This window comes from Lycium barbarum, chromosome 9, assembly GCF_019175385.1.
Source record: "Lycium barbarum isolate Lr01 chromosome 9, ASM1917538v2, whole genome shotgun sequence".
Taxonomy (NCBI): domain Eukaryota; kingdom Viridiplantae; phylum Streptophyta; class Magnoliopsida; order Solanales; family Solanaceae; genus Lycium; species Lycium barbarum.
In genome coordinates this window covers 6,723,409-6,861,809 of record NC_083345.1, presented here as the reverse complement: position 1 = coordinate 6,861,809, position 138,401 = coordinate 6,723,409, and the positions used below count along the sequence as shown (strand labels likewise).

The following is a 138,401-nucleotide window of genomic DNA, read 5'->3' as shown; positions in this document are numbered from 1 at the left end:
GCGCAAATTAATTGAGTTTCTTCGAGCTAACGCCGATTTCTTTGCATGGTCGCATATAGATATGACAGGTATATCACCAGAAATAGCATCTCACAAGCTCAGCTTGGACGGAAAGTTTCCCCCGGTGAGGCAAAAAAGGAGGCCCATGGCGGAGCCAAAACACGCCTTCGTAAAAGACGAGGTAACAAAGCTTTTAAAAATAGGTTCCATCCGGGAAGTCAAATACCCGGATTGGCTTGCTAACGTGGTGGCGGTGCCCAAAAAAGGTAATAAATTTCAAATGTGTGTCGATTATAAGGATTTAAACAAGGCATGCCCGAAGGATTCATTTCCGTTGCCTCACATCGATAGAATGATCGATGCGACGGCCGGACATGAAATGTTAAGTTTTCTCGATGCTTACTCCGGGTATAACCAAATCCGGATGCACCCGGAGGATCAAGAGAAAACGTCCTTCATCACCCGTTATGGGACTTACTGTTATAACGTCATGCCCTTCGGATTAAAAAATACCGGTGCAACTTACCAACGCCTAGTTAATGGAATGTTCGAAGAACAAATAGGGAAAACGATGGAAGTTTATGTTGACGATATGGTTGTTAAGTCCCTAGAAACAGAGGACCATTTAAAGCATTTGCAGGAAACCTTTTATGTGCTCCGCAGATACAACATGAAGCTCAACCTAGAGAAATGTGCCTTCGGGGTAAGGTCCGGTAAATTTCTGGGTTTCATGGTGTCAAACCGGGGAATTGAAATCAATCCGGACAAGATCAAGGCCATCGAGGACATCGAGGTCGTGAACAACATAAAGGGCGTGCAGAAGCTCACCGGGAGGATAGCGGCGCTGAGTCGCTTCATATCGAGGTCCTCGGACAAAAGTCACCGTTTCTTCTCTTTTCTCAGGAAGAAGAACGACTTCGTTTGGACACCGGAGTGCCAAGAAGCTCTACAAGAGTTGAAGAGGTACTTGTCTAGCCCCCCATTGCTGCACACACCGAAGGCCAACGAGCCACTTTTCCTCTACCTAGCTGCCTCCAAAGTGGCGGTAAGTGGCGTTTTGGTCCGAGAAGAATCAGGTACGCAATTCCCTATCTATTATGTAAGTAGAACTTTGGGGGATGCGGAGACCCGTTACCCCCATTTGGAAAAGTTGGCATTAGCACTTGTAAGCGCTTCTAGAAAGCTCAAACCTTATTTTCAATGCCACCCCATATGTGTAGTAACCACTTACTCTTTGAAAAACATCATGCATAAACCGGAGTTGTCAGGTAGATTAACAAAATGGGTTGTAGAAATTAGCGGTTACGATATCGAGTATAAACCTCGAAAGGCCATCAAATCCCAAATCTTGGCCGATTTTGTGGCAGACATTACCCCAGCTATGGTCCCCGAGGTCGAAAAGGAACTTTTGCTGACCTCGGGAAAGACCACGGGCATTTGGTCTCTACACACGGACGGGGCCTCGAACCTTAGAGGTTCCGGACTAGGGATTGTCCTTAGGACCCCGGCCGGGGATGTCATTCGACAGTCCGTTAGAACTGCTAAATTGACTAACAATGAAGCTGAGTATGAAGCTATGATTGTAGGTTTAGAATTGGCTCGAAGCATGGGAGCCGAAATAATCGAGGCAAAGTGCAACTCGCTTTTGGTCGCAAACCAGGTGAACGACGTGTTCAAGGTCAAAGACGAACGGATGCAGAGGTACCTCGAAAAAACCCAAGTGGTGCTTCATCAATTTAAAGAATGGACCATGCAGCACATACCGAGGGAGCAGAACAGCGAAGCCGATGCATTGGCAAATTTGGGATCTTCGGTCGAGGGGGAGGAAATCAACCCCGGGGCAACGGTACACCTATCAAACACGGCCATAGAAAGCGGACATGCCGAAATATACACGATGGGATTAACCTGGGATTGGCGCAATAAGTACATCGACTACTTGCGCGATGGTAAGCTGCCAAATGACCCGAAGGAGTCACGATCTCTACGGACCAAGGTTGCCCGCTTTTGCTTAGTGGACGGCCAACTGTCTCGACGCTCTTTCCTCGGTCCCCTGGCTAAGTGTTTGGGCCTCGGTGAAACGGAATACGTGATTAGAGAGGTACACGAGGGAACCTACGGCAATCACTCCGGTGCAGAAGCTCTGGTTCGAAAAATTATCAGGTCCGGTTACTACTGGAACCGGATGGACGACGACGCGAAAAGTTTTGTCCAAAAATGTGACGGGTGTCAGAAGCATGCTCTGATGATTCACCAGCCCGGGGAGTTGCTTCATTCGGTGATGTCACCTTGGCCTTTCATGAAGTGGGGAATGGACATTGTGGGTCCTTTACATTGGGCACCAGGTAAGGCCCGTTTCATTTTGTTTATGACTGATTATTTTTCTAAGTGGGTTGAAGCGCAGGCCTTCGAAAAGATAAGAGAGAAGGAAGTCATCGACTTCATATGGGATCACATCATCTGCCGTTTCGGCATCCCTGCCGAGATAACTTGTGATAATGGCCCTCAGTTCGTGGGTGGGAAGGTCAACAATTTTCTCGAGGGATTAAAGATCAAGAAAATCGTGTCAACCCCGTATCACCCATGTGCAAACGGACAGGCAGAATCCACGAACAAAACGATAATCCAAAATCTGAGGAAAAGACTTGAAGCATCAAAGCACCATTGGAGGGAGATATTGCCGGAAGTGTTGTGGGCTTACAGAACCACATCCAAATCGAGCACGGGGGAAACCCCATTCTCATTGGTTTACGGGGCCGAAGCCCTTATCCCCGTGGAGGTTGGCGAATCGACCCTCCGTTTCAGGTATACCACCGAGGATTCGAATGAGGAGGCCATAGCCGTGAAGCTCGACCTCACAGATGAACTACGCGAAAGCGCGTCGGTCCGCATAGCGGCCCAAAAACAGAGGATGGAAAGATACTACAACCGAAGAGCCAACTTTCGACACTTCCAAGTTGGAGACTTAGTGCTTCGAAAAGTTACCTTGCACACCAAGAACCCCAACGAGAGAAAGCTGGGTCCGAACTGAGAAGGCCCGTACAAGGTAATCGGTATAACGGGCAAAGGATCGTACCAATTGGAGTCCATGGACGGGCAGCGTCTGCGTAATAACTGGAACGTGGCCCATCTGAAGAGATACTACTGCTAAGGTATGGTCTCCCCGTATTCTCTTATTAACCTTTCTCTTTTTCAAGAAGTCAAGAGCAGGATAAAATTAGAATCGAGGCCTGAAAACACGTGTTGCACTCTTTTCCTTAGTACGGTTTTGTCCCAAAATGGGTTTTCCGACAAGGTTTTTAATGAGGCAACAAGTACAACGTGTTACTCGACAAAGACGAAAAACTAACGCTCCGACTGGGGACTTAATAGCACTCACCCGACCTTGCAGCTCGGATAAGTGCTAGGGGAATACCATGCCCGCACCGAAGATGACCCCAGTCAGAAAAGATAGGGAAACTCAACATTTGCTACGGCAAAACTAAGGCCCGGCCACCGGCCATAGCCTTCGATGTAAGGACCAAACTATCATAATGAATCGTGTCCCATTTAGCATTTGCTACGGCAAAACTAAGGCCCGGACACCGGCCATAGCCTTCGATGTAAGGACCAAACGATCATAATGAATCGTGTCCCATTTTACATTTGCTACGGCAAAGGAAGAAAGAGTTAAAATTCTCATATGTACAAACATTTTGCAAACACAAAGTTATCAAAAGTTGGGATAACAACTTTCTGTTAAATATACTTTGCCCGGTTAATAACCACCGTATTTCGATACTGCCTCATTCGCATACCCTACGCTGGGTACCGTGGTCGAAATTCGACAAAGGCAACAAGGTCGTAAAAATCATCAAAAGATTCGACCAAGGCAACGAGATCACAATGATCCAAGCCAAAATTTGATAAGCCACCGACCCCAAAATATCGGATAAAACCTATGGGCACGATGAATTAACGACTACGAGTCGACTTGTCCTAGAACGGACCAACAATTATAGCAAAAATAATAGCGAGCATTCAAACGAAGAAATAGGAAAAGGACATTCTTTATATATACAAGGGGTGCTTTTTACATCAAAAATCAAAATCCTACGAAGGAAAAAAAAAACAGAAGACGAAGCACAAGCCCTATGCTATCCGGCATGACTAGAGGTGGATGAGTGCTCGAACTCGGTCCGCTCGGAGTCATCTGACTCGGACCCGAGAGCACGGTTGGCTTCCTCCTCCATCCTCTTGGCTTCGAGTATCGGGGTCGGAAGAACCGAAAACCCGTGCTCAGCTTGCTCGAGGGTGATCCGCCGAGACTTCCACTTCTCATACTCAGCAACAATAGCAGTATGAGCCTCGGCCGCCTCCACACTTCTCCAGGTTTCTTCCAAATCGGCCTCAGCCTTCGCCAGTTTTGCTTCCAGATCAGCCCGGTTCTCCTCTAGGACACTTATCCTACGGGTGGCCACCTCTAACTCGGCCTTAAGGCCGTCATTGGCAATAACCGCCTCCTCGAGCTTAGCTCTTAGGCCTTCACATAGCTGAGACCGCTCCTCGGCTTTCTCCTCGAACACCCTCCCGCGCTCATTGAATAGAGCGGCCTCGGACTCGAGCAGCTGTTTCCTCTGGGCCAAGCCCGCAGCATCAGCCTTCACCGAGTCTAGTTCCTCCCGGAGGCAGGAAACCGTGGTCTCAAGCTCATCTAACCTCAAGGAAAACTGAGCTTTATCCCGGCTAAGGCCGATCTTGGCAGCCTCAAGGCTCCGGTTATAATCGGTCATGGTGGCCAGTTCACTCTTCAAACGGCGGTTTTCGTCCTTAGCCGCATCGAGCTCGGGACGGAGGTTGGCCAGTACGGCCGCCCGGTTCAACTCTTCCTCCTTCTCCCGAAGAAGATGCTGGTATTTCTCCGTCTCTCGGCCCTGGGCATCCAGTTGGCCTCGAAGATCGTCCATCTCGTGTTGGGCACGGATGAAGGCTTCGTTAACCAGCACCACACTCTGCAGGTAAAACAAGTTAGAGACTTAGGCAAAACAAGGATAAAATCCTCAGATAAACTATACAAGGATGGCTAAGAATCTTACCCGGTTACCCGCATGCATGCCCTCTTTAATAAGGCACTGCCAGGTGACCCCAGTTATTTTGCACCTGTCCGAATCAGAGACGAGGGGTCGCAAATAGCTCGCTTCGCCCACCGGACGCGATAGAAAGCTGCAGCCCTCAGGGACGGTGATTACGGCCGATCTGGTTCTCCTTAGCTCCACACTCGGGGCCGGGAAGATATTCACCAAGCCATCGCTGGCACCAGATTTGGAGGCCCTGTTAGCCGGCCTCGTGGCCCGAGGAATATGGAGATAACCGAAGCCCGCAGCTTCGCCGGTAGCAGGGGGAGTGCTCGAAAACATATCATCACAATCGTCCACCCGCGGAGCCGGGGTAGATGAACTTGGAGCAGCCCCAATATTTTCAGCAAAAACCAGGGGCTCCGCAGTTGCAGCGGGCTCAAGCTCGGGAGACGGATGAGCGTCTGTGGGGGCTACGCCCTCCGGTACCGGGACGGTTCTTTGATCGGCTTCAGCAGCAGTCGCTTCCTCGGACCTCCTTTTCCTTTGCAGGGGAGTATCTTCCGAAGAAGTTTCACCTGAAATGTCGAAAAAGTCAATCGACCGAAAAGGAGCCGGGGAAAGTATTTCTTCTGCACCTGAACGAGGAGCAGGAACCAAGAGCTCTTCGCTGATGGAAGAAAGGGGTGGAACGGAGACCGCCTCTTCCGGTATTGGAGCCACGGGGGGGACCGAGCCGACCCTCCGAACAATGATATCGGGCTCCGGTTCTTCCCTTGAGGACCGGGCAATGCTTCTTGAATTCTTTTTTTTCGGCGTTTGCCCCTTTTCGGAGGGCCGTTTTCTTTTTGCAGCGTCGGCGAGGACACGGGAAGAACCCGCCGTGTCGAACTCGGACACCGGCGCTAGAGGAGCGGTCCCCGACTCCGATCTAGGGGCTACCGAGCCCTTAGGGAAACCTAAAAAGATAAGATATTAGCAAAGATCGAAGGACGAATAGAGAAGGATGCGGTGGAATAGAAGTAGAAGACCACCGAGATTCTGGGCGACCCATCGACCACGTGACAGGTGGGCCCATGTCCGGTTTTCATAAGGATACTGGTTGAGGAGTACAGTGACCCAGTCACTCAGATTCCGAATGACCGGAGGAACGTACCCGTTGGCTGATAGAAGTAAGGAAGAAACAGTGAGAAAACGGAATCAAAATTCGACGAAGCATGCTAAAGCAATTATTCGAGGTTTTTTGACTTACGCTTGTTATTCCACTTCTCCGGGAAAGGCATGTGATCGGCTGGAATAATGTCCTCGGTCTTCACCCGGACATATCGCTCCAACCATCCCCGGTCTCTGTCTTCATCCATTTTGGAGAAAAATGGATTCCGGCTGCGCTTGGCCAGTTTCATTACGCCGCCCCGGAACAGCCTCGGAGAGTATAGGCGTATCAGGTGGCCAGTGTGAACTCCTTCCCGGCATTGTTGGCCAACAACCGGAGACACGTTACGACCCTCCAAACAATTGGTCCGATCTGAGCCAATATAACGCCGTAAATCCGGCACATGTCGAGAATGACCGGATCCACCGGAGGGTCTATCTTGAGAGTGAAAGGATATGTGTAAACATACAGAAACCCTTCACGATGGTCAGTAACAGATTCATCTGGTCCGGGGGCGAAAACCTGAACCGGACGAGTGTCCCACCCACAATCGGCCCGGACTATATCGAGTTTCTCCTCGGCAATAGATGAGGGGTATCGCCTCAGGTCGAATCCCCTATTTGAAACGGAGGAAGGCTTTTCAACCTCGAGGTCTTTGTTAAAGTTGAATTTGGCCGGTATGATATCCGAAGCCGTGAGCTCGAATTTAGCCGGAGATGCGGACTCGGCCCCCGGGGATATATGACTCCAGTGGAGCATCATGGGAAGTGGTTTCAGACATCCTGGAAATATGAAAGAAAGAGGATTCGAGAGGGGAATTTAAGAAGAACGAAGGAACTGGTGGCCCGAGGAGTGGCAAAGTATGAAGCAGCAACGCTCGAGCAAGAATATTTGACAGAAATTGTGACAAAACTGATTCTTTTGCACGTAGTATGAAGCAATGAATCAATAAGCAGATCAAATGTGGAGTTAATTGTGTGTGGTGCAAGTAGAAAGAACGTAGAAATGGGGGTGGAGTTGAAGAAAAGCAAAACGTGAAAATGGTAAAGTGAAGGGGTAAAAGGCCTTATATAGGCATGGAAGAGGAACGGTTACCGAGGACGACCAATCAGACGGCGCCACGTGCCCCCATCATTAATGCGAAGCGGCTCGAAACGTCGTGCAAAGGACGGTTGGCAGAAGCAGACCACCCGGGGAGGGACACGTGGCCGATAAAAGGGGAGGCGTTTGATAACGTTCAAATCCACTCCTCAAAGAGAAAGTGTACACGGTCGTATGCAATATACTTTACCCAACTATGAGTCGGGGTCGATCCCACAGGAAACAATATGCTAGGCGATTAAGAAAGTAAAGAACTTTCACCAACTAAGCTAAAGCCAAATGATAGATAATATTTTGGGTTTTTGGAGAATATTATAACTAATGCAGAAATGTAAACTAACCTAGAAAGCAAGTAAAATGATCAATGGCCACAAGCATGGATAATAGGAGATTACACTCAAGTAACGATCCAATGTATTTCACGATTTCACAACTAAGAACGGGTTTATGTTAATAGATAATGATTTCTAAAATCTCATTGAAAGTCTTCCAACCAAATCAATGAATTTCACTCTAAGCTTTTCCAAGCCTTACAGTGTGATATTAGGCACAATCAATTTAACCTCAAGTAACTATTCTCTTCCGAGCTCAAGTTATTAGATGGGTTTAATGACCCAAATCCTTGTTAATTAATCTTTCCCAACCTATATTTCCTCTTCCGAGCTCAATCTTAGTAAATGGGTGAGTCCTAGGGTTAGCTAATCCCTTTGGAAACATTCAAGAACGAGATTAATTAAATCAACAAAGACCCACTTCATTAGCAATAAAAATCATTCAATACATAAGCATAACAAGAGTTTCAAACCAAACTTTAATCAAGAATATTTTCATAAACAAGATTCAAGTAGTGAAATAAATACTACACACTTAGATATACAATACAAAACAAGGAATTGAAGAAAGGATTAAGAAATATCTCATTAAAGTGCTTTCAATCTTCTCCTCCAATGGTGTAGATGAAACCCTAGCCTCCAAGCTTGTATGAAAATGGCCAAAGATGATTTGTTTTCCCCTCAAGTCTTCCTTTTATGTTTCCCAATTTTTCCAAGTCCAAACAATGACAAAATAAACCCCAAAGTTTCAGTTTTGTAATGTAGGCTTAGGGAAGGGTAGGATAAGTATTTGGGATACAAGTGACTACGCCCTCCTTGAACACTACACAAAACATTTCGTCCACTTTCCTCTTCATTTCAAAACATCATTCCTTCCTTTGCATACTAGTTTCCCCAATTATTCCAACTTCTTTTTATATATATATATATATTTTATGTATATATATATATATATATGTATATATATATTTATTATTATTATTATTATTATTATTTTTTTTTTTTTTTGCACAAAAAGTTTGCAACCTTTTTGTATTTTTCAAATTTTCTTCCTTTCTTTTGACTTTTTCACAACACCAACTTTCACCACTCTCAGGCAACACTAACACCCCAACTTAGGCTTTTGGCCTCAAATTCACAAGTTCATGTTCAAGGAGGGAAAGGTTCAAAAGAGAGACTTTTCATCGAACAGGGTAAAGACTTGTAATGGGGCAATCAAAGAAAAGGTCCAAATGGGGGTTACTAGTGATATTATTTATGCAATGGTAGGCTAGAAAGACTAAAGAGGCTTTTTCAAAAATCACAAAGATAGCCCAAGGTCATCTCTCCAACCAACATAATCAAAATTAGTATTGAACGACTAACCGGGCAAGTTCTAGATGATAAAAGTAAACACATGAATTATTCAACAAACACTCACACACATGGCATATGAACTAGTCAAGATGGATCAATTTCACTTCCCAAGCAAGAACAACTAGTGCAATATCTCATAATCCAAAGTAAACACAACTAGTAGGTAAAGAGTCACCAAATGAGCCAAAAAGTTGTCACAAAGATCATTCTTTCCTATGCACCTTGCTTTATAACTTCCACGAAATAATTTGGAGGGGTATTCGCATTTCAATTTCACATGCAAGAGACTAACTCTATTAGTACCAACAAGCCAAGATTTTTCATATTTTTCCTCAAAGAAAATAAAATAATAAGAGTGACTAATCCACAACATGTCAAAAGAACAAAATTTTCAAAACTTTTGAGCAAGTTTCAAAATATAATGTGCTACCACGTGCTACCCCCAACTATAAACATTGCAGTGTCCTCGCTGCACATAATCAAAACAAAACATAAAAATAGAAACGAAAAAAAAAAAAATTACTCTCGGTCACTACCTGCGACGTGACCTGCGATTCGCAGGTATGACCTGCGAGTCGCAGGTGATGTCACCCGATTTTTTTTTTTTTGCTCTCTGTCACAATGTGCGACCCGACCTACGATTCGCAGGTATGACCTGCGAATCGCAGGTTATGACACCAGAAAAAAAATTCGCAGCTTTTACTGGTTTTGGGGGCTGTCCGGATATCCGACATGCTCAAAACAACTCCAAAAATTCTGAAACTTTGCAGATTAGTCAAAAACCATAAACTAAACTATTCTAAAAAATAAAATTTCAAAAACGATTTAAAACTTTTAAAACGATGGGTTACCTCCCACCAAGCGCTTGATTTAACGTCGCGGCAGGACGGTTACCTTTACCACTTTTCCTTCCATTTGGAAGATATGAATTTGCGCCCCAACTTTGAATCAAGATCATGATGACGCTCATGGGGCGGTGGTAGAAAAACAAGGAGGCCAACTTTCGGGTAGCGCATTTTGCACTTCTTGGCTCTTAAGTGAGGCATGCCATTTTGTCTTCTTGGCATAGCAAACTTTAAAATGAAAACGCTTTCTTCTTCATCTCCAAAATTCTCCATAGGCTCGGTTAGTTCAACTTCCATTTCACTAACCAAGCATAATGTTGAAAAATGGTTGGAATGTGGTCTAAGGCGCTCCATTTTCAAATTCGCTTCATTTTTGACATCCTCATCCAAAAATGAACTAGAGTCTTCAAAAACCATTTCATGAACTTTTTTATGTAACTCTAGTACCATTTCTTCAATCTCGGCATCTTGCATTATTTTTGGATTGGTCGGTTGGCAATTCATCTTTAGCTCTTGAAAATCAATGTTGACCACTTTTTCATTGGAAACTAACTTAAAACTACTATCCATGACTATTTGATGTTGAGTATTGCATACCTCAACTTTTGCATTCAATTCGGCATTCAAGTCACGGATAGCAATTTCAAGTTCCTTCAACTCTTGACTTTGCTCAACATGAATTTTTAAAAATTCTTCCATCATCATTGAAATGCCTTCACGGTGATCTCCACAGGCTCCAAGTTGTTGAGCTTGAGTCATAAGCCAATCTTGGCTCACAATTTCCACTTTGTCAAGCCTTTCTTCAAGTTGAGGGTCATTCAAAGCTTGTAAAAATCCACCCTTGGAGACATTCATGTTTTGGCCACTTTCTTGTCTACTTTCAACACCCTGAAGTTGTTGAGCATTATGAGTATGAACCAATGATTTCATTTGATCCTCCAAGGTGTGAATAGCTTTGTCATTGCAATTAATTGTTTGCCTCAAGTCATCAAGTGGTTGCCTCAAGTCCTTAACCGCTAAGTCCTGTTTTTCCACTTTTTCAAGGATGGTCTCCAACATGAGCATTATTCTCTCATTTTGAGCATTTGAAGCTTCTTCCACTTCCATATCCCTACTATCATCAAAATCAAAACTAGAATAGTCATAGTCGGGGTTCGGGGAAGGGGAGGACAAATAAGCACAATTATCCCAATGACCATTTTGACCACCACACCTATCACAAATACTCCACTCATAGGTTTGGGATTGTGCGCACAATCCGCCCCCGGGAGAATTCAAACAATTTTGCCATGAGTGTGGTCCTCCACAATAAAGACACGGGTCATCAAAGTATGAATAACTGCCATCCGACCAATTTTCATTATATGATGCCATTTTTTTTATATAAAAATCAAATAAAGCAACGAAACAACAACACAAATATTCACAAGTTTGGACCAAAGCAAGCAAGCTTAAATCCCAAACTAACTCAAATACGCCAAATTGTTCCCCGGCAACGGCGCCATTTTTGATAACGTCCAAATCCACTCCTCAAAGAGAAAGTGTACACGGTCGTATGCAATATATTTTACCCAACTATGAGTCGGGGTCAATCCCACAGGAAACAATATGCTAGGCGATTAAGAAAGTAAAGAACTTTCACCAACTAAGCTAAAGCCAAATGATAGATAATATTTTGGGTTTTTGGAGAATATTATAACTAATGCAGAAATGTAAACTAACCTAGAAAGCAAGTAAAATGATCAATGGCCACAAGCATGGATAATAGGAGATTACACTCAAGTAACGATCCAATGTATTTCACGATTTCACAACTAAGAACGGGTTTATGTTAATAGATAATGATTTCTAAAATCTCATTGAAAGTCTTCCAACCAAATCAATGAATTTCACTCTAAGCTTTTCCAAGCCTTACAGTGTGATATTAGGCACAATCAATTTAACCTCAAGTAACTATCCTCTTCCGAGCTCAAGTTATTAGATGGGTTTAATGACCCAAATCCTTGTTAATTAATCTTTCCCAACCTATATTTCCTCTTCCGAGCTCAATCTAAGTAATGGGTGAGTCCTAGAGTTAGCTAATCCCTTTGGAAACATTCAAGAACGAGATTAATTAAATCAACAAAGACTCACTTCATTAGCAATAAAAATCATTCAATACATAAGCATAACAAGAGTTTCAAACCAAACTTTAATCAAGAATATTTTCATAAACAAGATTCAAGTAATGAAATAAATACTACACACTTAGATATACAATACAAAACAAGGAATTGAAGAAAGGATTAAGAAATATCTCATTAAAGTGCTTCCAATCTTCTCCTCCAATGGTGTAGATGAAACCCTAGCCTTAAGCTTGTATGAAAATGGCCAAAGATGATATGTTTTCCCCCCCAAGTCTTTCTTTTATGTTTCCCAATTTTTCCAAGTCCAAACAATGACAAAATAAACCCCAAAGTTTCAGTTTTGCAAATCTGTCCCGTTTTTGCAAAACTGTCCAGTTTTGACAGTTTTGCAAAAATATCCAGTTTGGCCTCTTTTTGACTTTCTTTTCACTTGGTTTCTTCCGATCACTTCTAAATCACATAAAACTGGATAAAGCACCAATATCTCATAAATCAGCCGAGGTGCAGCATCTGCGACACAGGATGCGACTCGCGGGTTCCACATGCGAGTCGCATGTGGTGTCGCATGTGTTGCATCATTGTCTTATTTTATTTGGTCATTCTCTGTCAACAGATGCTGCATCACCTGCGACTCGCATGCAGTATCTGCGATTCGCAGGTGGTGCTCTGGTTCATTTCAGCTATCTTGGCTTGTTTTGCTCTATTTTGTTCCATTTTGGTCCATTTTGATCCATTTTGCTCTTTTATGCTCTCCTGGCATCTTTTCCTACAAAACAACAAAAATACACATAAAGTAACAACAAAAGTGCTTAAAAAGTCACAAAACTTAAGGAATTAGCATTGAATATCGCGTAATTTCACGACTCATCAGCGTTACACAACCGTTCCCGCCAAAATGAGAAGATAACGACGAGCTGAAAGAGCCACCGGTTTTCAAAAGTTATCCACTCCCCGTTACTCCGATAGATCGGAGATCCGGGAAGTGTGGGGCTATCTGTGTACGGTAAAAACCGGATACGAGGCAAACCGGTGGAACGAGTAACCGGAGGAAGGAATGAGAATGTGTCGGATACTATTCGCCCTTGACCGGGGTAACGCTTGGGCCGGAGCTAAGCGAAGGCACCGACTGATCTGCCTTCTGCGTGATTGAAACGGTCAAGCCCGGTGACCCGAGCATTTGTGGTCGTTGGTCCGTATAGCTATCGGCCTGAGTAGCCGTTGGACCGTGTGGCCGTTGCACGCGAGCCACGCGCCAGTAGCGTCCTGTCATGGTCAACTACCCACCATGCGTATGTCAGACGGCGCCGTCAGTCTAATCCCACCAAATCCGTGCAGAGCTGTCCTTATTACTATTATTTTATTAGTTCACATTGTATGAAACCCATGGAGGTTACATTATAAATAGAGCACCTCCCTCTCCTTTGTAAGGGTTGGCTCCTTTACTTACCAAGAACATTCATAATAAAAGAATTCATATATACAATCTCTCTCTCAATATCTAATTCGGCCAAGGCCATTTATTTCCATTTATATTGTGTTTATTCCATCAAATATCAAGCAGATTATCGTTATTAGCCTTTTCTTACTACATATTCATACGCTTATTTTACACTATCAAATATACATCAAGACCCAAGCACATATCCCATACCCGCGTACAAATTCAATTGGTTTCCCAAATTCGGGGTAAACAATTTATATAGAGTCACCACCTCAATTTATATTGAAAACCCACCACTAGTGTCGCATTTTACTCTTTTCAGTTGATTTAATAAAAAAATACAAAACATTATCCGTTCACATTTACGAGCTAGGTTTGGCTACCGAACATTATTGTGTCATATATCATTAAATTCTTGAAAGGCAAAAGTCATAGATAGCCCCCTAAACTTTGTCACATTTTCCTCTGAGCTACCTAAACCGAGAGTTGTACCTATGGGGTACCTAAACCAGTCTAAATTAATCCTATTGGGTACCTTTTGCCTATGTGGCGCCTACGTGGCGCAACAATTGATTCCACTTTTTGTTGGGCGCGTGAACAGTCCTTTCATCCTTAAATTTTTTTTGGTTAAAATTTTATCTCTTTTAAATAAAATTTAATAGATAAATTAATAAAAAACTAACCCACCTCCCCCCAGCCGCCTGTTTGTCCCCTGACCCGACCCCACTGTACGTTCCTTCTTCTTTTTTTCTCTTCTTCTTCACTGTAGTTCTCTTCTCTTCTTCTTCTTCATTATAACACTTCATTTCTTTTAATTATTTATATAAAATTAATTTTTGAATTGGATGTTATTTTTTACAACCATTTTTTTTGTCCTTTTTAAATCTGAATAGCTGCAACTACATGTTTCCCATACAAATGTCCATTTCTATCATCTTCCAAATATTGCACCATTTGCTCAGGTGTTCTTTTAATCCATTTGGGTGTCAAAGCTTGTGATCCTTGGTTTCTTCTCAAAGCGCTTAAATATTTGGCTTTACCTTTGATAATTCGACGAGCGTTGTCATCTGAAAGTGGGTTTTTGGCGTGTTTTGATTTGGGTTTTGGTTTGTTTAGGTTCTTGTTGTTGTTGCCGTCAATGAGTGACCATGGGTCTGGTGTGATGGAACAAGAGACTATGGTGGGTTTGGGTTTTTTGGTGGGTTTGTGAGATGGGGTTCTTAATGGAGTTGAGTAGAGGAATGAGGAATGTAGAGCTTCCATTGATTGATTTGGAAATTTGTAAAGAAATTGATAGACCTAAATAAGAGAAGAAAAGAGAAATAAATTATTGGTGGGGTGGGGAGACGGCGGTTGGGGGCGGTGGTGCGGCGGCCGGTGGTGGGGGAGCGGCGGCCCATTAGGGGGGCGAAGGAGATGAAAATTGGGGGAGAGGGTATATAATTTGTTTTTTAATTATTATGATAGAACCCCCCCCCCCCCCACCACCACCACCACCACCGCCACGTGTCACGTTTTCATTGGACAAAGTTGCCTCGTCAGGGAGAGTGTAATACACTCTCTTAATTTTGCTGATTATTGTGAAAAAGGTACCCAATAGGATCAAATTTAGACTGATTTAGATACCCAATAGGTATAACCCTCAATTTAGGTAGCCCAGAAGTTTAGGGGGCTATCTATAACTTTTGCCTTCTTGAAATGATACACTGTATTACTCCCTTTATTCACTTTTTACTTGTTTATAATGAATTTTGTAATATTTTAATTAAAAAATAATAAATTAAATGCATATTTTATTATAATACTCTGCATTTCCAAAGAAATTGAGAAATAATTCGGAGAATGAATGATTAAAGTGAATGGAGTAGGTAGAAAAAAATAATGCAAAGAACGGAAGGAAATAATTATAAAAGAATAAAAAGAGATAAGACCAAAAGTAAAATGCTATGGTCCGCTATGAAATGTTCTTATTCATGAGTCATTTTGTTAGTATGTAGAACACATAAAAAATGTGTTTTATAGGTACGTACTTGATATTGATAGCTCCTAATTATTATGTCCTCCAATTTACGGGTTCGGAACGAAAATGTCCCAAAAAAATCACTTTGAACCAAAATATCCTAACAAAAAAAAAAGTTACAAAATTATCTTTAGTGCATTAATTTACTGCGCTAAAGCAGTTCACGGAGATGGAGCCGTTAACTGCTTTAGCGCAGTATTTTACTGCGTTATAGAAGCAGTTAAAAAAAAAAAATCTATAACGCAGTAAAATACTGCGTTATAGAAATAGTACAAAAAAAAAAGGCCAACTTTATTTTTTGCAACACTTAGTGTTTTTTTTCATACTTTGACCAATGATTAGTCGTGTGTGAAGACTCCGAAACGTCAATATTTTATATAGAACCTGATATATTTTTTTTGCGTACAATAATGTAGGCCCAATACATCAAGGTATGTAGACGTTCGGATCAGGGGTTGAAAAGGTGCCGGAAGTAAGTTTTGTTTGAAAAGGTGGCCATTTTTTTTTTTTTGAATTTTTTTTTTTAGGTATCTATAACGCATTACTGCGTTATAGATTTTTTTTTTTAATTGCTTCTATAACGCGCTAAAGCAGTTAACGGCTCCGTCTCCGTGAACTGCTTTAGCGCAGTAAATTACTGCGCTAAAGATAGTTTTGTAACTTTTTTTTATTGGGGTATTTTGGTTCAAAGTGATTTTTTTGGGGGCATTTTAGTTCCGGACTCCCAATTTACTGAGTTGCTTTTGAATTCAACATTTTTCTACTAACCATGCATGTTGGCATGTTGCATTAATTCTATAAAGAGAGGTGCTAAACTACGGTACCAATTTGATCCAAATTTGATCACACTTATGAAAAGACCTTCATAATCTTTACATGTATAATTTTGAATTAAGATGAATTTTAAGAGGGAAAGATAAGAATGACATTAACTAAGTATAAATTATTAAATTTGTCTTAGATATCCGTGTAAATTTACTAAGCTACCCTCATTTGGGCCATGGCCAAAAGACCTTTCCGTTCTAATAAAATTGTGCGCTTTTTCTGTCCCAATTCATATTATATTTTTCTACTCCACTTATTAAGAGTCAGTTTTACTGATATTCAAAATTAAATTAAATTAGATTAATTTAAAAATGGCAACTCAGTACAAAATTAGATTAACTTAATATTCTAAAATTAAAATGTTAGTCAAAATTCACACTATTTAAATCTTAAAAAATGAAAAATATCACAAGAATTGAGACAAAAGAGGTTTTTGATCTATCTTAATGTGAAGCGGACAAGCTCATTTCTTTACAAAGTATATATGCGAGTAGTATTTTGGGAAGGGAAAATCACATATTAATACCACTTGAAGTTAAATATTATAAATTATATTAATACTTTTCCTTATTTACAAAATATACAATTTTAATTACTTCATATACCAGATTGTGGTTTAATGTGTAGTGCCTTGATTTTAGGCTTTTAAGAAGGAAAGAATCTGCATTTAAGAATTTTGACTTTATTGGAAGATACGATCAGTTTTTACACTTATCAAAAAGTTATTCTCTCATCCGATCAGTTTTTCACATTTATCAAAAAGGTCTTTTTTGTCTCTCTCTTTCTCTCACAAACTCCCTCTCAAACTCCCTCTCTTCCATTTTATACTGTTTTTAAAAAAAAATTAAAAATATCAAAATTCCATTTTGTTTCCTAGTAAATATCGATTTCAACTTCTAGATGTAAAATTATACACTCTTTTCGTTGTTTCTTTGATGTTATCAAATCTTCTACAACTCACATTGTTTTTGTTTTGCTTATTCGACTTTCTTGTTTGAATTTTTGGTAAAAGCTTCGAATGGGGACTCCAACCCCTAAAATCAATCGGTTTTTTGCTTCTTCTAGCCCGAAGATTGGTCCGGATCCATCTTTCGATTTGAGTGAATTCACTCAATCTCCTATTAAGAAAGATGGAAAACAACATATTGTTACCCCCAAGGTAGTTCAACAAAAAATGGTTACACGAAGCAAAGGCAAACGGAAGGGGAAAGAAATTTCGCTTGGAATGTCAAACGAAATCGGTTCTGATTCTGATTTTGAAGATGAATTTGCTTCTCCTTCTTCTAAGAAAAAAAAGGTTGACAGTGGTAAAACATCTAATCCGAAGAAAGAAAATGAGTTTCATATTGTTTTACAAAAAGATGTTAAAAAAGGTCAAACATCAAAGAGAAACCTTGCAAAACCGAAATTGAAGGTAAAAAGCAAGTATTTATTACTTTAATTGTTGTTTATGTTCAAATTAACTGGTATGAATTTTGGATAGAAAATGGTATGTATCATGTTTATATTTGGGTTTTATTATTGGTGTATGAATGTTGTATATTTTATGTATTTTTATTGTATATAAACCTGAGCCATATATGGTAGACATAATTTTGTTATATTTTTTGAGTTGATTGTTCATCTGCGATTAATTCATACACTTTTTATACACCAATAATACATTCACTGTTATAAGCTTATAATACATATACTGTACTAAGCCTAAAATACATATACTTTAATTGTTGTTTGTGGGCAAAATAATTGGTATGAATTGTGTTTAGTAAATGGTATGTTTCATTTTTAAACTTGGTTTTTATTATTTGTGTATCAATGTTGTATAATTTAGGTATTTTTGTTGTATATATACTTGAGCCATATATAACAAACATAATTTTTATATATTTTCAGTATTTGTTCTCTTGTGGTAATACATATTCTTGTCATACACATTTAAAATACATTCACTGTTGTGTTGTACACATTTAAGACCTTTTCAGTGTATCAGATTTTCTCTTAGTTTTGATTTTGTTTAGTAATTTGTTATTTATTATATATTTAGGTAAAGAAGGTTCAAACCAGATTTTGTACTTACACCAACATCAAAGCTATTGAGCATATAAAGTTGCGATTAAAGTCTAAGAAGCAATTGCAGATGTTTAGGGAGTCCCCATTTGGTCATTTTCTTGATTTACCGAATATCAAGGTTCACCCACAACTCATTCGCAGCTTGATGTATGCGGAGACTGATAATGATAGAGATGATATGTTTATCATCAAGTTGAATGGAGAAGAGCTCTTTTTTGGCATAAGAGAGTTTGCCATTATTAGTGGTTTGAAATGCGGCATGCCGAGTGAATTTGTTCCGGGCCATAATTCACCAAATAGGTTAATGAATAGTTACTTTCCCAATCAACAAAAGGTACTCAAGAGTGAGTTGATAAGTTTTTATGAAGGAAGCATTTGTGTGGGTGATGATAATCTTGTAAAAATGTCCATTTTGTATTTTATTAGCACATTCCTATTCTCAACTGAGCCTTCCAAATCTTACGTATCTAGGCTGCACTTTGACTTAGTTGAGAGTGGTGAATATAGGAACTATTCGTGGGGAAACGATTGTTTTAACGAAACACTTTCTTCTGTTAGTCACCAATTGAGTGGTGATCCATCGTATTATAGGGTTGGGGGCTTTCCACTTGCTTTGCAGGTTTGGTTTTATGAATGTTGCTCGAAGGTTGATCCTTTTGTTGCTACTCGTATTCGAAACTACATTCCTCGTATTCTTAATTGGCAAACATCCCAAGATATATTGTACTTTGACTATCTGAAGAGGGGGATGTTCAAAACTTATGGGAATCAGGTAAACAAGAACACTTTCAACATCATGCATACATTTTTCATTCACTTTTAATACAGGTTCAATTCTGTATGTTTTGTTAGACTTGCTAACCTATATGAATACACGTGTAATTTTTTGTTTTGTTAGGTGGTTTTTTCCAACATCACACCAGCAAACGATGAATTTCCACTTCTCATGAGTTACCAGATCTGCCACGACCACGTACTACTACAAGTGATACACCATTTGTACATGGTTCTTTGTTTGAGGCATTGAAGAATGTGGTTGTAAATGTAGGTATCGAATTCACTATTTTTAATCTTTTTTAAAAGGTATGGAATGATTATAAGTCGGTTAACACATATATGGCTCATAAATTCTATTTTTTTTATAGGTTCGTGAAGATTTGAAACTATTTCAGAAGAAGGTATTTGTCGGATATTAATGGATTATAAAGTTCATTATTTTTTTTTTCTATTGAAATAAACAAATGATAATAAGTTTATTGTTTACTGCTTATTTCGGGTAGAGGATGATTTTAAACAGTTGAAGCAACACTTGGATAAATCAATATTGGACATACTTACAGAGATCAAGTCCTTACATGGCAGGCAGACGGAAAATAATGAATATGAGGTTTTTTTTTTAAAATAAAAATAAAACTTTGATGGATTTCCTCTATATTATTAATTCAATTTTAAATTAATAAAGCATTCATTAATATATAGGGTACTGGAGGTGTGAAGGTTGTAGATGGAAAAAGAATTTATAGTGGTGACCAGAATGACAAGTATCATGACATACTAGCTGAGGTTGATGAACAAGCGGCTAAGGGTGCGGTTGGTGGGCTTGATGGAAGTGTGCCAATATCTGGTCAAGCTGCAGTATATTTGAAGACCCATAGTAAGCTTCTAATTTCTAGTAAATTATATTTATGTCCATATTTCACATCCTTAAATAGATATATCATAGATGGTTCAAAATGTGTATGTAATTTTTTTCAGTTAATATTTTTAAAACTTAATTATCATTCATATTTTTGTATGAAACGTGTAGCTGGTATGCATGCTGGGATTGGTGAAACATGTGATAATGATCAAGATGATGTAGAAGCATTGAAGAGTCTACATGAACAAGAAGAATTGAAGATTCAAGGTCATTCTTTTGCTTGATATAATTAGAATCTGCCATACGTACATCTCAAAAATCATACATGAAAACTACATATAAAGTGTATTAACATAGCTTCTATTTAGTAGAGAATAAGTTGGCATCATTTCTCTAGGCTCTTTTAATTAATTACATGACAACTGAAATTACTTTGTATGAATGTGTGGTCCAAATAGAGTTTTAGCTGAATCTTTCGAGTGTAGTCCATTTGCTGTTAGTTATATTAGTAGATATCATATTTCTCACCCATAAATCCATTCAGAAAACTGTATAAAAATTGTTGCAAAAAAAGTATTTAATTTTCAATTCAGCATTTAACTTCTGGACATAACTATTTATGCAAAATGTAGTTGGTGTGCATGATGGGTTTGATGGAGCCGGTGATAATTGTCTATTTCATCAACAAGCCTCAATAAATCATACTGAACATGTTCCTAATTTAGGTAAGGACTTCACTTTTCATTGAAATGTATTTGTTTGACAGAGGGTTTTATGCAATAGTGATAACGTCCAAATTCACTTCTCAAAGAGAAAGTGTACACGGTCGTATGCAATATATTTTACCCAACTATGAGTCGGGGTTGATCCCATAGGGAACAATATGCTAGGCGATTAAGAAAGTAAGGAATTTTCACCAACTAAGCTAAAGCCAAACGCTGGATAATATTTTGGTTTTTTTGAAGAATATTATAACTAATGCGGAAATGTAAACTAACCTAGAAAGCAAGTAAAATGATCAATGGCCACAAGCATGGATAATAGGAGATTATACTCAAGTAACGATCCAATATATTTCATGATTTTACAACTAAGAGCGGGTTTGTGTTGATAGATAATGATATCTAAAATTTCATTGAAAGTCTTCCAACCAAATCAATGAATTTCACTCTAAGCTTTTCCAAGCCTTAGAGTGTGATATTAGGCATAATCAATTTAACCTCAAGTAACTATCCTCTTCCGAGCTCAAGTTATTAGATGAGTTTAATGACCCAAATTCTTGTTAATTAATCTTTCCCAACCTAGATTTCCTCTTCCAAGCTCAATCTAAGTAAATGGGTGAGTCCTAGGGTTAACTAATCCCTTTGGAAATATTCAAGAACGAAATTAATTAAATCAACAAAGACCCACTTCAATAGGAATAAAAATCATTCAATACATAAGCAAAACAAGAGTTTCATTCAACACTTTAATCCTAGAATATTTCCATAAACAAGATTCAAGTGAAGAAAATAAACACTACACACTTAGATATACAATACAAAGCAAGAAATTGAAGAAATGAATTAAAGGTTTAAGAAATGCTCAACCAAATCTTCAAATCTTCAACCCCAAAGTGTGGTGTAGAAACCTAGTCTCCAAAACTTGTAAAAAAACTGCCAAAGATATGTATTACAAACCCTAAAAGAGTATTTATATTATTCCAAAAACGGGAACAAAATCTGGACCATAATACCCTCTTGCACAACATGCTGCACAACATGCTATTCGCATGTTGTGACAAAACCGTAGCATCTGGTGACAATTTCTCTGCCACCACATGCTGCACAACATGCTGCTCACATGTTGCACATGCTGCGCCATGTGCTACTCGCACATGGTGCCACTTTCTCTGGCAGCAGATGCTGCACCACATGTTGCTAGCATGTTCAACATGCTGCACCATGTGCTATTAGCATGTGGTGCCAGAAACGTTGATTTGTTCTATTTTTGCTCTATTTTGGTCTGTTTTGCTCCGTTATGCTCTCCGGACATCTTTTCCTACAAAACAATATAAAAACACAAAAAGTAACAACAAAAGTGCTTAAAGAGTCACAAAAACTTAAGGAATTAGCATCGAATATCGCGTAATTTCACGACTCATCAAATAGCTTTCCAATTACTTTCATGTATATATCTGATAGTATATGTGTTAATACTACCCTACAGCTTTCATGTACATTCATGCTTGACTTGTGAATTGTCTGAATCATGAACTTTCAATGAAAAGATTTATGATTGTGCATGATGGAGATGTTAAATTGTATAGATGCTAACACTGTTAGTTTTATACTGTTTTTAAAGATTTATGAAATATATTGTATTAAATTTTCTGAAATTTGAATTTTGCAGATACTTCTTTAGATGATGTGGTTGTTGGAATTGATAAAATGGGTAGTTTGTGCAATTCTGTCTCCAAAACCCCAACTCTTGATGACATTGAATTGCCTGCATATAGCGAGACCCAGATTGTTGCGATTGAAAACAGTTACTATTCTAACAATGACACTCCTGAACAACAGCCAAGACTCAGAAAGACTGGAAAATACAAATCATCTCCATATGTTGGTTTTAGTTCAGCTGGCAGCAGCGCGGGTAAATCACCTATATATTTCAACATAAAACATCCTTTTGCAAATAACAATGGATTCGAAGTTGATGATGCACTGCTCAATGAATTTACATCTTGGGTATATGCTAAAGTCTCTAAACGGAAGAACAGGTATGTATAAAATATTTTATTTATTTAACTATTTCTCTTGCAAACATTTATGGCTTTTTGCTTTCCAGAATTTCAGCATACACTTCAAAAGACAACAAGATTGTCAATCCTTATGATTTAGGAGTTAAGAAAGTTGACAAAATGGAGTGGTTCAACAATGTCATTCAAACTGGGAAAGCGTGGGAAGACTCGGTATGTTGTCTCCAGACTTTTTATTTGTTTATTTCATTTTGTTTTTGCTGTATGAAAAATACTTTCAAGCTTAATTTTTGGGTGTCGTAAGAATGGTAGTTTATGTTGAGATGGCATTAGGATATGCGTGTGGCCATTGTTGACACAAGTGCTATGTGGATTATATAATTTGGCGTTTATATGTATGAAATTTGTGTGGAATGTTGTTTGGAGATATCCATATGTGTATGAAATGTGCATATCAGTATGCATATTATAAAAACTGATATATGACTGTTAAACTGAATACTTAATAACAGAAATTCTTTACCATTTTACTTATATTTTAATTGACATTCTTTTTTCAGCATGTTGATGTCATTATGTATTACTTGAGGAAAAAAGCAAAGTATGGTCCAAATAACCCAGTGAGATACACAACAACAGATTGTTTTTTCATAAAGTGGGTTGAGGCTATCCACAAGCAGTACAAGGAATACAAAAATGATAAGCGTTTTATTACTACTGAGCATAATGTGGCAAAAATTATTCGTGGGTTTAAATTGATTGCAAATATTGCTTGGGATACAGTTGATAATGTGCTCATCCCAGTCAATATAAGCGAAGAATACCATTGGGTGTTGGTTGTTTTATGTATTAAAAGAAGGTGTTTCTATGTATATGATTCATTCCCGGGTGGGGCTATGCATACTAATTCAATTCGAGAAGTTGTTGAAAGGCTGGCCACCATGATGCCTCTCTTTTTCAATTGCACTGGATTTTATGGGAAAAGGAATGACATAAACTGGATAACTGAACCAGCATATGTTGGGAAGAGCTTTGATGATCCTTTCGAATATGTCTTTGTGGATCATTTGCCAGAACAACATCCGGAGTCTAAGTATGTATCTCTACTTTATATATTATTTTTAACATATTATAATGGTGTTCATACATATTAAATATTAACTGTTTTTTTATGTTTGTGATTATTTACAGTGATTGTGGGGTTATACACATATGCATTTGCTGAATATATCAGCCAAGGTGTATTTGAAATTTCAGAAGAAGATTTTGATGCCGCTCTTCATCGTCGGAGGTATGGTGCCCTGCTGTGGGATTATGCAAGAAAAAAGCAGGTTGATGGAGCTATTAGTGAGAGTGAAGTAACAGGAAATGTTACCAGCAGATTGGGTGGTCCAAAAATTTGCAAGGAACCAGTACCTGAAAGGGAGAAATTGCCGAGACTGAAACGAAAAGTTTAGAATTCTTAGAATTAGTGACTAGTTATTAGTTTGTTGGTGTAAGAAAGATGATTTTGTTGATGTTGGCCTAAGTAGTTGACTGATTTTGTTGGTTAATTAAGTCTGATTAATATGATGCTTTTATTATTCTTACACCTTATATCATTAGTTATTAATATGTTTACCAATGTAGTTATGTTAATACAGTTCTTAATTTGAAATCAATGATCCACCATATTTGTTCTCTAATACACAAATTATACAGTATCTATAATATACACATGTTTTCACATGAAGTATATAAACTATATTAAATTCAATGATCAAACAAATTTGTACTTCTAACACATAAAATGTACAATATCCATACATATTTCATACATTGTTTATACGATAATGATACAGTAAACAATTAAAATTCTTCCATCTTAATTTTTATAAATTATTGATACACTAAACATATAAGATTTAATACATCATGAAACGTGTTATATATATATATATATATATATGTTGCATACATTATTTATACTATATTGATACACTAAAAAGATATGAAATTTGTTGTGTTTCATACGTTATTTATACAATAATGATACACTAGCATATACAATATCCATACATAATGTTTCATACATTATTTATACAATAATGTATACATTAATAATACAATTTATATATGGTCATTTATAATGTATGGTGCATACATTTTTTATACATTATTGATACACTAACAAGAATTTTGATCATTCACTAACATAACACTTTGATACATTATTTATACAATAATGTATACTTTAATGATACAATTTACATACGGTCAATTATAATGTATGGTGCATACATTATTTACACATTATTGATACACTAACAAGAATTGTGATCATTCACTAACATAACCCTTTCCTTTTTATATGAAACACGTTATGTGATACATTATCTATACAATATTGATACACTAAACAACTAAACTAATACAAACTAAAGCTCTTGATACATTATCTATACAATATTGATACACTAATCAACTAAGCGTTTTAGTCAATATTCAGTAGTTAAATAGAATTCCATGATATTTCAGCGGTTTTACACAAATTTTACAGTCAAACTAAACAACTAAAGTTTTGATGCATTAAATATGCCAAAACAAAAAAATCCAGCCATGAAATAAAAATAAATTCTTGCTAGCCAATTTAATAGACAATGTTGCGTCAAAATAAATTTTGAATTTATAAAGTAATGAGTGTCTACTAACAGTGAATGTAAAAAAATAAAAAATTTGGCTATATGGAATTTAATTTCATTTGGGCAAATTGCTACATGTCTTCTTGTTGTGCCCCTCTATGCCACACTTGCTACATGTCATCTTTGCCCTCTTAAATTTCACCTCATAAAATGGTTTCATTCTCTTCAACGATGGTCTCCCTGGAGGTCTTTTAGAATCTGGTGGTAAAACAATTTGTTCTAACACATCAAATGTTATCTCCCATGTACTCTCGCATAGAAGAGGTTCCACTGGTATGGCATATGTATCTTTGAAATCTTTATTGCTGTAGTAGGCAGAGCAGTAGTCCTCTCCATGTTGGTGCTTGTACATTATAGCAGCCAAAGCATGTCCACATGGTATCTCGTCAAGTTGAAACCTTCCACAACTACAAATCTTACTTCGAAGACACACACTAAATCTCTTCATACCATCTGTCACTGTATGTAGGAATTCAGTGGAAGCCCTTACCTACCATAAAAAAGTTGGATCACAATTTAAATTCAGAAATTTAACAAAAATCATACAACATAAATACATACAACATACAACATAAATGATACCTTATCATACAGTTTAAAAACTTACAGTCATACGGTGTGATAATTCCTTGTTATCCTCATAAGCTTTATTGTACTCATTAGTAAGATCAGTGAATGTATTTCTCCCTTCTTCACTGTGTTTTGCATTCCAAGTTTCAATCATTTGTCTCATGTAATCCATTAACTTACAGACTGGAAATTCTCTAGCTTTGACAATGCTGCTGTTTATAGATTCAACAATGTTTGAAGTCAACGTCCATGTTCTCTTCACTGTTGCATGTACCCGAGACCATTTATGATACCCACTATCAAATAAGTATACACCCAACTTCTTATCTACTGTGTCCAGCCTTCCCATGAGTTCACTAAATTCTTGAAGAGTGTATGCCTTAGCTAATGCAAAGTATAGTTTCTTGACCTGTTCTTTATTTCCCCTGCATTTCTTAAGTAAATTATTCCACAAATGCCAAATACATGCATAATGAGTCAGCCCGGGATATACTAATGCAGAAGCTTTCCATATACTATCATGTCTATCTTATACAATGCACATATTCTCCCTTTCACCAAAAGCTATCCTAAATCTCTCAAAAAACAATGTCCAAGATGCATCATTCTCTGAATCAACTATTGCATATGCTAATGGCAGTATACTACCTGTTTTTGTATAAAAATTATATGCAATCAATACGATGATTTATAAGTGAAATTTAAGCATAAAATTAAAAAAAAAAAATTACAAACCTCCAGGATCTAGTGTGCTTGCTATTAGCATAGTTCCTTCATAAGTTGATTTTAGATGGGTGCCGTCAACAACTACTATAGGCCTACAATACTCCCATCCTCTAATACAAGGTTCCAATGCTACAAATGCATACAAGAAACGGTCTTCTGCTGTTTTTTCCAAACTAACAACTGAGCCCGGATATGTCTTTTCCAGGATGTAAAAGTAGCTCGGTAACTTATTGTATGATTCAGTTGGATCCCCTCGCAACATGTTTAATGCCTTTTCCTTGGCTCTATAAGCTTGCATGTAAGTCATTGTTAAACCATGTTGTTTCCTCATATATGATGATATATCCTTTGGTGTGTATACTCTTTTTGGATCTTCATACTTATCCATTATCATAATTCCAACAACCGTTGTAGTTGCTTGACGTCTTGAATAAATCCTTTCCTTTAATGAACATGAATGTTGTTCACAAAATGATCTAATTTTTAAAAGCCCTGAATCATTCAAACTTGACGATTTAAAACTCTAAGAGCAATCGTCCGCAGGGCACTCAAGACAATAGCTATTGTTGGAAGAAAGAAAAACATCAGAAACAGATTTTTTATACAGTTTTCATACATATATCATACAACAATCCAAATCATAAATAATTTAAAGGATTGTTTAAAAGTTATATCTTACATAGTATTCAACATATTGAAAAAACATTAATTTTCATACCTTTTAGAACTAGATCTTCTAACCCGAAATTGGAATTGTTTCGAAAAGACGTAGTTCTTCATAACCGCAACAATTGTTTCCTTGTCCTTATAAATTTGTTTTTCAGCAACAAATTCATATCGATTGTCGCTTATAATTCCATTTCATTCACATTCCACAGCTGCAAAATCAACACTGGGAACTATGGCATTCAACTGATCAGTTTTTCCATTGTGTGAAGGTAGGGATTGTATAGAATTTGAACTGCTGCCTCCATCGTCTTGGATTTCAATTAAATCTAAAGCTACATCCCTTAATGTAATACATAAAGGATACTTACTGAAGAAGTTTTTGTTTTCCTTTTTTGATCTAAATATACATGGACACCCATATCGTTGTGTATGGTCATTGGCGGGCATCTATCACTAACAATGTATTTAATCTCCAATCCTTGAATTGTTGTATCTATTCCTAGTTGAGCAGCAATCACTGTGACCAAACCACTAAACTTTGATTTGGAATCGTATAATATTCCTTCAACTTCAAAATTTACGTATCTACCTGTCAAAAAATTAAAACAAAACACACATTATACGAACCGCGATTATGATACAAATATAATACAAAGTGCATACACACTAACGACACATTACATAATCAAATATATACATTTTAGATTCATCATACACACTAACGACACATTACATAATCAAATATATACATTTCAGATTCATCATTCATACATATTGTATACACAACTATACATATTATATGGTTTTAAACGGCAAAAAAATGACATGAAAAAAACCAAAATTTATAAGAAACTGGGCATTAACATATGAACACCTGATGCGTCCCATCTTCCATTGTGTTGTACCATTATTGAATGAGTTGTCTCATCTGCCATTGAAACATACGAAGTTTTTTATCCGGAACTTTGATTTTGAATGTTGTATGAATTCTGCAATTCTCAACTACAGTTAAATGAATCTTCAAGAATCTTCAACCGTGATGGTGAAAATATGGTTTCTACTTTAATTTTCATGGATTGCTGAAATTTGGGAGAAAAAACAGGGGAGAGAAATTATGGGGAGTAGGATTCTAATCGGTTACACCGTGATCTTTGGGGATTCTTGTACCGTATATTAATTTCTTTTACCGTATTTGTTATTTTGTATAGGGTTGGTAAGTTTTCTAATCTTATTTTTTGCAAACCTAAAAGTATTGGTATTTTTTGTAAATACTCCCTCTATATATGTATATATATGTAGTCAGCCCTTTTGGGAAACCTTGAAGGCCTATATCTGCACTGTGTTAAATAATAAGATTGAAAATAGACATACAAACTTAAGGAACATTCAAGTTAAAAACTATAAGCATTAAATAAAAGTATAATAAAGGAAAATGAAATTTATATATTCCATTCCACAAGAATATAAAGAATATAATATAATAAATAGTCGATCCTAATATATTTGGGATAAAAGAATTTATTTGTGTATATGTCACTTCGAGACTTTCACGTCGGTGCGCTCAGGATCATAATTTTTTCTGTAATATTTTTTCTAATTATATAGGAAAGAGGATTATAAGGTGGGCATTGTGTTGAAAATATTACGGAAATCACAGAAACTCTTGTAGCTTGAGGCGTGTCAAAAGACACTGTCCTTAAGGATAATTCACCTGGTGTAAGTGTTTCCCCCGGGATTCAACAAGCTCTTCTAGTATAAACTAGGAGCACAGAAACTAACAAAGATTATCTTTTTGTATCCAGCATTAAACGAAGAAAAAGTGTTTAAAAGTTTTTACTTTGTTGCCTTTCTAAAGTAGATATATAGAACTATATATATAGGTAGTAGTTGAAAACCATTGTTAAAGATCTGCCAACGTTCTCATTTTAATTTAATTGAATATAAGCCAAAGATAACCATTTAAGAGGTCAAATACGTTATCATTTCATTTGCAATGAATTCAAATTATATGTTACAAAATGACAACTTATTGCTCATTAAAAATCAATATGTGACAATCAATAGTTTGAAGAAAACCTTCTGGCAACGGATCAAATATTCCCATAATAAATGCCATTAAGGCAATTCAATTTTTGTACCAATTGATTGTTGAAATTGTAAATAGAAATATTAGAAACTAATAATTCTTTTTGAGATAATAAAATAATTATTTTTCCAACACATTGAACTTTCACTAACAAGGTCAAAGTTCAGATAGTCAATTAATTCAAATACTAAGAATTTGGAAGAAATAGAATTGAAATATTAAAGAATGGATGTATCAATATTATCATCCTTTTTTTTAGCATAAAGTTTAAGAATGGATATTTATTAACTGGATCTAAATCGTATAAGACATGAGTTGGGTTATATGGATTTTATGAGAGTAAATTATTCAATTATTTTTAAAAATAAAATTTTAATGTGACATGACATGCCAACGACGATAAAAGTAGGGTTTTTTGGTATTTAATATTTTTTGAGAAAAATAATGATAGTTGAGTGATATTTTAATTCTAAGAAAATAAAAGTAATATTAATAGACAATTCCAAAACATGGGTGACATTTAGGCAATTATCTCTTTATTCCACAGTTTATGATTACCTGACTATTTGAGTCATCAACTCCTCCGTACACTTTCTTTATTGAAATTTTTACGCCTCATGTTTACATATTTTATCCAGTTGAGCAGATATTAATTACTTTTTGCATTTTTATTTTAGGGATAGTAGCGATTTTGGTCCTTAGTTATTGCTTTATTTCTGTTTTGATCCTTGAATTATTGGACGTAGCGAATTTAACCTTCAATTAAGTGAAGGGTGATTTTAATCCAATCATTAGTTTAAACTAAGTGAAGGGTGATTTTAATCCAATCATTAATTTAAACTAACGGAGTTAACTTAACTAGGGGGCAACTATGATTTTTCGCACTAATTTGAGATTGATATTGTATAATTTTCGTCTATGTTCTTGTTTCTCTCTCTCTTCTTGCAGTTTTATGATACCATCTCTATCAAATGCAGTCAAATTTCAAGTATCCGAACTACACTTTTGTTGCAGGATCCTTTAAGATAAAAAATAAAAATACCATCTGATGAAAAAATTGAAGAAAACACTTAGTACTATTATTCATGTGTTAAAAAAATATATACAGTAGTGAGAACAGAAAAATGTTAGAATTATTAAGTTTCGAGCCCAAGGGAAAACTGTGTTTCCTTAAGGAATTTGGTTCTCTCACAATTGTCTAAGATTTGGATTAATTCCTCCCAAGATAGAACAAAACAATATTCTGCAATACTGACAATTGATAATTACAGAATTTCAGCGACCTCAATAAATGGCACAAACCACATTGACACTTATTTCTTTTGAAAAATGATATACTTATTTCTTTTGAAAAATGATACTCTACTAGAAACAGAGGTTTTTCCCACTAACATCTAGTGAAAATTTTGTGCTATAAAACATAATTTTCTACCTCATTTCCACCTAACAATCTCACTGGGAAAACGCATGGTGGAAAATAAGTTCCCATTAAAATGTTGGGATACTTCTTAATTTTTCCGTGTGAAAAAAACTATTATTTAGGTTATTTCCCATCAACATTCAGTAGAAAATAGCCATTGAACATTTTGTAGTGAAAAAATAGTGATTTTTTAGTACTGATACTACACAAAATTGGGAAAGAACAAGACGAACTGTCAGAGTATGTTTCTGTATGAAATGAGGTGAAGCTTATGAAACAATTGGAGACTAACATGTGCAATGAAACTTGTTTATAAAAAAAGGTATCCGTATAGTTGAGGATTTTAAATTCGGAAATGACCGTTGGAAAACGTTTTTGATATTAAATTAAAAATTTGCACGGAAATAATCAGATTCATTTGATAGAATTCGAGCCGAGAGACGACGACGGAGTGAGGGGAGAATCTCCTCTCAACCCTTTAAAAGCTAGAAGAACGCTTCTATATAAAAACATACTAATTTTGCTTTTCCTATCCAATGAGGGCAAGGTTCCTTTTTAAAAAGGTAATTTATTCACATTTCATTTTTCCTCTATTTCGCAATTAATCGGCACTCCAACAAATATTTCTTCAATATGAAGCACGAAAAAACTTCATGGATATATGTATTCTTTCCATTATCAAACACAATGAATGTTGTTCCTCTTCATGCATTTTGATTGCTCATCAAATTAGTAATCGAGGAATAGGTGAGTTAGTGATATTGTTTGTTGATGAAGAAATAAATTGAAAACATGGAAAGAACAAGTCTGAGACATTCCATTCATGGTTTTCAACGTTGAAGATGACCATGGGTCAATTTTTTAATTAATCTTTTTTTTTCTTCGTCTTCTTGTCATTAGCTGCTCTGTTGCTCTAATCTCCCTCTATACCGCTTAGCTCAAAATATTATCATCTCTGACTTTTCCAAAACCTTCATATGCAGGTGAGGAGCGGGAGCTATCCTTGCTTGAGGGGTGTCGAGCAACATCCCAGTCGGAAAAATTACATTGTATAGATAGGTGAAATTTTAATTTTATAGATATATATACCAGTGTTGATACCTATTGAAGCAAGCTAAAAGTTTAGCATAGCAGTTAAGGGATCGGAAAATTTCTCAGGTCGCGTGTTCTATCGTCGGTTGCGGCATATTTATAATTTTTGACCTCCTTAATATGAATCATGGCTCCGCCACTATTCAAGATTAAATTATGTACCACTTGATACCAGTGTATGTCCATCCTTCTGCTCCATTTTAAATTTAAGAAACTAGTTTTCTTTGGCAGCCGAAAGATAGTGGTTATTATCGTAAAGCCCATAATAATTGCCTTAATAGAACTTAACTTCGGCTAGCTTCAGTTAATAATTGGATCAAACTCACACCCATCACTTAATTGAAGGTTTAATCCGCTATTGTCCAATAATTCAAGGATCAAAATCGTGATAAATCAATAACTCAGGGACCAACATCGTTATTTTCCCTTTCTTTTATCCAACTATCTACTTCACGACCACATATCACTTAATCATAATTTATTGATTTGTATTTTCACTCTAGTTTTTAGCTATTAACACTGCTTAAAAAAATCTCTATTTTCCCATTGATTTCTCATTAATAACATTCAATGGTTGTTTCTCACTGAATGTCGGTGGAAAAACTTAAATAGTAGTGTTTTTACACTGAAAAATAAGAAGTTTTACAGGATTTCAATAGGAGCTTGTTTCCCACCATGTGTTTTTTCAGTGAGCTAGTTCGCTGGAAATGAGATGGGAAAATTATAAAACTGAATGTCAGTGGGGAAAACCTCAGTTTTTAGTAGTGTAATGTTACATTCATTGTCTGATGCATGTAAGTATATACCGTGGGCTAAATTGGATTCTTTTGAATTATAACAACGCATTTAGGACATTTGTTTACTCTTCCTATCTATTTGTATCCTTTCCAAAAATATGGGTTCTAGTCCTCCTCTGCTTTTGTTCTTCTATTTTATGCTTTTCATTATAAAACATGTGCCACTCTTGGTGGCACACTTTGAAAAAATAAAAAGCTTGCTTGAGTTGTTCACGCTAAATCCTCCAAATTAGAAAAACATAAAAGAAGAATAATTCACTATAGGGATAATAATACTTTTGATCATTTAATTATTAGTAAATTTTGATTTTAGTCCTTGTAATATTCGACAAATGTATGTAGCCTTCAATAAATTGATGTGTTTGGTTCCTTTATTATATGTTTTATTTGAAATAATTTTAAAACTATATCACCATCAAATGTAGAGTAATAGTACGAGTTTAACATAACACATGAGTAATTAAATGGTAGAACAACTGGTATTCATGGTGATTTGTAAATATTTAGAAGCAAAAGATATAAAAGTGCATATTTCAATTAATTGAAGGTTAAAAACATATTTTTCATATTTTTCACACAAGACAGACACATGGGAAGAGTAAAAAACATATTTTTCATTTTTTTAATTCTTTTTATTTACTCCTCCTTCTTCTTTTTCACCTTTATTCTTTCTCTCTTTCTTCTCCACTTAATATTCTACCATTAACAAACCTTCCACCGTTGCTATATTGCACCACCGGGAAAAATGAAGACCTCCATCATTCTATGAGAACATTGTATTAAATCAAAATAAAAAATGAGTTTTAGGTTTAAAAACAAATCAGTCAAAAAAGAAAAAAAGAAAATCACCCACCCTTATTCGTCTTTTTCTCTGGCGATCCCCCACCTCATCACCCCACCGACCCCTCCCCCTTTTTGAAAATTTCAACCTAAAAAAAAAAAAAAACTAAAAATTTCAAACTAAAAAAGAAAACAGGTCTGAAAATTTTAAAAAAAGTTCATCGAAATTTTTTTCAATCAAAAGCTATTCATTTTCCGGCGAAAAGTATGTGGAGTTTGATCAGAAAATATTTTCGGACTAATGGCACATGTAATCAGTTAATGACTGCTTTGTCATGTCATCGACGAGCGTTTGTCGGCGAAAAGGGGCTAAATGGCGCAGTCAGACCCCATTTCAGATGGCGAAATGAATCAAAGTTTAGTTAAAGTGTTCAAGTGAAAAATCTTAACGATCATAGGGGCTGTCGTTGGTTTGGCCAAAATTTAATTTGTACCAAAGACGAGACATGTTTATTTAGCTAATTATTTCTCATCACATGCGCCCTGACTCTTTTACTTCTTGAGTCAAGGATGATATTGAGATGTGGGTTGATAGTGGAGAGAGATTCAAACTCAAGACATCTACTTGCCATGTTATACCGCGTTGGGTTATCAGATCGTCTCATTTAATAACTTTAGTGGTTAAGCTTTTCATTTATCTAATAAGTATCTATAACATTTTACCAAGTGCGGCTACACCTTAGAACACTGGCGGATTTAGAGAGTGGGGAGGGTCATGTTCATTGGAATACCCTTGGCAAAAAATTACAATATATATACAGGGTAGATTTTTTGTATTTATGTATATATATTAACTTTTGAATACCTTAAATAAATGCAAAAGGTTAGCTCAAGTGGTTCAAGGTGTTCAAAATTATCTCTAATGTGTTGGGTTTGATTCCTAACAACAACATTATTTTTTATACTTAGCTTTTGTTATTTTTTTCAAACTCCCTGAGTGAAAATCCTGAATCCGCCACTATCTCGTACTCCTTCTTTGATTTGGTCGCGTCAATCCATAGCAAAAGAAATAGAAAAGCAAAATTGGAAAAGAACGTAGATGTTTGGACAGCATATCGAGAATGAGGCTAGATAACACATAAGGCACACTTTATTTTTTTTTAGAAATAGTAGAGTACATGAAATCACTATAGGACTCCACACTATTTCATATTTCTAGGTGCTGCTTATCTTAATCTTCCATAATACTCCCTTAGAACTACTAACTAATAATAATTTAAATCATGCTGGGATCCGTAATTTGGACAAAACAACAAACTTCCATGGTGGGAGTCCTTTGAACAGTGAGGTTCCAATTAACAACAAGTCTAACTCGACCACATACAAAATCTTGTGTCGCAGGCATATTAGGGAGTAAAACCACAACTAGGGCTGCAGAATTTTGCTTCTCAATTATTTTTTTTGCAGTGAAGGCTGGTTTCCCAACAAGTTCAGGCCATGAATGCTTTCCTATAATTACAGAAATATAATGAGAGAAAAGATAATTTAAAACATATGCACACTATATTACGACTATAAAGAATATTATTCACAAAATAACAGAGTTAATTTCACAGATGGTCACTCAACCAACAACTTTTATCTCACAAGAAAGAGTAACTCTATTTAATAATATGTTACTACTATGTGACAGATTTCGGAAAGTAACTCAACTAAAACTTTTATTTGAAAAAGTCACTCAACTTTGTTTTGTAATACAAAAGCCAATCAAATAATGATAACTATCTTAGAAAGTCACTCAATTTTGTTTTGTACAGAAAAGTCACTAAGCTTTATCTCTGAAGAAAGACAATCACTCTATTTAATTTGTTTTTTAACAGAAAAGTTACTCAACTATATTGTTTTCAAGAGGTTTACAAAATCCTTAAAACACAGATAAATATGAACTTCACATAGTAACAAATTACTCCCTCCATTTAAAAATTTTTGTTTTACTTTTCTTATTAGTCGGTTCAAAAAAAGAATGCTTCTTTCTTTTGGCAACTCTTTAATTTCAACTTTTCACGTGACATGTTTAAGACCACAAGATTAAAAGACATTTTATTATTGACATATCTTTAATTTAAGACCGCAAGATTCAAAAGTCTTGTTTACTTTCTTAAACTTCGTATTAAAGCCAAACCAGACAAACAAATTAAAACGGAGGGAGTAGTAAATATAGTTTATCTGTCTTTTAAGGATTTTGCAAACCTCTTGAAAAAGATGTTAAATACCATTAATCATAATACAGAAAAGGGTCAAAAATACCCTGAACTTTCAAATATTGTTTATTCGTACCCTCCGTTATACTTTTCGTCTAATTGAGCCATTACTGCTATACTTTGGTGTTGATTTACCCCTAATTTAAACGGCAATCCACGTGACAGCCTCAAAATGAAATAACTCATCTCCAATTTTGGTAAACCCGCATAGATTCGATCCGGTTCCTTTCATTAATCCGCCCCTAAAATATTTCTCCCAGATCTCTCTATCTTTCTCTTCTCTCTCTTCTCTCCCACTTCGTTGAAACTAGAGGTGGAAAAATGGGTAAAAAATATGGTTATCCGCCCAACCCAACCCATTTTAAAATGGATCCAATATGAGTCAACCCATATTATCCACTTAAAATATGGGTAAAATGGATAAAACCCACAAAATATAGAGTGTGTTTGATATGGAGGAAATGTTTTCCAATTTTTCCATGTTGATTGGTCAAAATGTTTTGAAAAATATTTTCTTTAGGAAAACAAGTTCCTTAACCATCCCCTCCTACCCTCCTACCCTCCCACCCCACTATCTAACCACCCCTACACCATCACTACCCTCACCCCCACCACTTAACCACCCCTCCTACCCCCACGCCCACCAACCCTACTACCCCTACACCCCTCATGCCCACCCCCACCACCCCCACTACCTCCCTCCCCATCCCCTACCCCTATCACCACCTACCCCACCCCTACCCCTATCACCATCTACCCCCAACCCCTACCTCTCACACCTCCCTACCACCATCCTCTATCTCTCAACTTTGCAAAACTAGACATTTTGTGAAAGTAGTAACTTTCAAAAATAGAAACTTTACAAAAGTAATCACACTACAAAAGTAGCCGCTTTTTTAAAATATTACTTGCGAAAAATAGCTACTTTTAAAAATAGTCGTTTTGCAAAAGTAGTCACTTTGTAAAAGTAGCCACTTTTAGAAAATAGCCACTTTGTGAAAGTAGATACTTTTTAAAAATAGTCACTTTTTGAAAGTAGTCAATTTTCATAAATAGTCATTTTGTGAAAGTAGTTACTTTAAAAACTAACTACTTTGTAAAAGTGGCCATTTTTTAAAATAGCTGCTTTGTGAAAGTATTAAAATAACCATTTTTGCAATGTGCCATTTCTAAGATAGTGGTCACTTTTGTAAAGTAGCCATTTTTTAAAGTGACACAAAAATGGCTACTTTTGTAAAGTGGTTATTTTTTGAAAAATGACAAAAAATTGCTATTTTTGCAAATTTGCATTTTCGGTCGTTTTGCAAGAAATATATTTTTACAAAAATAACCATTTTTATGTCATTTTTCAAAAATGGTCAATTTACAAAAATAGCCATTTTTTGTGTCACTTTTAAAAAATGACTAGTTTACAAACATAGTCACTTTTTGGGGTTGTCTTCAAAGTGCAAAGTAATCATTTATGAAATAGACGCTTTGGGTGGGGGGTGGGTGAGGGTTGGGTGCAACGGTGATGTGGGATAGGATGGAGTTGGGGTGGGAAGGTGAAGATGAAGTACGTTCGAGGGTGGTCATTGGGTGGGGTTGGGATTTGGTTGGAGAGTGGGTGGTGGGGGTGGGGTTGGGTGGGTAGTTTTCAAAAAAGATTTTCTTGGAGGTCGTGTAATTGAAAAGTTTCGAAGTTCTATTCTTCCCAAATTTTGAGGCGCAACTATGTACTAGAGATTGGATTTGTGGACAAAATGGTAAATTAATCTTCTCCATATTGGCTACATGAAGCCAACATATTTGAAATAGCTTTGGAAAATATGGATAAGATGGATATCCATATTATCCGTCGGGTAACCCATTTTTTAACCGTGTTAAATATGGCGGGTCGGGAAATTGATTCGTTTTTTGTCAACCCATTTTCGATCCGGCCCATATCCGACTCGACCAGCCCATTTGCCACCTCTAGTTGAAACTAGTGTTTTAAAAGGCAGTTTCAGGGCTCGCCTCGGGGCTCGCCCTGGGGCGGGGCACTGGCAAAACGCCCCGAGACTTACGCGCGGGGCTTAGTTCCTGTAAGGCTTACGCCTCAAAGCGCCCGACTGTACGCCCTAAACACGCCTAACGCCCAACGCTCGGGGCTCGCCTAACAGTTCTTACACAAATTATATGTTAAATTCCTTAATTAGAATCGTTGACCCTTATAATTCTTTAACAAATGAATGATACTTAATAGTTTTTTCATCTATAGAAATAAGAACATTGGGTGTAACTCAAATAACAAGTCATAGTATTGCATACATTTGAGAGCATCGTGAGGGTGAATATCACTTTATATTTTTTTTATAAATACATAACCCTTGACCGGTAGCGGTAGGGAGAGAGAAGTTTGGGATTGATTTATATATGTTTCAGGCCGGTGAGAGGGAGTGCGGAATAAGGATTGATTTCACTGTATCCATCGTAGCCCACCCCATCTACCTATTGTCGGAGGTCAATCCTAGGAGTTAGCAGGTATGAAAGAGTCCCCTCTCTGTCTGTCTCTCCGAGTTTCTACTACTAAGTAGCACTTCTGCTATTCAATCATAGACTTCGTGCTCCCTGGGTGCAGGAAAAAAGGCGAGCTATGCGCCTCCTCCAAGATATCATGGCACAGGTCACTGTCCTGAGGAACCGAATTGTATATTTTTACTTGTCATTGGTCTTTTATCCTATGTATCAAAATTATCATATTTCATTATTTCGTTATTTGAAAATAATTTTTTTTTTATTCACGAAGGAGTTACGTTTTAATTATAACACTGAGATAAAATGAATAAGATGATAGCAATAGTGTTTTAAGAAATTGTGATTTTTTCATTGTTTGAAAGTTAAGATGTTATAATTGATTTGCATTTCATAATAGCTTTTATTTCATTGTATTGTTTATACTTGTAAAATTATGTTATATAATTACAAGTTGTAAGTGGCGTATAATGAATTGCTTTGATTAGTTTATATATATATATATATATATATATACATTTTTCTTTTATTTTTTATGTAATTTTACCTATTTAAAAGTATTTATTGTAATTATATTATTTTATGAAATACTAAAAATTAAATACTGATGGGGCTTACGCCCCGTGCCTTGGGCTTACGCCTCGCTGAGGCATATGTAAAACGTCTCGCCTTATGCCCCCGCCTTTTAAAACACCGGTTGAAACCATCATAAACCAAGTTGCACAAGTCAGGTGATGAGTTTATGCCAATAAACTGGTCGTTGTTGAGTTTATGCCAAACGCCTGGTTCGCTGTTGAGTTACATGAAGGAAGAAGAACTGGGCAGCCATTGAAGCCCATCGAAGCTTCGATTTGATGTTTTTTTTTTTTAAAAAAAAAAAAAACTGTCCGGAGCTTTGGATTTGAATATTTAACATCAAAGTCAGTTCTTGTGAATTGTTAGAAGCTGAATACGTTATTTTCCATTGAATGAGAGCTTAGAAAACTGAAAACTCGGTTGGAAGCCATTAACGAAGCTTGACACTTCAAGTTTGAAAATCGGGTCTCCGCAAGCGAGTTTTATTTCAAGTGGGTGTTACTTTAAAAGATAGGGAACATCTTGAGGGGTTCAATATGAAATTTGGTGAAGGATTATAAGTGGTTAATTGATGAATTTCAGCTGCAAATCTCTTGAGGAAGAAGAAGATTGTTGAATTTCAGAAACATCCAGATTTGCCATGTGTTTGATTGTTTTGTTTATCAATTCAATGAGTTTCGGGGGCAAATGGGTCAGGTAGTGGGTGAGTGTTAATTAGAATCGAATATTAAAATTAAGGGTGAGTTATTTCGTGCCACGTGGATGGCTGTTTAAATTAGGCAAACCAAATATAACGGTAGCGACTTAATTAGATGAAGAGTATAACGGAGGATATGCGTAAACAAAGTTAACGATATTTTTGACCCTTTTCCGATCATAGTAATAGTTGTCTAAACTTTCTTTTTCTCTTTCTTAAGTGCCTCAATTTAGTTCACACTCGGCCATCAAATAATTGAAGCAGTAAGTGTGAACTTGAAAAAGTAATAAATTCTTCTTTATTTAAAAAATGTCAAATATTTTTTGAACAAGTCCAATTTGCCCCGATTATTAATTGGAAGCAGAGAGAGTACGCACATTCTTTCATCCAATCATCCAATTGTCAAATATTTTTGGAATAAATTTAGTTTTACAAAACATTATTATATAGTAGAAAATTGAGAGAGTACTTTCTCCCCCCTCTCCCCATTGTCAAATATTTTAAACTTAATCCATCTGTTTGCCAAAATTATTAATATTTGGAATTAGAAAAAGGACGTTCTTTCATTCCCGACCTAACAAAAAGTATAAACCCTTCGTTTGATTTTAAAATATTACTAAGAACTTGGAAAAATGCAATAACTTTGAAACTAAAAGAAAATATAATAATATTAATATTAATATAATAAACAAATAAATAAATAATTTAAAAAAAAAAACCTTTGCAAGATGATTGAGAGTCATCAAGTGCGTTTTCATTTTCTGGAAGTCGCAGGACTTCTATCTCCTCATCATTCCCTTTGAGTACCAGATCTCGTGCCGTCAGAGGTTTAAACACTGCAATTAAAATAAATAATTCACAAATTAATGAATTACTTATTTGAGATATATCACAGGTAACAAGTTTTTGCATAGTGGTATGTTTTGTTAATTATATAATATCCGAAATTTATTGGTCCGACTAATTCAAACATACAATGGGCAAAACAAGATATTCTGCTGAGGGGTATTCAATGTATTAAGGGGTATTCAATGTTTAATACATATGTATAAAAGGTTATTTTGGACCTATATACATATTAAAAAAATTCATATACGCAAAACAATCTTCCTGCGAAGGGTGTTTAACTAACCAACATTTGTCATTGGAACAAAATAGGGCTTATTAATGGGAAAATAACAGTAGGGATATCTTCATTTTCAAGGCTCGAACTCATGATTTCAGGCTACGGATGAAGAAATCTCATTCATTCTATCAGTGGTGGAGCCAGAGTGCTGGTTACGGATTCGGCATAACCTAGTAGCTCTAGCTCAAAATAGGTATTATTTGTGTTAAAAAAAAAATCCATTCGAAACCCAATAAGCATAAACAAAAAGTGTAGTTCAGATTCCATAAACTAAAAATTTATGACTACGACTCTGCCATCACATCATTTAGTGATAACAGTGGTAATAATTGTTTAAACATAGTAAAAATATGCATGAGATGGGGGGATTAAGGGGCTAATTAAACGTACGTGATGCAAGAAGCAAGAAAGCAACCACGTGAGATAACTTGACTATCCTCTTTCCCTCCATTGCCGTGCTTTCAAGAATATAAATATATTATAAATTAGAAAGAAATCCAAATTGTGATGTGTTAAGACCCATTGGTTCATACATAGGGTATTTATAAAGAGTGACCACCTCAATTACGTGCGATATTTGATCTTTCTTTGAAGAACCACCACATATATTTTTTTTTCCCCGAAACATCGCTAGTGTCGCATTTTACTCTTTTCAGTTGATTTAATAAAAAAATACATATAAACATTATCCGTTCACAGTTACGAGCTAGGTTTGGTACCACACATTATTGTGTCATATATCATTGAAGTCTTGAAATAATATACTATATTACTCCCTTTATTCACTTTTTACTAGTTTATAATGGACTTTGTAATTCTTTTAAGAAATAATAAATTAAATGCATATTTTTATTATAGTACTCTGCATTTCAAAGAAATTGAGAAATAATTCGGAGAATGAATAGTTAAAGTGAATGGAGTATGTAGAAAATAAGGCAAAGGACGAAAGGAAATAGTATAAAAGAATAAAAAAGAGATGATACCAAGAGTAAGAATGCTATGGTCCCCTATGAAATGTTCTTATTCATGACTCATGAGCCATTTTGTTAGTCGGTAGAACACATAAGAAATTTGTTTTATAGGTACGTACTTGATATTGATAGCTCCTAATTATTATGGCCTCCAATTTCCTGAGTTGCTTTTGAATTCAACTTTTTTCTACTAACCATGCATATTGCATTTACTCTATAAACTTGTGATATTAAATTACCTTTTCTGTCCCAATTTATGTTTTATTTTTTACTCCACTTATTAAGAGTCAATTTTACTAATCTTCAAAACTAAATTAAATTAGACTAACTTAAAAAGGGCATGCTCGGTACGGAAGTAGATTAACTTAATATTTTAAAATTAAAATTTAGGTATTAATAAATTATACTACTTATATGATGCAATGAAAAAGTACACTTTAAAATGTTAATCAAAATTCGCACAATTTAAATCTCGAGAAATAGAAAAATATTACAAGAATTGAGACAAAAGGGGTTTTTGATCTATCTTAATGAGAAGCGAACAAACTCCTTTCTTTATCTGCATTGTGTTAAATGATATTTGGGGAAACCTTGAAGGCCTATATCTGCATTGTGTTAAATGATAAGAGTGAAAATAGACAAACATACAAACTTAAGGAACATTCAAGTTAAAAACTATATGCATTAAATGAACATACATAAAGTATAATATGACGATCAAGGAAAATAAAAGTTTATATTTTCCATTCCACAAGAATATTAAGAATGTAATACAATAAATAGCCGATCCTCATTTATTTGGGACAAAAGAATATAATTGTGTATCTGTCAAAAGAATATAATTGTGTATCTGTCACTTCGAGACTTTCACGTCGGTGCGCTCAGGACCATAATTTTTTTTTCTTTGAAATATTTTTTAATGTATATAGGGAAGAGAATTATAAGGTGGGAATTGAACCTTCACTAACAAGGTCAAAATTCAGATAGTCAATTCAATTACTAAGTATTTGAAAGCAATAGAATTGAATTTAAGAACGGATGTATCACTATTATCATGTTTTTTAGCATAAAGTTTAACAATGGATGTTTATTAACCGGGTCAAAATCGGGTATAAGATATGAATTGTGTTAAATGGATTTTATGAGTTAAATTAGTTTATTATTTTTAAAATAGAGTTTTAATGTGACATGACATGCCAACTAGGACAGAAGTAGGGTTTTGTGGTGTTTAATATTTTTTTAGAAAAATAGTGATAATTGAGTGATATTTTAGTCCTAAAAAACAAAAGTAATACTAATAAACCGTTACAAAATATAGATGACCATTCAGGAAATTAACTCTTTTATTCCACAGTTTATACTAATTAATTACATGACTATCATCAACTCCTCAGTCCATTATGATGATGAGAACAATAACTAAGTGATCAGCATCGTTATGTTCCCTTTCTTTTATTCAATAGCAAACCAGATACACTGTTACATTCCGTCGTAGCTCTATCTACTTCTCGACCACATATCAGTTGATCATAATTTATTGATATGTATTTTCCCTCTAGTTTTTGGCTGCTTCTGTTGATGCGTGTAAGTATATACCGTAGACTAATAGCTTGTTTGGCCAAGCTTCTAAAATCAGCTTATTTTAAAAAGTATTTTTTTTTAAAAGAATTTTTCAAAAAAGCACTTTTAGCGAAAAACAGTTTGTGTTTGGCCAATTAATTAAAAAAACACTTTTGAGCAACAATTAGTGTTTGGCCAAGCTTTGAAAAAATGCTTCTATTTGTATTTTTTTCAAAAGTACTTTTCAAAAAAGTGCTTTTGAGCAAAAGCTGTTTTTTTAACTTATGAAAAACTGCTTCTGCTACTCTCCAGAAGCACTTATTTTCTCCCAAAAGCTTGGCCAAACACCTCACTTTTTTTCAAATAAGTACTTATTGAAAAAATAAATACTTATGGGGGAAAAATAAGCTTGGCCAAACAGGCTATAAATTGGATTCTTTAGAATTATAACCATGCATTTATGACATTTGTTTACTCTTTCTCTCTATTTGTATCCTTTCCAAAAATATTGGTTCTACTTTCTAGTCCTCCTTTGCTTTTGTTCTTCTATTTTATGCTTTTCATTATAGAACATGTGCCACTCTTGGTGGTATACGTACACTTTGGAAAAATAGAAAGCTTGCTTTGATTTGTTCACGATAAATCCTCCGACATTGAAAAAAATAAACGAAGAATAATCAAAGATGCAATAATGCATTATAGGGACAATAATACTTTTGATCCCTCAATTATTATTAGTAATTATTGATGTTAGTCCTCCTTATATTCGATAAATATATATATTTAACCTTCAATAAATTAACCAAAAATGCTATTAACCCAGCACAGTGTGTAAAAGGAATTAAGGAGCTGAATGACAATATATTAAAGCCACACTTTTTATTATTTATTCCAAATAGTACATGGAGACATTAATATCAACATGAACCCTAACTGAAATGTTTACATGTGTGGGCTGTTTTTAATTCTTCCATTAATTAACGAACCACAGGAATTTGGACAACAACATTCAAGATGTTAACAGCAAGACGAACTCGACCACAACGAAAATCTAATGGGACTGGAGAACCATTCGGTATAATCCGAACTTCTTTTACTGATGAATTTTCCTTCTCAATTCTTTCTTTAGCAAGCTTTGCTGGTCAACCAATAAGTTCTGGCCACATGTGTTTTCCTACACATATATTTATACACATAATAATGAGAGAAAATAAAGAGAACAAGAATAGTATACAAGACTGTAATAATATGAAAATTAAGGATTATTATACACACTACTAGAAAATTATTATTTTCCCACTGAAAAATGTTCAGTGGCTATTCCCACTGAATATCAGTGGAAAAACCTTAATAAGTAGTGTTTTCACACAGAAAAATTAGAAATTTTTCAGTGTTTCATGAGAACCTGTTTTCCACCATGTGTTTTCCCAATGAGTTGATTCTGTGAGAATAAGGTGGGAAAATCATATTTTATACCACAAATTTCTCACTGAATGTTAGTAGGAAAACCACTGTTTCAAGCCGTGATACAATTATATTCAAATATGCATGATGTTATTTACTTCTTAGTTGATCTCAAGATAGGATCATCATTTTCTCGTATCTTACTTGTAATTAGCTTTTTAATAATTAGTGATCTGATAATGCAAAAAAAAAAAAAAAATATATATATATATATATATACTATTTGTGTAAAAATTTAAACTCATATTTAGGGATGTACAAGCCAATTACCGAACCTTTCACAATGGGCGCTTGAAAATACGTAAAGAAGTTTTTCCAAAATTTGAGCCGGAAGCGTCTAATAGAAACGTTTTATTATAAGTTCAAGTGCTCAATCGGAACATGCGATAGTTCGAGTGTCTAAATTCAATGACAAGTTTAAGAGGTTGTTGACAAATTTTCGTGAAAAACATTTTCCTTAGTTCAAAATACTAATCAAACACATCCTAAGTCTGAGCTATGTACTTATTGCTCCCTCTGGCTCAAAATAAGTAACCACTTAGGCTTTTATTTTGGTTCAAAACAAGTGTCGACTTTACAAAATCAAGAAGGAATTAACTTTATTTTTCCAAATTTGCCCCTATTTTTTATTTTTTATTTTATTACATTTTTCCTCCGTATGGTGGCGTTACTTTAGCATACACTACTAAAAAAAGGGGAAAAATCGACGACGAAAACCGACGGACTGCGTCGGTTTTTTCAATGAAACCGACGGGAAACCGACCATGTACGGTCCGTCGGTTTACATAGCCTCGCTTTTTTAAAATCGACGGACCACGTCGGTTTTTTCCGACGGACTGCGTCGGTTACGTGGTCCGTCGGGTTTCATACAATAATTTTTTTAAAATTAAAATTAAAAAACCCGACGGACAGAGTCGGTTTTTTTAATTTTTGATTTATTATGTTATATAAAAACAATATATATTTTATGGAAAAACCGACGCACGACGTCGGTTTTTTATTTAAATTTTTTTATTTTAAATACAAAACCTACACAGTGCGTCGGTTTTCTCGAAAATTTCCTACATTCAATTCCTGCATTTTCTGCAGCCACACCTGCACAGAAATCAGTACCAAAAGCAGCTCAAAACTAGCATTAAAATGCTCCAAATCAATTCTAAAAGAGCTACAACACATAAAATCACCCTAAGTAATAATAAAACGCATCAAACACTATCTAAACACATCAAATACGATCTAAATAGACCTTCAAAGTTCAAAAATATTTAAATGTCCAACCAAAAGTTGATGTGTAAATCTAGAGAAATAAAATCTACATTTTTGTATTGAGGTTATAGAAATACTATAACTTAACAATTCTAACTTTGAAAAGCACAATCCCAACCAATTCTAACTTTGAATTCACAATAACAATTCTAACTTTAATAACTTATGGATTCTAACTTTAATTCTAAAAATTGAAAAGTAAATCTAGTCAAATAAAGTCTACATTTTAGTTTTGAAGTTATAGAAATATTATAACTTAATAATTCTAACTTTGAAAAGCACAATTCCAACCAATTCTAAAAATTGAAAAGTAAATCTAGAGAAATAAAATCTACATTTTAGTATTGAGGTTATAGAAATACTATAACTTAACAATTCTAACTTGAAAAGCACAATCTCAACCAATTCTAACTTTGAATTCTCAATAACAATTCTAACTTTAATAACTTATGGATTCTAACTTTAATTCTAAAAATTGAAAAGTAAATCTAGTCAAATAAAGTCTACATTTTAGTTTTGAGGTTATAGAAATATTATAACTTAATAATTCTAATATAACTTAATAATTCTAACTTTGAAAAGCACAATTCCAACCAATTCTAAAAATTGAAAAGTAAATATAGAGAAATAAAATCTACATTTTAGTATTGAGGTTATAGAAATACTATAACTTAACAATTCTAACTTTGATGAAAAGCACAATCTCAACCAATTCTAACTTTGAATTCTCAATAACAATTCTAACTTTAATAACTTATGGATTATAACTTTAATTCTAAAAATTGAAAAGTAAATCTAGTCAAATAAAGTCTACATTTAGTTTTGAGGTTATAGAAATATTATAACTTAATAATTCTAACTTTGAAAAGCACAATTCCAAATAATTCTAAAAATTGAAAAGTAAATCTAGAGAAATAAAATCTACGTTTTAGTATTGAGGTTATAGAAATACTATAACTTAACAATTTTAACTTGAAAAGCACAATCTCAACCAATTCTAACTTTGAATTCTCAATAACAATTCTAACTTTAATAACTTATGGATTCTAACTTTAATTCTAAAAATTGAAAAGTAAATCTAGTCAAATAAAGTCTACATTTTAGTTTTGAGGTTATAGAAATACTATAACTTAATAATTCTAACATAACTTAATAATTCTAACTTTGAAAGGCATAATTCCAACCAATTCTAAAAATTGAAAAGTAAATCTAGAGAAATAAAATCTACATTTTAGTATTGAGGTTATAGAAATACTATAACTTAACAATTCTAACTTTGAAAAGCACAATCTCAACCAATTCTAATTTGGAATGATCAATAACAATTCTAATAACTTATGGAATTCTAACAAAAAGCACAATCCAACAAAAAAAAAAAAAACTAGTCAAATAATTAAAGTATACATTTTTGCACATATTCAACATCAATAATATTACAAAGAATGTAACTAAGCTAACACAAATACATTGACAAAGAACATGAAATATAGCACAATCTCAAGCCAAAAAAAAAAAATGGCAACTAAACTAGTCAAATAAAGTTTACATTTTTTTTCACAAATTCAACATTAATAACATTGCAAATGATGTTTAACAAAGCTAAATAGATTAGCGTTAGGCCTAAAATCTACAAATAAAACTAAAATTGAAAGAATTTTAAAAGCCCTAATTTAAGAGAAACTAACCTCAATTAATTAACTTCAAAACGGGTCTGGGGTTGGTGGGGACGGGCTGCGCAGGCGGCGGGGAAATGGGCAGCGGGGCTGGGCGGAGGGGAGGGGGGCGGCGGGTAGCTAGGGTTTGAGGGGAATGCGAGTTAAATTGGGAAGAGGAGAAGAAATGGGTATGAAAACCCGTCTGGAATGTTTTTAAAGAAAAACCGACGGACAAAACCGACCCTGTCCGTCGGTTTTTCCTGCACGTTTGACCAGATTGGACCCAAAAATTAAAAAAAAAAAATAGGAAACCGACCCTGTCCGTCGGTTTCCTAAAAAAAAATTGTTTATTATTTTTTTTAGAAACAAATTGAATTGCATATTATTTAAAATATTTTTAAAAATAAAACCGACGTCGTCCATCGGTTTTATATTAATTATTATTATTTTTTTAATAAAACTGACGTGGGACGTCGGTTTTTTTTGCGGATATATATTTTCAAAATTCTGCCAAAAAAACCGACGTCGTCCGTCGGTTTATAAATTAAAATAATTAAAAAAAAATAGAAATGTAAAAAACCGACGCAGGGAGTCGGTTTTCCGTCGGTTTTTTAAACCGACGCACTTTTTTGTCCATCAATTTTTGGCAGTTTTTTAGTAGTGATATCACCAAAATTATAGTTAGAGGGGGCATTAAATGACCCAACCTCACTTACAAAGCCTGGGGATCTTAAAGTCCCTAATAAAACTACACAGTAAATCCAGTGAGACTAATGCAATGCAAAACTAGAATTCATCCTCTTACGCAATAATTGTTCTTCCTCTGTTTATGCCTTAGAGAGGCCATTTGAATCTGATCCAAACGATAAGGTCCAGCAGCTGTGGAGGGTAATGATTTGCCCTTATTTACTCAAGGCAATAAATAAGCAAGAGTCTTATTAATTAAGGATAATTTATTCAAAATACCTAGGTTTTTTTTTCTTGGAGTTTGTTGTCTTAAGGAGTGTGAAAAAGATTAAACGGACACTTATTTTGAACCGGAGATAGTATTTTGTTAGAAATGAAATGGAATATAAGGAGCAAGAAAAAAGAAGAAAAAAGGCAACTGGCAAACCTTTGCAAACCAAGTTGGACTCATCAAATCCCTCAACTGATTTCAATTCATTTAGAAGTAGGATGACTTCTAAACCATAACTTATTGTGGCTCTTTCTATTCGCGCCATGAGAGTTTCAAAGGCTATTAAAAAACATTTCACAATAGCAATTAGTGAAAAGATTATCTTTATCCGTTCGATATATTATAACCTGTTATGATAGTTAACATGCCTTATCTTTCGATTACTAATCTATTTATTATTTTACTAACTACTTATATTTTAGAGATAAGGGTCAAAAACACACCCCAATTATTACTTTTTTTTTTTTAATTTCATACCTAAACTATTAGAAGGTTGAGAAAACTATCTAAACTATCACTATCTAGTTTGCAAAACACACCTCAAATTATTCTTGAATGGCATGTGATCGACACTCTCCATTTTATATAAAAATATTGCCAAGTGTTGTCCACGCGGATAAATAATGTCACAATGACACCTACATGAAAATTAAAAAAAAAAACTATTTGTTTTAAAAAACAAACTGAAACATAATATTTTTTGTAGTATATAGAAGCTTAAACTTTTTCCAAGTTGGAACGTCAAAAAACTATGATCTCTAGAAACCTATAGCATCACAAGCAGGTGGCGGGAGGAGTTTCACCCGAACAATGGTGAAACCACGATTTTTCACTAACGGAGTCAAAATATAAAGAAGTAACCACATCAAGAACTTAAAGAGATTCAACAAATAATGTGTGTTTATTTATTTATTTATGTATGTAAGTATGTATAACAACAACCCAGTGAAATCCCACATCGTAGGGTCTGGAGAGGGTAGAGTGTACGCTATGTAAGTATGTATAAATAATGTAATTTTCCAGCAAAGGGGTGTGACAAGTGGCTCCGCCACTACATCTGAACCTCCCTTCCGGATAGTCACATTGAATTTAGAAGGTCAAACTTTATATAGATGAATCTTTGGTAAGGAAATTGTCCCCGCCACCGCACAAGCAATATAATCATTTACTGTCCTGATAATATTCTTGCATTATATTGCATGTTTGTATATGTAGAGAAAGGGAGGTACAAACAAGTTGCAAGAAGAAGGAACGCTATGACGTGAGCAAACTTGACCCAAGTTTTTGACTCCATTGTCTTGTTTTTTGAAGAGGTGAAGGAATATAATTAAGAGACCAAGTGTGGGTATGTTGAATTTGTGTGATTACATGGCATCAAAGAAATTCATAGGCAGAGCGTAAGCCTGTTAAGTGGGCCGGGCCGGGCGGGGTCATATAAATGAGGGTCACATGGGTCCGGGTCGGGCGGGCCATATAAATGAGGGTCACATGGGGCCGGGCCGGGCCATAGTTAGTGGGCCGGGTTGGGGGCCGGGTTGGAGGAGGGAAAGGGGTGTCCGGCCCAACCCCTACCTCGGTAGGGGTACATAGTAGGCTAAGTGGGCTAGGCCGGGTTTTAGTTAGTGGGCCGGGCTAGATTTTAATTATTTTAAAAAACAATCTAATACTAAAATTTATTAAGTTTGATACTTTAAAATTTAGTTGTTCACAACTTTATTTTAACCATCAAGTTCCTTAAATTATACTTTGACCCTATTTTTAATCTATAAATACCATTCATTCTTCTCCATATTGTCTCACAATTCCCTACTTTCCTTTTTCCCTAAATTTCCTACTCATCTAAATCTCTCTCTCTCTCTCTCTCTCTTCCAACTTCCAAGTTCAAATTCAAAATTTAAATTTAATGGATAATGATAATCCTCCACCTTCTCCTCCAGTCCGAAGATCAATTTCAAGTCCGGTGTGATTGCATTTTGAGCGAGTAGACGAGGAACATGTTAAATGTCAACATTGTGATCAAATATATCTCCATAAGTCCGAACCGGTTTTTGGGGGTACCGGTCCGTTACGTAGGCACTTGGACAAAAGGCACAAAATTGAACTTTGAAGTTTATCTCTTCTTTAAATTTCTCCGTCGATACTAGCGTTTTGAACTTTTCATTTGTAATAAGTTAACCGTTCAAGTTTGTATGTTTTGAATTTGCAATGTTATCAATTTAAGTGTGAAGTTTTATTTTAAATTACTTATTTAGTCTTGTTTCACATTCTCAACTTTTTATAATTTTTAGCACTAAAATAGCCGTTGGGAGTCTTCATTCCAACAGCATATTCAAGATATACACAAATATACCATTAACATATACAACATATACACAAATATACCACTTAAATAATATTAAAAAAAAAAAAATTAATTCGAAGTGGGCCGGGCTGAGCCCCCTATGGGCCAGAACCCGGGCTGCTGGTGGGTCGGGCTACCGGGCTAAATGGCATGTCTGGCCCAACCCCCTAATTTTTTCCACTAGCCCAGCCCACCACCCTCTTACCGGGTTGGGGGCCGGGCCGGTTATGGGTCGGGTTAGGTGGGCCGGTCCCAGGCCGACCCGGCCCAATTGACAGGCTTAGGCAGAGGGGTACCTTCATTGTTGTGAAGTAATAGTGGATTAGTGGTGTCCACACATGCAGTACAATTTGAAGATAAGGGACAAAATGGTATTTTCATTTAAAGGCACTAATTAGGACTAAAGTGTGATTTTTGAATAATTTTAATTACATATGGGAGATGATGGGGCATAGTGAAAATTCAATTCTAGGTCGTGTGAGACACCCGATAATAGTACTATTTTTTTGATAATAAACTGTGAATATCTTACTGTAAGTCTGTAACCAACAAAAAGAGTAATACAAGCGAATGAGCATCTAGAAATAATAGTCACCTTTTAGGAAGGATATTGTATCCTCCAGACCTCAAACAAAGAAAAAAACAACCAAAACTAGTTACAAAGTGTATGAATTCAATACTACTAGACCGTAAGTTAAGTAGTGTTTTTACCACCGGTTTGATGAATCGGACAAGAGAATGACACGGGAGATTTGGTTTTATAGTCGTTTTACAAATGTTTTTTCAGCTATATGACTTTTTCCACATAAAACATCAAATAATAGCATAAAAGATCTATAAATATATAGAAACGCATGCAGGATCTTTGTAGACTCATTTATTTCATTCAAATTCTTAGGCTTAGGAGATCACCGTAGAAACTGGAAAATAAATGTCGAAGCATCGTGACGAGTTTTATTTTCTCTTTCTTTTCTTTAAATAAATGGTGAATAATTCTGTTTATTATGAAATTTCTCAAAAATAGAAAAAGAAAATAAGAAACAAATTAGATCAATTTATTGATAATTTGGCTCCTTTTATCACAAGGCTAGACTTCGTGTCCTTCCTAATGCACGTGATAATAAAATGTCCTTTTCAATTATGTATCATTATTTGTTTAGTACTGGTCCCTCAACAATTAATATTTGTTATAGAGAAATTACAACGAATTTTGTTCACGTTTTTTTTTAACAAGTTTGACAATTGCAATTTAAAGGTTAGCTACCACACACTTAAAGCTATGGTGCCGAACGTAAAATGATAAAGTCTTGAAGAGAGATACACATAGGTGGATCTCGAATTTATTATTTATGAGTTCGTACAACAACCTTAAGTTAATATCAATAATAAACGATTTCACAGTCATATAGATATATTTGATGCATTTCTTAATACAAATACATAATTTGAACAAAAACTTCTGAATTCACATGAACCTAGTGTTTTAAGAATATATCGGCCGTCTCACGCCACACCAACAAAGAAAGAACAGACAAGCAAAATAACCAAAAAAAAAAGGCCTTGTAACAACAACTAATTCTCAATCCCAAACAAAAAGAGATCGATTATATAAATTCTTCATAATCTTGTGCAAAGGAATATAGAAACTTTCATTTTCCTTGATTTTCATAATTTATGATTTTTGTATGTTAATTTACGGGTGAAAAGTATTTCTCCTGTTCCAAAATATGTGGCATCGTTGGGATTTCGAGAGTTAAATTTTTTAATTTTGATTGTAAATTCGAAAATGAAATCTTTAAGTTTTTGAAATAAAATTACATATTTAAAAACTATGTAAAAAGTACTAAAAGACAAAATCATTGACAATTCAAAAAATTTAAAGACATAAAAAAATTGCAATAAAAGAAAACTTGTTTGACCCTTGAAATCTGAATAATACCACGTAAATTGGGACGGGACACTGGAGCAAATAAATATTCTCACCAGTATGGGGCTCACAACTATATCTCGACTCCTGATGAGCCCATGCATTTGAACTGTTATGTATTACACAGATCTTTGTCTCCATTGCCTTGCCTTGAAGAAGAGAAAACAAATAAGAGATTAGAGAATCCAAGTTGTGATGTATGTGTTAGATTCATTTGGGGTGTTCAATCATTCACTTGTTCCTTCAATAAACCTAAAGAATTGATCGCTAATTGAATGCGAAGATAAGCTAAGATGAATTGTTGCCTATGGCTATGGCCAATCGAAATTTATTGTTGAAATATACGGAAAAAAAAAGGACAAATTTTAAATAACAATTTCATGGGAATTTTTTTTAAAAAATAAACTGCACATTTTATTCATCTTCCAAATGCCAATACAAGAGCTTTGAGGGAGTTGATCTATACGACTAGCTCCCTTACAAAAGAAGAATAGGCATGCCTATTCTTGATACAAAAGAGAAACGAGGTAAATGCGCAAATCATCTATGTTACTAGCTTTATAGGTATAGGCTGGGTAATTGTATATCCAAGAGGTGGGAGACCTCCTGTTGATCCTACTCCTATTTCTAAATTAAGTGCAGAAATCATTCTTTAAGGCGGCTCAAAGGTGATATCTGCCTTTCTTTTGTTAGTCTTGCGAATGGAAGGTAGACTCCATCTGTCAACTGTCATGAGGCCCCTCACTGTACTGGGCAGTTCTGCAAAAGCATTGAAGTCCTGAGGCTGCTCAAAATTATGGCTTAAGGAAGCAAGTTTGTCCGCAACTTGATTTGCTTCCCTAAAGCAATGCTTAAGAATAAAATTAACTTGGTTCTTGTATCTTCTTAGCTCTTTCACTTCATCTCAGATGCTCCATGGAGGCTTTGTAGTACCATTGATAACATCAACAAGGATTTTTGAATCACTTTCAGCATAAATCTCCTTATGCTCAGCAGTTATGCACCATCGAACTCCATGTAGGAGGGCTAGTGCTTCTGCTAAGTTGTTGGTTCCTGCACCTGCTTTCACTGTATAGGCATGAACGAGGTGGCCTTAGTGATTTCTAATGACTCCACCACCTCCACACCTTCCTTCTTTGCAGCTACCATCAGAATTCAATTTGACAAAGTTCACTGGGGGTTTGAGCTAGCTCACAGTGAAGGTTTTCTTGAAGTTAATGTTACAAGAATTGAGGTATATCACTTTTTTCCAGCTATGGTTTCCTTGAAAGTTGTTGAATTGGTTTTTTATTACCTGCAAAACAGAGAAGGATATGAGACAAACAGAGTTGTTAAAGTTTATAGGTTCATTACCATATTTTGCAGCACATCTTGTCCTCCATATTTCCCAAGAAGTGGCAATGGGAATGCATTTCACAAGAATATTTATGACTGGATTTGGGGCCTTGATCTTCCACCAATTTATGAGAATCTTCCTATAGGAGCTCTGTTCAACATTGATGCCAAAGCCCCCCCCCCCCCCCCCCCCCCCCATATGTTTCCACAATTGAAATGCATAGTCTCCTGCATAAAAAAGATGATTAACATTCTCAGTATCCGGGTTTTTACAACATATACATCTAGAAGGGTTTACAATGTTCATTTGAGAAATTCTAGCATCTATAAGAATTTTATCTCTCAAAGCCCTCCAGATTATGAAACACATCTTAAAAGAAAGACGTTTTTGCCATGTCATGGTATCAATCCAGTTTTTCTGCCCTTTCTTTCTAAGGATGTTCCAGGCAGATGCAACAGAAAAAAAGCCTTGTTGATTAGCTTTCCAGATAGGCTTATCGGGGATATCGAGATTCAAAATGGAGTTGCTATTCAGGATACATATACTTCATCATGTAGAATTCTGTCCCAAAGTCCTAAATGCCACTGTCTATTTATAATCATATCTGAGATTTTTGCTTGACCTAGTTTGATCTCTTCCGGTAGAAACTTATATAAGGGACCAATATTGGTCCAGTTGTCATACCAAAATGCATCATCACCCCTACCAAATTTCCAAAAAATGAGATGATCAATATTATCCCTAATGTGGCTCATGGCATTCCAAGATTGAGATTGTCTTGAATACCAGCGTTTGATCAAAGGATGGACTCTATGAAAATATTTTGCCATACAAAAATTTCTCTAAAGAGAGTTGCCAATCCTAAGATTCCACCATTGCTTAGCAGTAAAGGAATCACACATATCGTGGATCTTCCTAAAGTTAGCACCCCCCTCTTCATAAGGAAGACTAAGTCTATCCCAAGAAGCCCAATGATACCTTCTTTTCTCATAAGAACCACTCCAAAAAAATCTAGCAATCATTTTGTCTGTCTAGTTAAGGACTCTTTTTGGAGGATGAATGACTGCTAGCATATGAGTGTGGAGTGCCGTTAAAACATGTCTAATAAGTACTGCTCTCCCGCCACTGGAAAGATGCAGATATCCTTTTGATCACCTTTTCCACCATTTCAGAGAATTAAGCAATCATCTTTCTCCCCACATAAAGAGGACATCCGAGGTATTTGATAGGGAAAGGTTGATGATTCATCCCTGTTATTCTGGTGATCCTAGAGATATCCTCTTTTTGAGAGTTAGGAGCCATAATCAAGCAAGATTTGTTTTTATTAATTTGTTGTCCAGATATGTTCTCATAGACTGAAAGAGCTTGCAACAACAAAGATAAAGAGTACCTGCATCCACTGGAAAAGAGAATTATATCATCAGCAAAGGCAAGGTGGTTGATAGAAGGACCATGTTTACTCATGCAAAAGCCATTAAAGTTAATATTGTTATTCAATTCATTGAGTTTTTGAAAGAGAAATTCAGCACATAAAAGAAATAGTAAAGGGGAAATAGGATCTCCCTGTCGTAGTCCTCTTTCTGATTTAAAGAAAGCCTGTTTTGTACCATAGACTAGAAGAGAATATCAATTGCTTGAGACATGTCTGTGAATCATATTTACCCACATTTCACATAAACCCACTCTTTTCATAAGAATACAAAGGTATGGCCAAGAAACCCTGTCATAAGCCTTTGCCATATCTAGTTTTAAAGCAATATTGCCCTTGTAATTATCTTTGTTGATGTCATTGATGATCTCTTGAGCTAGAAGGATATTCTCTGTGATGGATCTCCCTTTCACAAAGCCACCTTGGTTGTCACTAATAATTTTAGGAAGGATCTTACTAAGCCTTGCATTGAGAATCTTAGCAAGAAATTTACTAGTGACATTACAAAGGCTGATTGGCCTAATGTCTGAAAAACTCTGAGGATAAGACACTTTCGGGAGCATTACAATGCAAGTATGGGTGATGAATCTTGGTAAATTAGCACCACAAAAGAATGAATGAATAGCCTTGGTGATATCAACCCCTACAATACTCCAAGCTTACTGGAAGAAGTGAGCAGTGAATCCATCAGGGCCTGGGGAGCTATTAGTATCCATGTTCCCCACACATTCTTTGATTTCTTCCTCGGTGGGAAAAACCACTTGTTCATTATTATCAACATCAGTCACAATAGCATTAATACTGTTTAGCTCAAAGTAATCAGTATATTCAGGCTCTTGGCTAAATAAATTCTTGAAATATCTTACAGCAGCCTCTGAGACTTCTTTAGTCCCTTCCACCCATTGATAATGCTCATTTTGAATTCTGTTGATATTAAGCTTTCTCCTTCTTTCTTTAATGACACTATGAAAGAAGGCAGTATTAGAGTCCCCGTCTGTGAACCATTTGACTCTAGCTTTCTGTCTGAGCATAGAGTCCTGATAGTTAAGGTATTGAACATACTGAGCCTTGGACTTGTTTAGCATGGTTCTAGCAATACCTGAATTATTTTCAATCATATTGGCCTCCTGATCAATAATTTCCTTTTCAAGACTGTGAGCTTCAGAGTAAATGTCTCCAAAAGCCTCTCTAGACCATATACCGAGTCTAGCAGCAACTTTTTTAAGTTTTTGTTGTAAATTCCACATTAGGTTGCTTTGAAAGTTCTCCTCCCAGAAGCTTCTAACAACTCTATTGAATTCCTCATGTTTGGTCCAGAAATTGAGAAATTTGAAATACTTGATATGTTCTTCACTGCTTTTCTTGAAGTTGATTAGAAGAGGTGCATGATCAGAACAAGCTCTAGCTAAGTGAGAAACTGTTGTATGGTCAAACATGGTATACCATTCAGCATTAAAAACCATTCTGTCTAGTCTCTTCTAGATAGTGTTAGGATGATCCCTGTTGTTGCACCAGGTAAAAACATTTCCTGTGTAACCAGCATCTTGAAGGTCACATTCATTTAGGCAGTTGATGAAATGAAAGGATTTGTCAATCTTGTAGCTGGTTCCACCTTCTTTCTCTGTAGCATCAGAGATCACATTAAAATCCCCTACAATTGCCCAGGGACCAGTCATATCGTTGGCCAGGTTCTCCAAATCACTCCACAAGCATTTCCTTAGGAGAGTTCTGCACTTAGCATATACAGTGGTCACATGATATTCTTGGCATGTGTTAATATAAGTGATTTTTCAAGTAACTTGTTGATCAGTATCACTAATGTTATCAATGATGTAATCATTGGACCAAAAGATCCAAATTTTGTTATTGATATTGGAATGGCAACCTTGCATGCCTAAAAGTCTCATACACTTATCCATGTGTTCAACTTTTACAATAGGTTCTTGAAGAGAGATGAAAGATATGTTATATTGATTTTTTACAGTCTTTAGTCTCTCAAAAGCACTGAGTGATTTAACACTCCTAACATTCCAGGATAATGTGTAAATCATTTGGAAATTGATGGGTTAAGACCTTTGCTTGAAGGTCCGTTATCGTTGGGAATGATCACCCGACTCCTTCCTGTTTGATCTTTGGTCACTGTTTTAGTATGGCTAAATTTCATTTCAGCAATCACCTGTTGGGTAGGAATCATAGGTACATCCAACTTTTGTTGATCCTCTTCCATCTTTTCAATTTCAATATTCGGGGGATTAGCTTCAGTAGAGGTTTGAGTTTCTTCTACATCTTCCTCAGACTTAGATTCAAAGTGAGCATATTCATCTTTGCCCTTTCCTTCCTGTTGAGACTGAGCATCTACAAATTCAATATCATTTGTTTCATTATAGACCTCACCCATCCCAGGATCAGGTGGTTTTTCTGGTAATCTGTTCACAATTCTAAGAATGGAGTCCTCTGGTTTGTTTTCTTTAGGATTCCCATTCTCAGTTCCATGATTTTGTATCATGAGATTGTTATCAAACTGACCATCCAGCTCTGAAACACAAGTCATCTAAAGAGAATTATCAGTTTTGGGTCCCAGAACTAGAACCTCTTGAAGAGCAATTAGCTCAAGTGAAGTATCTTCACCCTTATTGCTAGACTTGCTTGTTGGATAAACTTTTTTCCGTGGCACTTTTATTTCATAAGGTGGTTTAGATTTCACAAATGAAGAGTTTTTCTTAGTTCTTATACTTCTCCTGAAAGTTAAGGTATTGTCATTGAGAGTGAGTTCTTTTCCTGAATTAGTAGCCTCTATTTTTTGGTTCTCAAAAGTAAACTCAGCGAGCATTTCTTGGTTCTGATTTTCTTGGTTCTCAACATTGTTCCTCGTTGGCATTTCATGTGTCTGTTGCGTTTGCTTCTCAATACTTATCTCTGTATCCATAGCTTTTGTATTGTCTACCTTCTCTTCTTGATTCTCATTTTGCCCCCGTTGAGTTTCAAATTTGTTGCTGATTTGAATACTATTTGTACCAGCCTGTTGAGAAACTAGAGAATTTTTTCTTTGCTTGTGCTTGCCTTTGTCTTTTCCTACTGTAGTCCACCCTTAATCACCTTCAGATTTTCCATTTTTCATATTATTGGTATGAGAGTTGATAGTGTTGATGATAAAAGCATCAGAATTGTCATCAACTTGCATCGTATTGAGGGAGGTCGGGTCTTTGTTATTACCCTTGTCCTCCGAATTTCCAGAATTCACAACTGTGATTGGCATTTTGACATTCTTCCTTAATTCAGGGTGAAGGATTCTACATTTGTTCTCACAATGACCTTGGATTTTGCAATGGTTACAATATTCGGGGATAGTTTCATGTTCGATTCTCCGAGGATGATCACTTCCTTGCCAGTGGAATCATTTGTTTTTATCATAACTTCATGACGAAGAGGCCTAGTCAAGTCAATTTCTACCTTCACCTTAGAAGTGGTGGGTCGGGTCTTTGACAATGTCGCCTTATCAGTGATAATGAGAGCACCTATGGGATCGACAATTCTTCTCAAGGCATCCCATTCAAAGTAGTGCCATGGCAATTCTGGCAGGGTAATCCACACCGTGGCAAGAGAAGTTTCTTTCTCGGGTTTAAAATCGGTGGTCCACTTTGAAGTCTCATTTGCATACCACAAATAGGAATTGCTTCCCTACCATAAACATTCTTATGGTCTTCATCCAAATCAAAATCAATGAAAACATGGTGCATGTTATACGCTCCAATTTGAACAGTACCTTTAGTCTTAATGATTCGATTGAATTCAGAACGAATGCGATCGATAGAAGGTCTGATTCGAGGGAACTTATCGATAACAGTCAATCAGCCTGTCTCCGCAAGTTTGTCATGTTCTTCCTTTGTAAAGCTTACTACCGCTTTTCCTCCAACAAATTCATATGGTCTGTGAGTTAGCGTGATCTTTCTCTTGAAATTATTGTTTGGTTTTTCCATAATATTCAGAAAATTCAGCGGGGTTGTTGGGTTTGCTGAATTTGGGGCATTTTCTTTTTGATTTGCAATGACAGTGGTAATATTGAAAGGGGCATTATTTGGCACAGTAGGAAGTCGGGGAAGAGGGGGAAAAGCTTGAGCTAGAGACACAGGCGGGTCGGGGGGTCATGGGGTTGGTGGTCTAGGTGGGACGCCGGTGAAGATCGATCTCATCTCTGGTCGGAGATGATTGTTTGGTCACAGCAGGTTAACGTTGGAAAAAAAGTACCCAAAAGCTAGAGAGAAGCAAGACTTTCTCTCTCTTAGTTACTGGGGAACTCTCCTAGGAGTTTCTTGCATAATCATTGTCCTCCAAACTTAAAGCCCAACTACCATGGTTTCAGAGTTTGAACTATGGATGCTACATCTTAAAAGCTCATCCACCAAAAGTAGATATGCCTATCCTTAACAAGACAACTTATTATTTTTTTTTTATTTTGATTTTGAACAATGGTTATTCGATGTCAAAAACTACTACTTGTACTACTATTATAAATCATTTGGAATTTTTTTAGAAATAAGTAGCTTAACACTTGAGATTTGATGGTAAGTGTTAGATATACAATGCTCGAACAAAGATAGCAAAAGTGAGGAACTTCATCAAGTAAAACTCACAATTTTCCAAAATTCGAAGTAAATTTAAATTACAGCAAGTTCGACAATAAAGCTAGACATTAAACTTTCCCTTCCATCTGGCTACTCTACCACGAGGCTTTTACCCCAAAAAGAAAACCAATCTACATTTCCAAGGTCAAATTCAAGTAAATAACTGTGATGCAAATGTAGTAATACTATGAATATGATCAATCGCTTTTATCTTTACAAAGAAGACCTCCACCGACGTACTTTCAGCTAAAAATAAGAAACTTAACCGGTACATACAACTAATGTTAGTCAATCAAAGCTGTTTAGTCCAGTCAAAAGGCCCCCAATCTCTAGCAAAACTTGCAACAGCTTCTCTTTGTGTGTCCACTGATTCACGCCTCTGACGCTGATGCATGTCTTCAGGCGGCAACTTCAGCATCCCTCTTACCACATTGAGGCCAAAACTGCTACTGAACTGTTTTTCATCGTCAATTACATGAACGAACCCCTTGTTTAAGCCAAATTCAACATGGAAGTAGGGAAAATCCTTTGGGATTGAAGCCCGCAACCCCTTTACACTTGTATCTATGAGCTTCTTAGCATTGTGTTGACTCCATTCATCTTCCGCTTCATCAATTGCCTACAGTGAGTATTTGTTAGGAGCAAGTGTAGAGAAGAACACTACTTCAATAAGTCATGGCGACAAATTGGACTTAGAAGAAAGGGAAAAGAACAAGTATGAGCTTGCATGGAAGTAATAACCATACGAGTATCTCTAGCAGTAAATGACTATCTTCATTCTTTGCAAGAAACAAATCCTAAGCAACTTGATTCTGAAAATCCAACGGGTCTACTATCAAGAGCCAAAAGACAGTTCTATGTTTTCTTTCACAAAGATACATGAGCATTAATTAAAAAGAAAATATGCAATCGTGAGAAAATCAGTTTCAATATAAGCCTAGCACATCGTATGACCTTTTTATGACTGAGAAATCCCAATGGTCAGTGATGACGGTTCGAAACTTGATGAATAATGACCTGCCCCTCCCCCCCTTCTCCACTTAAAACCAGACTTTTGTCTACGGCAGGGTTCAACCCCGTCACACGCGCCTATCCCACATCACGTGTTATGTCCTTACCACTAGACCAAATCCTGGGGCAATTTACAAGCACATCCTATGATTTGTTAACAGTAGAAGACCAAAAAACGAGACTTACTACCACTGCACCATAACAGCAGTTCATATTTCAAAGTTCCTGACCAAATCCTAATCATATTTGACAAAAAGCCAACTGGTAACCCTTCAGATGCTTTATCAAAACTTCCTTCATATCAAATTTACGAAAGAGGCAACATCATATTTTTTAAATTCCAACTCAATCCAAACTTGATTCGACAGACAGTTGATAGAAAAATAAAACGGACAACACATAGGATGGTTTTGCATACCTTCTTAAAGTACAAGGGTGCTTGCTTTGCAACTTCTTTGGGCAACGGAATGCACTCTACCAAACAATGCCGCTTCTGCCGGGCCAAACTCATCACAGTCTCGAGGAAGACAACATCCTTCTCTTGCTTTGCAAACATCATAATGAGGCACTTCTTGAAGTTCCTAAACTCCTCCCAGACATTATCATCCAAAGATCTTGTAGCTGATTCATGCTGTTCCGAGAGAAAACAATGATCATTACAACAAAAACAGCAAAGAAATTGGCAGCAAAGATAGCACTATAACAAGATTTTTAATGTCCTGCAGTATCTAAAGCAAAAGAAGATAATTTTTTTCTGATATAAATGATCTCTTCTTTTTATCGTTACAAGTCAAATTAAAAAACTTCTGATATAAACGATCTCTTGAAACACTAAAAAGCGGACAAATAAGGAATATGGAGCTCAGCTTTGCTAATAAGACAGTCCACCCAAGGAGATCTAGCAAACTGAAGATTATTTCTTCAGAATCCAATTAATTGGTTGATTGTAAAGTTCAGATGAATGAACAAAAATATAACTTCATAGATATATGGCCAGAGAAGAGCTCAAAGTTACCTGCATTGTCAAGATGCAGCAATGACCTGGAGCAATCGGCCGCCATACTGGCAATGATAAGTAAGTGAAGTTTGCAATTGCAACCACCAGGTGCTTTGGTCTTGTTGGATTCTCAAAGCAGAATTGGCATCTCTCCTGTTGAGTCAAAATGCGCCTTGCATGATTAGCAGTCTCAAGAGATCTTTTATTCTCCGACCCTCCTTTCTTCCGGGACTTTGTCCTCGGCCCATCATCATAATCATACTCATCATCCGCCTGACCAAACGTAGTATACTTTTTGTTTTGCACTATCTTCTGAGCAAGATGCACATCCGCATCCTCTGATTTATTCTTTTGGCGAGCAGATAGGTCATGCATCACATATCTAAAAAAAATCAGAGCCAATACATTTATTATGGGTAGGCATTGAAACAAAAAAAAAAAAAAAAAAAAGGGGGAGCCATTTCCCAAGTCAAGCGAGCCCCAACTGACAATTCAGATCCAAAAATACCTGCTTGTGCTCCCATCAATCTGTGGTCTACTCAACAAATCATTAGCAGTTTGTTTAATTTTCATCTCCTCGGCTTCTTTCTGGAAAAAGAAAGTGAGACATTGTAAGTTGATCACAATCATGGAAACCTAAACAGTCAGCTGTGCTTTGTTGGTGTGCTTTGCTCAGTATGATAGGTGTAGTAGCATAGAAAGTTTATTAAGTTGAAGTACTGGGATTACTGTCCAGTGTTCAATTTTTTTGTACTCCAACGTTCACTTTGGTAATATAATCAGTTTATTTAAAAAAAAAAAAAAAAAAAAAAAAAAAAGATATCATTTTTGTTTAAAAAAAAAAACAGTCAGCTCGAGATAAGTGTCATTGAATCTTATAATAAAGCTCCCTACTTTACTTGCTTACAGAAACGGCAGCTGCTACCAAGGAGATGTTTTAACTTCGTCACTAACTTTTTGAAGAAAAAGGTAAGGAAGCAAGAAAAATATAATCTGATAATGCCATCAAATTAGAAAAATTACTGGCTAGAAAATAGACCCAGGATAGATGAATCATTATGGCCACTACAACCATTAGATAAAGCACATAACATGTTACAAACTATTGATATGTTTTAAAAAGCCTGCAACATCAAAAATCAGTGATATCACTTCAGATACACATGGTCTTGACTAACTGTCAAGTTGTTTTGAGTAATCCACAAAAGTGAAGGAATTTATTGCTCACCAGCAGTTTTTCCGCTTCATCATGCATCCCTTTCATTCGCAGCTGCATCACTTTTGCAGCTAACTGATTTGCAGTCAAGGCTGGTTTGACATTTGTTGCATCTTCACTTGGTTTCTCATATACCGGTAAATCTGGTTTTGATTCCAAGACCCCTGGCTTCAGATTAGAAGAATCACGAGCATGGTTGGAATCATCACTCTTTTCATGCATAAATTCACGCATAAAATTTCCGTCGTTGGAGAATTTATTTACACTAGAAATTGCAGTGGCAATAAGTCCCGCATCCGCATTGGATATTTTCTCTTTGCGCCATGAAAAAGAATCTTTAAGGTTGGGCACTCGCATTTTAGAACGACCAGGGGATGTCTCCTGCAAGCACATGCTTTATGAGACTACTAACACCAATAAAACACAAATCAAAAATAGCCAAATTGTTTCCTCTTTAATAAAGGGAACAGCAGAGCTTTCCTTTTGAACTTATAAGGAGTGAGGTCTAGTTCTCAGATCTCAGAGTAATACATTGTTAAGAGAAAAAAACCAACACTAATTTAACAAAAACTTGATATTCAAAAGTCATTCCGCCAAATACTAAAATTACAAATATACAAGTGTAAACTGTGAAGAATAACCAAAGCAATACAAAGAAACTAATGTTGTCTTATAGTAAATTCACCAGCTCTTATCTGAAATTACCTTTCTAGCATAAGTCTGATTTCTTTTGTTTGCACCAGCTTCTTTGTCATCCATTACCCCTCTCCTCCTATCATTGATAGCATGAAGATGAGCACGGGTTGGTGCAGCTTTACCGGAAGATGCAGAAACAGCAAGCTGACTAATTGAGCCCCAGCGTTCTGCTGCCACCTGTAATTGTAAAAGTTAGAAAGTGACTGCAGTAGAAGTGCAAGACAACTACTCAAATGCCAACCTCATCAAGCTTCCGTCCTTCACGATCTGCTTGTTCTTGAGCTCGTCTCAAGGCTTTAAGCCTCCAACTTGCACCTCCATCACCAACAGCAGTTGTAGACAGAAGTTGGCTGCCACCACTCTTTGTTCCTTCTGGATCATCAGGATAACCACTTCCGCCATCCTTCAAATATGGGTTCAATTCTCTAGGATTTACTTTTGTCACCTAAAACAAGAAGCATACAGATGCCAATCTGGTCCAGTAAGTACATAACAATATCAAGCAGTGCGAGAATTGAACAGGAGTAGCAGCACTTGGTATAATAAAGATTCAGGAGGTTTAGTCACCATGCGTTCAAACTAGATCTCCTGATAAATTGGAATAAAGACATAAGTAAAATAACGAACAAACAGAAGAATCCCTGAAGACTGGATGAAAAGGAACTCATAGCATGATGGATTTTTCAATGTGAACAATATATGACATGGCAACTAGCTCTAGCTCTTGCATCGTTAACATGAACGAGCTGATTAAAGCAAATTACATAATAAAACAAAGGCATAAGGCTTGATAAGCAAGCCCGCAATACTGTCCCACAATGAAGATATGAAAATGGAAAGAGACGACATCCAAAGTCGCACGAGATTATGAAATCAACTAGAAATATACCTCTTCAGCTGGAGTCTCCTCAGCTGAACAGTTAGAAGCTGGTTCAGGAATCTTATCCATGTTGTCTTTTGGCTGCAGCATCCAATCCAACCCCATTTCTCTTCTCACGAGTTCATGATCATTACGCGACTTAGATCCATCAAAGTTGTTATCTAAAAATTCCACAGAGAAAAATAACTCAGTAAATTACTCCCTTCAGTTCATTTTGGGGAAGGGACTGTCCGCAATTACGTGGAGAATAACTCAATCTATACGTACCCAGCAACTTATCTTGCAGTTCATCACCCTCGCTCCGCCTTCGTCTGTCTTTGTTCCTTTTCTTCTTTTTCTCACTTTCAGACTCAGATGAAGAACTTCGACTTCTTGCTTTACTTTTTCCATCCTTGTTTCTTCTCTTCTTACTTGTCTTCCTACTACTGCTCTTTCTCTCATAATCAGAAGCATACTCACTGTCACTTCCATCTGAATACGAGGACAAATCCTCATCTGAGGCATACCACTTCTTTTTCTTTGACCTCGCTCTTATTTTTTCAAGGTCTTCATCATCTGAACTAGTGCAACGAGATTTTTTCTTTTTCTTTCTCTCCTTTTCCTTCTTATGACCAGATCTCCTCCTCTGTTTTCGAGAATCATCCGAGCTTTCATCCTTTGCCTAACACCAAATGGGCCACGAGCATCAGAGGCATTTATGACTTCTCTCATACACAACTAAAAAACCCAAGAAGTGAAAAGTTAAAATTTTACCCACCCAAACAAAAACAAAAAAAAGTTTTCCCACAAATTTCAAGAAAACAGTCACACAAAAGAACAAAATTTATCTTTAACACCAACAGGACTCATGCTACTTCCTCACGATGTATTTCTACTGTTTGATGAGAAAGTGTTATTAAGCTTACCTTTTCCACTGCTTCGCGTGGTATGAACTTCAATCCTGAAAGCATACTCTTGATTGTCTCGTAACACCAAATCCGCTAGAATTTTACCTTTTCAAAACCCTAGAAATCAAGATCAAATAAACCACAAATTAGAGTAGTTGCGTGATTGCAGCAACAAAAGATTATCACTTTTATTTTTTTAATAATCGAGAAATTCTCAAGGCCCAATGGAGAATGGTTCGAAGCTCGATCAACAGCTTCTATTACAACAACTGAAAGACCACAAAATACTGGCAGACTTGAGGCTTAAAAAAAAAAAAACAAAAAAATTGCAATTCAATCTAATCCAGAATTCCTAATTTCCCATTACTAGGTAAACTTAATCCCTAGAAAGGAAAAAGGGTCAAAAATACCCCTGAACTATTCGAAATAGCTTAAATTTACCCTCCGTTATCTTTTTGGCTCAAAAATGCCCTCGCCGATATGTTTTTGGCTCAAAAACCCTCCAACTATCCAGCATAATTCAAAATACCCTTCGCGTCGTGTTAGGGACTAAGGTTTCTTACTCGTGTAAAAATTGAAAAGTTACTGAAAGAAAAAACATGCTATATAAATCGAGGTAGAGGTAAGAAATTTTTGATAAAACTCTTTATACAATCACAATTTTATTCCCGCACTCCAATTTTACTTGAGATTTTGGAAATAAAACTTTGGAGCCAAATACACATGAAAAGAGCATACTTTAGGGTTAACAAAAATAAAGCAATGCAACCTAATTCAAAATTCCTAATTTGCCAATTCCTATTACTAGGTAAACTTAATTAGTTCCTATATTTTTCATTGAAATTAGGGACTAAAGTTTTTACTCGTGAGAGGAAGAGATGATTAAATAAAAATCGAGAAGTTACTGACAAAAAACATGCTATATAAATCAAGATAGAGGAAGAAAAAAAAAGATAACTGTTTTGGCAATTCACAATTTCACTTACGGGTGAATTCGCGGTGGTAATTCGGTTGAGTTTGGCGGAGGACAAATCGGCGATCAAGTTGGTGGGCGGTATAATGGGATTGATTTAGTTGGGCCTAATGCGAATTCTTTGCACCGCCTTACTTTGGTTCAGATTGTATTTGGATGGGCTGCTCTTTCGGCCCATTAAAATGGACCCTCAATGCTAATGGACTTTGTTCTCCTCTGAGTGTCTCAACGGACAACAAATGGATTTTTTTTTGTGCGGCATGCCCTCCAAAGGCATAGCTTTTGTTCTTCAAAATTGAAATCTTTAATTTTTGTTTTTCGCCTAAAATTTATGGAATTTCTGACCAGTTAAATATTAAAAAAATTTGTAAGGCAGAAGTTTGTAGTAAAGTTAAGCCTATTCGGACAAAGTTAGGCCTATTCAGGCAGAAGATTTCTTGCCCAAAATTAGGCCTATTCGGGCAAAAGTTAGGCCTTAAGGTAGAGATTTGTAAAATTTCAACTAAGTAAAAAAAAAAATTGCCTTAACCTACCTTGTGAATCCAAACTCTACCTTGCGATTTTTTTAATTTTTGACTGAGCGGGGGTTCTAACCCGATACCAAGGGATTTTTAGCGAGGGGCAAAAATTAAAGACCAGTGCCTTTGAAAGGCAATCGTGCAAATTAGGGTTGCGCATGGTATGGTAGATATAGATTACCATACCAAAACCGAATTTTTTTTATGCCGCAATTTCGATATTATGGTATTCGGTACGGTATTTGATATGTATTTTTAAAAAGTTTGATAATCGGTATTCATAAAGAAAATATCGAAATACCGAATACCATACCTAAGTATATAATTACATATACAATTCATATATCTTAGTATTATAATACTAACAAATATATAAACTAATATTATTAGAAAACTAATTGTTTAAATGTTGGAACTTTGATTACTCTATCTTGATTAAATCTATTTTTTATGTAATCTTTTGAATATTTTTACATGTATAAGGTGCTTAGTGCATAATAATTGAGACGTTTCTTAAGTTGAAGTCGGACAAACTATGGTACCGATTTACCGTACCGTAAAATACCGAAGCCAAACTTTAAAATACCGAATTGATTTGGTACGGTAATGGTATAGTATTTTTAGAAACCGAAAATCGAAACTATCATACCGAAGTTTCAAATACCTTACTGTGCCCACCCCTAGTGCAAATGACCCAGGAAGAATGTTACACCTCAGGAAAAAAAATTGAGTCCATGAAATAATTTTGCGGGTGAACAGTAGACGCGGAGGAACAGTACCGATGAACAGTAAAAATCAGAGACTAAAAAAAAAAAAACGAAAAAAAACTGATTTTTTTTCATTTTCTACCCCTCTCTCTCACTCTAAACTCTCTCTAAACCCTCCTAAAAGCTCTCTAAATCTTTCAAGTTGAACTCCTCCAAATCAAAGCAAGATTTCATCTTAGGAAATTGGAAACTAGTTAGGAAAGGATTATAGTATTTGGTGCTTGATGTGTGGCTGATTATTGAAGCTTGGAGCTAGGATTTTAGTTGAGTTTTCTGGGCAATAAGGTATGTAATATACTCTATTCTTGTTAATTAAGTTATTCATGGGAGAATTCCCTAGTTTAAAATGAAGGGAATTATGTTATGAAGTCATAAATTAGTTGGTTCATATGGTTGCCTTGAGGGTTGTTTTTTTATTGGAACTTTGAGAGATTTATAGGTGCTTATATTGCTATATGAGGTTGTTGATATTGTTGTTGATGTTGTTGATAAGTTGTTGTTCTTGAATTTGGGAGAATAAAGTGTATAAAGATATTGTATACAAAGCGTATACCGGGCTGTTTTGTGCCGATATTTGGGGCTATTTTATGTAATTTTCGTGACTGTTTTGTGACAATATTTTGGAGCGGTTTTATGTAATTTTCGTGGTTATTTTGTGACTATATTTTGGAGCTGTTTGGTATAATATTTGTGGCTGTTTTGCGATGATATTTTGGGGACTGTTTTATAGTCGTTATGGACTGTTTTGTGGGCTGGAATATCGGGGGATTGGCTGTAGTTGTTGTTGTTATATTATGGATATACAGAAATAAGGAAGTGTATACAAGCATTGGCATCCGAATGCATGTTGGGCTGTTTTGGGAGTAATCTAAGAATGGATTTAATCCTAGTTTGATATGAAATTGTTGGTATTGTTGTTGTTGGTATTTTGATTGATGTTTGACTAAGTTGGAATTTCGAGGATTGTTAAGTTTACAGGGGAAATGCTGCCCAATTTTCTCTAGAATTTACGACGCGTTCTTATAGTCGATTAACTAATGTTAATACAAATTCTCCCGTGAAGGTAACGACGTGACATTGGGGGAGAGCAAGTGAACGATAACATAGCTAAACGGCAAAGGTATGTGAGGCTAGTCCTTTCTTTCTAATGGCATGAATCCTATAGCATAAGTTCTTTTCCTCTTCATGAGTTCCTATTTTCCGGAAAGCTAGAAGCCTAAGTCCATAAATGTCTATATAAGATAAGAGATAAGAGATATGATATGATGATGCCATATTGATAATGATGCTATTTATTTCTTACACTCACCTTATGTACTAATTCCTTCAAGGTGAGGCAGAATGTCAATAATTGCTCCATAATGAAATCGGGGGATCACGACCTTACGCCACCCCGACAGAGTATAGTTGATCTTGAGTCTTATGCATGTACTATGATAAGCATATTATTACAAGTATTTTTTATGAGCATGTCATGATCATATTACACCGCGCCTAGTTGGCCGGGCAGTCACCGCCAAGGCGGGCAGCTATACGGATACACCATGACCTTTTGGCATGGGCAGACACCACTAGTGAGCGGCATGAGATGGTACCCCGGACGCGGGAGGCCTGGACGCGGGCTAATGTTATTGATTATTACACCGTTCCGATATGGACGGGCAGCTTGCATATTATGCATATATGAAATTATGATGAGTATGAGTAAGACAGCATGCATTACTTCTTTTATGATTGTCATTCAGATTTAGATGTTTCATATTGATGTTCACATTATATTAACACTGTCTTTCTTTATTATTTATGCCTCTCATACTCAGTACAATGTTCGTACTAACGTCCGTTTTCTTTGGACGCTGTGTTCATGCCCACAGGTAGACAGGGAGGTGAGCTTGGTCTAGACCCTTAGTAGCTGTCAGCTGATTGAGAGCACTCCATTGTCCGGAGGTGCTTATGATTCTTCTTTGGTATATATGCATATTTTGGGCACGACGGAGTCTTGTGTCGTCTATATGTTTAGTATGTCAGTAGAGGCTCGTAGATACGCAGTGTGGGTCAGATGGTCTCACAAGATGTTATTATTATGTATATATTATTTTGATGACCGAGAGGCAAATAATGTATATAAGTATTTATGTTTCTATATAAAATATGATTTTCCTACAATTCGTGTATAAAATTGGTAAAAGGGCATTAAATGAGTAAGATGAGTATTAGAATGAGTGGTGCTCGGTGGCTAGCCCCGGGTACCCGTCACGGCCCCTAGCTGGGTCGTGACAGAAATGACGCGCGGTGTCCTCGAAAGTGTTAAGTCTTGAATTTTTGTTCTTGGTTAATAAAATGAGCTTAACTTGAAAAAAATCACTTTGAAGAACTTTTGTCGTGCATCTGACATAAATCTAGCTTTTATGGTAAAGGTCTTTTTTCTGTAAAGATCTTTTTCTTAAAGGGACATTTTCACACTCATATTAGATCATAGAGGTCGGGCTTCAGTGGAACTACCTTCTCCCTCCCATCGGTGCTTTCTTCCACCGATAAAACTACTCTTGCAAAGTCATTCGTTTAACTTTCCTTCCATTCGAACAAATTATATGAAAGCAAAGACCAGAGGCGATAGTGGCACCGGCCTTCTTGTTCCATGAGCAAAAGGTTCGGAATGGCCTATTTTCACGTCTAAATCGGTAGTTTATGGGCTCAAGGCAAAACTTGTGGCCAATTGAGTAGGTTCACTATTTTGAACTATTCTAAACTTCTATCTTATATGCGAAAGACAAATACTAAAGACCAACAATTTGAGGAGCAAAAATTAAAGACCAGTGCCTTTGAAAGACAATCCGTGCAAAAAAATGAACTTAACCCCCTTAGTTGGTTTAGATTGTACTTGGATGGGCTGCTTTTCGGCCCACTAAAATGGACTCTCAATGGATCTTGCTGTCCTCTGAGAATGTCTGGATTAGGGGTGTATATGGACCGGGTTGGTTCGATTTTTTTAAACACCAAACCAAACCAATTGCATCGGGTTTTTTAATTTATACACCAAACCAAACCAATAAAATTCGGATTTTTCAACCTCGGATTTTCTCGGGTTTTTCGGGTTTTTTTTTTTGGAATAGTCTTGATACAAAATATATAACTTTTACTTCAAATATTTCTTTAGTCCTAGTAAGATACAACTATATAATTAAGGTGTTTCATAAGAAAATAACACAAAATGCGAGAAGAGTGATGACATTGTAATAAAATATTCAACAAAAGATAATAGAATCTGTTAAAATAAATATTGCTAATTAATAAGCCATAACGAAAATGACCATAATCTAAAAATATTAAGTCATGATAAAATAATTACGGCTAATAAGTATTAATTACATGACAAGAAAAAAAACTTAAGTTATGTATTTTCACTCTCTAAACCAATTATACAAAACTAAAGAATAGATATCCAACATTATTTTCATTCCTAGTGATAAATTGAATTTCTTTTTTTAGTATTAGTGTTGAGTTGGTTTTGGTGGACTTTATATGAGTTACTAACATCCATAAGATATAAAACTTATTGACATTCAAAATTCTAAGTTCAAGCTTGAATAATATGATAATAGATAAAAAATTACGAAAAAATTAAGAAATATTTATAAATTACATTACAAATAAATATTTTTATGTATAAAATATTTTAAAAATCGAATACATATAATGTCGGGTTGGTTTGGTTTGGTTTGACTTTTTTTAGCTAAAACCAAACCAAACCAATTATGATCGGATTTTTTTTTCAACACCAAACCAAATCAAACCAAACCACTAATCGGGTTTTTTTCTCGGTTTGACTCGGTTTATCGGTTTGGTGCGGTTTATCGGTTTGCTTTGAACACCCCTAGTCCGGATGGATGGGAGAAATGGCCGAATAGCCACTTTTTGAATGTTAATTCAGTTTTAGTTAGTGTTAGAAAATTAATTAAGTACTAACTATCTTATAATGCAATAATATTATTTGAATAATCATAAAAAATATTATTTGAATAATCATACCCTAGATTAAAACACAATTTTTTTTAAAACTTCAACGCTACATAAATTACAAGAACTTCAAGAAATGTTCCTAGAAATAAAACTAGTAAAGTCAAGAAAATTTATAGAGTTTCAATTTTTAGCCGTTCAAATCAGAAATAGCCCAAATAAGTATATTTTCATATTTAAATAGTTTAATCCTCGTCATTAGTTCAAAGATTTTCATAGTATTATTTTATTCGAGTCAAGTTGTAAATGAGACATCAGATACTAATTTTTTCTTAATTATATAAACATATTGAAATTTGCTCCACGTTAAAATCAAACATTTCAGAAACTACAAGGTAATGATAAAAATGAAAATGAGTGCTGATAAGATATCGTTTGGTGGCCAGTTACGAGTCTTTCAACTTATTGACGGTATCTTTGTATGGGGGCGGAGCTAAAATATGATTTATGAGTCACATTAATTAGAATTAGTTTAAATTTTATATTTATCTTACTAAATTCAATAAATATGTAAATTAATTTAGTACCTAATACGGATTAGAGTTCCGAACCTAATAAACTTTTGACACCATTTTTTTTTTACACTTATTCCAAGGGTGAGGATTTGTGATCATGTGACAGATACATTGGCCTTTTCACGTGGAAATCCACAATGGATTCTCATATTTACATTGTCCTTTACTGCAAAAAGTATGCAACTATTGTAACCACACGTGACCCCAAGAAGTTGGCTACTACAATCATATGATAAAATAAAATTGCAGTACAGTTTCAGTCCCAAAGAACTCAGAAAAAAAGAAGAAAAAAAAAAAAGATGGCTTTGAGATTCTCTCTTTTCCTCTTCATCTTTTCTCTATGCTTCATCTGTGATTTTACAGCAATATCTGCACAAAGAGATGATGAAGATATGGTCATTAAAACCATGGAGGATTTTTCTGGATATCCAATTCATGAACCTAACAACTATCCCAATTCCTTATCTTCTTTATCTGTCAACTCTGAAACTCTGCAGAAACAGGTAATTTTAGCAAATCCCAGTATAGTAATCTTTTTGTGTACTTTCTCGTATGAGTTCTTGAATTTGTCATAAAAATTGAATTTTGAGTAACAAGAGCCTTTGAAGATGTAGTTCTGGTTAACCCTGAATTGGGGTTTTTCCTTTTTATTGAAAGTATATATATAATAACATACGCAGTGTAATCCCACAAGTGGGGTCTGCAGAAGGTAGGATGTACGCAAATCTTAGCTCTACATAAACTTTATGGCAGGATGAAAGTATATATATAATGAATAGTAAATACATAAAAGAATGAAAGAAAGAAAGAAAGAAAAGGATTAAAATCTTGTTTGGTTTGCTGGAAAAATTGGTAATGGTAAGCATTAAGGAATTGTGTAAAGTTCACTTTTTTCATCAGCATCATTGGACTATGAATTTATTATTGATGAAACATGGGAGGTAATTTCAACTGTTATGTACTATTAGTCATTATTCCCAAAAATTCAACCAAATGCATCTCTAAGTGCACAACAGAATGGGAAAAACAAAACCTTTTTTTATTCCATCATTCGACCACTTTCGTTTACAGTTGGATATCCTTTGTGATTTATATTTTGTAGTATTGAGTTTAAAGCACCTTACTTGAAGTAGGATGCAATTTGTAGTGTTAAGTTTAAAGTACCTAATTTAAAGTATGATTTGTAACTGTTTGTCTTTTCAAGTACATGGGAAAAGTGTAAATTGGCATCTCCTTTTCTGTGATATTATGTTTGAGAAAAACAGTAACTTAAATAACCTGGAATTTCGGATGACACATTAAGCATTTCAAATGTCTGTTTTATTCAGTAGGAGTGTTGTAGCTGTATGTGCTATAAGTTATCTCAATTGGTATCTTATTCAGTGCAATGTATTTGAAATTTTATGTAATAACAGTTTGTTGCTTGTGTTGTTGTAGATAGATGAGCTAGCAACTTTCTCGGATTCGCCTGCGCCTTCAGTCACTAGGATCCTATACAGTGAGAAGGATGTATTAGCAAGGAGGTATCTATATGCAGCTTATAAGAATATTTTGCTTATTTGACTTACATATAGCCTATTTCAGTTGTGTTATTGTTATGGTTCAGTGTTGAGAAACTCTACTGAGGTATAGGTTCCTTCTGTGTGTTATGCATGAAGTTCTAGTTTGATGTGTAATCAGTTTGTTGTTTTTTTCTGACTTATTCTTGTGGGATTAAATCAGTCTACTTTTTTCGCACTATCGTTCCCTTGTAAGATTTCTAACTTGTCACCGATAGATCCGTATGAAATGCATATTTCATTCTTGACCAATTTCATAAAAAGTAACATTGGAAACATTTTTGTTACTTCTGAATAAGTAATAAAATAGGCACATGTAGCTTACTTATTTGCTTATTCTATCATGCAGGTATATTAAAGATTTGATGGAACTTTCTGGTCTCTCTGTCAAAGAGGATGCCGTGGGGAACATTTTTGGTCGGTGGTAAGTATGTGTCATGATGCTTTTCTGAATCTATTAAAAAGCAGAAGTTTTAAGACTCTTGTTTCTAATACCTCTGTATTACTCGAATACACCAACTTTTTGACAATTTTCTGTTTCCTAGATTCAAACTAGACGAACTTTGACTAATATCTTGAACTATATTCTATTTCCTTTTTCTATGACGAAATACATTTCATGAATTTTTCTGAACATCTGCATTTTAATTTTTATAAAACGATTAATGTAGTTTGGTTTAGCTGGAAAATTGGTATTGAAACCCCCCACCCCCCCCCCCCCCCCCCCCCTCCCTCCCGATAGAATAAATGGCACAATGTTTTTAAAAAATCCGGATAGCATTGATTTAGGTATATGATTTACATGGAACTTTAACTTTGTCCCCATTTATTTAGAAGATAGTCTAATTCGCACATTTATTTGCACCCATCTACCCTTCTATTTGCTTTGTACCTATCATATCTTGAACATGACTGTCATTTTGTGGTTCGCAGGAATGGCTATGAACCTGAGCTTGCCCCCGTTTTAACTGGCTCTCACGTTGATGCTATACCATACTCCGGGAAATATGATGGCGTGGTTGGTGTTTTGGGTGCAATAGAGGCCATCAATGTGCTAAAGCGGTATGCATATCCTGACTGTTTAAACTTAACATATCATTCCACCATCAGACTGTTTAAACAAAGAAAGCTCAACAATTACCGATACACTTTGCATTTGGCTGCTTCTTTGAAAAACTGCAGAGTTCTGTCATTCATTTGTTGATTTAAAATCTAAAAATTACCACAGGTCGGGTCTCAAGCCTAAGAGGTCACTAGAAGTGATTATGTTCACCTCAGAAGAGCCCACGAGGTTTGGGATCAGCTGTCTGGGAAGGTTAGGAGCTTGATCACTAATTACTTTAGCACTTAAGAGCCTAAGAAAATGCATTTGGTTTTTAAATGCTTATGTTGCCATATTTGCAGCCGTTTGCTGGCAGGAAATGTAGAACTTGCAGAACTTCTGAAGAAGACTGTTGACAGCCAGAATATTTCCTTTTCTGATGCTGCCAAGTCTGCTGGTTACGCAAGTGCTATGGGGGATTTATCTGAAGTCTTTCTCAAAAGAGGAAGCTATTCTGCTTTCGTCGAGTTGCACATAGAGCAAGGTCCCATTCTAGAAAAAGAAGGTACGCTGCTGTTAAATGGTTATCCTATTCTTGATGATCCAATGCAAGGACCGGTTTAGATGCAGTTCGTAGTAATAAATAAGCTGGTTTATCTGTCAATGCAGGTACTTCCATTGGTGTTGTGACTGCAATTGCCGCTCCAGCAAGCGTCAAAGTAACATTTGAAGGCAATGGAGGCCATGCAGGAGCTGCACTAATGCCAGAAAGGTTTTTTTTTTTTTTTTTTTTGTAAGAGCTACATGTGTACCATGATTCTGCAGATGCAAGGGTGGTCTTCCTTTCTTATTTAGAATTTTCTGTACAAGCTCCAGATCTCTCTGCCGACTTACAACTTGTCTTTCACTAAAGATGTTTTTCATACTTAATAAGTAGTATTGAGATGGTTTTCCTGTCTACATTGTGATAGATAACTACCACCACGGTCATGTGTTAGTTGCTTTTGCTTTGGATTTCATTAGAAAGTTTAAAACTTTATACTATGGGATTTTCTGCTTATGAACAATCCACTCTAGCTATTAGTTGTATCAACTTTCAACATTTACGTGCTTGCCTACTTCTTAATTTATGTGTTTCACATTATTCTAAGCTTGAAAACTAAAGCAACTTATGTACTTGACCTTCATGTCATATGCTTCTTGAAAACCATCTTCTTCATTGTAAGTTCCATCTGTTTCCTGACAGGCGTTGTGACTCCCAAGTCTCAAGCCGTTAAGAATTTTTCCTTCTATGGTTCTTATCTGATTCATATACTTTCCTCAAGATGTGAAGGGGCATTTTCTGATCCTATTACTATTGCAATAGGGAATATTAGTCTTACATTATATACTCTGCTTTGTGGAATGTTACTGCAAATAATCTATTCCCGTATATGACTCTTTGTTCCTCGCGACTAATTTGAAACAGAAACGACGCGGGACTGGCTGCTGCAGAGTTGGCTCTAGCTGTGGAGAAACATGTACTAGATTCAGGATCCATTGACACTGTTGGAACTGTTGGTAAGCGGATTTTCTTACCTCAAACTAGAAGACACCGGTCTAGGGTCAACTACTTTGTGGTCTGATGAATCACGAATGGTTTAATCTGCATCTGAGAACAGGACTCTCATAAAAAGGAGAATTTCATTAATGTGTGGAACAACTAATTGTCGTGAGAACTATTAGGTGATCTCTCAATAAGGTCTAATGAATTTGGTTTTTTCAAGGCATTCTGACGCTGCATCCTGGAGCAATTAACAGCATCCCAAGCATGGCACACCTTGAAATAGGTATACTTCCTGCCAAATGATGTATTCTTTTCTCTAGGAATCATTCCAGACAGGATGATCGTAAAACTAGTTTCTTCCCTAGTTTATCATTTTTTAAAGGAAAGAGTCGCATTTCATGATTTAAGTATTCACATTATACTATACATTCTATCCAGAACTTAGTGCAGAGTCTGTATTTGCTGTATCTGATAACAAAGTCATGTTTTTTGGGTGGGACAGATACACGTGACATTGATGAAAGCCGTCGAAATCTTGTAATTGAGAAAATCCATCAGTCAGCTTTGGCCATCGCTAAGAAACGCAAGGTTATACTCTCAGAATTTGAAATAGTGAATCAAGATCCACCAGCCCTTTCAGATGAATCAATCACTAAGGCGACAGAATTAGCATGTCAAGAGCTAAATTTAACTCACAAGAAAATGATTAGTCGAGCCTATCATGATTCCCTGTTTATGGCAAGGTAAGTGAAGGTGGGGAGCACCTGCGTATTCGTATTACTTAAGGATCTTATCTTCTTAAGTTCATAGGTCCCATATGAAACTCGAAGTCCCATGCCGTAGGACACTAATTGAGTAGAAAACAGTATACTTATCTCTATGTTGTCTGTCTAAAAAATTCTGCTAAACTTAATGCAAAAATCCTTGCAGAGTATCCCCGATGGGCATGATATTCATTCCTTGTTACAAGGGTATGTCATCTCACTTTTTTTTTTTTTGTTTTTTGAAACTGGTAACTATATGTCATCTCACTTTCTTTTGGCAGTAGTTGTTATTTTCCCGTTTTCTGTGTTCGTAATATTCCTTTCCATTTTCTTTCTGTGTAGTTGATGTTGGTCTTACTGTCTACTAGTTAGGTTACCTATTTTCCAGTTTAGAGCATAAGAAACTTATGATACTAGAAACCGTGACGGAGCTACCTTTGGTGAAGGGGGTTCATTTGAATCCTCTCCACCGCAAAATTATGATGTGCAGAAAAGGTTAAAAAAACATATATTTTTGTGTATATATAAACTATTGGAATAGGTTAACTATTTCAGATGAATATATGCTTAATGCTATAAAAAATTTATGCAGTAAATTAACTATCACAAGCTAGGCATAGCGACATAGATGAAGCATATGCGCAAGTTTTCTAGCATAGTCTTTTTATAGGCACTTCGCCACTTCATAGTGTGTCCCGATTGATATATATGCTTTTTAATTATTGATTTTGCAGGATATAGCCATAAGCCTGAAGAATTTTCATCAGTTGAGGACATTGCGAATGGGGTAAAAGTTCTAGCATTAACACTTTCCAAATTATCCCTTTCATAATGCCTCATCTCTTAATGTAGTGAATACGTCCTACTGCTTCAGAGCATCTGTATTTTTACTTCTACAAGTAATTTAGAGAGAGTGGATTTTGCTCCTATGTCTCTATAGCAGTTGGCATTGTTAACAAATCATTTCACTTCATCTGTAACAGCCAATTGCTTCCATTTTTAGTTATGTAGAATAATAATTTAAATGCAAGCAACTTCGTTAATTCTTGTGTATTACTTACATAAGACAGAGGAAGCAAAGCTGAGAGACATAATGTGCCTATACTAGAAGCAGTTTTTTGCACGGATTGTCCTTCAAATCTTTAATTTTTGCTCCTCAAAATTGCTGGTCTTTAATTTTTGCCCTTCGCTTAAAAAGGTGACTGAAAATACTCGAGTTTCTGGTTTCGAAACCCAGCAGAGTCGAAAATAATAATAATTTTGTGAGGCATAGGTTTCTATGAACTTATGCCTATTCACACAAAATTACAGAGAACCTATTGTTCTATGCTGGAGACGGCAGACTTTGTCTTAATGCATAACTAAAAGTCTGTCGCATAAGACAAATTTTTTGTAAAGGAGCCTTTTGGATTTTTTTTTTTAAGAGCGGAGGTTCGAATCCAAAACTTTGGGTATTTTTGGTCCCCTTTTAAGCGGAGGCTAAAAATTAAAGACCAGCAATTTGAGGGACAAAAATTAAAGACCACCCCAAAAGAAGGACAGTCCGCGCAAAAAAATTTATTAATTCCACTAGATCCGCCTCTGGCCAATCCTACCACAAATGAACTAGTTACAACTATTACAAATCGCCTTTTCAGGTGTAGAATTCTAGCCAAAATGAGTATACAGTAGGTAGTACACTTTCGTTCGAGTAGAATTCTAGCCAAATGAGCTGATCAGTCTGGTAATATGCCTTGGCAAGATTTAGATTTAAGTGTCTGTTGGTATTGGAATCTTGGATGCTATTCTTCTTCGCTTTACAATTTTTACATGGTAGTTGGTACTTGGTACATGTTATCTTGTTCTTACTGAGATTGGAGGTTTCAAGTTTTTATCAAAATATATGTGTATAACCGACTTATACGTTGGTGTATTTTCTACTAATGCGTACTAGAATACACTTATCTCTAGCGAGTTCGGAGCCTAAAGGGCATAAAAATACACGGTATAAATCAAAAGGAAACTGCCTTTTAATTATATACCAAAACGGGTATAACGTGGAGGAGTCCACGTTATATCCCAATTTTTTTTTTGCATTGTCAGAAAATCACAGCAATTTTTTTTTTTAAAAAATAATGGTATAATGTGGACTGATCCACGTTATACAAATTTGTATAACGTGGATCAGTCCACGTTATACCATTAATATATATTTTTCTCCCCAACGTTTTACAAAATAGTTTGTAAGACGTTGCCTCTATTTAAATCATATTCGACTGTGTGTTTAATAAAAAAAATTTATTGATTTTTTTAATTTTTAAAGCATATAGTTAATTTCAGTGATTAACTGAAATAAATATTTTAACACATGCAATAATTAAATATGTGTTATATATGTGAACATAAATAAAAAATAAAATATAAGTTAAATAAACGTCACACATTAACTGAGTAGTAAATGTTAAATTACATACTAACTATACGGCACAAGACATGTTATATATTCTTGGAAGATTACATAAGGAAACAACGATCGCACAACTTAAGAAAAAACATAAAAACCAACAAGCAACAACAACTACTGATTTCTGTCGGGGCAACGATTCTTGTTATGACCTGTTTGCTTGCACGTACTACACTTTCTAGCCATGCGAGCAGGAGCTATATCCATTTCATACCAAAATACTTAGTGTGTTTTTTCATACTTTGACCAATGATTAGTCGTGTGTCAAGACTCCGAAACTTCAATATTTTATATAGAACCTAATATTTTTTTCTGCGTACAATAATGTAAGCTCAATACATCAAGGATACGTAGACGTTCGGATCGTCATTTTAGGGGTTGAAAAGGTGCCCGAAGTAAGTTTTGTTTGAAAAAACTTAGTGTTTGACTGTAAGGTTATTTTAGTCAACTTTATATGTCGAGAAATTAGTCAGCTTTATTTTCAAAAATTGAAACCACAGAAGTGAAATTGACATTCACAGCTACATTACCCCGGGATTTTTACGTTGAAATCTATTGCGTATCATCATATTATAAGTAAATAAAACTGAAAATTTCACGCCAATTTGGGGGAAAATTAAAATTGAATGGGATAAAAGGTGTTTTTTTTTAAAATCGGTCCGCATAGATCTCGAAAAAATACCCAAAAAAAAAAAAAATCGCGTAAATCGAACATCCGAGCGCAAAGTTATGACCATCTAAAGTTTGACCACTTTACAACTAGATTTTCTCCCTATATTTTTTAGAATTATATTTATATTCAAAATAAAGTTATGTCTTGATTAAAAAATTACACGCTTAAATCAAAATCTTAAAAAATAAAACACCCTAAAGTTTCCAAACAAAACTTACTTCGGGTACCTTTTCAACCCCTAAAATGACTATCCGTGTCACGACCCAGCCCCGTGGGCCGCGACTGGTGCCCTATTTGGACACCCAAACAGACTTACGTACCAGATCGACATATCAAGGACTTAGTCAAACTTAACATACATTAATTTAAGCAGATACTGGAAGCAAATATCGTCTTAAGCGGTCGCCCGTACAGAGTCATCATATCAAATCCTGTAGGCTGGCGGAATAGACATCGCCCAGATTATACACACATATACAAACAGAGGGGCCGTTGTGGCCATAATAGTAAACGGGGCCGCATTAAGACGCAGATCATAATCACAAACGAACAAACATGACCCATGACCCACATATATGACTACAGGCCTCTACAAAACATAACAGAAACATATGACGGGACAGGGCCCCGCCGTACCCAAATAGTCATATATACAGAATATGTATAACAGAAGATATGTACCAAAAATATGAGCTCCGGATCAAGGGGAGTAATCCAAGTGGCAGAATATGTATCCTATACTGGAGGATCACCAAAACTAACGTCCGTACCTGCGGGCATGAAACGCAGCCCCCGAAGAAAGGGGGTCAGTACGAAATATGTACTGAGTATGTAAAGCATGAAATACAGAAATCCGAATCATAACTGAAGTGAGGAGTACAGAAGATGGATACAAAATGGGTATATCAAAATTTGTACAGAAAGTATATGTATATATATCATGCAAATAAAAATCATGCATAAGGCTCAGGAACGTGGCCGCCACTCCGACGCTGGCGCCACAACACATCATACTCCAGAAGGTTTCATATCTTCGTACAATCCCCGAACATATCGTATCATCGTAACATATCACAACACCATAATATATCATATGCCATATCACATCATAACGCCGTATATAAGCGGTACCCCGACCCTATGGCGAGGTCTCGGGAACCGTAACACATCATACTGTCGAATATCACATAATGCGCACGATCACAAAACCGGTCCGGGAACCGGCGAACGATAACATAGCAGTAGGCACGAGCGGAGTAGTGCGGAAACCATATGCATTTATATATTTAAATGAATTCCAAGACTCGACGAATAAATACATATACATACTGATATTAGAAGGCTCAAGGTAAGCATCGAGTCCATCGGAATTAGTATACTAAAGTTGGAAACTTTCAAATTACAAAACTTTCGAAAAACACATCATAGGTCATTTTCTGAAAATTTGGTATCATTCATATTGAGGAACTTTCAAATAACATTATAGGGTACTTCAAACGGAGCCTTAGAATCATATGCACATATTCGAAATATACATATCCAAACTTAGGCCATATCAAATATTTTTCAAACCATATCCGGAAACGTATCGACTAATACTTCGAACATCATAGGCATGTGACGAGTCATATGGAATAGTTCATGGAAATCAAAGACATAGGCCATCCTAGTGGTTCTAGGAGTAGAATTTTCTTTAGAGCATACATATATGTCATTCATTTATTTCATAAAGGTCATGCCAAAAAGGAAGAAAGGTAAGCTTTACATACCTCGATCGCTCACTACCAAATCTCGATCACTCGCCAAACAAATCCCGACTCAAGTCTCGGGCTCTCCAATATCTACAATAATATTATCAATTACCCAAAAGTTAGCTACAAGTACTTAGGAGTTTAATTCTAACTAGTACTTGTCTACAGAAATTTCGGCAGCACCTCCCCTGTAAATTCAACATCTCCGAGAATTAAACTCGGCCAGATTCATCAACAACCATACCAACAATACCAACAACCAAACCAATAACATCAAAAATCAATTAAAAATGCAGTCCAACACTAGTAACCTTCCTTTCAACATAATTCATCGACATTCAATTCAACTACGAATTTTTCAAGCCGATATCGACACTTACACATTCATTACCAATTCAAGACCATTCAAGTGCAATTCAAAGCATTTCATACCATTCTACAAAATATGCAAAAATCCCTCCAAAACTATAATTTACCCGAAACCTCCAACCTTCGACACAACATTCACAACCCAATTTTTCACCTTCCAATTTCATCAACAACCACAATTTGCACTTTAACAATTCCATTCCCATAATTACATAAACTATAATAAAATCGCATACTTTCCGACAACAACTTAGCAACAAATTTTCATGCTAACTATAACCATTTAATCTTTCATTTACATCACAAGGCCACAACAACACAATTTAACATAATAAATAAAATGTTGATCATCCCTCTCCATCACAACCATTTTCGGCCACACACACACATACCCATAGCACAAAATTCTCATACTTTACAATCACTTCCATAAACTACAACATATATATAAAATTCTTCCAAGACAAAAAGAGTAGAATTCTTACCTTTTTCCAAATTTTTTCAGTTGATAAAAAAAGTACTTTCTTACCTCCAAATTTGTATCACATTGAAGAGGGTTCCGGGCTTAATAGGAATTCAAAAGAGATGAATTTTGAACCAAAGATTTGAGCTCCAACAATTTTTTTTTTCTCTCACACGGCCGAATGGCCTTTTTTTTTTTTTTTTTTTTTTTTTTTTGTAGCTCTCACTTTCCTTCTCTCTCTCTTGAATGTTCTAGTTTGTGAATGAATGAGAATGATAATAAGCCCACACTTATATTACTTTGATGAAATTTTAAGTGGGCCTTGGGCCACACACTCCATGGCCGGCCAACCCCTACAATGTTGGACCTTTTGTCTCTTTTTTTTTAGTCCAATTATTTGGTTAAATAATTTGTAATTCACGAAACTAATTTTTAAAATTTCAATTTTTGCCCTTAGCCTTCCTCGATATTTTCGCGTCAATATTTTTCATGAACCACAACATACATGTATTAAATAAAAAATCAAATTATGGCCTTATTTCTTACAAGTCAAAATTATTTCGAATTTTTCCGAATACGCAAAAATGCGGGATATAACAATCCGAACGTCTACGTATCCTTGATGTATTGAGCCTACATTATTGTACGCAGAAAAAATATCAGGTTCTATATAAAATATTGACGTTTCGGAGTCTTGACACACGACTAATCATTGGTCAAAGTATGGAAAAAACACTAAGTTTTTTCAAACAAAGCTTACTTCGGGCACCTTTTCAACCCCTAAAATGACGATCCGAACGTCTACGTATCCTTGATGTATTGAGCCTACATTATTGTACACAGAAAAAATATCAGGTTCTATATAAAATATTGACGTTTCGGAGTCTTCACACACGACTAATCATTGGTCAAAGTATGGAAAAAACACTAAGTTTTTTCAAACAAAACTTACTTCGGGCACCTTTTCAACCCCTAAAATGGCGATCCGAACGTCTACGTATCCTTGATGTATTGAGCCTACATTATTGTACGCAGAAAAAAAATTCAGGTTCTATGTAAAATATTGACGTTTCGGAGTCTTCACACACGACTAATCATTGGTCAAAGTATGGAAAAAACACTAAGTGTTGCAAAAAAAAAGTTTACCAAATTTTTTTTTTGTGCTCGCTATAGCGCAGTATTTTACTGCGCTATGCAAAAAAAAAAAAAAAACTTTAGCGCAGTATTTTATTGCGTTAAAGGTATTTTTGTAACATTTTTTTTTGTTGGGGTATTTTGGTTCAAAATGATTTTTTTGGGGGTATTTTAGTTTCGGACTCCTATTTTGTAAAACGTTGGGGAGAAAAATATATATTAATGGTATAACGTGGATTAATCCACGTTATACAAATAATTTTGTATAACGTGGATCAATCCACGTTTTACAACATTAATGGTATAACGTGAACTGATCCCACGTTATACAAAATTATTTGTATAACGTGGATCAGTCCACGTTATACCATTAATTTTTTTTTTTTTTGCTGTGATTTTCTAACAATGAAAAAAAAAATTGGGGTATACCCGTTTTGGTATATAATTAAAAGGCAGCCCCCTTTTGGTCTATACCGTGTATTTTTATGTCATTTAGGCTCCGGACTCTATCCCTGGCTATCACTAGTGTGCATTGTTTCAAAGTTTGTCTCAATTATATGTTGTTAGTGAATACACTCGTCCTTTGTCGTGTGGGTTTTATTGTGTGCCACTCCACTCATTGATCAAAGGTTTTTGGTTAAATACGTGCATCATTTCACATAAATATCAAAGTTAAATGTTTGTCAGCTATTGCACGTGAGCTGAGTTTATCCTGTGCGCACTCGAAGGATAGCGGCTGCGGTTCCAATGTCATCACAATAAAATAAAATATTAGAGTTAAAACTCTCATAAGCCTAGTTTTAGGACCGTTTCATTGTTACATATTCTATCACTATAGACCTCTCTCTCTAAAAGCTCAGTATACCAAGCTGCTCTCGACTCTCTCTCTGTCTTCAACCTATCGAGCTGCTAACATTGCTTCAGATTTGCTCCTTAATTTGTTGAGCATCCAACCCCCCCGCACCCCCGCCCCCCCCCCCCCCCCTTCTTAAATCCACGTGTAACTCCTAGATCGAGTTACGGGTACATAGAGATGCTAAAGAATATACTTGTCCTTCACCACCAAATTAAGGATCTGGTGCAGCGGATGGGGCTCCTCCTCTGTTAAGCAGGGGTCTTGGGTTCGAATCATGGGTATGAAAAAATCCTTGATAGGGAGCGTTTCCCCCGAATGGGCCCCTACACGGAGTAAATCCGGGTACAGTCGGGCTCCAAAGCCGGTACACAAACACCGGATGGGAAACTAGAAAAAAATATACTTGTCCTTCAATTCTTGTATAAAGTGTTTCCATAAAGGTTTTATGACAATTATGCACTACTCCATTCTTTGCCTTAAAGATTTTGAATGGATGTTTGGATTCGTTCGCATATGTTTCAGATAAATTTAGAACTATGCCACATTTTACTTAAAATTATTGCTGATTTGAAGTTCAGCAAGTGAAAAGGGAACAAAAACACTGATAAAAAGAAGAATTTGTACTCTGGTATTGTACCTACACTGCACATCATATAGAAAATTTTGGTGAAACCTCAGAAGGAACACACACACACACAATGACATGACATTACAAAACTACCATATGAATGGGTGAAAATCGGTAAAAACTTACTTTTATCATGTTTATATATATCAACCTAATAAAGACATGACATATGTTTTGAGATACACTTATATCACTATATCACTACAACAAAATATGCTTTTAGCGGCAATTAGTTAACGGCATTAACTTAATTGCCGCTAATTGTATTCCAGAATCAGTTATTACCGGCAATGCCAAACTTTAGCCCTAACAATAAATGCCGCTAAATGCTTTAGCGACCTTGAATCTAATGACATTTAACCAATTGCTGGTAAATGTTTTTGTGGCAATAACTATTGTCGCTAAAAGGAAATATATTGCCACTAAAAACCTCTTTTGGTGTAGTGCTAACTCATAGTTATTTAATATATATTCTCACCTTAATTTATTTTTAAACTATATATTACGTTAAATATGCATTAGTGTAAATTTTTGCCGAGTAAAAACCAACAGTAATATAAAAAGCACTAAAATTAAACATAAAATTCATGCTTTGATTAGATTGAATGTGAACAATTAGTCCAAGGCTTTCGGGATAAATATATGTAAATTATTATACTGTAAATAAAAAAATATTCCATGATAATGTTCTTTTCTTAATGTAACAATTCCTTACAATATAAAAATATAAGAAAGCTTACTAATGCACTCACACTGATACCATTTTTTTTCTTCCAAAGAAATTTATATATTCCATAATTAGGCAGCCACCAATTGTGATAATATTCCCCTTTCGAAATATTACAAATGGCAATTGCATCATTTAAACACCTAACCAGAATCATAGATGCAATCGTATGTGCTCTAACTAATCCATTTTCCCAAATAAATCTATAATTACTCCTGTTATCAATCAGCAATCAATTGTCATAATATTCCCCTCTCCCTAATACAGTAATACCCAAAACCCTCTAAAAACTTTGTCAGATAATTAAATTATAGGTATTAAAATGTGAAAGCAGTGCGTTATATAATAGCAAGACCTCGCTGATTTTGTTGCTTCTTAAAACTATTTAAATTTAAATCTCTCCTCTCTTTTTTCCCTTCAATATATTACTACCATTTTGCTTTAAATATATCCCCGTGGTCGTGTAGATGCAGATTCAGAATGCGAATTTTACAGGTTCGAGCTTGAAATGCTATTGCATCTTATTTAATTTACTAGGTTAAAAACCTATTATTTATACTTAGTAAATTTCTTAACACAAATATAAGGTCTGAGTCAAAGTTACTTTGGATGAACTTATAAGACTCAGATATTTCGTCGGTTGTCCTTTTTATTCTTCCAAATAACTGTTTAGTAAATGACTCTCCTTTTAATTTTCTTGCAACTTAAGAATCTTTTAGACCACAGTCTAAAGACCCATTTTGAGCACACTCAAAATCTTATGAGAAAACATTATAATAAGTCTAGAATGTTTTGTCAGTCTTAGGGATTATATTTACAACTTTTTAAAATAGAGATAAAATCCAAATAGAGGCATAAAAAATAAAAATTTGCATAAATTCTCCAAACTTCTACGATATTTCCACTCTGTATGTTTATAATTTTGTATGCATATACATAAGTATTACGCATATTTTTGTGTATTAGGTAGACGTTTCTCGAAACTTATGCATTTGCATTGTATTGAACTACCATCATTTAATTGTTTTTTCTAATCGAGATTATATTCTCATTGTGTTATTTTTATAAAATATGAATTATCGACCAAACTATCAGTTTCTTTAAGTAGCTAGAATATAACTTTATTATATTTGTATGTAGTTAGTTGACTCATGTCATTTAGTGAGCAAGAATATAAGATAATTCTAAGATAATTTGTGTACATCTGTCATTCATTTGCTTTTAAGCCTAACCTTCCCTATGATTGCGACCCTAAAAGTTCACAAGTCACTATTAGAAAAAATATCATTCATGCCATATTTCAACCAACAAATCATCTTTTAATTTACTTTTTCCTAAGGAATTTGGAATATTATTAAAATAAAAATATACAATTAGATGCGTTGTATTTAGGTAGCACCTTTATAAAAAATATTTAGGATCATATTCATCTTTAGAGAGTATAAGGGTGAATGCTTTAATTCACCACTAGTTCACTAATGGGATTAAAGTGTTCTAAATATTAAATAATTAAAAAAAAAATCTAATGATAGTGGTATATTAGTTAGATGTTGGAATTTTCATGGGCCAGCTTACTTTGAGTGGAGAATTAGATTAGATGAACTAACCTCCAAGAAGCTTTAGGATTTCTGTTTTAATATTGTGTTAGCCAGGCATGGATATGCAAAATAATTTATAATAGCTTCATGCGTAATTACTTTTTTATTCAATATTTATGGGGAAAAAAGGAAATTAAAGAATGTGGTGTACATAGTACTTTTTTTTTTTTACCAGCATGCGGTGCATTTCCATGTACTCCTAAATGCACAATCTTGTCCCTCTTAGTGAGTGGCATAGATACAGAAACTGAAGGCTAGTCAGTTAAATATCTTTCATCAAAAAATTATATTCTGAATATTAGAAATAATATTATGTATATAGATAAAAAAAAATATCTTATATATACTTGAACATCCTTAACAAAAATTATGATTTCGCCACTGCTCGTGCAATTGAAAGCTTTCCTACATGGGTTCTGACAAAATTAAGAAAAAGGTGAAAATACAGTATTTTTCAAGAATGCAATTATAGGTTGGTTTACAAGCATCGGGTTGAGACAAATTTTATGCACATAAAATTCGTCCTAACATTGATTCCTCCACCCACCCACCCACAACCCCCACCACCGCGCAACCAAAAAAAAAAAAAAAAAAAGAAGTGAGAGAGAAGTGTTTTTAAGAAGATGCATGGAAAATAACAAGGTAGGTAATGATTTTTATTCTTAGAAAAAATTGCAACAACATAGTGACAGTCTAGTTGCTTGAAATAGGCTCAATAATGGGTCCATCTTTGAAAGATCCGAAAATTCTATATCAGTTTTTATATTTTGGAGAATAATATTATTGGGTCAAACTGTAGAGATTATAAGAATAAATTAATAAGAGTTGTGGTTGGAATTAGAATTTTAAAAAGGTTTAAGGGCTTTATCAAAAGGGTTGGCAAATAGTAATCAAAGATGGGACCAACAAGCAATAATTGTTTGTACAACTCTGTCTCTAATCACTCTTTAGTTGAGACATAAACGTCATCTTGACTGTTTAACTCGTTATGGTTAAAGTGTCAAGTTTAGGCAAATTTCTTGTTTATAATTGAGAAAAAGAATGAAAAAAGGCAAGAAACCAGAGCTCAAACTTCAAGTATCATAACAGGACAGTAAAACGTTGGATGATTTTTACTAATCTGTCGAAGCTTCTGTCGACAATGTTACTTGAAATTTATGCTGGTAAGAGATAGTTATGTATTAATGAAGTTAGGCAAATTTAAAATTTGAACTTAAAAGGTTTTAACATGTAAACTTCTCAATGTCAAACTTATTATATTTTTTAAAATTACTTACTAAAAATACCAAATTCAGTCGAATCCGCAGATTATATTCACCGTTCATTAAATAGAGTAATTGATATACACAAACTGGCTCGAACAATGTCGTTCTAAAAAGAAAAAGTGAATTAAAGCGACAACTCTAAGATTCCAAGTTAATTACTACTTGACCGACATGGTAATACATGTCTTTGCAAGTGGATAAGATTACCTCATATTGCATATATGTGCTGTCAGTTTATGAATATGGTACTACTTGTTATTTCGTTTTTGTTAATGTATGTTTGCTGCTAAGTACTAAAAGTATGTGTATTCTTATTTTTACGACAAGCTATGTTTTCATTCAAAATGACAAACACACAAAATGAATATATATTCTGAAAAATGGTCCTGAATATTTCTGTAATGGTTCTTTTTAAATCATCAAAACTAAATTTACTCCATAACTTTCAGGGTCAAATTTCAAGAAAGTGTGGATTTAAATTGCTGTAAAAGGAAGTTTGTTGAATGATGTCGTTCTTCAAGTTTAATAAGCCACCTTCAAAGATCAAAATGATTTTTTCTACATAAATTACAAGTTTGTTTAATAATGGAAAATGGTTCAAATTCGATTTTGTTATATTTAAAATTATTTAATTTAGTTCTATGTTAAACTTTAAATTTGGTCCATTCATACTCTTATAGTTACAAAATCCTCTTGTATTTGCCATTATCATTAACAGAGCTCTAACTCAACATAGGTGAACTCTATATATCCAAATTATTCAAGAAAAAAAGTTTCAGACTTACCCTTCAACCTTCGATTATAGTTAATAATCATAGACCCCTTAGAGGTTAAGCACAAAAAATAAACTTTTTCTAAATATCGGGATTGATATTAGACCAAACGTCTAAAGAATGGTAACATTGCTCAATTTTAGATAATACTCGCTCCGTTCACCTTTACTTGTCACGTTTCGCTTTTTGAGAGTCAATTTAATTAATCTTCGGAGCTAAATTAAATTAAATAGATATTCAAAAATTATACGAAAAATACTATAAATTACAATTGTTCTCATATTAATATGATGAAAAAATACATCTTAAAATATTTATCAAAGTTCATGTAATTTAACTCTCGAGAAGCTAAACGTGACCAGTAAAAATGAAAATAAAGAGTAAATAATAGGAAATTTGTCCTTTTTTTATTTTAATATATTTGCAGGTAATCTGAACCTCCAAAAATACTACCCCGCACCCCACACACACTTTTTAAGTCAAGAAGTATTCAAAATTTACTCACCAATTATTTCAAATAAAATATTTCTTTCTTGGAATTTACTAAAGTATACTAACAAACAGAATGAAATAAAACAAAACAATAAAAGGTACAGATTTCTCTCATTTTCCCTTCTTTTTTTTTATGAAATAATACCTAAAATTATACTACTTTTTTTTGTCTTATTATAACAATTGCTAGTATCATTATTTTCTCATTCCCTGTTTCTGTTCTTTTATTTGCCATTAAAAAAATTATTTAGAGTTCACTGTTCATATTAGAGAAGAAGCAGACATATAAATATACCAGTTACAGGGACGACCTATACATATACAGACAGGGACACCGCTCCCAAAACCTGCTGGATAAAGCCTAACTACAGCAAATTTACACAAACAACAGAACATAAAACAAGCAAAGTGGACTCTTATTCAAAGGTCAGTTACAAGAAGAAAAAAATTCAAACATTTCACACATATTATACTTCTCATTTCCCAAGTTTATGTTCTTTTTGATAAATTCTTGGTAAAGCTTTGATCTTTTCTTTTGTTTCTAAATTTTTTTCAATGATTTGTTTGTCATTGGTTCTTGCATTTGGGGTTTAATGATATGTAAATTACTTCCTGGTTTATGTTTTTTTTTTTTGATACATTCTTGGTAAAGCTTTGATCTTTTCTTTTGTTTCTAACTTTTTTTGGAAGTTCATTGATTTGTTTGTCATTGGTTCTTGCATTTGGGGTTTAATGATATGTAAATTACTTCCTGGTTTATGTTTTTTTTTTTTGATACATTCTTGGTAAAGCTTTGATCTTTTCTTTTGTTTCTAACTTTTTTTGGAAGTTCATTGATTTGTTTGCCATTGGTTGTTGCATTTGGGGTTTAATGATATGTAAATTACTTCCTTGGTTTATGTTTTCTTACTTCCTTAGTTTCTGTTTTCTTGATACATTCTTGGTAAAATTTTGATCTTTTCTTTTGTTTCTAATTATATGGAAGGTCATGGATTTGTTGTTGTTGGTTCTTGCATTTGGGAATTTGGGTTTTAATGCAATGTAAATAACTTCCTGGGTTTATGTTTTCTTGATACATTATTGGTAAAGTTTTGATCTTTTTGTTGTTTCTAATTTTCTTTTGAAGTCCATTGTTTTGTTGTTGTTGGTTCTTGCATTTGGGAATTTGGGTTTTCATGCAATGTAAATTCTTGGGTTTTAGATCTATAATTACATAGGACATGATCTCAACAATGTGTTCTTTGTAAAATTTGTTTCTTTGGATAATTTTGGTGAATGTGGTTTTAAAAGATGAATCTTTTTGGGGTCTAAATACTGACGTTTTAGGCTTTTAGCTATAGTTTTGGTGGGTGTAAGCAGTTGAATGTTGAGTATTTAAATGGGTTCTGAGGTAAAAATGTGATTTTTCAATTGACTTCACCGTATTTTCATTGAAGATGAAATGTTTTGGAGTCTAGTAATGACTTCTTTTTCCACTTATTAGATAGGTAAATTCAGATTTTAGAGGTTAATATGTAAGTTAATGGGGTTCCTGAAAATTCAGAATGTTTAGTTTTAATGGACACCACTGTATGTAATTTTGTTTTTCATATTTTTAAATTCGGTAGATACTTAGAAACTATGATCTAGCATCAAAATTGCAAGAAGACACATTTTTAAATGTTTCTGAACTTAGTGTGACTCCTTAGAAGTGAAATATGAGAAAGATTTTAGGACATAGGGGGTAATTAATTAGCTTCTTTCAATAAAGAAAATTGTGGTTGTTCTTGTATCCCTTATGTATATTGCATGCGTATGGGCTTCTATTGTTCTAACTTTCAAAATTGATAGTCGTTGCATTGAAATGCGTGTAAAAGATTCCATCTTTCCTGCAATCACTGTATCTAGAGGCAGCGGCGGAGCCAGAATTTGAAGTTATGGGTTCACGATTCTAGTCATTTAAAGTTATTAGAGTTCTAAATTAATAATTTGTACATATTCAATGGATTTTTTAATGCAAATACAGGGTTTTGACCAGAGCTACTGGGTTCGGCAAACCTGTAACTGAAGCACTAGCTCCGCCTCTGTCTAGAGGACCTCCTAACAAAAACAAGTTGTTGGATTCGTTCGAATTCTTGAATTTCTTGCTAACTTATGTAGGTTTCTTTAGCCATAGGTTTGCATATATTTGTATGGATGGATGTTTTTCTGCTTATAAGTTGATGGTAGATATTTTTATATGTAAATAGATGGAAATAGTAGTGTGAGAAAGGTTCTGGTGTTATCATTTGAGGTATTAACTTTCCTTTCTTGAGCTATAGTGTTATATCTAGTATTAGTATCTTCATTTTTTTCTTTAATTGTTAGGTAACAAAATGGTTGTGCCTCTTTCATCTTTTTATACTGTGGGGATACCTTTTCATGTTGTCTAAACTGTATGCTCTATCTTTAATTTTTGGTAGACGAATAACTAAATTATTTTAACCATCATATGTAATGGATCAAATATTATTTAAAAAACCAGTCTGATGAATCAAATAGACATTGTTCCAAGTTGAAGCCCTTATTTCTACTTAATGCTTTCTTATTTGTTTTACTTAATTTCAGATATTATGGAGCTGGAAGTTACCGATATCTGTATGGACAAGGAGCAAAACGGTTGCATAAGTTACTGTGATGGTGCTTCTCCAGATGCAAGTTACCTAATAGAAAGTAATCAAGATGTTCAGTCATCCAAGCTTATTATTCAGGATCAAGAAACTGATATGCTGAAAGAGAGCGTTGAAACAAAGGAGTATGAAGTGAAGGAATGCACAGCCGAAGTATCGGTTGAGATATCCAAACCATGTGAAGTTGAAAGTACGAAAGAGCAATGTACACAGAGCTCAAAATGTGAGATTGAATTTCCTACAAAGGAGAACAACTCTGAAGTCCGAAAATTAAAAGATGATAACAAGAGATCAAGAACCTCAGTGAAATCAGCAACCAAATCTGTTTCTGGAAACTGCAAAACAAAGTGTACAGTTCCTCAGCCATTTGCTTTGGCAACTGAGAAGCGTGCGTCTCATGGAACTCGTCTTGTTGGAAGTGATGCAGACAATGTCAATTATAAGACACCTGAAGCCAATAATTTGCGAGTCCCAAGTACGAAACAAAACCAGGTTAGTTCCCTATGCAGATAATCTGTTTTTTTAGAGCTTTTTCATTTCTGGTCCATCAGCCCAAATTGATCAGGTACGCTAGCCAAAATATGCAATACATATACACTGATTATGTATATTATATGTATAGTTATTCTTAATATACATGACATATACATTTGCCGGCTATTATTGTTTTGTATGGTCCAAAAAGGTAATTATCCCTTTTTTGTTACCTTATCTGCAAATTCTTATCATTAAGGAGAGAGGATTCATCAATAGCACTTGATCTTTGAAATGATATTGCCGTCGTGTTCTCTCTTGGTTGATGAGAAAACTTCCTCTTAAATGTGTTACTGTTTCAGAGAAGTTAATGCATAACGATTACACTAGTGGTCTATGAATCTAACTGCCTGTTAGTAACTGATTCCGTGAATATTGTATTTTTGACCAGGTCTCCACACCAGTTGCAACTAGAAAGCCGCTACAACCTGATAACAAGAAGCATTCGGATGAAGAAGACTCATGCTCAGTTACTTCTTGGTATCCACTTTCTCCCCTGATTTTAGCTTAATAAGGTCTGTGCTATTTTTAATGTGCTCCCTTGTCTTATGATGCTGCGTTTATGTTACGAGAAGTGCTACGCTATCAGCAAGAAAATCCAGGGCCACTGTTGCGTCAGCCCCTGTATTCCGATTATCTGAACGTGTAGAGAAAAGGAAAGAGGTAGCTATTGATTTACTGGATTACTGAAACTTCTCATTTAGTTCTATGTTTGATCGGGTTTCTACCTTGTTATTCTTCTCGTCTTGCCCCTTTTAAACGTAAACAAGAGCAAGCATGAAAGAGGATGATATTGGTTAGTTCTTATATTGATTTTCTCTTTTGCAGTTTTACTCAAAATTAGAGGAGAAACATCAAGCTTTGGAGGCCCAGAAAATTCAGTGGGAGGCAAGGACGAAGGTGCATGTTATTGAAGCTACAGCTATAACTTGTTATGCTTAGTATAAGTGGAATACCAACAAAAGAGCATTATCAGACTTATCTTTTCAAATATATAACATAACTTTTCTTGTGTACCTTCAATTATTAGGAAGAGAGAGAAGCAGCTATAAAGCAACTGAGAAAAAGTTTGATGTTTAAGGCAAACCCAATGCCGAGCTTCTACCATGAGGGACCCCCACCAAAGACTGAATTGAAGAAGGTACTGCATAACGTCACTGGTGTTATAACTTACATATTTTTAGCCAAGGTATTCACCAAAATTTTGATCTGCAGTATATCTTTTACATTGTGATAAGCGGCCTTAGAGTGACACAGTTAGGGGTGTCAAATGGGCAGGTCCAAATGGTTTGAGTTAATAAATGCGCGGGTCAAAAGTTAGTTGGGCTAAAATGAGCTAAAAAATGGGTCATAATCCAACCCGCTCAATTCTTACTAAGTTTTAATCTCTCTATTTGATCTTTTATAATATTTTAAGTACCTAATAAAACTACTTGTTTTTATTATGACTAAATATAACATATCTAATAAAAATAATGTCCTTCAAAATATTTTGATAAGGTTTTTATGGGTCAATTTGGGCTACGTATTTGCCCACCATAGGCTACATCTCAGCCCAAACTTGAACTAGTTGGGTGAGTCATGTTTTCATGAGCTAATTTTGCCACCCGCAGTCACAGTTCATATAAGGTTGCTCCAATATTGATATCCATAGCTGTCTATGGGATATGATCACCTTCAATTCTGAATTTTTTATTTCTTTTGACTGCAGGCACCACCAACTCGTGCAAAATCACCGAGGTTGGGAAGAAGGAAGAGCTGCAATGACTCGGTTGGTTTAGACAAAGGGATGGGAGCTTATGATCGGGGAACTCGCCACAGTCTTTTAGTTAACAATGAAAATGATGCCTTTGGTTCCAGAAATAGGAAAGACCGCGTAAATATTCAGAATGGTACTGCCATATACAAATTTAACAACGAAGCCAATCATGCAGCGGAGATAAATGAGTCATATATGACTAAGATGCGTGAAGAAATGAATGTGAACATTACTGTTCATTCTTGAGCCTTTTGTGAGTATCTTCTAATTTAATAAGATAAAGAACTTCTCTTTTCTTGGTTTTGCTTCTTGTTACCGCTGTAAGGGTTGTGCATTTGACTGCTTTTTAAACTGCAAAAGCTTTTTTTGCAGTCGTCTGTGTAACGTTTATTTATGAAGTGTAAATTTCTGTAAGTTATTTCCGGGCTTGTGTAAAGTGACTTCATTTTCTTGTAATCTATCTATGAAGAAACTGGCTACCATGCAATTCATATTTATTTGGAACCACCACTTTGTACATTGCATATTTAATTGTAACGTGTCTATTGCAGTTCTGCCTAGTATTATCTCTGTCTATTATTCAGATTTATGCCTCGGATTTAAACTTGACGGCATGTGTTACATGTTTATTTAATTATGACGTGTCCAGGATTTAAACTTGATGGGATCAGCCTTTGATGTTCTTATCATTGAACTTTGAAGTTATTGGATCAGAATTTAAGGTTTTTTTTTTTTTTTTTATAAATAAATATGTGTTTTGTCCCGAAAATACTGCTTTCAGATGAACCATTGTCCAAAAGCTCCATCCACCTCTGAGAGGATGGAAGCGTCTGTGGCCGCGGGAGTACAAAGTGAGGCAAGGCCCTTTAAGATGTTAGTAGTAGATATACTGTTGTTTTAATCAATTGGGTAAAAAGTAATAATGAAATATTTTAAAAAGAAAAGGAAAAATGCAAATATAGTATAAGGTACATTCTGTTGAAGTGTTCCTGTGGATAATCCGCAAAAGATAAGCATTAGAAATATATATGTGGAAGCAAAATCACTAGTCAAACATGTCTCTTAGTCTTCTAATTATTATGTTTACATTTGAAATAACATAGCTTAGTCTATATATCCGTATTGCATTCCACTCTATATTGAAATATTTTAGGTTGACTCTAAACATTAGTATATGGATTTATGTTCTTCAAGTGGCTCTAAACTATGTTTCTTAAGGTCTTTGAGTTTGAATTTAGATACCATTCTGATATAATCAATGAAAATATCTTATTGTCCATAGCTGGTTTGTCAAGTTGGTACACTTGCTCTAACTTTAGAGTTTCAACACCGTAGTTTTCGGGTGGGCGAGAGCCTCGTTGGCTTGAGATATGGTGTCAAAAGTCTCAAACTCAGTATTAATGTCAATGCTGAAAAATTAAACTTGCTGTACTTCTTTATTTTTATTATCTTGATTGCACAGTTTTCCAGAAAATTAATCATTGTGATGAGTACATGGATTCTGCAATGTTAAGCTTGTGAAACATGTATGCTGTTACAATTTCTTTGCTAGAGTACTATTTGTCCCTCTCTTGTTTTCTGTTAGAGTTCTATTAGTCTCTGTAGATTTTGCCCTTTCCTAGTTTCCTTAGTCAACTTCTTGATATCCCTAACTGTTAGGATTAATGTCTCAATTAATTTTGAAACAGTTCATCTGATAAAAGTTGTTTTGATTTTCAAACTAAATGAATGTGAATTTGAAGATAAATTCTTCATTTACTCTTTTTACGTTTTAGGTTCTTGAAAGTTACATTTTAATTTGTAAAATTCATGAACCTATTAATAAGTATTAGTTAATGAAACAAGTGGCGGAGCCAGGATTTTCATCCAGGGGGTTCAAAAATTCTAAATGGTAAATACACAAAGAAGTCAGGGGGTTCAACATCTACTATATATACATAACAAAATAATTTTAACTTTGAAAATACACTGTAATTTTTCGCCGAGGGGGTTCGGATGAACCCCCTGGAGCCAATGTGGCTCCGCCCCTGAATGAAACTCTTCCTTTTCAAGACTTTTATCCTATAAATAGTGTTTCATTCTTTTGAAAAAGGCAAGCACTCCAAAAACAATCCCCCCTGGAAACTTTGAGAGACATTGATCAAAAGGTGAAATTACCGATTCAAGAATAGAAGAGCAACATTCCTAAATGCTACTTGTTGTGTGGCTTAGTTGAATCCCGAAGATAGAGTTGTCATTTGTTCTTCCGTTTGCTCGTGGGAGACTTCAACTATCTTCAAGAAACGTTTTTACGTGCCTTTAAGCCAAGCAAGTCCTATTTTGAGTTTCTAATATTGTTATCATCTATACTCTAACAATTTGATGATATTTCAGTTCGAGCAGTTGGAAGATATTATTATCTTTGTTCTAACAATTTGAAGATAGTTGTCTCTATGGGTTGAGCAACAAATCCAGGCATTAGAATGCATATAGATGTGGAGGAGTCAATTGGTATGTTGAATACTTTGGGATAAAACTTGTCATATAGTATGTGACATGAAATGCTTTAAAATAATCTATGAAATAGTGAGGGGAAATGATAGAGTTAATATATATCTCTATGGAAATTCTATCATGTGGAAAGGTTGAAAAAAAAAAAATCACGGACTATATTATGGCTTGAAACTTTCTCTTGAAGATGTGAGGTCCATCAAAATCTTTTAGTTTTTCCATTGATTTGAGATCTTGCTCTGTTGATCGGGAATTACCAAACGTAGCGTAAAAAAAGTGGTATTGAATAGAAGCCAAATACTTGGGATCAAAATTTATGGTATGTTGCTGACGTTGACGGTTGAGATGACCAATTAGACAACATCAAAGTCATACTCAAAAGGAGAATTGTCCATGAAATTTGGGTTTTATCTTCTAAACTCTAATCTCTATTTATTCTCTGCCTATTGTGATTTTTCGTGAAATCTAATGCGAGGTAGATGATCCTTCTTGTGATAATCTTGAATGGTGCACATGATTAGAGATAACATATGATTTTTTTGAAGAAAAAAATGTAAATTGGTTTGCATATAGATATTGCTCGCATAAAATTGCAAAATGTGAATTTGCAAGTTTGTGAAAGGATTTGGAGCATATTATTTGATAAGATAATATATATGCCTGAAAGCCTAAATATTATTTTGAGATTGTGACAAAATGAAAATATTTCTCCTTATATTATGGAGTTTTTTGATATAGGGCATGAACGTCTGGATCATGTGAATTTTAAATCCATTTGACTCTTGGTAAATAATGGATTAATTATTGTATGTGAAAAGAAACATGATGGTGGTATCTTACTTGTAGTAAGTGCAAGCTAATTAAGAAACCTTTCAAGACAGTTGAAAGAAAATTCACACATTTGGGATTAATTTACGCAAACATTCATGAGAAGGTTTATTTGTCACAAAACGGAAAGAGATTTTATCACTTTCATCCGTGATTATTCAAGATAAACTTTTAAGGTTGTTAGTAGATATGAAACATGTAATTTAAAAATATCATACACATACTTGAAAGTTGGTGTACCTATATGTTGCGTACATAAATCATGAAAAATATACTTTCGAGTTTGTGTAGTGATACGAATATATTATTGCGGAAATAACCTCTATGACTATTTAGGAAAAATAATTACCCGAAATAGCCCACGTTTGTAAAATTATCCAATGGTCCAATTTGTACCCCTCACTTCAAAAGCTTGTTGTATATTTGTACCCTCACTACAGTTGAAAAAATGCTGTATATTGTTGATTGAATTTTCTTGGATATAAACACCTCTTATACATTGTTATACACTTTTACACAAGGTTGACACATTGTCTACTCCAAATGTATAAAATTTGTATATTGTTATATAATGTTGTATATTGTGAAAAAGTGGCCATGCGGAGTGTAATTTAAAATATGACTACGCAAATGTAATTTGTATGCTAGATTGTACATTATTGAAATTTTCCCATTATTATTTATAAAGATCATATCAATGCTTGAAAGTTAGAATATTATTTTGAGATCAAGAGGAAATAATATTGATTCCATTATAAGTTGAAGGTTTTTCATGAATTTATATAATGAATTTGGTGTATTATACTCAGCAATAATATGATTTTTGAGCTCCAAACGATGAGAAAGCTCTTGGAATATTGAAAGTATGAGGTATTTGACTATCTTTCAAAAGCCAATAGTAGACCAGATTTTCTAATATAATTTTGTTGAATATAAGACATAAACTTTGTTATGTCAGCCCCAAAAAATCTTTGGTGGATACATTGAACTGGTCCAGTATTGATGATGACTAGTTGATGGAATACAAATTTACACTTATACCTTCTATTTGAGAAGAAATTGTTTGGATTAGAAGTATCATGCTAGATATTCCTATATGGAGTAAGTCGGTGCCATCTTTTTGACTATCTATTATGATAATAAAGCTGCTATATTTAGGGCTTCAAGTGATTGTTACAACAGGAAGTCGAGACAATTTCATCTCCAACACAATCACAGGAAAAAATTATTGGAGGATGGCATTATTTCCCTTCAATATGTGAAGTCCATGTTCAATTTAGTAGATCCTTTGTCTAAAATTTGAACAACTAATTGGTGCTGAAAATTTGTAAAGGAATGGAATAAAGCCTGTTGAAAATTAATTGTACTTTATGGGAATTCTACCTAATGATGCAATCTTAGGTTCAAAAGGAAAAACAAGTAAAGTTACAATTGTGGAGCACATCAAAAAAAATTCCATTTCTTAAAAGAGTGAGTAGATGTGCATAAGATGAGATTCTATTATCTTAATAAATCTATAAAACTAATCTCGGTTGGAGTTAGTATGAAGACTCTTGATAGATTTACCAATATTCCTTCTATAGAGGAGGATGAGATTATATTCTCTTAATAAGTCTATAAACCGGTTTCGGTTAGAGTGTGTAGGAACCCTCTTAATAGACTTACCTATACTTTGCTGCGAAGGATGAGATTAAATTCTCTTAATGAATTCATAGACTATTTAATCGGAGTATGCAAGGTTACTCTGATGAATTCACTGGGCTAAGTGCGAAGTGGAGGCCGCTTCAATAAGATTTTAACAGGGAAATCTTAAAGCACTTAGATAAGGATTCAGGACATATGGTCGTAAGGTGTCAAAGGATTTCACTTTTCACCTGAACATAATAATGCGCGTGGAGTATGCCTTCTATTTCATTTAATGAACTATTTAGTTTAGATTCATTCACTAAGTAGTCAATAATTTTGAAAGCCTTCACTAGCTAATGATTCCAGTCCAAAAGACACCATTATCGATGCATATTACTAGATTAATGTCTCAAAAATTTTAAAATTTCTTGAAACAAGTGGGGATTGTTAGGATTAATGTCTCAATTAATTTTGAAACAGTTCATCCGATAAAAGTTGTTTTGATTTCCAAACTAAATGAATGTGACTTTGAAGATACATTCTTCATTTAGTCTTTTTACTTTTTAGGTTTTTGAAAGTTACATTTTAATTTGTAAAATTCATGAACCTATTGATAACTATTAGTTAATGAAACTCTTCTTTTTTGAGACTTCTTATCCTATAAATAGTGTTTCATTCTTTTGAAAAAGGAAAGCACTCCAAAAACAATTCCCCCTGAAACTTTGAGAGACATTGATCAAAAGGTGAAATCACTGATTCAAGAATAGAAGAGCAACGTTCTTGAATGCTAATTGTTGTGTGTCTTAGTTGAATCCCAAAGATAGAGTTGTCATTTGTTCTTCCATTTGCTCGTGAGCGAGACTCTAACTATTTTCAAGAAACGTCTTGACGTGCCTCTAAGCCAAACAAGTCCTATTTTGAGTTTCTAAAATTGTTATCATACGTACTCTAACAATTGATGATGTTTCAGTTTGAGCATTTTTTTACTATTATTATCTAAGGAAGCCGAGTCAATTGAAAACTCTTTCAGTTTGAGCAGTTGGAAGATATTGTTATCCCTGTTCTAACAGAAACCTGTTTGTCTTTTATATATTCTTCCATAAGGGTAAATGACAATAATTTGTCAAGTACTTGATTGATTCTTGTTGTCTTAAAAATCAAAGCATAGTCGGTCTTGGTTTCGGATAAAGGAAGAGCATTGTGGTAGATTAATGATCAACTTAAAATAGTCAAACAATGATGAAATTAAAAAGGCAACAAGGTAGAGTTTTGCTTTATAAATGGATCGAGTTTAACTCAAACTCAAAAGCTAGCTCATGAGATGAGAATTAACGCAATGTCTTCCTGAAAAATCTTGAAAATTCTTTGAGATCTGGTTGCTCTGTTGATGGGGAATTACTAAATTAACTCAATGTCTTCCTGACCACTTAGTCACTTTAATCCAAGGAATTACTATAAAATTTTCAACTCTGGAAGATATTCCAATATGGAAAATCAACTTAGATGGGAAATTTACTAGTAAATCAGCTTGGGATCTTCTTAAGATAAAAGGACACAACACTTGCGAATATAATGATTTGTCATAACAAGAACCCCTTTAAAATTTGTTTCTTTTCATGGAAAGTATTGCATAACAAGGTGGTAGCGGATCTAAACCTCACTAGATTCAAAGTTCACCTCCCTTCTAGATGTTCTTGTTGTAGGAATTTTGAACAGGAGAATGCTGAACACCTTTTCTACACTGGACAAACTGCTCAATATATCTGGAAGCACTACAACAGGCTTTTTGGAGTAAACCAGAACCACAACTGCTTGAGATTGATGCTGATGAACTAGTGGATATCAAAAGAGAAAAATCCTGTCCAAAAGCTCATTTTACATATTCTACCAAGTATTATTGCTTGGCAAATATGGAAGGCTAGGTGCAAGCATAGATTTGAAGACATCAAAATGAACACCAGGGGCATCATTTTCCACATCAATGCACAAACAGTGATGGTTGCTCATAAGCAGTTCAAAAACATTGATCCTTTTTATGCATTGGTAGCATTTATATAACATCTCTGAGAAGGCAAAAGACAAGAAGATGTATGTTACTGTCACTTGGTCAAGACCTAGTCATGGTTTCTATAATCTCAACACTGATGGTTGCACCAAAGGACATCCAGGACCATAGGCACACCATGGAGCTTATGGGATAAGATGAACAAAATCAGAAATCTAATGCATCAGATGGACAATTGGAGTATACAAAATTATTTTAGAGAAGGAAATAAAGTATTTGATTGTTTAGACAACTGGGGACTTCAATGCACTAACAGAACTTGGATCACACAACACCAACAACTGCCAAGGGAAGCTAGAAGAGAAGTGACCTTGAACCAAAAAGGGCATGCCTTCTTTTAGAATGATTACCAAAACGAATTCATTCCCTTGAAGAAATTGTATAGATGAGGATTCTACCTCATTAGAATTTTTGTGAGCTAACATAAAAATCCTATTTTATCATGGAATGGGGACTGTCCTATTCTGAGTAGGTACAGGAAGGTCCTCCTCCTCTGATCTGTACATTTTTGCTGATTAATAAAAGGCATCCACTCTTAATAGAGTTGGATGACTGATTTAAAAAAAAAAAATTGTTTAAGCTCATATGAGAAGACAACAATCCATTCTTTCAACTAATGTGGGACACTTAACGCCTCTGCACTCCCAATTTCCTGAACAGTATAACATGGAAACCCAATATTGAATAACCAAAACTAGGAAAGGATCTATTTTTGATACCGTGTTGAGAAATTAAACCTTGGTCTAACTCAAATCCGATAGCTTGCTCATGATGTGGGAGGAAAGCACGGACGGGAGAGAAAGGGAAAGCTTTCTAGCTAAGTCAATTGTGCCACCTTTCTTTTTCGTGTCCAAGAAATTTTTGACACCACGTTAAGAAAAGTAGATTTTTGACCTAACTTATATCCAAAAAATTAATTCATGAGGCAAGAATTACCCGAATTAATCATATTAGGAGACAATTGTTGATTCTCTCAACCAATGTGTGACATTTGACAATTAACACCAACCATAGAAAGGAGAATTATTGCTTAATGCTAGGTAGCTCCAATCAAAGTGATTGTCTATTACTGGCTATGATTGGTTTCTCTAAGCACCCAAGTTTGGAGCTTAGCCCTCAATAGTTTTTCCTAAAGTGATCACTCAATAATTAAGCTTCTAAAAGAAGCATGAACAGGAAAAGGTTAGGTAATTACTGTTAATGACAATCTCATAGTCAAGATTAATATCTCTAAAGACACTGCTATTGTGGACCACATTATTCACTTTTTACTTTCTGAACTTTTTTTGTGTTAATGTATCAATGGAGTCGAGGTTGGGGGTCGGATTGAGTGAAGTTTAAGTTATGATGCTCAGACTATTCAAAAATATTGTGAATGTGTGCTGAATTCTTCAAAAATTATGTATTTTTGAAGGATTTGATACGAATACGACAACATTTTTTAAGGGTTTGAGTAACATGAAACTTAAAGTATCGAATTTGACCCAGTAGATACAAATTAGCAGTTTATTACAATGTCACTTTCAAGATTTTAAAGTGACTTGCATTTTTGGAGATCAACATGAATGCAGCAACAATTTTAAGGTCAACTATTGTCTAGGTTTATGCCTGTTACATGTCCTGGCGAGATCACTTTTTCCCTTTTCACATAATTAACAAAAGGTTTGGTGTTTTTAGGGACAAAAAAAAAAAAAGAATTGAATGATCTCATTGATTTAAATCTTGTACATATAGTGGTCTATTGGCCATGATTTTATTTTTATTTTTCTGTGATTGAATTTCGAAAATCATTTTGGCCATAAAATTTCAGAATTCAAGTTGAATTCCGGAATTTTTCGAAATTCAAAAACACCAAAAGGTTGTTTCACTTTTTTCACTCCAAATCGGTCACAAATTCGAAAACAAATCCAATTTGTATTCACGGCCAAACAAAGTCGTAGAATTCAAAATAATACTAATTTTTTGTGCACCGAAGTATCCTTTGCCCTTCTAGAATTAATACTTGATTCTTAAACATATGTTGATTTAAATTAATTGTATTAATAGGTAAAATTATCTTAAACTCGTTTCACAATGAGAATGATTTAAAACATTCTTTCCGAGGACTGAATTTTATGCAACTAATGAATTGATAGTTGAGATGCTGGATCTATGTATCTTGTATATCGTAATTTGAATGTCTCGACTCTTTCATGACGTCCATAAAAATATAGGTGTTAATGTAGTTAGAATAGGCTTAAAGTTATCCGCATGTGCTCATAAGTAATATCAACCGGCCAAGACCATAGATAAACAAAAAAGTGATTTAATTGGAGTAGCCCACTTCCCCGGCACAGAATGGAAGTAATTCACCATTCAACCATTTTCAAGGTTTATCCTGCAAAATCACATAGAGGTATATTAGGATTTAGATTAGTGTAAAAACAAAAAAGAACATTATGGAGAAGAGTTACAAGCTCAAAAATCGAGGGGTGCCTACAAAAATAATCAGCAACACTGAAATGAAAAAAAAAATACACATTAGAAAAAGGTCCATATAAGTCCAAAACATTAACAATAGTGATTGCAATATCTTACGGCATCCCTCGATGCTCCATGGGTCCTTTCTTCTCAGGAAGTTTTACGTTCTTAAGTATTAAGAAAAGCTGGCCATAAGTAAAGCTAAGCAAACTAGGAAAGACCTCCAAAACTTCCTGTAAAGCTCTATCAACAATATAATGCCTGGAATCTTTAGTATCATAATTTTGATTATGTGAGTTTTATAATTCCTTATGAATCTTATGATTCCAAGGGGAACCTTATAGAGGAAAGTTGGATTGCGTTTCGTAGTACTTGCTTTAGGCACAAACTTAAGACAGTCCTGCATTTCAGATAGTACATCTCTGCCCATGATTTTTGTCTGTAAGTCTTTGAATTCTTCGTCAAGGAAGTTTTAACTTTTCAGTTCCAGGTAATTGGAATCTAACAACTCATTAAACATTTCAAACAATAAACTAACTTTAGTTTTGTTCCAGAAAGCATTTGCATGGTAGATCCACCTAGAGATGTTTTCAACAAATTTCCTGAAAACAATCAAATATAAGCGATTATGTTCGTAACAAAAAGCTAACGGTAAAAAAATAAAATATTTGAATACCTAACATATCCATGTTTGTCGTACTAGATGAACAACTCAAGAAACAATATATATTCATTGTCTAAACCTCCAGCAAAAGAACAACGGGGTGGATGCTTATTATAGGCTAAACTAAGCTTTCGAAATCATCCAAATCTTTTTGCAGACGGCGAATCATTTCTGCATGAACAATTCGAATTAGAAAGTCAAAAATGATATAGTAGACACAACGAGACAAACTAAAACCACTAAATTTTCGCACCAGAGCCTTCGTCGACTTTGAGTCGTTTTGGCGCACTGGCATCGATTTCATCAGTTCCATCAGAGGGTTCGTTGTACATAAAGTTACAAACCTTAGGCTTACCATCTCTACAAAGCATGACTCCCTCAGTACCTTTGAATTCTCCTTTTTTGTCATATTCAACCAGATTTTCATGAACGACACCAAGGAGATTGATTGCTTCCATCCCTATCCCAATTTGACTGAATATCAAAAGAAGAGTAAAAAGATTGAAAAAAACTATTTGACTGAATACCAAAAGAAGAATAAAAAGATTCAAAAAAAAAAAAACATACGCTAAGAATAACAATACAATTACTACAACAAGAAACTAAACATAGCAGCACAGAGAATGTGAAAGTTAGCAGATGACAATACTAATCCTATGAGCTATAGCCTGCAGATAACTAACTAATAAAATAATATCTGCACAATTTAAGGAAAACATAGCAGCAGTAAAACAACATATGGACAATAATAGGGAACTGGGAGTTAAAAAAAAGTCTGAAAGAGTTGAGCAGAGATGCACCCAACAATAACTCCTATATTATAGGAGGAGTATTCCTACATTACTGTAAGTTAACTAATGAGTAAAGGGAAAAGGGTAAAAAATATCCCTCTACTTTGGGAAAAGGGCTAAAAATTATCCTCCAAACTTATTTTGGGTTAAAAATGTCCTTCTCGTTATGAAACTTTTCACCTATGCCCCTCTGTTAACAGAACCGTCCAATACCCCAAAAAACCAATTTTTTTGACCCGACCCAAATAAAATAAGAACCCCTTAGGCTACCAAACACGACTCAAACTTCAAATCCTCTTCATCGAACATCAGAGAGACAGAACATTGTAGAGAGAGAAAAGTGGCGGTTCCATCTTTCTATTAAGGTTCCGCCGATTTGCCCTATTACAACGCTATAAAGGTATGATTCTTAACTACCCATCTTCTATTAAGTGTATTTCTCTTCATTTTTTGTAAGTTTTTGAAGTTTTGATGAGTTAGGGTTTTTTCTAAATGGGTTCCTGCGTTATTGTTCGATTAATGTTTTATTTTTTGTTAAATCGTGTAAATATGTGTTGAAAACACTAATAGGGTATAAGGTTGATGATTTAGGGTTTTGATTTCTTGATAAATATGATCATTATGTGTTAATACTTGCATTTATTAGTTGAATATTGTCTTTTACTGTTAAAAATTATCCATGGATATGTAGAGTTCTATTGTTTTTCTACATATCCATGGATAATTTTTAACAACAAAAGACAATATTCAAATAATAAATGCAAGTATTAACACATAATGAGCATATTTATCAAGAAATCAAAACCCTAAATCATCAACCTTATACCCTATTAGTGTTTTCAGCACATATTTACAAGATTTAACAAAAAATATAAACCATTAATCGAACAATAACTCAGGAACCCATTTAAAAAAACCCTACCTCATAAAAACTTCAAAAACTTACAGCAAATAAAGTCAAATACACTTAATAGAAGGTGGGTAGTTAAGAATCATACCTTTATAGTGTTGTAATAAGGCAAATCGGCGGAACCCTAATAGAAAGATGGAACCGCCACTTTGCTCTCTCTATAATGTTCTCTCTCTCTCTTTGATGTTCGATGAAGAGGATTTGAAGTTTGAGTCGTGTTTGGTAGCCTAAGGGGTTCTTATTTTATTTGGATCAGGTACTGTTCGGGTCGGGTCAAAAAATGGGGGTTTTTTGGGGCATTGGACAGCTCTGTTAACAGAAGAGCATAGGTGAAAAGTTTCGTAACGGGAAGGACATTTTTAACCCAAAATAAGTTCGGAGGATATTTTTAGCGCTTTTCTCAAAGTAGACGGATATTTTTTACTCTTTTCCCTTAAGGAAAACATAGCAGCAGTAAAACAACATATGGACAATAATAGGGAACTGAGAGTTATGTGTCAATAGAAACAACATACTCAGTGTAATCTTAGAGCGTAGGTAAAAAAAACCTTACTAAAAGACTTCTTGGGATTGTTGTCCAAATCGGAGGATTAAATCCCTTTTACGATTCATAGGATTAAATCCCTTTTACGATTCATTCTCCACATTTTTCCCCTTATCGTTCAGCCAATCATCCATTGACTTATAAAAATGAGAGGGAAATGGAAAAATTTCTGTTGATTGATTGATTATTTTGTGCACTGTACATGTATACTTATACAAGAGCTAATGGAAATTTCTAACAAACTAGCTACAACTAGCTAAATATTATTGGAGTACAAATAACAAACTATGAAAGAATATTCTGATTTTTGTACAGTTAAGGAAAAGATGGAAAAATATCTCCATGTCAATATGGCAAAATAGCCTTCAGTGTACTTGGGCTGGATGTGGCAAAACTGATGGTCCAAACGAATTATTTGGCCTAAAATTAAATAGGCCCGTCTTCTTCTTAGATTGTATCGAACAAGAACCTTCCTGACAAGCTTCTTTACTCTTTGATTTCGTCGAACACAACTGAGGTTCTTTCTCATTTCTCCCATGTCCATCTTCTTTGGCAAGCTCTATACTTATATCAACATCACTTTTCGAGTTGGAGGGGCCGGATAGAACCCCCAACTTGCCCAAACATGAAGGATGAATAGGGCTAGAAAGGGATTTTGTGAATAAGTCAGTCTGTCTGATAGAATTAACACTTGTGTTTGCAGTTCGTTAAGGGTTTGATTTGAAAAATCTTTGAGACTAAAGAGTTGACTTTCAGCCTACAATCTTACTTGGTTTCAATTTGTTTGGTATTAAAGGATCTATTGGTATTTATGTGTTTTTGTTCTATTAACAAATATAAGCAAACTAACATAATGTTCTCGTTTAAGTATTTTCAATTTTGGCTTTGAAACATTTTGGCTTTGTTTGAATGATTACACATCCCTACCTATGCTAATTCCTTATCCTTTATTTTCTTTGCATGAACACCCCTCGCGTGGGACCAATTAGCCCTAAACCCGTGAACGTCACTTCTATTGGGCCAAACCCTAACATTACACTCGATCGAGTCGGACCAAATACATTGAAGGCCCAGCCATGGGTGAAAATGGAATAAATTATGATTGATGGGCTCTGTAAACTCACCAGCCCATTTATGTTTGTATCATTGTGTATACATAAGTGTATGTGGATGCTCGTATTATTGAAACCCTTAAACTAGAACCTAAATGAACTGGGATTAGGCAAACGATGCGTGATATCGTTAGGACGGATAGGAACCCGAACGTATTTTCAAACAGGACCCAATGAAAAGATAATGAATACCTTTTCCTTAAAAACTGGAAAAAAAAGTAGTGTTTTCTTTCTTGTAAGAAAAACAGAAAAAGGGGAAAACAGTTGCAATATGTTTTTCTTAGGAAAATCAATTCTTTTGTTAACTTAAAGGATTTTTGGAAAATGGGAACTCAAAGGACGAATTCATTTTAAAAAAAGGGTTTTATTGGAAAAGGATACAAGTGGTTTTTAAATGATTTTTTTTAAAGGATAAAGTCTTTTGGCCCAATAGAAGTGACGTTCACGGGTTTAGGGCTAATTGGTCCCACGCGAGGGGTGTAAACACTTATGGTTAGAACCTATTTGAAATCCCGCCATCTGTTACGGTTCACTTTTATGCGAGACATAAAAGCTACTTCATAGTTGTGGACTCTTTTTGAATTTACTTATTTTTAAAGTCACCATCTAATTTATCTACGGAAATTAAGAAACCAATTTAAAAGAGTTTACTCAAACAAAAGATAAAACCTTCAAATACCAGAGTTCGGTTAAGGGCTCAAGTGATTCCCCAAGGAAGATGTTAGGCACCCCCCGTAAGAATCTGTAGAATGCAGTTGACCTTCGAACTACAAAGTGTGGTTTTAGTAATTATTTGCTTAAGATGTGTTTAAAATTGTATATATCAAGTCATGGCATATCAAAAAATGATTTTCATAAAGTCCCTTTTATTTCTTTTGAGTTTTTTCAAAAATACGAATAAGGCTTCAAACGGCTTACTTCACGAAACACATTTAAAGTTTCCCTTAAAATATATTTGTCCTTATAAGTTTTGAAAATGTTTCAAGTGTATGTTCTTTGAAACGTGTCATATATTTATATAAAGTTTTGGCAAATTCCCACTTTTGTTTACAAGTTAGGATGGCAAATTCCCACTTTTGTTTACAAGTTAGTAGGCTACTTTAAATCAAATAAACAAAGGATTTTTGCCTAAATACAAGATTAATAAAGGAGAAATCCCATCTTTATCCCTTTTTTGTTTAAATGAAGGTCAACCACACTCTTTATTCCAAATCCCCTTTATTAATCTTGTATTTAGGCAAAAATCCTTTGTTTATTTGATTTAAAGTAGCCTACTAACTTGTAAACAAAAGTGGGAATTTGCCATCCTAACTTGTAAACAAAAGTGGGAATTTGCCATCCTAACTTGTAAACAAAAGTGGGAATTTGCCAAAACTTTATATAAATATATGACACGTTTCAAAGAACATACACTTGAAACATTTTCAAAACTTATAAGGACAAATATATTTTAAGGGAAACTTTAAATGTGTTTCGTGAAGTAAGCCGTTTGAAGCCTTATTCGTATTTTTGAAAAAACTCAAAAGAAATAAAAGGGACTTTATGAAAATCATTTTTTGATATGCCATGACTTGATATATACAATTTTAAACACATCTTAAGCAAATAATTACTAAAACCACACTTTGTAGTTCGAAGGTCAACTGCATTCTACAGATTCTTACGGGGGGTGCCTAACATCTTCCTTGGGGAATCACCTGAGCCCTTAACCGAACTCTGGTATTTGAAGGTTTTATCTTTTGTTTGAGTAAACTCTTTTAAATTGGTTTCTTAATTTCCGTAGATAAATTAGGTGGTGACTTTAAAAATAAGTAAATTCAAAAAGAGTCCACAACTATGAAGTAGCTTTTATGTCTCGCATAAAAGTGAACCGTAACAGATGGCGGGATTTCAAATAGGTTCTAACCATAAGTGTTTAATACGTGTGGCTTTATTTGTAATTATTTGCTTAAGTGTTTAATTTTTGTATATATAATTGTCATGGCATCCATATCATAAAACTCCGCCAAACGACAAAAATTTGCATGATTTCAAAGGTGACTACGGGGGCTCGCGGTCGATCCTTCACTAAATAAACAAATATTTTCTTTGGCGCACGTTGAAGACTCAGTTGGTTTGCGGTCATCCAACAGTCAACAACGGTTCAACTCGAGTAGTCCGCTCGAGTTCGAGTCATTTGCAAAGCCCACTCTAGTTTGCCTGGGACAGAGCGAAGTCAAATCCCTATATTTAGCGCATACTTAACTAGGATGGCTTAAATATTTGAGACGTATTTAAATCTATTAGAAGATTACCTTTTGTGTCTAAACGGTCTATGACCTAAAAGACACCACATCCAACTATGTGAAAAAATTGAGGGATGTATATGCCAGTTATACGAATCGATTGTTCTCGGGGTTGGGAGTTTTTATTATTTTCTTCATGTTGTAAACTTCATCCGAAAGGAGCTCAGAAAGTTTCAGAGGCGTTAGAAGACCTCCCACGGTGGCATAGTTTAGGATTTGTACCCTTGCGTGGGACTAACCTTTTGGTACTCTCCTTTTCCCTTATTATGTATCCCCATTTGATTTATTTATAAGTTTTGTATAAATTTTGGGGGCAAACGGAATGTCTTAACGGCATCTACATCTTTCAAATCGATAGGCTTACCTGTGGCATAAAAGGTCACATGTATGTTAGGACGCGATATATGTTGTTTACATGTTATGTGCTATATAATATGCTTTCTCCGTGCCTACTTGACTTATGTGTTTAAATACGTCTGTGTTGCTCCGAACATGAATGGTCCATTATTGGTTTCAAAATCTTAGAATGTCATTAAGCACACAAAACTCAATAGTCAAGCCTTACCAAGACTTTCCAAAGTTCACCCCCAAAGTCCATCTAAAATCACTTGTTAGGTCCTCGAAACCTTACATTCCAAGTTTTTCAGAAAATCGTCCGGTCATCGTCCAATTATCATCGACCACGTCATTCCTAAAAATCACTTTACCACGTCCCAATGATTGCCAGAGTCGCACCCCTTAGTCCCTCGAAACCTTACATCAAAGTCCAAATGACCCAAGCTTTTCAAAAAAGTCATCCGGTCATCGTCCAATTATCGTTGACCACATCGTTTCTAAAAATCACTTTACCGCATCCATCGGATGTCAAGTGATTTTTAGGAAGTCATATTTCTGCTACTTAATTTCAAATAATTCCTTTCTAATTTCCCCCGTAAAAGACAACCCCATTCCAATGAAAAGTCGAGGCATGAAGCATTTAAGAGGGACCATAAGGAGGAGCAATATCAGTATGTGACATGTTGCTACAATAGTGAAGGATACACTTATTCTGTTCCAAATCATGTTGTGCTCTGTAGAATTTTCTTCTCAATTGTTTGTTGTGCCTGAAAATTGCAAAGAACAAAAAGGGAGAAAACAGAAATGTGGAAACGCACCCGTAAAAAGAAATGGAAGACCGGGAAAAAAAGCACGATCAAATCGCCAGATTTTTAGTGCTCCGTTGAGAATAAACACATCAATATTAGGTAGTGAATAACTTCTACTATACCTTTTGAAATCAGAGGCGGATCCAGGAATTTGAAATTCCGGGTGCCACACTATTTTGGGCTTCGATTCTGGTTATTCAGCCTTCTAGTTTATATAGACCGACCAATTATCACACTATTTTGGCCTTTGACTTGATTTATTTTGAGCTTTGGTTCGGGTTATTCATCTTAGATACAAGTATTACTATTGTTACAATTTTTAACTCGCGGAAAGGCAGAAGAGTCGGCTTTCTCGACGCGTTCCATAGCCCAGTTTCGTAAACAAGGGAATGACCCAATGCATCAGTTGACTTAAACGAGTTGGGGAGCGCAGCAACTTCCGTCCATTTATATAGACAAACCGATTATCACACTATTTTGGATTTCAATTTGATTTATTTTTTCTACTGCCGCAATTTGGGTTATTCATCTTTTCGATTTATATAGACATCGATTAAACGAAATAATTTAATAATTATGATAATTTTGAACAAAGCATAAAAATTCAATAGTATTACTAATATCAACAAAAATATATTATTCATTTATAATTGAGAGTTATGTTTTGAAGCTATCAGCTAACTCAAGACTAATCAACTAGAACTAGAACTCAACTTAGATGCACATTTAGATATCAAAATAAAAAATTAATGAACACTATTAACTATAAAGAGAAGCAAGGATATATAAATTTTTAAAAAGTCAATGTGACTCATTAGGGAAAAAAAAAACCCGCAGCAAGTAAATAAAAAGAAAAGAAGAAACAAGGAAAATAAAGTAAAGAAGAAGCAAAATAGAAAAAGATGTGCAAAATGTAATGGAAGATGATTTTGGAAATTCTGTGTCTATTTCTCAAAAGGAAGGTGCACCTATTTGTACATGTATCCTAAATAAAATAAAAGAATAATGTTTAATTCCTATACAATTTTGTCTAATTCCTATTGGTTATTCTCTAACTAACTTTATTCCTTTCTATGTAAATCTGATAGTGACTTGTCCTTGTTCAATTAATTGATCACATGGGTAATATTATCATCAAGGCATTGGGCATTTGGGCCATATCTTTGTTCTGCTGGTATTGGGCCATATCATTAAATCACTGCAGCAGCCCATTAGAACAAATAATTGTAAGAGCCCATACATCAGCCCATAAACTTTGAACCCGGTTGAATACTCATCGATATCATCGATATCTTCATCATCGTTTATCATCATCGTCTTCTCTCTTATCATCATCATCGTCTTCTCTCTTATCATCATCATCGTCTCTAATAATTCCTACACCCCCTTCAAGTTGGAGGGGATCTTAGTGACTCCCAACTTGCGAAGAAGATGATGATGCGACGGGCCAGCTAGAGATTTCCTGAAAATATCGGCAAGTTGGTCCTTTGATGGCACAAAAGAAAGTGAAATCAATCCGGAGAGATACTGTTGCCGGACAAAATGGCAATCTAGCTCAACGTGTTTCGTTCTTTCATGAAACACGGGATTCCGAGCAATGTCGATAGTCGCCTTGCTGTCAGAATGTATAGGCACCGAAATCAGAGAAGAAATCGACAGATCTGAGAGCAAACGAGTCATCCAGGTTAATTCCGCAACCAATCGCCGCATGGAGCGGTATTCAGCCTCGGCGGAGGATAAAGAGACGGAAGCTTGTTTCTTGGACTTCCAATAAATAAGTGCTAATAAAAAAACCCACTTACAGAACGACGAATGTCACGGCAAGTCGCCCAATCGGCATCACAGAAGGCAGATAGAGAAAAGGTTGGTGAAGCATTGAGAAGAATCCCATGGCAGGGGTATTTCTTAAGGTAACGTAACACTCGCAATCCCGCATTGAAATGATCTATAGTAGGCGTTTGCATAAATTGACTCAGTGTCAACACAGCAAAAGATAAATCCGGCCTAGTATGAGTCAAATAATTCAATTTTCCAACAAGATGTCTATAGGTGGTGGAATCTGATAATATTTCTCCTGTTGTTGCAGATAATTTTGCTGATGGATCCATTGGAGAAGAAACAGAGGCAAGGTGGGAAACATCAAATTCATCGAGGAGGTCCAAGGTTCTGACTGATAATCATACCATGATCTTCCCTTAAAATTTCCATTCCCAAGAAATAGTGGATGAGACCAACATCCTTAATCTTGAATTCTGAATGAAGAAACATCTTAAGATTCTTAATTTCCTGATGATTGTTGCCAGTAATAAGTATGTCATCAACATACACTGCAACAATAGAGACCAAAGATCCTGTATGTTTAAAGTAAAGAGAGTAATCATTGAGTGAGGCTGTGTATCCTTTAAATGTTAATGCACCAGCAAGCTTGGCATACCACTGCCTGGAGGCTTGTTTTAAACCATATAGAGACTTTCTAAGTATGCACACCAAACCAGGAATAGGGGGATCTAAACCAGAGGGAAATTTCATGTAGACTTCTTCTTGTAAATCACCTTGCAAGAAGGCATTATTCACATCAAATTGTGACGCATCCCAACCTTTCTTTACTGCAATAGCTAGCAAACATCTTATTGTAGTCATTTTAACTACTGGGGAGAAAGTCTCATTGAAATCAACCCCCTCAGTCTGTATATCCCCTCTTATGACTAGTCGAGCCTTTAACCTTTCTATAGTACCATCTGCATATTGTTTGACTTTATATACCCATTTGCAAGGAAGAGCTTTTCTTCCTGGGGGTAAAGAAACTAAATCTCAAGTTTGATTTGATTGTAGTGCCTCTAGGTCATCTTCCATGGCCTTCAGCCATCCAGGATGATGACAAGCCTGATTAAAACTGGTAGGTTCTTTAATTGTAGCAACAGATTCTAAAATGAGTTGATTTGGCTTAGAAAGAGCATTGAAAGATAGAATGGTGGGTGTAGTAAGAGTAGCAAAACAGGACTCTGTAACATTACTAAGAAAAATAGTGTTACAAAAATATTCATTAAGGTGGGAAGGAAGAGTTCCTTTGTTTGATCTGGCTGACCTTCTGGGTTGTGGTTCAAGTTGAGAGTTAATAGCATGGGTTAAATCAGTAGAGATAGGAGGAGAGATAGGACATGTAGTGGGATCAGAATGATCAGAAAATGAATGAGAAGATAAGGAAGAATCAGGTGTATTTGTCAGGGAACTGGAAGAACTGGAAGGAGACTGATCATGTGTTGCATCAGGACTAGTCATATCAAATGGTGAAGAAGTGGTGTCCAAAAAAATATGTGATGAATGATCTGAAAAAATAGGTACCTTAGATGCAGTAGAAACAGCAAAAGGGTAATGATTCTCATGAAATTTGACATCCCTAGACACCACAACTTTCTTGGTATCTAATTCTAATAATTTGTATCCTTTTGGGGTCAAAGGATATCCTAACAACACACAAGCCTTTGCCCTGTGATCAAACTTACTCCTTCCCTGAGTTAGAGTAGAGGCATAACACAAACACCCAAAATTCCTTAGGTGAGAGTAATCTGGCAATTGTTTGAAAATGATTTCATAAGGAGTTTTCCCTTTGAGGACACTAGAAGGCAATCTGTTTATAATGTATGTAGCTGTTAGAATACACTCCCCCTAGTAAGTAACAGGCATGTTGGATTGAAACATCAGACCTCTTGCAATTTCTAAGAGATGTCTGTGTTTCCTTTCAACAATGCCATTCTGTTGAGGGGTCCCTACACAAGACATTTGATGAATGATCCCCTCTGAAGCAAAATAAGTTGCCTCTTGTGTCCCTTTTCCTAATTCTAGGGCATTATCAGATCTTATCATCTTCACCTTCACATGAAACTGTCTTTCAACCATAGAAAGAAAACTCTTGAGAATGAGAAAAGCATTACTCTTGGTGCTTAACAAAAATGTCCAAGTTCCTCTACTAAAATCATCCATAATAGTTAGGAAATATCTAAATCCATTGTAAGTGGTTGATTTATATGGTCCCCATGTATCAATGTGAATGAGTTTAAATATTTCTTTTGTTTTGATACTACTCACATGAAATGGAAGCTTAGTTTGTTTAGCTTTAGGACACACATCACAGATGAAATCAGAAATAGAATCACAATGAAGGAAATGTAAATGCTTCATTACTGAAAATGGGAGATGCCCCAACCTTACATGCCAAAGTTTTACATTAGAATTAGCTTTAACATGTGCAGAAATAGCAACAGATTCTGAATTGGAATTTCTTCCTTTTGGAATTGAAAGAACATTTGCATTAAATAAACACATAGACTTAGAATCAGTAGGTTCCAGTAGATATAGTCCTTCTCTCACTTCACCAAAAACTTGAGGACTCCTCATTGAATGGTCCTACAAGAGACACTTACTACATGTAAATATTGCATCACACTTGATTTGAACACATAACTTATGCACAGATAATAAGTTATACTGAAATTCTAGAACATGGAGAACATTTTCCAAAATGAGACTTGGCAGAATAGGAATGCTTCCTGTATGAGTAACATTTACCTTGAAAGAGTTAGGTAAATTAATGTTCAAAGGTACAGGAAGAGGAATGAGAAACATGAATGAATTAGGATTATAACACATGTGTTCTGATGCTCCTGAATCAATTATCCAGGTGCTTGAATTGAGACTGCTAAAAACTGAATTAGAGTATTTAAGAATAGTACCAGCCACAGCATTAGCATTTATGCTTGGATTTCCTAATTGCCCCAGTTTTGCTTGTTTGTATAAATGCATCATTTCCTTAATTTCTTCCTTGGTGTATTGCTGTGCCAGATTCCTGTTGATATCATTGTTGTATCCACCCATGCTTTCTTCCTCCTCATGTGTTACTACTGCATTTGCCTTGATAGTACCTTGATATTCTTTAGAGTCAGTGAACTCAAAATCAGGTGGGAATCCATGCAACTTGTAACAATCATCCTGTGTGTGTCCTGTTTTCCCACAATATGTGCAGTTAACATTTGGGTTGTACTTTTTCTTTCCTTTAAACCTTTGTTGTGGCTTAACAAACCTCTGAGCAGAATTGTTAAACCTCTGTGGTGTGTTTCCTCCTTTGAATGAATGGTTCTTAAATTTCTGAACCTGTTTCTCATTCCCTAATGCCATGAAAGCTGCAAACTCACTAAACAACTGAGCATGGGGCTGTTGACTTAATCCAGCAGCCATAAAAGATGTAGAATCAGATGTTGAGTGTGCATTTGCATACACTTCTCTCTGGTTCTCATCTTGCAAAAGTAGTGACTATGCAAGGTCCATACTAGGCAAGGGATTCATCATTAGAATATTCCCTCTTGCCTGTGTATAAATGCCATTTAACCCCATCAAAAACTGAATTAGTCTTTGATCCTGTAGAGATTTTGTTAGTTTTTCTTTACCCTCACATACACAAGGACATGAGCAGCATACAATGACATGAATAGCATCTAATTCATCCCATAATTTCTGGAGTTTGGTGAAATACTTAGCAACATCATCATTACCTTGAACCAGACTTGTTATTTCCTTTTGTAAGTGCTAGAGTTTGGCACCATTTGACCTTCCAAACATTTGCTCTAGACTTTCCCACAATTCCTGTGCTGTATTAGAGTGTATAACACTGTCAGCAATGTCTTTTGTCAATGCATTTGTGATCCAAGTAATGACCATATCATTGGCACATGACCATTGTTCATATTCTGCAGAGTTCAGATCTGGAGATTTGCAGGTTCCATTGATGAAACCAAGCTTCTTCTTGGTTGAGAGAGATAAGAGAATAGATCTCCTCCATCCCGGGTATCCTCTACCATCAAACACACTATTAACTAGTGTCATTCCTGGTGAATCTGAATTGTTGAGATGATAGGGGTGATTGGCTTCATATGTGACTGCTTTTTCAGTGCTGCTCGTTTCAGCAGCAGTTGGTGGTGATTGAGCCATTTGACTTCACTGAAGAAGATACACAAAATATGATTTATGTTGATATTTGGACTGGATCGAGCTTACTGCTCTGATACCATGTACAAATGTAATGGAAGATGATTTTGGAAATTCTGTGTCTATTTCTCAAAAGGAAGGTGCACCTATTTGTACATGTATCCTAAATAAAATAAAAGAATAATGTTTAATTCCTATACAATTTTGTCTAATTCCTATTGGCTATTCTCTAACTAACTTTATTCCTTTCTATGTAAATCTGATAGTGACTTGTCCTTGTTCAATTAATTGATCACATGGGTAATATTATCTATCAAGGCATTGGGCATTTGGGCCATATCTTTGTTCTGCTGGTATTGGGCCATATCATTAAATCACTGCAGTAGCCCATTAGAACAAATAATTGTAAGAGCCCATACATCAGCCCATAAACTTTGAACCCGGTTGAATACTCATCGATATCATCGATATCTTCATCATCGTTTATCATCATCGTCTTCTCTCTTATCATCATCATCGTCTCTAATAATTCCTACAAAAGAAAATAAGAAAAAAGGAGAAACGAATCTTCTGTAAGCTTCTTAGAAAAGAGAAGTCTTTAAAAAAATTGGTGCAAGTTGGACTTGATCCCAGGTGCTGTGGGCACAACTTTCGGCCCTTCACCAGTGGCACCAAACAATCATTTGTTAGTCGGAGTGTCATTTTACATATTTATACTATTTTCCATATATACTCACATATATATACAAGATTTTGCTCGAAGTGTGCGGGTGGCGTGGCATCCCCACCCGCCTTACTAGATCCGCCCCTGTTTGAAATGCTTTGTGATTCTCTGCTTGACTTTACATATTATTGCCCTTTGGATTGATATCGTAAATAGAATTGCTAGCTTTTACTCTCCTTTCTTTGCGTGTCTTTAATTCTTTCATTTATAAATGTTATAAATGCAGGTATTAAGAATGTCATAACTGCAACTTTAAAAAGTCACCAAGCGGGTCATTATTTTCTTCTTTTTATCCTCTTCTATAGTGTTGTTTTTTTAGTATAAAAGGGAATTAAAAAAGGTAAAAAGAAAAAGGAGATAAAAGATAAATACATTTGCATTGGTCATAAAAATGTGTTATATCACCTTATTTATACCTAGTTTTATATATATATATATACACACGTGTGTGCTTAATGGTAATTGTTGCGCTGTATTTCCAAATATTCATGTTAGCCGATAATGATTCTTGATTGGACAGTTATATTAGAGAGAGATAATAGTTATAGCTACACTCTCTACAGAGAATAATAAAAATGGTCCCTTATGTTTGGGTAGGTTCAAAAGTAATCCCTTAAATATACTTTTGATCAATTTTGATTCTTTAAATTTGCTAAAAGTGAACACTTTTGGTCTCAATCAAATATTTACGTAATAAATTTTGTTTAAAATTGATCAGGGGAATTGTGAATTTTCTTTTTTAGCGAAAACTCATATTTTGACGTGTAGTTTTTATAGTTAATGCTAATTCTTGGTCTATTTCTAGAATTTGGTGCGCCTTTTGCTATTTTTCAGTGTCCAGTGCAGTATTTTATGTTGCGGTCTATAGAATTTAACGGAACTTTATCAGTATTTCTGGTGATTTATTTTTTTCACGGTTCCCTTAAATCTAAGACATAGTTTGTTAAAGTACTTGACGGAAATTAAATCTTTTTGACAACTTAAAGGACCAAAACTGCTTAAAAATATATTCAAGAGACTATTTTAAGCCTACACCAAACATAACAGACCATTTTTTTTTCATTTTCTACACTTTTTACTAATGATAATCGGGTTATTTTAGAACATGGGTTTGTCGGGTGGGCAGGGTAAGGGGGGCTAAAAGCCTTGATTCTCTATTTCTACCATGGTCCACGTACTTGTTAAGGAATTGTAATTTGGACTTTATTAAATTGTAAGTAAGAGGCAAATGGCCTTAACTCCAACTAAATTAATTTGTAAGAGGCAAATGGTCTAACTCAAGTAGTCAACTCCCCCTAATTAACCAAGCTTATCCTTGATGTGTAGAATTAATTTGTGCGAAGATATATACTCCATTGTCTATTTGACTATGTATTGTTTTGTTATTAAGATTCATTTTAATTAATTGTGAAGTCAAATGATCTTTGATTCTCCCTTACCATACTTATAGACGAATTGGTAAGAGGCAACTGGCCATTACTTCCCCTAACTAAAACTATACCAAATCTTAATAAAATTAATTATTCAATTACCTAATCTATTTTTACCGTTCGAAATTAACACGAATTCTTAAAAATAGAAAAGAACTATAAAAATAATAGCTAGAAAAGCAAAAGGGCAAAATAGTCATTCTTTACGTATATATATTAAGGGTCCTATATGTATGTCATGCATATGGTCCTTTAAACCAAAATCAAGATATCTCTCTTTCTGAGTCTCAACTCCAATATTATATATTCATATTCCTCCTCCTCTTCTTCTTCTTTACTCCAAAGTGAAACATGATGGGAAAACCAAGATTTTGTTGGGGAGAATGTTGTCTGGTTCGAAATCATTCTATAAAAGAGTCAGTGGCGGATTCAACCTTGGGTTTCAGGGTCGTTGAACCCTGTATATGTATGAAAAACAAGTACATATATATATTTTAGAACTTAAATTCTAGATCCGTCACATATCAAAGTCGATCAATCAATTATTTTATAATGAGTTATTTCGGACCAGGCTTCATTCCCCTCAACTCTAAGAGTTTTTCAACAATATATAGTGTCAACCCTGTGTGAGCTCGCTCACATTGCCGGTCCCAAGCCCGGATAAAGGAGGAGGGTTGCCGAGGGTCAATCGGAAACAGTCTCCCTACCCAGGTAGGGGTAAGGCTGCGTACATCTTACCCTCCCCAGACCTCACTATTGTGGGATTACACTGGGTAGTGACCAAGACCAAGATATAGTGTCATCAAAACAGTACACCAGACTTAATCATACATGTTTTTATCTATAGTTTTACTTGTATATATCATGTACATTAACCATGTCATTTTTCTTAGTCTGAACAGCTAAATCAGGATGATTCAAATCAAATGAAGAGATAGTGCGCCACTGGTATTTACTAAACTATTTATCAATCTTCATGATGTGTAATTATAGTACTACTACTAGAGCATTCACTGCAACTATTCTTTCTATTTAAAAAAAAAAAATCTTCAACTATCATTTAGCTAGTGATGTTGATGATTATAGTGGCTTGTCTGTACCATTATTGAATTTACCTATTTAGTTTATTAAATGAAAATAAAGAAAATCGATTCCTACTGTATTATCAATAACATTTTAATAAGCAAGAAGGTCTTAATTCAAATAGCAAGGGATTTCAAGATTAGCCTATTGGAGATCGAAACAGACTCAACAGAGGCAGTCACAAGTTAGAACTAGAATATTCAACATATATATGACACCATTATTCGTGATTGCAGGTGGTTAATGCTCCATGTAGAGTAGCTGATGATCAACCATAATTTTAGGCAGGGCAATAAAGTAGCATATATTTTGGCTAAGGAAGTTCCCAATGCAGAACAAACTAAATAAGATAGAGAGGGAACACATTTTGACAGAATTATTTCGGATAGTGTTATATGTACTTAAACTAGTTGAACTTAGATTGGAAATCAGAATGCCCTAATAAAAAGGCATATCTGTGGGTTGTAATATTTCTGAACAATATTAGTATTAATATAAATATTCCAGTTTCCTTAAAAAAAACTAAAGATGAGATTTTAATTATGAATCACAGAATGTGTTTGTTAAGGAATACAACTTTATATTAGTCCCCCTTTATTGTCTTTCTATGTTTTTCACCAAATTCATTGAAAAACATGGATTATGTGTAGTGTGAAAACATGACTTGATTGGCCAAAAGAGAAAGTTTGGAATAGAAACAAAATTTGGGTTAGGTTTTCACCTTTTTATACAGTTAGGAAGAAGACTCTTTACTTTTTTTTAATTATAATTACACCTTTCATTGTAGACAGTTGCAAAGAATATGATGTTTTTGATTAGGACTTTTCTTTTCACTATTTCACTTAATGATGGCTAGCTTATATGTATCGTCATGAGAGGCTACATCTTTGACTTTACTTTTTTCTTTTCTTTGTAAATTCGATTTGAAGTTTAGAGCTAGCTCGACTAATTCGTTTCGTGCTGCTTAAGAGCCACAAAAGGAGGAAAAAAATTCTCAAACCAAAGCTCGAATATAATTTAAAATATTTGGTTAATGTTAAAAAGATCTCATTCATCGATCCCACCATACTCATTGATGAAAGATTTGACTTTACTTGAATTACTTTACCTTAAGAGTTTCATCACAAAAGTGTTCTAATAGGGAAGAAAATATTTTTCAATTTTCTCATATTTGATTGGAAAAAATATTTTGGAAAACAATTTTTCTAAGGAACAAGAAGCTTAAGGAAAATGACTTTTCTGATGAAAGTTTAAATAAAGAAATTTCATAGATGACATTCCACACCGATTATATATATATATATCCTCCCCACCGCCAACTTTCACCCCCTTACCCGCAACCCGCCCCAACACCCATGCTCCCACCACCACCACCACCCCAACCCCTACCACTGCCCCCACACCCGAGAACGCCCTACCTCGATCACCCCCCAAGCCTAACCCCCGACCCCATGCTCCTTCACTTTTATAATATTTATCTATATGTAATGCCTTCGGAACAATATTTCTGCTTACTAATCAAATAGAAAAACAAAGAAAGTTTGTTTATTTTTTAAGAAAACATTCTCCTCCATACCAAACACACCTTAAGACATAGCTCCTATTGTAAACTTTTTACTAGGACTGTGAGGCACATGTTGCGTTTGCATGAAAATCTAATACTGGAGTAAGTACCAGAGCTAAGACCATCATGTGGCTTTGCTCTAGAAGTTAATTAATCTTGTCTTATCACTCACCTTTATGAAGTTTCTTAAACTCTGTAGGCATTTGGACATGCGGTTTGAAACCATGAGATGAAATCAGCGTTTGAATATGCATTTCATCTCATGGTTTCAAACCCCAAATCATCCAAAAAGGCATGATTTGGGATTTCAAAAATTTTAAATATAAAACTTGACCCATAAGTTTATATTTTATAAAAAAAGACCCATAATATAAGTTGGTAAATATTTTTAACAATTACTCCCACCAACCATTTACCAGCCTCATTAACTTCCGCCAACCTTTATTTATGTCTACAATGTGGGATGATTCTATTAAAAAGTAGTTACATTACTATTCATGTCAAATTTTTCATTTTTATTGAACTAAAGTTTGATCAATTGATGTTGTATTTTTTTAGAAAGGCCTTCTAGTAGCGTATTAATTTTGTTATGAATGACTTGCTCGTTTGGTAAGATTGTATAAGAATTTGAAATGTTTTGATAGTTTTCACAACTTGTGAGTTTTTATGTCTATAAGAGAAAATACAACTTAAAATATCCAAATTATATGTCCAAATATGATTTCAAACCATGTCCAAACGACTTCTTACTAAGTCAAAGAGGACAATAAACTAATCCTGTAGGGATGATCAGTAGTGGGGTCAAACCAATTTGCCTTCGTAAAGAACCATATATACATGTAACATTAATAAGCAACTGATTCAGAATTTAAACATCGTGAGTTCTAAAATATATATCTAACAATAATTATATATACTACGTATATAAGGTTCTATCTTAATAATGTTGAATTCTATATATCACACCATGGTCGGATTTGATTTTTGGGGGGACTTAAAAATTTTGAATTGTACATTGTTTTTTCTCTAGTCTATTTGTCTATTTTAATTGATTATGCTTCTCTTTTGTAAAAAGAAGTCATCTATTTTAATTGATTCAGCTTCTCTTTAGGAAAAACAAAGTCAACGGATTGGATAGGATTATAGGAATAAGTTTGGAGCACAGCAAAGAGTTGCATTATGGATCAATTGTTTAGAGCAGATTTTTTTAAAGAAGTTTTGAAAGTTTGAAACCAGATATGCTTCTTTTCAAAAGTAGACTTTTCTTTACAAATCTTTTGGCAATCCGTATGAAGGAAAAAAAACCCAACATATCCAGCTTATTGATTTGCAAGAAAGTTGCTCTCTAATCAAATCAGCACGAATATTGTTGTCACTTAACATAATTTTACTTTATAAAAGCACCCTTAATTGATTTTTGTGACTCTTTTCCGTACAAGGACATTTTACTACGATATAGAAACATCAGTTTCTATATCATCGTCGTCAGTCACTCTAAGAATTTGCCAGTCACTCTGGAAAAAAAAAAATAATAATAATAAGGTGAGCCTCAATCTTCTTTAATAGTACAAAAATTAAGGTGGAGCCCAATCTCTTATAATAATAGGAATGAAAAAAAATTAAGGTGGAGTCCACTCTTTTAATTACCGTATGAGTATGTCTACTTTCAAACTAGATACATAGAAGTTAAGTGTGCACTACACTATACATGTATATATTTCGAGCTGGAAGTATTAAATTCATTTGAACTTGCAACATCCACCCTAAAACAGCCTCTAATTTGCACCTATGATCTAAAGAATTAATTGGCAATACATGAATGCAACATTACCACATATAGAGATTAAAAAAATTAAGGTGGAGTTCGTGTGGAGAATTAAGAGATAACTGCAAAAAAAAAAAAAAAAGGTGGGATCCACGTGAAGAAGTAGGAGACAATTGCAACAAGAAAAAAAAGATATTTAAATAATGGTAACAAGTTCAAAAATGATAAAGGTATGCTTAGAGAAAATGTAAAGAAGAGAAGTTCGAGAAAAAAGAAATAACGATTTAAATTGAACACAAAAACTGCTAAAGAAGTCATAAAACCAAAAGATTTAAAACTTATACCTCTGGGTATAAGTTTAGACACATACGTCTCACACCAATAATGAGGAATAACATCAAGAAGACGAAATATAAACGGTCTTCTATAATAGTAAATTATAAAAAAAAAAAAAAAAAAAAGTCGGGCCCACTCTTCTATAATAGTAGAAAAAAAAATTAAAAAGAATTAAGGTGGGATCCACGTCAAGAATTAAGAGATAATTGCAAAAAAAATATAATAATAAGGTGGGGTCCACGTGAAGAAGGAAAAAAAAAGGACATTTAAATAAGTTCAGAAAATGGTAAAGGTACGCTTAGAGAAAATTTAAAGAAGAGAAATTCAGGAAAAAAGAAATAACTATTTATATTGAACACAAAAACCGCTAAAGAAGTCATAAAACCAAAAGATTTAAAACTTATACTTTTGGGTATAAGTTTAGACACATATGTCTCACACAAATAATGAGGAATAACATCGAGAATACGAAATATAAATGGTCAAGAAACGTATACACATATTTTCTTAAAATGATGAAGTTAGTCTATACTTAAAAATTTAAGACTACAGCAGATGCTGACACATGAAAGCGTTTTTCAGTGTTGTTGAGTAGAAAGAGATGATGGCATGAAATTCGGACTAAGTAAAATAATTTATTGATCTTTTCAATTAATTGAAATATAATACAAGATGGGGCCTACTCTTCCATAATAGTAGAGATAAAAAAAATAAGATGGGGTCCACGTGAAGAAGGAAAAAAAATAGGACATTTAAATAATGATAATAAGTTCAGAAAATGGTAAAGGTACGCTTAGAGAAGATTTAAGAAAGAGAAATTCAGGAAAAAAAATAACTATTTAAATTGAACACAAAAACCGCTATATTATTTTTTTTAGACAGTCTAAAAAAATATGGTACTTTTTTTTTACCTCCAACTCATGTAAAAAAAAAATCGTGGACCTCATATTTTAAAAAATCAAGCAAAATAAAAAAAAATGGACCCCATATTAAAAAATCAAGCAATATCTATGTAATTCTCAAAGTATCCCCCGTTAAGTCAATAATGGTGGATTCATTCAGTTGAATTTCTATTCCACGCGCTGCATTTGCAGCAGTTTTGAATGACTGTCCAAAAAAGTGGCCCCTTTGTTGGTAAATCAAAGTATTCACTTTCTCTTATTGTGTTGTTTTTCTAACGGTTTTATTGGATATTCCAAATTTATGGATAACATGTATTACACCTTCTGATGTCAACTTAATACAAAACTCCTTCCTTCCCTAAACAAAAATTGACGGAGGTGGTTTCGTCGTCCACCTACAACTCATGTTAAAAAAAAGGGAGGGGGGGTCCATCTCCTACTCATGTAAAAAATAAAAAAATAAGGTGGGGATTCACATGAGTGCGATGGGTCCTACCAAAACTTTCTCCACATATTTTAGGCTCATTGTCACTTATGCCCTTATTTTGTGTTGCTGTTTAATTTTTGTAGCTCAAAAAAAAATTATGGGGTATAAATTTATATTTCTGCATCATAATATCTCACAAGTTATGTTCCACACCATTAAAAACTTATGGCCACTAGGCATAAAATTTAGGAAAAATAACAGCCTATGTCTATTTGGAAAAAAATATTTACCTGAAATGACTCATATTTTTTATATTACCCAAAATAACCCTTTTATACATTATTATAAACTTGTATATAAGATCGACACATTATTTACAGTAAGTGTATAATGTTGTATATCGTGTGTATAAACACTATTGTAAAAAAAGTTGGCTATACGGATGTAAATTAAAAATATAACTACGTGGATATAATATTTTATGCTAGATTGTATATTATTGAATTTATTCCTAAAATTAATTGCTAAAGGCAAAAATTAAATACCAGCCCATTTGAAGGACAATTCGTGCAATTTCTTCCTTTTTTTTTTAGTTTTTAATTTGCAATAGACAAATTCTTTTTTTTAAAACTAAACTATATAAAAGCATGAGTTGAAGCAGTGGATCGTCGACCAAGGGCAACCAAGGGCAATTTGGTCAAAGCACTTGCCATTGAATAATTTCATTAGTTAAAAGTAAAATCTTATTATAGCTTAGTATTAAATATATTCATACTTTCCCAATTTTACCCCTGCTCATAAAAATTGCATCATAACAGATGATGTCATTTCAAATGGCATGTATTAATTACGTTTTTGGTCACGTGTCATTTTTACACTCCTTTTACTTTTCACTATTTTATCATGCTCACATAATTTCACTTAATAGACAAATAATATTTGGGTATATGTATTAATGTTCATCTATATATATGCATCGACAGTGCAAATTTAAGTATGTTTATTAGGAATATAAAATATATATACTATCACTGCCCAATACATAAATCCTTACAATTGTACACAACTACGTACACATAGATACACTATACAATCCAAAGTGTTGGGCCCGTGCGCAGCATAGGCACACGCCATCTAGTTATCTAATAAAATGCTTGTAGAATAGTTAGATTGTAATTATTCTTGGAGTAAAAATATTCTTGGGAGGAGTGCTAGCTAAATTTAAGAAATAATGCTCAAATTTTGTTACCCTAACTCATTTATGACTAATTATATTTCTAGGTAATCGAATATTTCAGTATGAAAAAAAACTTATATAAATAAGACTTTACGATTTACATCTTATAATCATCATTTATAGTAACTCCAAAAGGGGGTAAATTTCAGAGATAATCACATAACTATATGGCTTCTTTTCACGAAAGTCACATAACTATATTATCTAACAGAAAAAATCACAAAACTTTCACCCTACCAACACAAAAGTTAATACTGCCGGACAGGGGTGGAGCCAAGTGGGACCAAGGGGGTTCATCTCTTTCAGCCGAAAATTACACTGCATATTCAAGGTTGAAATTATCTTTTAAAGTATATATATAATAGATGTTGAATCTCCCTGACTTATTTGTATGTTTACTTCTTAATATTTGAACCCCCCACCCCCCACACTCTTAATGAAAATTCTGGCTTCACGAAATCCAACTTGTAAATTCTTTTACTCTTTTTTTTGTTTTTCTTTTTAACTTAATGAATACAAATCTAATTAAAAGAGAAGCGACCCAACCTAAACCCATATGCAAAACTTAAAATAGTACTCCCTCCGATTCGCATTAGTCGGTGATTTTTCCTTTGACACATCCCTTAAAAAACTACTTACTCCTCAAAATATAGAAGAATCTAAATTACCTTAAATTAATTTTGCATCTTAATTTTTAAGCTGATAAGTATAGGCTACAAGATAGTGTATCAACATTATTTCATTTTTTGTGTATGTATTAATACATTAAATTTCATTGATTGTTAAACTCAAGTTTATTTTCCCGCGTTTGATGACTTTTCTCTATATCTTAGTTAATCGGAAAATTACGAACCTGTTCCCACACAAATTTTTTAATGGGAAATAAAAATATCATTAATAATAAATGGACGTTAATAAGCCATTATTAAGATGCTCATTTTCCTATCATCTTCGTTACTCCCGGCGGATCAAAAAGAGTGTCCACTTAGCCATTTGCACACCTCTTAAGAAAATATTAACTCCTAGACAAAAACAGTTAATTTGACTAAACTGACCCTAATTAAATATGTATTGAGATTTGATCACATAGCACTTAATAGGAATAAATCTGGAAAAACAAGGTTAATTCTTTTTTGATTTGATAAGTGGACACTCTTTTTATCCAAAAAAATAAAATAAAAAATAAGCGGACCCTCTTTTTGATCTGGAGGGAATATTATTTTGTTCCAAAATTCATTTTTCCATTACCAAAAGAGGAAATATTCATCCTGATTTTCCACATTCACCTTAATCTCATCCCCACCGTGTATCAATACCCACTCGAAACAATCCAACGGCCAATAGTCAGCCATGTAATCAATACAAAATTCCACCCTTCCGTCTATTCCCATAATCCCATCATCAAAATCTCACTCTTCTTCAGCCAAACCTTAAAAAGAAAATCCAAAAAAAACAAAAAGATATATAACTTCCGGATCGTCACATTTGGTGGGTTCGGGTCATATATGTTTGTGTTTACGTAAGTTTCCACTTACATAAACAGTTACATTTTAATAACTTCTAATAATTTATAGCTATTTTTTCTATATTTATAAACCGTAGCTAGTTTTTATTGTATTCAGTTATATTTCGCGTTTTTGAAATACACAGAAATATAAAATCCGGCAGAGTTCACGTTTTTTGAAATACACGAAAATATAAAATCCGGCAGAGTAAAAATAGGTTGTATTTATGGAATAGATTCTCTTTTTTCATTTTAAATGGTAAGTCAAATTAAGTTAACCATGTATCACGCATAACGGCTGAAGTTCCATAACAGCTCACGTTTCTCTCTCCAAATTACTCCATTCCAAATTTTTAGAAATACGTAAATACACCAGGGGCTGTATTTCATCATTTTGAAATACAACGAAATACAAATGTCCCAGCGGCTGTATATCATTGTTTACAAATGTCCCATCGGAACATTCACAATATTTACACCAAAAGACAAGATGAATACATTGAAATACAGCGCAAATATAAAAATCGTGAAAATAAAGTGGAGTAAAAACATACTTTATATTTGTAACATTCACTATATTTACACTAAAAAAAGATGAATACATTAAAATACAACAAAATACAAAAATCGTGAAAACAAAGTGAAGTAAAATTAGGTTCTATATTTGGAACATTCACTATATTTACACCAAAAAAAATGAATGGATTGAAATACAATGAAATACAATTCAAAGGAACTATTAACGCCGTAATAAAACATGTTTTAGCTCTCCATTCTCTCTTTGGGCGGCGGAGAAATGGCAGCACCATAGGCAACAACTTCATCTGGGTTGATGCTCTTGTAAAGCTCTTTCCCGTTAAAGAAGTCTTGCAAAGCTGTTGAACCTTGGGAATTCGAGTAGATCCACCAACAAGAACAACATCATGTACAGTGCTTTTGTCCATCTTGGCATCCCTCAAACATTTCTCAACGGGCTCCATACACTTCCTGAAAATATCCATGTTCAGATCCTCAAATCTAGCACGAGTATTGCTCGTATAGAAGTCAACTCCCTCGTATAGGGAATCGATTTCAATGTTTGTCTGGGCAGTGGGGGAAAGAGTTCTTTTCGCCCTTTCACAAGCTGTCCTCAATCTTCTAAGAGCTCTCGGGTTACCAGTGATGTCCTTCTTGTTCTTTCGTTTAAATTCTTGAACAAAGTGCTGAGGAGAGGGAACGGAGAGAGAGAGAGAGAGAGAGAGAGAGGGGGGGGGGGGGGGGGTGAGAGGCGGCAGGGAGGGGAAGGAGAGGAGAGAAGAGAGAATTTTTATTTTAGAATTTGGAGAAGATGAAAAATCTTAAATGTGTAGTGAGGGAGAATAGAGACAGGTATATGTATTTTGAAAGTTACTGGACCAGTTACGGAATGTAATTTTGGAAAAATAAAGCTATGAAAATTAAATGAAGAATAAAGTAGTCATTATTCATAAATATGTCTTAGAGGTAGCTATGGCAAGCAAAATTTTCTTTATGTAATTTTATGCTTTTTGTGCCTTGTTTTAATTTCAATTTACAGTATAAAATGGGTGATTGACTTCTTAAATAAATGAAGGCCAGGAAAATTATGCTGTTATTTTACTACTCTATTAAGTTTATACCATTAGATCAGTTAAAAGGTAATAGTTAAATTTCACTATCCTACTTCGATTTCTGTTACTATCTATTATTATTTTTTTGTACTTTGATTATTGACTTATTCTACTACCTCCGTCCCAATTTATGTGATACAGTTTATGCTCAGACTATTTAAAAATATTGTTGAGTGTGTGCCGAATTCTTCAAAAACTATGTATTTTTGAGGGATTTGACACAAATATGACAGTATTTTTGAGGGTTGGGGCAACATAAAACTTAAAGTAACAAATTCGACCCATTGGATACCAATTAGCACAATATCACTTTCAAGATTTTGAAGCGGACTTGCATTTTTTGAGATCCATCATGAATGCGGCAACAATTTTAAGGGATCCGAACAATAAAGAATTAGCACAATGTCATTTTCAAGATTTTAAAGTGGACTTACCTTTGAGAGCAGTAAATACCATCCAACATAGTAGTTAACATCTCCTGATAACCCCCACTCTCTTTTTTGGGCCATCTCAAATTTTTCACCCTCTTATGCCCACTCCCTATTCTCCTTTAAACTGTTGGGCCTAGATCTGCAAAAGCTTTAATTGGCCTACCTATTTTTGCCTTTTCATTTAAGCTTCGAATCATTCCATCTGAGGACAACAAAAGAAAAAGATTGCTATCAGCTGCATTCGATCCATATTATCTGTGTTTTATTTCACACTTTTAAGTAAGAAAAATATTAATTGTAAAAGTATTCGTCTAAATTACCTTTTGTTTCTCCTTAAACGTCTTCCTTAATTAATAATCCTTTATTTGAATTAGTAAAGATGTATTTGAGAAAGATAAAATAAGTGATCACTTTTTTGTCTAAAACGTTAAATATTTCACGATCACCTTAGGTGGTAGTCCAAATAGATATCCTTTATTGCACCCCCATTTCAGTTCAAACTCCATAAGAGTAATTACATTGCTAATGAAAGCTTAATTAACTCTAATAACAAAGATTAAAATATCATGTTCAAGAGAAGTTCTCTCTCTCTTTTTTGGTGTTCCAAAGATCTTGTGTTCTTCCTATAAATTGTCATCACAATAATTATAATATCCTCGTTATGTTAGCTTCCTATTACTTTATGTATGTTTGCCTATTGGTATTTGTTGCATTCTGTTTCTGTTTTCAAACAACGCAAAAAGTACATATTAGCCAACAATGATACTTAATGGGACAGTTAAATTATAGTTACATTTTTTAACGAGAAAATAATAAAAATGGTCCCTTATGTTTGGGTAGGTCCAAAGTAATCCCTTAAATATACTTTTGAGCAACTTTGATTCTACAAGTTTGCTAAAAGTGAGTAGTTTGGGTCTCCATCAAATATTTTTTAAAAAAAATTATCTGTTAGATTTGATTAGGGAAATTGTGGAATAAACAAAAAAGAATTTAGGGGAAACTCATATTTGGAGGTCTAGATTTTATAGCTTTTGCTAATTCTTGGTCTATTTTCTAGAGTTCAATGTAGTTTTTTGAGGTGCAACTTTTGCTATTTTTTTTTATGTCCAATACAATATTTATGTTGCATTTTCTAAAATCTGATGGAACTTTTTTGGTAATTTTAGTGAATTCTTTTCACAGTTCCCCTCACACCTAACACACATAATTTGTTACAACGAAAATTAACTCACTTTTGACAACTAAAAGAACCAAAACTAATTAAAAATATAGTTAAGAGACTATTTTAAGCCCACACCCTAATATAAAAGACCATTTTTTTCATTTTCTACACTTTTTATTTTACTAATAATAGGGTTGTTTGAGAACACGGGTTTATAGGGTGGGCAGGGTAGGTAGGGCTGAGCCTTGTTTCTTTTGACTTGTTGCTATATATTTGATTTATACCTTGGTCCACGTACTTGTTATGAAATGTTAATTTTGGACTTTATTAAATCGTAATTAACAGGCAAATGGTCTTAACTCCAACTAAATTAATTTGTAAGAGGCAATGGTCTAAGTCAAGTAGTCAACTCCCCCTAATTAACCAAGATTATCCTTGATGTGTAAAATTAATTTGTGCGAAGATATATACTCCATTGTCAATCTGATGTATGTATTGTTTTGTTATTAAGATTCATCTAAATTAATTGTGAAGTCAAATGATCTTTGACTCTCCCTTACCATACTTATAGACCAATCGGTAAGAGGCAAATGGTCATAACTTCCCCTAACTAAAACTAAACCAAATCTTACTCAATATAGTTAATTATTCAATTAGCTAATCTTTTTTACCGTTTATATTAACAAGAATTCTTAAAAATAGAAAAGAACTATAAAAATAATAGCTAGAAAAGCAAAAGAGCAAAATAGTCATTCTTCACGTATATATTTAAGGGCCCTATATATATGTCATGCATGGCCCTTTGCTCTAAACCAAAATCAAGAAATCTCTCTTTCTCAATCTCAACTCCAATATTATATATATTCATATTCCTCCTCCTCTTCCTCCCTCTTCATCATCATCATCATCATCTTCTTCTTCTTCTTCTTCTTCTTCTTCTTCTTCTTCTTCTTCTTCTTCTTCCTCCTCTTTACTCAAAATTGAAACATCATGGAAAAACCAAGATTTTGTTGGGGAGAATGTTGTCTGGTTCGAAATCATTCTATAAAAGAGTCAGTGGCGGATCCAACCATAGGTTTTAGGGCCGTTAAACCCTATATATGTACGAAAAACAAGTACAATATATATATATATATATTTTAGAACCTAACTTCTGGATCCGTCACAGATCAAAGTCGATCAATCAATTTTATAATGAGTGATTTCGGACCAGGCTTCATTCCCCTCAACTCTAAGAGTTTTTCATATGGTGTCATCACAACAGTACTCTAGAATTATTCATACATGTTTTTGTCTATAGTTTTACTTTTACATACGTTGTGTGTGTGTATCCATTATTTACATTAATCACGTCATTTTTCTTGTGTGAACAGCTAAATCAGGATGATTCAAATCAAATGAAGAGATAGCGAGCCACCGGTATTTACTAAGCTATTTATCAGTATTCATGATGTGCAATTATAGTACTACTACTAGAGCATTCACTGCAACTATTCTTTCTTTTTAAAAAAATCTTCAACTCTCATTTAGCTAGTGATGGTCTGTGCCATTATTGATTTTACCTAATTAGTTTATTAAATGAAAATAATGAAAAGTCGATGCCTATTATCAATAACATTTTAATAAGCTATAAGGTCTTAATTCAAATAGCAAGGGACTTAAAGATTACCCCATTGGAGATCGAAACAGAACGGAGGTTGTCAAAATGTCAAAATGTTAGAACGAGGATATTCAGCATATGACAAGAGTTTTTGTGATTGCAGGTAATTAATGCTCTACCCTCTAGGTGAAGAAACTTCGATCATGCATACTTTAAGGCAGGGCAATGAAGTAGCACACCTTTTGGCTAAGGAATATCCCAAGTAGAACAAACTAAAGCTAGTCTATTTTGCAGTTCCATCTCCATTCGTCTAGGCCAAGCTACTAGTGGATAGGGAGGAAACACATTTTGATAAAATCATTTCGGATAGTGTATGTACTAAACTAGTTGAACTTGGAAACCAGAATGCCTTAAGAGGCATTTCTATATGGGTTGTAATATTTCTGAACAATACTAATATTAATATAATTTAAATATTCCAGCTTCCCTAATAAAAAATAATCAAGAAATGCATGGGTACGTATGCGAGTTGCTAATTCTATTTTCAAGAGTTTCACTTTTAGCGTTTTTTTTTTTGTCTAATAGTGGATCAAAGAATGTGCAGCTCGCCTTGGAGTTTGTTAACTAAGGAATACTCTATAACTTTAGTCCGGCCATCTTTATTATCTTTCTATGTTTTTCACCAAATTATTGAAAACCGTGGATTATGTGTAGTGTGAAAATATGACTTGATTGGCCAAAAGAGAAAGTTTGGAATAGAAACAAAAGTTGGGTTAGGTTTTCACCTTTTTATACAGTTAGGAAGAAGACTCCATACTTTTAATCACCTTACTTGTAGAGAGTTGCAAAGAATATGATGTTTTTTATTAGGACTTTTCTTTTCACTATTTCACTTAATGATGAATAGCTTATAGCTGCATGAGAGGCTTGAAGATATATTCTTTTATAGACTACTACCAATCAAAGGTTGATATTTGACTTTACCTTTGTTTTCTTTATACAGTAATCAGTCTGAAATTCATAATTGGCTCGAATAATTTATATTTATACCGTTGAAGAGCTCACAAAAGGAGATAATACTCTTTATCAAAAGTTTTTCTATTCTCAAGACTTAAATTTGAGACATTTGATTAAAATTGAAGAGATTTCATCCATCCCGCCATACATACTCACTGGTAAAAGATTTGACTTTACTTGAAGTAGGGAAAATAAATTTCATAGAGCATTAAACACTAGTTGCCTTCTCTCTTCCGCCATCTCCCTACCACAAACCACTCCCAATCCCAGCCCCTTCACCCTGACACACACCCTATCCCCGACCACCCTCACCCAACATCCCCACCTCTCACTACTACCCCCCCCCCCCTCCAGCACCTTGCCTAACCCGACCTCTCGTCCTCCCACCACTCCGATCAGCTCGCATAGACTGGTTGAGTAGATTATATATATTGCTATTAGGATATATTTCGTTTATATATTAAACACAAGAGAATAAGTATTCCTAAAAAACTCACTTATTTTTTTGCGAAAACATTTATCACGAGAAACATTTTGATTCGTACTAAACACACCCTAACACTTAGCTCCTGTTGTAAATTTTTTACTACGATTGTGGGGCATGTTGTGTCACGTTTGCATGAAAATCTAATGCTAGCTAGACTATCATGTGGCTTTTCTCTAGACGTTAATTAATCTTGTTTTATCACCCACCTTTTGGAGATTTTCAAACTTTTAGTTTGTCAAATTAAAGAGGACAATTAATTAATTCTGTAGGGATGAGTAGTGGGGTCAAACCTTTGTCTTTGTCTAGGATCTTGAGAAAATCAATTCACATCAAGCAGCCGCTAATTCAGAATTTAAATATCGTGAATTTTAAAATATACATCTAAATATAATTATATATACTTATTTTCGCACGTATATACGCGTATTCTTAATAATGCTGAATTCTATCACAACATGGTCCAATTTGATTTCTGGGTTGACTTCAAAAATTTGCATTGTATATTAGTATTTCTCTGATCTATTTGTCTATTTTAATTGATTATTCTTCTCTGTTGGAAAAAGAAGTCATCTATTTTAATTGATTATGATTTATGCTCTTTGAAAAAACAAAGTCAATGGATTGGATCGGGAATAAATTTGGAGCACAGCAAAGAGTTGCATGATGGATCAATATATGTTTGGAGCAGATATTTTTTTAAGTTTTGAAAGTTTGAAACCAAATATGCTTCTTTTTAGACATAGACTCTTTCTTTTTACAAATTTTATGGTAATCCGTACGAAGAAGGAAAAAAACATGTATATCCAGCTCATTGATTTGCAAGAAAGTTGCTCTCTAATCAAATCAACACAAGTAATCTCGTCACTCAACATAACTTTACTTCATAAATGCACCTTTAAGTGATTTTTGTGACCCTTTATCCAATAATGCTTGTAAATTATTTACATAGTACTTATTCTTGGAGTAAATTATTCTTGGGAGGAGTCCTAGCTAAGTTTAAGAAATAATGTTCAAATTCTTTTACCCCTATCTCATTTATGCAAAAATGAAAACTAATTATATTTCAAGGTAGTCGAATATTTGAATATCAAAAAACGTGTATTAATAGAATTTTACAATCTATATCTTATAATCATCATTTGTAGTAACCCCCATTGGCATAAATTTTACACGTGATCACATAACTATATGGCTTCTTTTCACCAAAGTCACAAAACAATAATCTAACTCAAAAATCACAAAAAATTACCCTACTAACACAAAAGTCATTATTACCGAACTAGGGCGGAGCTAAGTGGGGCGAACGGGGTTGGGATGAGCCCACTTCATCGGAAAATTACACAATATATTCAAGGTTAAAAATATTCTTATGTTTATGGATGTACATATATAATCCACTTGGCTTAGTCGTGTGTTTACTTTTTCATATTTGAACCCCTTAATGAAAACTCTGGCTCCGCCATTACTGCTGGAAAATCCAACTTCCGATGGGTAAATCTTTTACACCTTTTTTCTTTTTATTTTAATAAATACAAAACCTAATTAAAAGAGAAGCGTCCCAACTCCCAACCTAAAACTCATATGCAAAACTTAAAATAATATTCCCTCCTATTCATATTAATTGGTGATTTTTCCTTTGGCACACCCCTTAGAAAATTACTTACTCCTCAAAATTAAGAAATATCTAAATTACCTTAAATGATTTTCATCTTAATTTTTAAGTTGCTTTGATTATTAAACTTGAATTTATTTTGCCGCGATTGATGACTTTTCTCTATATCTAAGTTAATCAAAAAATTACGAAACTGTTCCCACACGAAATTTTTAAGGGATAATTACACTCAGTATCAATTGAGGTACCAAGACTACCAAATTTAGCCCATATTTGTGTTTTTAGCCCATATTTGTGTTTTTTTTCCCACAGTAGCGCATCTTCAGTTTAAACAAAAATTACTTTTCAAAAAATGACCCATTCCCCTCTTCCTCCCCCCCTCTCTCCACTGCCTCCTTCTTTTTCATTTTTTTTTAATTTTAATTTTTTTTTTGTGGAGTTCGCAACTGCCTCCTTTTAAAAAAAAAAATATATTTTTTTATTTTTGGAGTTCGCCACTGCCTCCTTTTATTTTAATTTTTAATACTATTTTTTAAATTTTAGTTTTTTTTTTTTAATTTCCCATCTCCCTTTGTCACGCTGGATCTTTAATTTATTTTTTTAATTTTTTTTTAATTTCCCCTCTGCCTCTGTCACGCCCGATCTTTGATGTTTTGAACAGTTGGTTCTGGTGGTGGTGTTGGAGTTCGCCGGAGAACAGAACTCCGGCGATGACTGTATATGAGTGTGTAATGTTATATGTCGGTGTATACGGGTGTATACGCCGGAGACCGGAACTCTGGCGATGACTATATATGGGTGTATATGAGTGTATATGGATGTATAGTATTGTATATGGGTGTACATGGATATATGGGTTATAATATTGTATATGAGTGTATATATGG

At 34.8% G+C, this 138,401-nt stretch overlaps 7 protein-coding genes, 1 long non-coding RNA gene and 1 pseudogene across 11 annotated transcripts; 3 read left to right on the top strand and 6 right to left on the bottom strand.

The window, feature by feature from the left end:
* Positions 1-17,089: 17,089 nt before the first annotated feature.
* LOC132610288 (uncharacterized) lies at positions 17,090-24,265 on the top strand. The gene is made up of 11 exons (XM_060324598.1): positions 17,090-17,667; positions 18,298-19,095; positions 19,222-19,367; positions 19,469-19,501; positions 19,604-19,710; positions 19,803-19,977; positions 20,131-20,229; positions 20,595-20,687; positions 22,354-22,723; positions 22,792-23,795; positions 23,894-24,265. The coding sequence occupies exons 7-10, from the start codon at positions 20,136-20,138 to the stop codon at positions 23,003-23,005; spliced, it is 771 nt and encodes a 256-aa protein (XP_060180581.1). The 5' UTR covers positions 17,090-17,667; positions 18,298-19,095; positions 19,222-19,367; positions 19,469-19,501; positions 19,604-19,710; positions 19,803-19,977; positions 20,131-20,135; the 3' UTR covers positions 23,006-23,795; positions 23,894-24,265.
* Positions 24,266-25,438: 1,173 nt separating this feature from the next.
* LOC132611586 (uncharacterized) lies at positions 25,439-26,986 on the bottom strand. Its single transcript, XM_060325996.1, has 4 exons — positions 26,689-26,986; positions 26,496-26,601; positions 25,991-26,378; positions 25,439-25,873 (listed from the first exon to the last, which is right to left on the bottom strand). Exons 1-4 carry the CDS (start codon positions 26,984-26,986, stop codon positions 25,439-25,441), a joined length of 1,227 nt encoding a protein of 408 aa, XP_060181979.1.
* A 7,665-nt stretch (positions 26,987-34,651) lies between these two features.
* LOC132610796 (proteinase inhibitor I-B-like) lies at positions 34,652-41,222 on the bottom strand. Its single transcript, XM_060325194.1, has 3 exons — positions 41,067-41,222; positions 40,270-40,386; positions 34,652-35,032 (listed from the first exon to the last, which is right to left on the bottom strand). The coding sequence occupies exons 1-3, from the start codon at positions 41,125-41,127 to the stop codon at positions 34,800-34,802; spliced, it is 411 nt and encodes a 136-aa protein (XP_060181177.1). The 5' UTR covers positions 41,128-41,222; the 3' UTR covers positions 34,652-34,799.
* A 2,943-nt stretch (positions 41,223-44,165) lies between these two features.
* LOC132610186 (chymotrypsin inhibitor I, A, B and C subunits-like) lies at positions 44,166-49,844 on the bottom strand (annotated as a pseudogene).
* Positions 49,845-60,178: 10,334 nt separating this feature from the next.
* LOC132608970 (uncharacterized) lies at positions 60,179-67,013 on the bottom strand. Of its 2 annotated transcripts, XM_060322792.1 has the most exons (11): positions 66,879-67,013; positions 65,911-66,009; positions 65,273-65,666; positions 65,015-65,166; positions 64,367-64,570; positions 64,135-64,302; positions 63,442-63,810; positions 62,722-62,801; positions 62,232-62,595; positions 61,635-61,847; positions 60,179-60,824 (listed from the first exon to the last, which is right to left on the bottom strand). In XM_060322792.1, exons 2-11 carry the CDS (start codon positions 65,953-65,955, stop codon positions 60,498-60,500), a joined length of 2,316 nt encoding a protein of 771 aa, XP_060178775.1. In that variant the 5' UTR covers positions 65,956-66,009; positions 66,879-67,013; the 3' UTR covers positions 60,179-60,497. The 2 variants fall into 2 exon arrangements, with proteins under 2 accessions (XP_060178775.1, XP_060178776.1); XM_060322793.1 differs by lacking the exon at positions 66,879-67,013 and having other exon boundaries at positions 65,911-66,222.
* A 5,870-nt stretch (positions 67,014-72,883) lies between these two features.
* On the top strand, positions 72,884-78,636 carry LOC132610191 (ureidoglycolate hydrolase). 2 transcript variants are annotated; one of them, XM_060324476.1, is made up of 12 exons: positions 72,885-73,185; positions 74,120-74,205; positions 74,591-74,665; positions 75,175-75,303; positions 75,470-75,556; positions 75,646-75,848; positions 75,953-76,055; positions 76,752-76,843; positions 77,050-77,112; positions 77,332-77,572; positions 77,760-77,800; positions 78,328-78,636. In XM_060324476.1, the coding sequence occupies exons 1-12, from the start codon at positions 72,982-72,984 to the stop codon at positions 78,423-78,425; spliced, it is 1,422 nt and encodes a 473-aa protein (XP_060180459.1). In that variant the 5' UTR covers positions 72,885-72,981; the 3' UTR covers positions 78,426-78,636. The 2 variants fall into 2 exon arrangements, with proteins under 2 accessions (XP_060180460.1, XP_060180459.1); XM_060324477.1 differs by lacking the exon at positions 77,760-77,800 and having other exon boundaries at positions 72,884-73,185.
* A 1,736-nt stretch (positions 78,637-80,372) lies between these two features.
* Positions 80,373-83,539, bottom strand: LOC132610837 (uncharacterized). Its single transcript, XR_009571328.1, has 3 exons — positions 83,359-83,539; positions 82,479-82,550; positions 80,373-81,479 (listed from the first exon to the last, which is right to left on the bottom strand). It is a non-coding gene; the product is annotated as an uncharacterized LOC132610837 (long non-coding RNA).
* Positions 83,540-91,006: 7,467 nt separating this feature from the next.
* Positions 91,007-96,213, top strand: LOC132610751 (protein WVD2-like 3). 2 transcript variants are annotated; one of them, XM_060325104.1, is made up of 7 exons: positions 91,007-91,279; positions 93,352-93,905; positions 94,339-94,427; positions 94,523-94,610; positions 94,776-94,847; positions 94,978-95,088; positions 95,659-96,213. In XM_060325104.1, the coding sequence occupies exons 2-7, from the start codon at positions 93,357-93,359 to the stop codon at positions 95,950-95,952; spliced, it is 1,203 nt and encodes a 400-aa protein (XP_060181087.1). In that variant the 5' UTR covers positions 91,007-91,279; positions 93,352-93,356; the 3' UTR covers positions 95,953-96,213. The 2 variants fall into 2 exon arrangements, with proteins under 2 accessions (XP_060181087.1, XP_060181086.1); XM_060325103.1 differs by having other exon boundaries at positions 91,008-91,191.
* Positions 96,214-129,482: 33,269 nt separating this feature from the next.
* LOC132611585 (heat shock cognate 70 kDa protein 2-like) lies at positions 129,483-130,797 on the bottom strand (the record flags this gene model as incomplete). The annotated part of the gene is made up of 2 exons (XM_060325995.1): positions 129,483-129,502; positions 130,302-130,797. Coding segments are annotated over 2 exons (516 nt in total), but the record flags the coding sequence as incomplete, so codon positions are not given.
* Between the last annotated feature and the right edge of the window lie 7,604 nt (positions 130,798-138,401).

What these genes read in the sequence shown, in the direction of transcription:
- LOC132610288 (XM_060324598.1), top strand. Translation starts at nt 20,136, where the DNA reads ATGCATGCTGGGATTGGTGAAACATGTGATAATGATCAAGATGATGTA. An exon ending in AGAAGAATTGAAGATTCAAG is followed by an intron (nt 20,230 to 20,594) that starts GTCATTCTTTTG and finishes TGCAAAATGTAG; the next exon opens with TTGGTGTGCATGATGGGTTT. An exon ending in GTCTCTAAACGGAAGAACAG is followed by an intron (nt 22,724 to 22,791) that starts GTATGTATAAAA and finishes TTTGCTTTCCAG; the next exon opens with AATTTCAGCATACACTTCAA.
- LOC132611586 (XM_060325996.1), bottom strand. Translation starts at nt 26,986, where the DNA reads ATGACTTACATGCAAGCTTATAGAGCCAAGGAAAAGGCATTAAACATG. An exon ending in AAGCACACTAGATCCTGGAG is followed by an intron (nt 26,602 to 26,688) that starts GTTTGTAATTTT and finishes ATACAAAAACAG; the next exon opens with GTAGTATACTGCCATTAGCA. An exon ending in TTTGGTGAAAGGGAGAATAT is followed by an intron (nt 26,379 to 26,495) that starts GTGCATTGTATA and finishes TAAGAAATGCAG; the next exon opens with GGGAAATAAAGAACAGGTCA.
- LOC132610796 (XM_060325194.1), bottom strand. Translation starts at nt 41,127, where the DNA reads ATGGAGGGAAAGAGGATAGTCAAGTTATCTCACGTGGTTGCTTTCTTG. An exon ending in TTTCTTGCTTCTTGCATCAC is followed by an intron (nt 40,387 to 41,066) that starts GTACGTTTAATT and finishes TTTTAATTGCAG; the next exon opens with TGTTTAAACCTCTGACGGCA. An exon ending in CTCTCAATCATCTTGCAAAG is followed by an intron (nt 35,033 to 40,269) that starts GTTTTTTTTTTT and finishes CTGTAATTATAG; the next exon opens with GAAAGCATTCATGGCCTGAA.
- LOC132608970 (XM_060322792.1), bottom strand. Translation starts at nt 65,955, where the DNA reads ATGCTTTCAGGATTGAAGTTCATACCACGCGAAGCAGTGGAAAAG. An exon ending in AGGAGACTCCAGCTGAAGAG is followed by an intron (nt 64,571 to 65,014) that starts GTATATTTCTAG and finishes TTCTTGTTTTAG; the next exon opens with GTGACAAAAGTAAATCCTAG. An exon ending in CACCCTTGTACTTTAAGAAG is followed by an intron (nt 60,825 to 61,634) that starts GTATGCAAAACC and finishes TACTCACTGTAG; the next exon opens with GCAATTGATGAAGCGGAAGA.
- LOC132610191 (XM_060324476.1), top strand. Translation starts at nt 72,982, where the DNA reads ATGGCTTTGAGATTCTCTCTTTTCCTCTTCATCTTTTCTCTATGCTTC. An exon ending in AAGGATGTATTAGCAAGGAG is followed by an intron (nt 74,206 to 74,590) that starts GTATCTATATGC and finishes TCTATCATGCAG; the next exon opens with GTATATTAAAGATTTGATGG. An exon ending in CATGGCACACCTTGAAATAG is followed by an intron (nt 77,113 to 77,331) that starts GTATACTTCCTG and finishes TGGGTGGGACAG; the next exon opens with ATACACGTGACATTGATGAA.
- LOC132610751 (XM_060325104.1), top strand. Translation starts at nt 93,357, where the DNA reads ATGGAGCTGGAAGTTACCGATATCTGTATGGACAAGGAGCAAAACGGT. An exon ending in CAAGTACGAAACAAAACCAG is followed by an intron (nt 93,906 to 94,338) that starts GTTAGTTCCCTA and finishes ATTTTTGACCAG; the next exon opens with GTCTCCACACCAGTTGCAAC. An exon ending in GTGTAGAGAAAAGGAAAGAG is followed by an intron (nt 94,611 to 94,775) that starts GTAGCTATTGAT and finishes TCTCTTTTGCAG; the next exon opens with TTTTACTCAAAATTAGAGGA.